The 140,320-nt window shown below is 30.0% G+C and overlaps 12 protein-coding genes across 16 annotated transcripts; 4 read left to right on the top strand and 8 right to left on the bottom strand.

Moving 5' to 3' along the window:
- Nucleotides 1-5,610: 5,610 nt before the first annotated feature.
- LOC137812772 (U-box domain-containing protein 35-like) lies at nt 5,611-9,890 on the bottom strand. The gene is made up of 10 exons (XM_068614966.1): nt 9,635-9,890; nt 9,342-9,460; nt 9,060-9,181; nt 8,422-8,624; nt 8,258-8,318; nt 7,594-7,888; nt 7,383-7,484; nt 6,855-7,259; nt 5,934-6,713; nt 5,611-5,851 (listed from the first exon to the last, which is right to left on the bottom strand). Exons 1-10 carry the CDS (start codon nt 9,810-9,812, stop codon nt 5,780-5,782), a joined length of 2,337 nt encoding a protein of 778 aa, XP_068471067.1. The 5' UTR covers nt 9,813-9,890; the 3' UTR covers nt 5,611-5,779.
- A 2,180-nt stretch (nt 9,891-12,070) lies between these two features.
- LOC137812773 (pollen receptor-like kinase 1) lies at nt 12,071-15,521 on the bottom strand. The gene is made up of 3 exons (XM_068614967.1): nt 14,373-15,521; nt 13,509-14,099; nt 12,071-12,810 (listed from the first exon to the last, which is right to left on the bottom strand). The coding sequence occupies exons 1-3, from the start codon at nt 15,028-15,030 to the stop codon at nt 12,200-12,202; spliced, it is 1,860 nt and encodes a 619-aa protein (XP_068471068.1). The 5' UTR covers nt 15,031-15,521; the 3' UTR covers nt 12,071-12,199.
- Nucleotides 15,522-16,051: 530 nt separating this feature from the next.
- LOC137812775 (uncharacterized) lies at nt 16,052-22,485 on the bottom strand. Of its 2 annotated transcripts, none has more exons than XM_068614971.1 (9): nt 22,153-22,485; nt 21,954-22,059; nt 21,609-21,790; nt 21,089-21,234; nt 19,729-19,820; nt 19,297-19,580; nt 18,700-18,763; nt 17,481-17,543; nt 16,052-16,445 (listed from the first exon to the last, which is right to left on the bottom strand). In XM_068614971.1, exons 1-9 carry the CDS (start codon nt 22,344-22,346, stop codon nt 16,254-16,256), a joined length of 1,323 nt encoding a protein of 440 aa, XP_068471072.1. In that variant the 5' UTR covers nt 22,347-22,485; the 3' UTR covers nt 16,052-16,253. The 2 variants fall into 2 exon arrangements, with proteins under 2 accessions (XP_068471072.1, XP_068471071.1); XM_068614970.1 differs by having other exon boundaries at nt 18,685-18,763; nt 22,153-22,480.
- Nucleotides 22,486-24,456: 1,971 nt separating this feature from the next.
- Nucleotides 24,457-30,940, top strand: LOC137812776 (26S proteasome regulatory subunit RPN13). Its single transcript, XM_068614972.1, has 14 exons — nt 24,457-24,658; nt 24,836-24,895; nt 25,301-25,393; nt 25,494-25,553; nt 26,020-26,058; nt 26,139-26,213; nt 26,310-26,376; nt 27,614-27,692; nt 29,112-29,227; nt 29,313-29,336; nt 29,818-29,912; nt 29,985-30,062; nt 30,149-30,203; nt 30,597-30,940. Exons 2-14 carry the CDS (start codon nt 24,857-24,859, stop codon nt 30,734-30,736), a joined length of 960 nt encoding a protein of 319 aa, XP_068471073.1. The 5' UTR covers nt 24,457-24,658; nt 24,836-24,856; the 3' UTR covers nt 30,737-30,940.
- Nucleotides 30,941-31,722: 782 nt separating this feature from the next.
- Nucleotides 31,723-37,036, bottom strand: LOC137812771 (probable serine/threonine-protein kinase PBL17). The gene is made up of 6 exons (XM_068614965.1): nt 36,603-37,036; nt 36,251-36,516; nt 35,022-35,157; nt 34,204-34,340; nt 33,580-33,703; nt 31,723-32,611 (listed from the first exon to the last, which is right to left on the bottom strand). The coding sequence occupies exons 1-6, from the start codon at nt 36,676-36,678 to the stop codon at nt 32,211-32,213; spliced, it is 1,140 nt and encodes a 379-aa protein (XP_068471066.1). The 5' UTR covers nt 36,679-37,036; the 3' UTR covers nt 31,723-32,210.
- Nucleotides 37,037-38,249: 1,213 nt separating this feature from the next.
- Nucleotides 38,250-46,679, bottom strand: LOC137812767 (lupeol synthase-like). The gene is made up of 18 exons (XM_068614962.1): nt 46,241-46,679; nt 45,882-46,067; nt 44,792-44,881; nt 44,431-44,628; nt 43,531-43,615; nt 43,245-43,411; nt 42,849-43,037; nt 42,342-42,455; nt 41,812-41,931; nt 41,599-41,721; nt 41,334-41,432; nt 41,194-41,250; nt 41,069-41,115; nt 40,845-40,988; nt 39,802-39,979; nt 39,613-39,693; nt 38,701-38,784; nt 38,250-38,611 (listed from the first exon to the last, which is right to left on the bottom strand). Exons 1-18 carry the CDS (start codon nt 46,433-46,435, stop codon nt 38,474-38,476), a joined length of 2,295 nt encoding a protein of 764 aa, XP_068471063.1. The 5' UTR covers nt 46,436-46,679; the 3' UTR covers nt 38,250-38,473.
- Nucleotides 46,680-62,050: 15,371 nt separating this feature from the next.
- Nucleotides 62,051-66,175, top strand: LOC137809820 (beta-amyrin 28-monooxygenase-like). The gene is made up of 4 exons (XM_068610890.1): nt 62,051-62,663; nt 62,745-63,163; nt 64,740-64,927; nt 65,704-66,175. Exons 1-4 carry the CDS (start codon nt 62,128-62,130, stop codon nt 66,001-66,003), a joined length of 1,443 nt encoding a protein of 480 aa, XP_068466991.1. The 5' UTR covers nt 62,051-62,127; the 3' UTR covers nt 66,004-66,175.
- A 7,085-nt stretch (nt 66,176-73,260) lies between these two features.
- On the bottom strand, nt 73,261-92,542 carry LOC137812766 (uncharacterized). Of its 3 annotated transcripts, XM_068614961.1 has the most exons (29): nt 92,379-92,542; nt 92,025-92,279; nt 91,717-91,776; nt 91,274-91,366; nt 90,644-90,872; nt 89,335-89,441; nt 89,064-89,126; nt 87,481-87,581; nt 87,246-87,340; nt 87,093-87,113; nt 86,675-86,770; nt 86,467-86,587; nt 86,219-86,359; nt 85,898-86,088; nt 84,804-85,075; nt 84,028-84,129; nt 83,612-83,788; nt 83,321-83,509; nt 82,842-83,083; nt 82,618-82,764; nt 79,546-79,762; nt 77,808-77,936; nt 77,578-77,715; nt 75,478-75,522; nt 74,978-75,157; nt 74,267-74,326; nt 74,056-74,135; nt 73,748-73,786; nt 73,261-73,670 (listed from the first exon to the last, which is right to left on the bottom strand). In XM_068614961.1, exons 1-27 carry the CDS (start codon nt 92,382-92,384, stop codon nt 74,061-74,063), a joined length of 3,552 nt encoding a protein of 1,183 aa, XP_068471062.1. In that variant the 5' UTR covers nt 92,385-92,542; the 3' UTR covers nt 73,261-73,670; nt 73,748-73,786; nt 74,056-74,060. The 3 variants fall into 3 exon arrangements, with proteins under 3 accessions (XP_068471062.1, XP_068471060.1, XP_068471059.1); XM_068614959.1 differs by having other exon boundaries at nt 73,261-73,786; XM_068614958.1 differs by lacking the exons at nt 73,261-73,670; nt 73,748-73,786 and having other exon boundaries at nt 73,842-74,135.
- Nucleotides 92,543-102,234: 9,692 nt separating this feature from the next.
- Nucleotides 102,235-108,513, top strand: LOC137812765 (serine/threonine-protein kinase STY13-like). 2 transcript variants are annotated; one of them, XM_068614956.1, is made up of 3 exons: nt 102,235-102,510; nt 103,275-104,269; nt 107,867-108,513. In XM_068614956.1, exons 2-3 carry the CDS (start codon nt 103,359-103,361, stop codon nt 108,204-108,206), a joined length of 1,251 nt encoding a protein of 416 aa, XP_068471057.1. In that variant the 5' UTR covers nt 102,235-102,510; nt 103,275-103,358; the 3' UTR covers nt 108,207-108,513. The 2 variants fall into 2 exon arrangements, with proteins under 2 accessions (XP_068471057.1, XP_068471058.1); XM_068614957.1 differs by having other exon boundaries at nt 102,321-102,510; nt 103,286-104,269.
- Nucleotides 108,514-109,910: 1,397 nt separating this feature from the next.
- Nucleotides 109,911-113,093, bottom strand: LOC137812764 (probable methyltransferase PMT18). The gene is made up of 5 exons (XM_068614954.1): nt 112,413-113,093; nt 111,863-112,073; nt 111,382-111,679; nt 110,397-110,861; nt 109,911-110,295 (listed from the first exon to the last, which is right to left on the bottom strand). Exons 1-5 carry the CDS (start codon nt 113,091-113,093, stop codon nt 110,067-110,069), a joined length of 1,884 nt encoding a protein of 627 aa, XP_068471055.1. The 3' UTR covers nt 109,911-110,066.
- A 10,822-nt stretch (nt 113,094-123,915) lies between these two features.
- LOC137812756 (uncharacterized) lies at nt 123,916-128,698 on the top strand. Its single transcript, XM_068614944.1, has 9 exons — nt 123,916-124,113; nt 124,208-124,361; nt 124,519-125,782; nt 125,913-126,003; nt 126,138-126,295; nt 126,385-126,436; nt 127,173-127,252; nt 127,368-127,461; nt 127,802-128,698. Exons 3-9 carry the CDS (start codon nt 124,631-124,633, stop codon nt 128,332-128,334), a joined length of 2,160 nt encoding a protein of 719 aa, XP_068471045.1. The 5' UTR covers nt 123,916-124,113; nt 124,208-124,361; nt 124,519-124,630; the 3' UTR covers nt 128,335-128,698.
- A 4,716-nt stretch (nt 128,699-133,414) lies between these two features.
- LOC137812755 (short-chain dehydrogenase TIC 32 A, chloroplastic) lies at nt 133,415-136,583 on the bottom strand. The gene is made up of 8 exons (XM_068614943.1): nt 135,826-136,583; nt 135,512-135,743; nt 135,306-135,385; nt 135,021-135,177; nt 134,752-134,833; nt 134,416-134,503; nt 134,219-134,265; nt 133,415-134,013 (listed from the first exon to the last, which is right to left on the bottom strand). The coding sequence occupies exons 1-8, from the start codon at nt 135,947-135,949 to the stop codon at nt 133,816-133,818; spliced, it is 1,008 nt and encodes a 335-aa protein (XP_068471044.1). The 5' UTR covers nt 135,950-136,583; the 3' UTR covers nt 133,415-133,815.
- Nucleotides 136,584-140,320: the final 3,737 nt, after the last annotated feature.

Raw genomic sequence — 140,320 nt, 5'->3', positions numbered from 1 at the left:
CGGTATAATATATGACCTTATTAAAAAAAAATTGATTTTTTTCATGAAAAGTGGGTGGCCATAAACGTCACATAAGTAACCACTTAAAGACACATGGGTAACCCGTTTTGCGTGTGTCAGTACATGTGGAGTAACTTGTTGCTAGGTAACAAGTTCTAGTAGGGTAGGTATCATGGGTGTAATATATAACCCATATTACATCGGTTAAACCATTCAACCGGTATAATATATGACCTATATTAAAAAACTTTTTGAATTTATTTTTCATATAAAGAGTGGGTGGTCATAAACATCACAAAAGTAATTACTTACAAGCACAAGGGTGACTAGTTTTGCGTGTACCAGTACATGTGGAGGAACCAGTGGTTGGGTAACCAGTTCTGGTAGGATGGATGTAATATATGACCCATATTACACTGGTTAAACCATCTAACCGGTGTAATATATGACCCATATTACACTGGTTAAACCGTCTAACCGGTGTAATATATGGCCCAACAAACACAGAAGCAACGATGACCACACAAGAAAAACATTTATGGTTTGTGCTTCGCTTGTTCTATTGCTTGGTCTGAGTTTCCCGCTACTTCTTTCCCCCTCCCTCCGATGAGGTCACAACTTCTTTCTCCCTTTCGTTTGACCTTCTCTTTCGATCGAAACTCTCCCGTTTTCGCTTCCGCACCCGCACTCTAAACTCTTACAAAACTGTTACCTCACTCCCATCAAAATTACAAAAAACTCTACTGTCACATCCTCACCTAGTGCCACGTCTGCAACGTCAAGTATGTGTTAGTTCACAGAGAGTTAACAAAATATTTTCGTATTTTATTACTTGTATTCAACGTGAAGGGATGCGATTTAATACTGTCCGTCTATTCGTGCCCTTTATGCATTAACCATGGAATGACCTATGATTTTAGAAAGTAGGGCCCAATTTAGGGAATAAAGTAAACACGACCTTAACCAAAAAAGCCAAACATGATGTGTTTATTCTGATTGAAACCCTAACAAAAAAGTTAATGATATATTGACAACCCAGAATTTTATACAATCATATTACAATTCGAAATACTATTATTTTAAAAAAATATTATTTAATTACAAATGTACTCTTTATTATATATATATTATATTATATTATATATATATATATATCTAAATCTATAATCAAGAGTATATAGAACTAGGTTGTCAAAACATGCTAACAAAATTCCCTTAGGGAACTGTAGTTTTTCATTGAGTTGAATCAAGTTGTAAGCTACATACAACAAGCAATGTATTTTATTTTATATATTGACAAAAATAGCTGTCATAGACATGGTGGATACACTTTTGAGTTTCTCGCACAAACTAAAGTAGACTTTGAAGTGCATATTGTGATTTTCTTAAACTTTTGTTTAAGAAAAAATATTAAAAATAAAAATATTAAGAGTTATAATAAGGAAGTATAAAAATATAATATATCATTACCATGCATATTCATGGAATGACTTACAAAAGTAGACAAAATAAAAAAAAAGAGTCAACATGTGTTTATTTTATTGTGATTGAACGCAGTTATAAGCTACATACAATCAGTCACATATTTTATTTTATATATCGACAAAAATCAGCCAGACATGGTGGATCCACTTTTGAGTTTCTCTAGCACAAACTAAAGTAGACTTTGTTGCCTGGGAAGAGCTCTTTTGTTGCCTCTCCGGAAGAGGCAATCATCTAAACTTCCATTAGCCATTGCCTTTTGTGCTTCCAAAACTGCAATTTTATGAGCTGTTTTTGCTGCTTCCAGTTTCCTTTGTTCTTCCACTTTCAAACCCTCTAATTCTAGTGCCTGTTGGAGAATAGTGCCAATAATTCAGCATATACTTTACAGATTATCCACTTCATGACATGGCAGTTGTATTCTTAGAATTTGCATGTTTGGACTAAATAAAAATATGTAAGGTGCCTTTTTCTTAGCCGTCACAGCTTCCTCGAATGCAGTACTGTACATTTCCATTGTCTGCTTCAGTTCTAGCATCAATCTACTCATTTCAGCTTCCACTTCATCCTGTGATTTCAAACAAAACATTTGTCAAATCTTGGTCTTGAAACGGTTAGAAAATCAATCATGGTTGTTTTGCCATATTGTGTTACGAAGTGGATTTAAGCCCACTTATTTACAATGAAAGGCTCTAATCTCTAATGAGATCTCCAACACACCTCCTCAAGTCCGATAGGAGCCCAATAGTGGGTGGTACGATAGGTCCAACACAAACACTCGATAGGATAGGCTCGAAATGACTCTAAAGTGGACTTTAAGCCTAACTCAACTCCATAAAACCGGTTCATGAGGTTGAGGTTTGCACCCACTTATATACAATGAAAGACTCTAATCTCTAGTCGGTCGAGGTGAGATTTCAACATATTGATTATAATATATATATATAGCTTACTGATTTGGCTCCGGAGCATGAAGAGCCATAGCTTCTGTTGTCAAAATCTGAGCCTGTTGAAAGCCGAGGATTCATGCCAGAGTCCATATCATCAATACTAGGCCTTCCACTGTTCATGAATTTATAAACCCATCACAAAGTTATATAGAACTTTAAGATTGTAAAAACATCGTTTTCCTTCCTTAGGAATGTTTCAAAGAGGCAATTTATTAAACGTTAATGTAGGAATAACTTTAACGGTGAGTATTCTCAGCGCTATTTTAAGCATGGTTTGAAACTCTATTGCACAGTCTCAACCATTAATTAGCTTGCGCTTTCTTATTACACTCCAAAATTAGAGAATGTTGACGCCAACAATATTTTCTAAACGTTCCATCACCAAGTCTTGCGATAATCAATACACGTGCTTTTTATAAAACAAAAAATAGTTAATACAAACACATTAAGGAACAGTTTTTTTACAACATAGATTAAGGTACAAATAAAACATATACTACATATAAAAATACAAGTTATTATTTATTTAGTTTTTATAATATTATGTTGTTTATTTATTACTCAAAAAATATATCTTCATTATTGGTGTAAACACATTAATTGTAAAGTTATTTTACATGATTATTCCATCAAGAACAGCTATATACAGTAAATAACAATTTTTAAAATGTATTGATTTTTTATTAGTTGACACTGTAAATTTGCATATACCCTTATATAGTTACCGATTATATATATATATATATATATATATATATATATATATATATATATATATAAATACCCACAGAAAAGCAAGTGGCTTAGTATATCTCATAATTTAAAAAACACTAGAATTAAGTCTTCCCACAAATAAAATAAGTCAATTCTTCTTGTCAAAGTTTTCATATGAATTTTTAAATAATTATTTTAATAACTATAGAATTGTGATAACTTTGAAAATAAATAACTCAGAACAATGTAATTAAGGTTTTAAAGAGAGGTAAAATGTGTTTTTTTGTTATGGTAAAATTTGGTATTTTAACTAGAGTTATTTTTTTTTTCCTGGTATGAGATCATATGTGTCTTTTACGGCTTTTTCTTTAGGCATCCCCACAACTTTTGACTGCACCCCGTAATTTTAAAATGACATTTTATTCTTTATAAAGATAACTTCAGGAACAAGTTTTTGGAATATCTGAAACATGATTTCTGGAATAAGGATTTCTGGAACATATGTGATGTTTTGCACAATGAATTATAAAATAAATTTCAAAACGTATGAAATATATTTTGGAATAGGATTTGCTAACTACACTTCCTACAACAAGTTTTCCAGAACATATATGATATCTTCTAGAATATTTTTTTTTAACAATTTTCTTATCAAACACAATATTTCTTTCTCTCTCTCCTTCTTCTTCTTTCTGTCAAAGAGTGCAACAGTAAATAAGAATGGAGGTGTAGTTTGAGGTGTAGCATGACGAAAACGGGGTGGCATGGTCGAACAAGAGAGGGTATTTGAATCTTTTGTTGTTAGTATAGGGATGCAGGTAGCCATCATGAGTGTGGATTAAGAAAACTCTGTTTTTTCCTCCACATCCATATGTTTTTTCTGGAACTCTATGAAAAAATATATTTTTTCTTTTTATGTGATCTTCATATTTCGATTATATAATTCAGGATGGTATTCCAAAATATATAATCTGAAAGTGTAGATTTGAGAGTAGCTTCCGGATTATGTAATCTGAACATGTATTTGAAAAATGGTTTCCGGAAGTTAATATCATATTAGAAAAGACTTTCTGATTATGGAATCTGAAAACTAATCATGCATTTAAAAAAAGACTTCCCGATTATATAATCTAAAAGTTAATTACAAATTTAGAAAATGACTTTTAGATTATGTAATCCAAAATATTAAATAGGAACATTTTTTAAAATACAAAAATTTATGAAGGTGCAGGTGTATGCAGGTGAAGAAACCGTCTTAAAAAAAAAATATTTTAACTATATATTTTTATTTTGAAAAATATTAATTATCATTTGTTTAAAAAAAAATTAACTTAACTTGTCAACTAAATTGACAACTTTAATTAAGATAAAATATATTGAAGTTGTGAATCCAATATCCAATTTTATTTAAACTGAATTGTCAATCCAGTTGACAACTTTAATTGAAATGACAATTGCAACCGTATTAATGAATTTAATTGATGTTGCCTACACCATTGTCAACTTTAACCAAAAAATGACTATTTTCCATAATTTTTTCAAAATTTGTCTAAATCTAAAAAAGGTGCACAATTTTGATAAAATTTTCCACAATTTAGAAAATAAAGTAGACATGACCCTAACGAAAAAAGACAAACAAGATGTATTTATTTTGATTTAAACCCTAACAAAAGGTAATATAAATCCAAAATTGTTATACAATCATATTACAACTCCCAATACTATTATTTTAATATTTTTTCATATTATTTAATTATAAATTTATCTTTTATTATATATACTTATATCTAAATTCATCACATCAACATCAAGAATTATATAAAACATCATTTCTCCTAACAAAATTGTTTTAGGGAACTGTAGTTTTTCTTTCATTTGAATCAAGTTGTAAGCTACATATAACCAACTACGTATTTTATTTTATATATTGACAAAAATCAGCTGTCACAGACATGGTGAATACACTTTTGAGTTTCTCTAGCACAAACTAAAGTAGACTTTGAAGTGCATATTACGATTTTCTTAAACTTTCTTTTACGAAAAAAATACTAAGAGTAAAAATATTGAGAGTTGTACTATGAATATATAAAAAATGAATTCATGCACTAGTTATGGATGGAATGACCTACGGATTTAGAAAGTAAGGTGTAATTTAGAGAATAAAGTTAATTTGGACGCAATTTAGAGAATAAAGTAGACACGAACTTAAAAAAAAAAAAAGTCAAAAATGATGTTTTTATTTAGAGTTAATGATATATAGACATCTCATATTTTTTATACAATCAGATTACAACTCTTAATATTATTATTTTAATATTTTTTTCATATCATTTAATTACAAATTTATCTTTTATTATATATATTTATATCTAAATTCATCTTATCAAAAGTTATATTCAACTCTTATAGTTATCAAAGTATCATTTCTCTTTATTTTATTCTAATTGAACCAAGTTGTAAGCTACGTAAAATCCGCCATATATTTTATTTTATATATTGACAAAAATCAGCTTTCACAGACATGTGGATACACTTTTGAGTTTCTCTAGCACAAACTAAAGAGTGGAGTTTGAAGTGCATATTGAGATTTTCTTAAGCTGGGGTTTATTTAGCTGCCTAATAATCCCTTGTAGTTATGCATACGATGAGCTCGAGCGGGATTCGTATCCAGACATTCCTGACGTTGACTCTTCACTCATGGAGTTCTACAAGATAAACATGTCATGTTAATTAATCACTATATATAGTATAACCTAAAGAAGGAACAAAAACTAACTAATGACTCACTTGAGGTGAGGAATTTGAGGAGTTTGAGGAACCGTAGTTGCTTCTGGTACCGAATCCTGAGGGAGCACCGAACATCATCATCATGGGCATGTTGTCGTCAGCAAAATCTCTGAGTTTATTGAGCTCGGGCAACACAACCTTTCCAAGATCAGGTCTATCTTTTCTTTTCATTTCTGCACATCCCAAGCAAAGTTTGGCAAAATGCATGGCATGTTCAACTGGCCAGTCCTCAACTGCTGGGTCAAGCATGTCTGCAAAAGTCCCCTTCTCAATAGCTCTTTCAACAAGGTGAGTCAAACCCATTGGTGGCTTTGCTGTTATTATCTGCAGAAGCATGATCCCCAGTGAGTAAATATCAGATTTTGTTCCCAGCATGCCCGTTTGCTGATACTCAGGGTCGATGTAACAGAAAGTTCCAGCAGTTGATGTCATGCGATACTGTGTGACGGTGTCTTCAACTGAAGGCGGAACAAGCCTGGCCAATCCCACATCACTGATCTTGCTCACGAAGTTACGGTCGAGCAAAATGTTCCCAGGTTTCAAGTCACGGTGCACTAGTGGTTCTGGCTTTGTCTGGTGTAGGAAAAGGAGCCCAGTTGCAATCTCTGCAGCAATTCGGAATCTCAGCTGCCAGGGAAGAGCTCTTTTGTTGCCTCTCCGGAAGAGGCAATCATCTAAACTTCCATTAGCCATATACTCATACACCAAGCACCCAAACTCTGGGCACGCTCCAAGGAGGAGAACCATGTTTGGATGCCTTATGCTGCTCAGCACTTCAACCTGTATGCACCAAATGCAAAGTTCATTCATTCAGCCATAGTCCATTGATTACCTCAAATCACAAGGGATACAAAAGAAACACGATGATGTAGGTTCTTTGAACATAAATCATGTACAAGTTTCTGGTCTCGTTTTCCATACCTCCTGCTGAAACTGTAACTGTCCCTGAGCTGCACCTGGTTTCAATACCTTCACTGCAACTGGCGTGTGATCTAGTTCACACCTGTAGACTGGCCCATAACCACCTTCACCGACCTTGAGAGAGTTGGAAAAGAAATTTGTTGCTTCTTCTATCTCCTCTATAGTGTATTTTCTGTACCTGGCAGGACTGTGTGAAAATATATCTGCAGTCTTATAACCAGATCCTACACTCATTCTCTTTCGTGCTTCCAACTCTGCAATTTTTCGAGATGTTTCTACTGCTTCCATGGCAACCATACATTTTGCTTTCTCATGCTCAACCCTTGCCAGTGCTGTTTCTTCAGCTAATCGTGTCTCTTCCATTTTCCTTTCTTCTTCCACTTTCCAACGCTGTAATTCTAGTGCCTGTTGGAGAATAGTGCCAATAAGTCAGCATATACTTTACAGATTACATTTATCCACTTCATGACATGGCAGTAGTATTCTTAGAATTTGCATGTTTGGACTAAATAAAAATCTGTAAGGTACCTTTTGCTTAGCCGTCATAGCTTCCTTGCATGCAGTACTGTACATTTCCATTGTCTGCTTCAGTTCTAGCTTCAATCTCCTCATTTCAGCTTCCACATCATCCTATGATTTCAAAGAAGACATTTGTCAAATCTTGGTCTTGAAACGGTTAGAAAATCAATCATGGTTGTTTTGGCATATTGATTATAATATATAAATATATATAGCTTACTTGAGCTGAAAACATCGACGATGACATTGACATCCCACTGTCTTGTGAACTGAATGAGAAGTCACCATGATCAATTGATTTGGCTCCTGAGAATGAAGAGCCATAGCTTCTGTTGTCAAAATCTGAGCCTGTTGAAAGCCGAGGATTCATGCTAGAGTCCATATCATCATACATTGAAGGGAACATCCTATCAACACTAGGCCTTCCACTGCTCACGAATGAAATATCAGAGTCAGCGACTGAGGACTCGTATGATCTGTAACTTCCTCCTCTACCAGGTCTTGTGAATGGTGATCTGTCAACAGAATATCAAGTTAGTCCTCTCAGCTCAGTAACCCTGAAATCTATCCGAAGCATAAATATTCATCAATCTCAAACTCTCATGTACATCTCCATTGTAGAACACATTGAAATTGGTAATTAGCATTCTTGTGCTCTTTCAATGGAAATGATGTCATTATAGCTTATTTGATTTTGAAATTTGAACATGCGAGGTTTCTACTCCAATCACATCACCAATGATTTCTGGTTTTCTTTTGTTCTGAGAAAGAAATTTCCTACTATGGATGGGATGGTGCTTGTGTATGTATATATTTGTTATGAAATTAAAATGTGCTATGTTATTGTTCACATTCACTCCAACTGTGGATTCACGTGGTCTTACATCATTTCCTCTTCATCTGCTGGTTGCTGGCGGACAAGGTATGCTGACTTCTCCATTGATGCTGTCATAGATATAAATGAATCTAGTGTTTAGCAATGTTACCAAAAATTAGAAATGTTAGAGAAAGAGATATAGGCCAAAGATTAAAGGAGAAATTGGCATACGTCGTGTGAGGGCAGGATTGCGTGTTAGTTGTGGATCCATTCTCCCATTAGACTGCTGCGGCTGCAGTGTATTATTACGAGCTGGAGGTTTAGCAGTAGCTGTTTTCACCAGTGAGATTTTTCCTTTGGAAATGATGTACACAGTACAGAATGGTGGTGCCCCTTTGGACACAAGACTTGGAACATCCGATGTCCTAAATCTTCTGTCATAAACAAAATTATAAAATATTAGGATTCTACACTCACTTGTAACGGCTAATCTAATCTATGTAACACAGATACTGACAGGGGATACTGATGATTCGTATATTCAAAAATTCAACAAATATTTTTTGAATTAGACACTTCATCGATAAGTGTCATAATGTTGTACGAATGTCGGTGTCTGATATGTCACACACCCTTTAAGAGGCGTGTCCGAGTTTCATAGTACCTGATCTTTGATTTTTTATGGCAAAGTCTCTCAATTTGATTTTAAAACAAAGTCAAATTCATACAATGTGTTCTTCCTCTTTAGCCAATTAACCATTGTTGTTATTGCAAGATTGTTTGTTCACTGTTTTTGATAATGTTTGTTATCTTGGTCGAGATCAAGCATGCTAGTTTGAATTAGAGTTTGGTGAGTAGGGAGTTCTTACCTAACAAGACCACTCCTTGAAGGTGCCCCGAGTACCAGAAGCTCGATGGAATACTTAGAAATACCTTCTATTAATCCCTTAGCTATATCCATGTCCTCCAGTATCACCTCTTTGCATTGTATCTGTTTTGAATTGAGAACAAAAACATTGAAAAGGAAACGAATTAAGACAAAAAACCAGATTCCTAACATCAACAAAACTGAATCTCATTTCATCGAAAGCAAACTCTCTCAATGGCATGAAGACAAGAAATGAAAGGAGCAATTATGTTTCCGAACTAACACTCTTTCTATTGCAGAAGACACGAAATGATGCGAAAAGTTCTTTAGATTCATTGTCCATTTGTTGCCTGTATGCCCTAGCCACATCATCGTTGCCATCAAGGGCTACAAGGTTTCCCGCTGTATTCACAATCATTAAAGTCACCAATGTGTCACAAAACATTGATTCCAAAAAGAGCAATTCATGGTGCACACAATGTTCTTCACATAATGTCACAAAATTGGCCTTCCATATTTCAAACAAATCATAGGCATAGAGAAATTAATTACATGAAATGGAGATTTAATGATTACCTGGTGTAGGAATGGAAGATGCTCTCTGTCTAACATGGATCAATAAGAGCACTTGTTCTTTGGGAAGAAGATTGTCCACTGCCCATTTTGCTGCATATTGGCTTGTTTTGTTGTTTTCAATTGCCACTGCCACCACACGTCCTGCACCTATTTTCTTCTCCTGAATCAACCTTGACATTTTCTTTGGCTTGTGAATAATACTTCAAATTATTCACTAGCTTAGAAAATAATCGATGTTTGAGATAAACAGAATCTTGTCTTCAACCCCAACTTTTCTGTTTATATAGTTTGTTTGAATTCTCAAGAGACAGGTCATTCACGAATCGTCTAAACTTATCTTTTATTATAAGTATTTATTTATAAATCTATCACATAAGATTTATATACAACTTCAAAATTGTCTAAAACATCATTTTCCTTCACAAAATGTTTCAAAACATCAAGTGTAGGAATGAATAACTTTAACTGTGACTATTCTCAGAGCTATTTTAAGCATTGTTTGAAACTCCATTGCACAGTATCAACCATTAATTAGCTTGCGCTTTGTTATTACACTCCAAAATTAGAGAATGTTGACGTCAACAATATTTTCAAAACGTTCCATCACAAGTCTTGCGATAATCTTAGGAAGGTTGACGTCAAAAAAACAGAATTAGTTTTAGGAAGATACACGTGCTTTTTATAAAACAAAAAATAGTTAATGCAAACACATTAAGGAACAGTTTTTTTACAACATAGATTAAGGTACAAATAAAACATATACTACATATAAAAATATAAGTTATTATTTATTTAGTTTTTATAATATTATGTTGCTTATTTATTACTCAAAAAATATATCTTCATTATTGGTGTTTACACATTAATTGTAAAGTTATTTTACATGATTATTCCATCAAGAACAACTATATGCAGTAAATAACAATTTTTAAAATGCATTGATTTTTTATTAGTTGACAGTGTAAATTTGCATATACCCTTATATATATATATATACCCACAGAAAAAGCAAGTGGCTTAGTATCTCATAATATTACGAAAGTCTTCCCACAAATAAAATAAGTGAATTCTTCTTGTCAAAGTTTTCATATCATTTTTTAAATAATTATTTTAATAACTATATAATTGTGATAAGTTTGAAAATAAATAACTTAGAACGATGTAATTAAGGTTTTAAAGAGAGGTCAAATGTGTTTTTTTGTTATGGTAAAATTTGGTATTTTAACTAGAGTTTTTTTTTTCCTGGTATGAGATCATATGTGTCTTTTATGGCTTTTTCTTTAGGCATCCCCACAACTTTTAACTGCACCCCGTAATTTTTAAAATGACATTTTATTCTTTATAAAGATAACTTCTGGAACAAGTTTTTGGAATATCTGAAAATAAATTGTCTATAAAGAGTTTATATTTTACTTATAGATTACATAATTTAGAATATATTTTTTTGGATTTCACAATTTCAAAATTAAAAATAACTTTTCGAATTGTAAAATTTGAAAGACGTGTGACCTTTTCTTAACATATATTTTTAAATTTTAATCTTATATATAAAAAAAAAAAAAAACACTAGTCGAATTTAAATATATATAATTCAAAATGTAATATTAAATAATTGAAAAGTAAAAGAGATAGAAAAGAAAGGAGAAACAAAGGAGAGAAGAGAGACACTAGAGGAGGGAAAGAGAAAATAGAGAAATGGAGGATAGATGAGACAGAAGAAAAAAAAGGGGAGATATATACAAAGAAGAAAAAAATATTTTTTAAAAAGTTAAAATCCTATAATTTTAATTAAGTAAACTTTTCATAAATTTATAAATTTTTTATTTCTTTCTAAATTTGCTTTCCGTATAGCATATTTCATGAAAAATGTTATAAATTCTCTAAAGCCAATTACTTATCCTCTTTAAATTTCCTTTTCAAACACAAAATAGAAGTTCAATTAAGTTTTAGTTTAATGCTAGATGTGAATTTGTATATACATAGTATTATTGAATAATTAAAGTTTAAATTAAACTTGAAAAAATGTTTAAATTTGACTAATTTATATAAAGGAGTCAATTTAAACATGAACAACTTGTAAGAAAAACATAAATATAATTTGGTTATTTCCATTATAATTTACTTTTTTCCTTATTAGTAATTTTTCAAAAGTCTTGTTTAAGTATATTTTACATAAAATTGCACTTGTTTAAGGTGAAGTCGATGTATTCCATTACTTTATGTTTTCTTCTTCCATTTTGTTTGAGCAAGCATGGTTATTACAGCATGAAAGAGAATATGAGAAAGAAGATGTCTCAGGTAAACTAATTCATATCTGATTCATGTCAGGAGAAGGACATAAAATCAATGAATGAATCAATAACTAAGGTAGTCTCCAACATTTTCAAGAAGTTGAAGACTCCATCCATGCCTGCTTCACTAGCATAAGAAGTAAAAAAAGGGTGGTGATGGTGATATGTAAACACCACAAGTAGAAAACATACACTTCACAAACCAATCAAATAATATTTTAATCGTATTTAATTTATTTTTTAATTTTAAATATTATAATATTATAATGTGGTGTCAAATGTATGTTTTGAAAAAATTGTCTTGATCATCATCCCTTTGCTTCACCTCAAGGATTTTAGCTACTGATTCCTTTATATCCCACCTCTTATCCACATCAGCCTCACAACAATTCAAGGCAATCTTCAAAAGCTTCCCCATCTCTCCTTCACTGTTCTTTGTTTCCCCCATATCTTGATCAAACACAGCATTGGTCCACTCTTCTGGCACAACTGAATCCACCCAACTGGCCAAACTCACCTCACTTCCTTTACCCTTTTGCAAAAAGTTTGCAGGGAACTTCCCTGTTAGGATCTCCAGAATCAGTATTCCAAGACACCACACATCACTCTTCTTTGTAATCCTTCCATGTTGCAAATACTCAGGACTCTTGTATATCACCATGATGTCCTGAGCCAATTCCTGGTTTATCACTGGGACTAGGCCATAGTCTGTGAGGAGAGGCTCAAAAGATTCAGTCAAGAGAACATTAGAGGACTTGAGATTTCCATGTGGGGCAATTAGGCTTGGCATGTCCCTGTATAGATATTCAAGACCTTTTGCTATGCCTTTCACAATCTCCAACCGGACTGGCCACTCAAGGCTTGGTTCTCCCAGGGATTGGTGCCCTGAAACAAATAACCATTTATGTATCATTGTCTCTACCACAACAACCAAAGCTATTTATCTCTTTAGTAACCCTATCTTGTCAATTATATATGAATAAACAATGTGTTAAAATTTTCAGCCAATTACAAACTACCAATTTAGCATGTACAGTGCCTTTTTGTGTGTATGAAATAGTCACCTTAAAAATTAAAAAAAAATATATATATTTATTAATTGTGTAAAAATATCTGTTCTATCAGTCAATTAAACTCTTTATATATATACATATATGGAATTGAGTCAGTGAACAAAATGTCTACTTCATGACAAACCAGTTCAGTTCTTTTGTATGAAGTAAATATGGGAATTAAATTTGTGATGGAAGATAGATTTACAGAACAAATCTTCTGTGGACAAACTTATAACAACAAAATTAATTCAGGTATTTTTAGGGAAATTATTGCATGATATAAAATTCTGATGTGTTTATGGCAGTATGTCGCATGAAAGTTTTCTGAAGCCATAGACATATAGAGATTCTACATCTTAAGTCAAACTTTTATCTTAGCTTTATTTTTATTTATTCAGAGTGAACATAACACATATACAGCTAGTTTTATGACTTCTTACTTGAATGAGGATCAATTTAGGAGTAGTGAAGAACTAAACAGCTTCAATTCATGAATTAAAAAGTCTCATAAAAGTTGATAATACATACCATGAAGGCGAACAGCGAGACTGCCATTGTGAACATAGTCTGTGACCACGAGCTTCTCTTCCTTTCTGTAATAGTAAGCCACTGGAGGAAGCAAGTTAGGATGATTCAAACTCCCTAGCTTTCTCATGTGCTCTTGGAACTCTTCCTTCCCCACATTGTTCATCTGCTTGAACCTCTTCACCACTATTGTTGGCCCATTTATCAAAGCAGCCTTGTATGAAGAGCTGAAGCAGCCACTTCCCAAAATCTCAGCAGAGGCTTTCAGCAACTCTTGAAGGTCAAACCTTTCTCTGTCATCTCTCAGAAAAGAGAGTCTCATGGTATCCCCTCTTCTGCTGTGTGAGGAGCTCATTGACCTTGAGGACAAGTGGTTCTCATCACCCCCACCCCTCATACGCCCTTTGCCAAGGCCACTGGATGGATTGCCCAAGCTCGCTGCAGACTCTCGTTGCTTTCTTCTGTGAATGATGAACCCTACTGCTCCAATCACAAGCACTGCCAGGCCAACAACCACCACTGCCACAATGATGCTCGCAGTGGAGGGCTTCGCGGTGCAGGACTCCAATGGGTCTCCACATAACCTTTCATTACCTTCTCATTTCATGCATATTTAGATTGATGTTGAGCATGTAAATTTCATGTATATATGCTAGTTTAGAATGAATAATGCTCTTATCACTTCAAACATTTTTTGACTTAGTTTTGTTTTATGTTCCCTCTATTTTATATCATACATATGTGCACTTCTATATCTGCTTTTGTTCTTCATCTCTTCAGGTATGTGTTTCTTTCTATGCATGTTATACGTATGTAATCTATGTTGTAAAAATCGAATAGGGGGATTTGGAATTTGTGGTGACTCACCAGAGAAGGAAGAAACCGGCATTCTACTAATGGTGTGAGGAATCTGACCCTGCAACTCATTATTAGCAACATTAAACGATCTCAATCTGTTCAGGTGATGAAAATGGGGAATGGGGCCAGTGAATTGATTCCCATCCAACCTCAGCTCTATGAGTCTCGGTAACTGTGTCACCGAAGTTGGAATAAAACCCGAGAATTGGTTGTTCGACAGATGAATTTTCTTCAACCACTTCAACCCCTCGAAGGCCCTATAAGGAATCTCCCCAGAAAACTTGTTATTCGAAAGGTAAATAGACTTGAGACCAACCAAGAGGTGAATTTCGGGCCATGAACCCTCCAAATTATTGTTCATGAAACTCAAGGTTCTTAGGTAAGGCAATTCTTTTAGAGATTCTATGTCAATGACCCCTTTGAGCCCCATGTTCTCAAGCTTCACGCCCCACACTTTTCCTTCGTAGCAAAGAATGCCATGCCAGTTGGCATGGCCAACGTTGCAAGGAGGAGTGGTAGAGTTCCATGAGTCCAAGGAGGAACCGTAGTTTTCCAAGTTATCTTTGAGTTTGAGGAGCAATTCAAAGTCCGAAGCGGCAGAATAGAGAAGAAGGGGTGCTTGAAAAAGGATGAAGATGATCCAGTAATGCCTGCCACTTAGTGCCATAGTGAATGGTAGGCACCAGGGGCGGCGTGCGCGCCCTGAGGAGGGCGGGGCTCAGAATGGTGGTGAGATTAGGAGGCAGTGACGAGGTTGCAGAAGAGGAAGAAGAAGAATGAAGAGTTGGAGGGTGGAAAAGTTTTGATGGGATTGGAAGAAGAGGGTGAAAGAGGAAAGAAAAGGAAGTGTCAAGAATAGGAGATGGTGATGATAGAGAAAGTTGTTTAGAGAGAGGTTGACGAAGTCTCTTGTTCTTTTTTCTAGGCCTCACCACAATGTGCATGCATTCAAAGTGAGAAGCACCCGGAGAGCCTTCAGATTTCCTCAACACAAACAAACAATCCCTTCTCCATCCCTATTTTTAGATCCTCTTTTCTCTTCCCAGTGACTCTTCCTTGACATAACAACACTCCCATGCATGCATCCAACCCTATCACACACCTTCACTGTAACTTATCACCTTCAATTCCAACTTCCAGAGCACTCCCTCCTACAAGCTGAAACAACTTCCACATTATGTGATTAATTTATATATAAATATATATAAAAAAAAAAATTATAATTAAATGATATGAAAAATATTAAAATAATAATATTGAGGATTGGAATGTGGTAGTATAAGTCCCTATATCATTATCCAACCACGAATACCATATCTACATTTTACTTACAAATATTTGCATGTACATAATAAAGACAGTGTATACGCAGTCAGATTTATTTTCTTTAAAAAAACTCGATAAAACTTTCAAAACTATATGCATTTCTCTAAAATTAACTTCAAGAAAGCTCTTTCATATTTCTATCTTTTATTTCTTTCCTTTTTCCTTATTGCATTCCTCCTTCTATAAAGCATTAAAACTAATATTCATACATTTTTCCCTCACGCAAGCAAGATATTCAATTTGGTTCCTCGATGTAGTTTCTTTTAATATTGATCCACGAGAGCTTTTAAAAAAATTGTTCTTTTACTTTGTCGCCGATAATTTGGTTATGTGTGCAAGTATATAAACAAACCAAATATATATACAAGAAAGTCTAAATGTTTAAAATAATAATAAAAAAAGTCTAAATGTACAAGAAAGTCGAGCCAAAATGTCAATTTCTAGAAGTAATCACAATGTGGAGCATCTAATTGCAAAATATATTAAAATGCAGCTTCAGGTATCTGCAAGTGTGACTGACTCTGTAAATGTGATTAGGAATGAGAACTAGTGGGCACAAGGGCTTTACTCTATCAGAATGAAACACTTTTGAGGGTCAAACTCAGTGTACCCAACATCAACTAGACATAAACCATCAGGGGGTGCTGGAGGAGCAGTAGCACGCCTACATGTGGCATCCATGAGCTTTATCAAGGCATCATCTTCAGCACCAGCAGCAGCTTCTCTAATTGAGGTTGCTACAAGCACCCGAACCATCTATAAAAATATGATTAGCTTCAACCAAGGCAATTCAAAATAAATAAATCTAGCACACCAATTGTTCTAACGGAGGAATTAAAACAACTTTTTTTACAGGAAAACACAAGATAATGGTATTTAGCAAGAATTATGGGGGCATAAAAGGACTATTGGAGACAAGCTATGCGCCAGAAACCCAGCCCCATGACATTTCCATTATCAGGGAATAAAAAACACTTTTATGAGTAGAAGAATTGATAAAGCTATAGTAGTGTCTAAGAGATATTTAGGCTAACTCAAGCCTACAAACTCTTATAAGATATGTTAGGTAGATTATCTCCCTTTATATACTGTATTCTAGCAGTATCTCTAGTTAATGCTTGATTTTTTCTCAATATACCCCTTTCAAACTGTTTAGGCTTAATTCAATCCTACAAAACCAACTTATAAAGCAAGAATTGTCTTCCCTTGTATACTGTATTTTCACAATATTTCTAGTCAAAGTCTAACTTGGATTTTTCCTAATATCTATGTGTTGATTCTGAAAAATACCTCACGAGACATCGAGGCTTTTTTGGGATATTAATATCCATAATTGAAATCTATAGACCTAATAATAGTGAAAATGATAAAGAATTTAATTTAGAAGATGATGATTGATAATTCCAATCTAAAATAATTGTATTCACTTGTGTAGGTGTTCACTTGTATTTTATTGTTAAATATAAATGTTATTAATTTCAAGTATTTTTTTTAATTTAGTGTATATATACCTGGGTAGAATAGAACAATAAAATTGTACTTTAAATTGATTCATTTGTGTTGAAAATCAACTCGTCAATATCTAGAACGATAAAGGTGTTACTCCAAGCCATGCTATCGTGTCAACTTCTATTCATATTAAGTTACATTAACCTTGCAATAAACTTGGGATGCTTTACTTTTCATATTTACATCAACAGATTTGATTATCTACATTTTAACAATACATAAGAGAAGCCAAAAACCTTCATATGTTTCCTAGAGCGAAAGCAAAAATTACACAGCAGTTACCTTTCGTAGGAAGCGATTAGCTACCAGCTCAACACACATCACCTTTGTTTCTTCACCACAGTCCTAAAAATGTCACGAGTGAAATCCAGCATAAATACAGCTCTTCTCTCAACCAAAGTACACAGTAAACTCATAGCTAGAAGTGATTGTTGAATTACATTTGCCACAAGGGGGGGCCAAATGATTTGAAAGACGTCTCAGAAGATGCAATATATACACATGTAAAAATCACAGGAACTCATTGATAGTTTTTGACATGCTAATTTATTTATGGGAAAACCACTGGAAATCCATATTTGCTAAAACCACATACATGCTTTGAGAAGAAAGTGAAGAGAAGAGAGAGTCAAGGGCGTACTAATCATGTAAGTAACTAAATATTTTCTGAACAAATGAAATCTGTTAATATTGAAAGTCATACACAAAATTGCATAACTTTCATGTTACAGCAAGTTTAACCAAACGGATATGTTTAAAGTCATCCTAGGAAATATCAGCACATTTGGTAGGAGGCCAACTGACCAAATTAAAAAAAAAATAGTTGAATTCACTTCAATGCAGAATGAGCTAAATGGCCAAGACTTCTAATGAAAGTAATATGATACAATCTTCAGCTAATTAACAATATTACACTATATATTTCATACTGTGTATTTGAAAGGAACATTATAAAACCATTGAGAACCTAGTGAATGAACAGAAGGTTCTCTAGCCCTTTTCTAACATTTCTAGAAGATATAAAACTGCTGAGAACAGATAACATCATATAGAAAATATATTATAAAAGGATTTAATGATGCTTGTGCCACATATTGCAAACACCCAGCTCAGCAATGGCCCTTATTTCCCATATTCATTATACACTTGAAAAAATTTGCCCTACCTATTCTGTGGAAAAATATAACGAATAATTGATTTTTCATCATATGGTTAATGAATATGATTTGAATTCAACTATTGGTTTCTCAGTCACGTTTCTGCCTAGATCACTTGAAAGAATAAATCCAAAGCTAAGCTAGAAACAAAATGGATTCACCCCTATTGGAGCAAGTTTTAAGCCAAGCAATATTGCAAATCAGGAGCAAGACACATCCACAAGCTTAACCACACATAGCAAGAGCCACATAAACTGAAATAATTTCAATTAAGTATAATAATTCTGGGCAACAAAAAAAGAGATAAAGGAAAGACAAAAAATGGTTACATGGCTGGCACTCACAGTTGTTGGCAGTTTGACTTCCATAGCTCGAGCATGGTAAACAAAACACTCAGTAGGTGGACCACTGAAACGGAATGACAGTCATAAGCCAATTCAATGCATCACAACTCCCCTCCTCTTATAAGTCATGGTAACACCAAGCAAATATGTAAGTCGTGTCATGAATCAATAATCACAAAAGCTTAAACTGTTAAGTGAAAACCCGTGAATGGTATTTATATTATATTTCTAACAGGCTCCCTCTTGCAAAAGCCCTTTCAACCTTGAAGCTTGGACAATTCATAGACCCATCAACTTTGTGCTGAAATGAGACTTATTTTACAAGAAGAATAAAGAAAGCAAGAATTGAATTCTAGAGCTCTTGGCCATGAAGGATTTGATGTTAGATTGAAAAGTGCTCACAACTAAAACTACCGATAAAATTTGATTCATCGGAAACAATTGAAATAATTTAAGATTTAATTCCAAATAATTATCACACAACCATTAATTTTGCTACCCTCCCCAAAATATTATTGGTAGTTTCTCTAATGTGCACTGCAGACGAATGAGATGATGAAGTGAGCATTGATAGAAATTCAAGAATTAAGTTCTTACTCATTTCTTGAAGCTTTTGTATCACGAGCAAACATCTTGTAGGATAGCAGTTTTCCTTCCAATTTTCTCAAAAGCACATTTACCTTGCTTACACTGAACAGATAGGATTTCTCTTGATTTTCTATCCCGTCCTTGCTGGAAGAATCATGCATTTCATTATATTTAGAAATGTCACAGGACTCCCCATTGCTGTTACTTTGGTCCCTGTACCCATTGGTAAGTGGAAATATATAAAGGTAATGCCTCCATTTGGCAGAGAAATTCGGATGAAATACGCGTGATACCTACAATGAGTCATATCTTATCAGAATAACTATTCCATGAAGTGTGAAGAACAAAGAACTCAATTCTACAAGCCATCTTCTTTGTTTGTCACAAGCAATTGATATCAAATATTAGCTCCCATTGCAGATTTCCTGAAAAGGATATTACCTCAGAAACTGATATGACTCTAAGTTTTCCTAGAGCTGCTTGATTGATAGCATCTTCAATATCTCTTGGTTTAACATCCTTCTTCCATGTATCTGTGTATATAATGAACCCTATATCAGGAGTGCAAAAAACCTTAACAAAAACCAAAGAGTGCTAAAAATGAACCTACTCACCCACTACCCTGTATGCCTCACTATCTGGGGAAAAATTCATGTAACTTCTGAAAGTTTTCTTTCCTTACATGGCATAACACTAATTTAATAAATTGAAAAATATAGCCCTGCATGATAAGCGTCATTTCCTCCAAGACTATAAATTGTGTCAATGCAAGAATGTTTTAGTGTTGTTGAATCCATACATAAGAACATGGGAACATATCACTGAAAAATTTAAGAAAGGGTTTCTTTGGTTCTTTCAAAATCTGATAACATGCATTAGTTGTATTTCATGTTATAAATGATTTCAATCATAGTTCTTATAGTCCCAGTCTACCTTATGACTTGATGCTGGTGATAACTTCTTTCTTTCTTCTTTTATGGTTTCAGTTAAGCTTCTGGTGTACTTAGACTTGCCTCCAAGTTTGGTATTCATTAAAAGAACCATATTAATAGATCTCACATAACCTATAAGGAACCATCCATTCCGTAGACAACAGACTTACCAGAATCACATCAAGCAGAAGAACTTTCTACAAAAATTTAAATATTCACCAGAGAAAAATAAAAAAGAGTATCTCTAGTTTCAATTATGATTTTTCTTGCCTCTAGAAAACAGAGTAACCTAACCATCCAAGTTCCCACAGCCTACAAAGAGTTCCCCATACCACAGGAACCCACTGTGAGGAAACAAGCAATCAAATAAAATTCTGCCAGAACGAGGCAGAAACTACCCAAGAAAGAGCAGAATCACGCTACGGAGGCCTTTTGGTGGTCCCAAAAATCAAAGATATTACTGTACGTGGATATGAGAAGGCATAGGCATTTCAGATGCCCTTTATTCAGGAAATATACGTTTTGAGTAAGGACATGTGAATGTTAAATTTAACCAACCAAAGACATCATACACATCTAGGCATCTAAGAGGCCATATCAAATGAAGTCAGGTATTAACACATTTGATGTAAGAAATTTCCAAATCAATCAAAGTGCCTACTGCTGATTATAGAACTATAAGTGCATAAACATGAGGTCAAATAGTACTAAACAATCTTAGTCCCAAATACTGCAATTATAAGAGATCCTTTGGGACTCCAGATTTATCTTCTTAGTTCTTACATGCTGAAATCAGAGTGTGTGACAGTTTATGTATACAAAGTCTTGGACATAGGAAAAGAATTACTGATAACAGGGAAATTACTTACAGAAAGAACAGACTTGTTGAAGGCCTGTCACACCTTTGTCTGTACGACCAGCAACAACAGCACAACCTTCAATAGGCAAACCTTTATCCTTTAGCAGTTGTGTTTTCTTTTCATCAACAAATTTGCCAAGTGACGCTTCTACAATGCTGCATGAACAAATGAGTACAAGAGCAAGAAGCAGAATTATCATCCAATAAAAAGGTAAACCAATGGTGAGCATGAAGCAGTAAAGGAGAAGACAAGGAAACACTTGTACCATGTTCAATTGTGTCACACACCTATATCAGTATGCATTCTAAAGATCAACTAATATTCATGAAAATTTATATACACAAGTAACATAATACAAATTGAGAAAGCTAGTTGGTAAAGGCATCTTATATGTGACAAAAACCGCAATACGCTAGCCTCATAACTCTGTAATAACACAAAAAGGTACTCCATCCAACTGATGGTAAGATATTCCATTTGCAATAGGCACAAAACTGCAGAAGCCGTAAATGTATGAAGTGCAACTTGCCCTTGGACAGTGTTCAAGCCTGGCTGCTTTTGCCACCCATCAAATGAACCCCCATGATACGAAAGAATAATTTTGAACGTCCTCCTCGCCCACCTCCCAGAGCGATCCTCAGATGCAACACTTTCCAACTCACTCTGATCAGAAAGTGCTGCAATTCCAGTATCATTGTGATCAAGAATTGTCTGATAGAAAGCCATGAATTAACATACAAATAGTCAAAGACAGTACTCACACATACACACCCCTAACCATTCATAAGATAGCAAACATTCCATTTACACTGAACATCAGAATCAGAAATTAGGGTTCAGATACTACAAGCAGAAAATTTACAAAATTGCCTACCTGGGGTCCGAAGAGAAGTGACAGAGACAAGTTGGCACGGACAACGTTGAAGTAAAAATCATTGACTCGTTGCCAAGGCCTTGCATACATAAATTGGAAACTCTCCCTGAAACCCAGATAACATCACAACACATCAATTGAAACTAAATGCAAGAAATGTAAAACAGAAAATGGAATTACAGAGAAGAAAGTTGCTTACCTCGCAGTCCATCTTGCGTATTCGGAGGGATCGGTGTGGTTGTAATGCACGTGACTTTCAGTTTCACTTTCAACTTCCCTTTGGTTATTCATGGAAACGGAACGAAAGAGTGAGTTCTGTAAGCAATGTTGATGGTTTCTGTGGAAACTGATGAATATATGTTTGGCAATGCCAACAGAGTATGCACTGAACATGGAAATAGGAATTTGCAGTGAAAAAGAAACGAGACACTTGGCTCCTCCTGCAAGAGCGGTTCAATTCTATGGTAATGTTCACCCGAAATACCCAAAATTGGTTTTCCACTAACAAAATGATAACATTGGACACTCATCTTATCGTAACGGGATATCGACATTTTATAGCAGAGGAAATATCCAATTCAAAAAGTATTTATTAGATTTTTGAGAATTTTAGTACGGTTTAAACACAATTTAAAAAAATATATATATTATTTTTCTAAAAAGTCAAACTTTATTGTATAAATTGTTATTATGATTATAAAAATAAGACACAAATATTTTTGTAAATTAGTCATAAAAAACATACTTCTGCTCAAAAAAATAATCTGAAATATACTTGTGCACATAATCTTTATTGTCAATTTATATAATTCATAATTATATAATATATAGATCTATGTCCTCATGTCCTACATTTTAGAGATTTTACGTATCTCCATATCCATGTTCGTGTCGTATATCATTGTTTTTTTTACATTATCAAAATATTTTCAATGTGGATTGAAATATTATTTCAATAATATCATTTATAATTAATGTAGAAAATTTAATCTCGTTTATAATAAATAAATAAAAAATATATTTAATCATTTGAAAACTATTCATTCATTTAATACGTTTGTTAAATTTTTATTAAAGATAAACTTTAAATAAATTTAAATTTAACTCAACTTATAAAACTAATTTATAAATATATATCATAAATATATAACTCAACCACTCTATTGTGAATTTTATTTCGTATTCCATCATATATGTTATTTTCTGGTTACCATAAAAGAAAATCTGTATTTTCTTATTGTGTAGTTAATTTTATATTAAAAGAATTTATTTCAACATGGTAGTCCATTAGAATTTTGATATAATAGAACACATTTTTTTTTCTTTAAACTATGTAATGAAACTATTTGAAGTGATATAATACGAGTATATCTTTTTACATAAGTTTTTTAAAAAATTGTGGGTATTTGAAAAAAACCTTCATAACATCAAGAAATTATTTTTCCTAAAAACATAATATAACATATTTCTTGTTTTTAAAATATGTTCTCACTTATTTCTTTCATTTATGGATTTTTTTTAACTAAATTCACAATCTCTCATATTTAAAAGATGGAATGATGATGATAAACCACTTTTAATTTTGCTTATATTTCTATTATCAGTTTACTTTAAAAACAACTACTACTCTCTTTTGTAACAATCATATTTATATGTTTAGATGTTAGTCAAAACTTCTATTATATTAAAAGAATAAGGTTTGTTTTACACTATAAAAAAATAATTATTCTACAATTAATTTTTAAAATAAAATAAAATAAAATAATAAAATATTAATTTATTTAAGTATCAAATAAATATAACTTCGTGTCAAAGATAACATATTTATATTAAAAATACAATTTGTTACTTTTATATCTTTTCTAACCATTCATTATTCAAGGAGTATAACCCAATAATAAATTAATTCAGATTAAAAAAATAAAAAAATTATTGAAACGTGAATTTATTTTTTAAAAATTATAAACTGATATATTTTGATTATGTAGTTGTTAAAATATATATTTTTATTTAAAACACCTAATTATTCTTTCTAAAGCCATAGACTATAAACACCGGTTCACATAAAATGCAAACTTTACGTTTTTTCTGTTGAATTTCTTAAAAAAAATAATTTAATATTTCGTAGGCTTATACGATTTTCGTTTTTATGTCATGTATAAAAAAATTTGACTTGCTTTATTTAGTATTTTCCTTTTAAAATTTGAAACCACTTTGATGAAATTAGAACTCAATCACATTATTTTGGTAAAAAAAATGGAAAATATTATTTTTGACGCTCAAAAAGTAGGTAATAATATAATATTGAAAATCTATTATAACAATATAATAATATTTTAAATTAAAAATAAAACAAATATAATTAAAATATTAATATTTTAAGTGGTAAGTGTATGTGTTACACCCAAAAAAATCTTAATTTTTTTAATTTTATTTCGTAATAAAGAAAAGGAAATAATTAGGAATTGATTAATTAAAAATAGGGGTGTCATTCTCGTAGTTTATTTTGAAGACGAAGGTTGAAAGGGAAAGAAAGTGTTACTGAAGAGAACAGTGTCACATAAATTAGAGGGAGGAACCCTCGATTTGTGCTTGCGCTCTATCTTTTTCAATTTTCTTCCCTTTTTCTTGCTTTGCGTTGAGTTCAGTAATTCCAACAACATTGCGCAATTTTCAAGCCGATTCCTACTATCAACTAAGCACTTGTAAGTTCGTATTTCTTCGTCTAGGGTTTTCGTTTTTTTTTTCCTCTTCAAATGATCACCTGAACTCATATTTGCTGCTGATAAGTAACGGATACTATTCGTCGCTCAGAATGCGTGTATGCATGCTATTTTAGTTTTGTTTTTGAAATTTGTTTGTAATTGATTCTTGTTTTGCAGTTCCGTTCGTAATCTGGAGTTATGAGTTTGTCTTCGGCAGATGCTTTTCCGGAAAATCAGGTAATGATGCCTCTGTGTTTTGTAATCTGGATTGAGTTTTTTTCTTCACTAGATGTTTCCTTTTTTTGGTCCGAAATCTTCTCTATGTTGAGCCAAACACAATCTGGATTGTTGTGAGAAAACTTAGGGTAATGTTGTGCTAGAATGTTTATTGCATTAAGGATTCAGAGTACTTTAAAGGTAGATGTTGGTGTGTGTGTGTTTGTTTGTTTGCCATTTGATATGAAATTAATGGTAAATTTGTTTCGAATTTGATGAATAGAGTAGGTCTGTGTGTGTGTTTGCCTTTTGATATGAAATTAATGGTAAATTTGTTTCGAATTTGATGAATAAAGTAGGTCTGGGATCATAGTCTCAAGTGTTTTTCCCTCTGTTTTTTTCATTGGATTAAATATGTATTTCCAGGAAGTTATGCTGGAGTTCCGTGCTGGTAAAATGTTTCTCGAGGGAAAAAAGGTTGTTCCTGATACACGGAAAGGGCTTGTTCGAATTGCTAGGGTATGGTATAGTTGAATATTGAATAATAATCAATATTATTCCTGGTATTTTAAACACTTGACTGCCACTACATTTCTTAAAGTGGTTACTTTTGTCTCAGGCTGAGGAGGGATTAGTCCATTTCCAGTGGCTTGATCGCACACAAAATGTTGTTGAAGACGTATCCTTTGTTTTCTGTTTTTGTTATTCACTTCAAGGGAAATATATATATATATATATATATATATATATATATATATATAGGAACCTAAGGCTAATTGGAATGATGACACATTTTTGAACCACGGGTTAACATTGTGAATATTTAAATAGTGGGATACTAACAGTCTGCTAGAAGCAAATCATGGATAACTGAATGCTAGAGATTGAGCTGTGAACTTATTAATATTTTACTTTGTTCTAGACATGAAATAAGTGAGTCATTTTTTTTAACATCTGTAATTTGAAGTTCGTTTTGATTGCTGTCCTCAAATTTGTTGTCTTCTGAGTTGTTTTTCCTGTTCCTTTCTGACCATTATTCTGTTGATTATTTATCATTATTTTTTTACGGCATCACTGTGAGTCTATAATATTATGTTCCTTTGTGCTGGATTTATCTTGATTTTTCTTGACCCAGGCTGAAACAGGATCAGATAATATTTCCGAATGAGGCTGTTTTTGAGAAGGTTCCATTGCTTTACCGTCAATCATTTTGGTTTTACTATTTTTTTTATGATTATAATGACTCTAATTATTGGTTGTGTAGGTTAATCAAACATCTGGAAGGGTTTATATATTGAAGTTTACTAGCGATGACAGGAAATTCTTCTTCTGGATGCAGGTTGTTCTTACTACTAAATATCCTTTTATCCAGTAAGGGTTTACTTGTATGACTAGCTAGTTCTTACATTTCTATATTATCCTTCATTTTGTCTAGGAATCAAATGCTGACGGTGACTTGCAACTGTGTAGCTCAGTGAATGATTACATTAATAGACCATTGGGTAAGTTGCCTTTTTTTTTACTTGAAAGTAGAAAATGCCAAACTTTCTTTTTGTTAGCTTAAGCCTTCTGTCATCAGGCTGCTTAAACGTCATTTACGAAATAAGATTTTGTTCTTAATATAAATGAAAGGAAAGTAGTCATGGCAAATATTTTCTAATTCAATCTTTAAATAGTTTTGGAAAATATTACAGTTTTCTTTCATTTTGAATTATTGATTTTTGGCTGAGAAATTTAATAAATTGGCAACCACTTCTTTCAAGAAGTATACATAGTCCATTGTAATCGAACTCTATTATTTTTGACAAAGCTTTTCAGAATACATGAAAACCATTGAACATGTTTCAAGTGGCTCTTAATTTTCATCTAAGTTGCATGATATGGGTAGGGATGCTTGTAAATGTACAGGTATGGGTATGAAATACTACAAACTAGCACATGTTGGGGTATCAGGTGCCACGGGATATTACATAAAAGATATAAAAACATAAAGTAAAGGGATTAAATCATTAATTAAATGCAATATTCTCAACATTACCCAACAACTCTAATATTATGTCAGCAAAAATATCTGAGAAAAACACATTTTGAAAAGTATTCATATGGTTCATTAACAGCAAATCGAACAACTTAACTTGGTGCTTTGTGTGGACCTTTCTATTCAAGTAATTAGTGAGTATTGGTTACATACTGATGTGTGATAAGTAGTGGTAACATATACATACCTGGTATGACTGGCTACAACTAATATTTAGAAGAAGTATCCATGTGTCACAGATTTTCATTAGTTGCCTGACCCTTCAAGCATAACTTCAAGTTGTCTGTTTTTCTTTAGTTTGGTCAATGTTTTATGGGAATGAATAAGTATATAACTAAAGCATTTTATAGTTGTTTGATCCTTTTGATTAAGGTGACTCATATTTTCTTGTAACTGGAGCTATATTATCACAAGAATAAGTAGTCTGAATTGGCTCCATATCATCTCAGATATGTAAATATTAAATTTCATCTCCACTAATAGGTTAGGTGATCCCAGGTACTATGATTATTAATTATATACGTAGAGGTGTCTCTAGCTGTGAACAACACTACTGAACAAATTTGTAGTTGGAAACCTTCTGTTTTGTTTTGGCTCTTGGATATTGTTTTGAATAAGGTCTATGGTTATTTCATAGTGACATAGGCAAATAGCTATATTTGTAACATGGAAATAATAGGGAATTATATACTGATTTACAGAGTTAGGTGAAGAGGAGCCTGAGGGATCCCTTCCACTTCAAGTGTCTGAAGATATGGCTGAGGATGACATCACATCTAGGTATTGATGTATTTTGGATATTTAAATGTTTGCAGATTCTATGACTCACAATTAATGATTTCTTTTTCTTGGTTTGTTTTTCTCTTTTAATTGATTAAAGTAATTTGCACGTCTTGGTACAAAATACTATCAGATGAAATTCTGATAAAGTTCTGATGAAAGTGGGAAATAATGATGCACTGGCCAAATCTAATGAGTGGTTCCTCTTTGACAGTAGAATTCAGTGCATATCCTGTACTTTTTAAATGTATTTATATCCTTTTTGTGCTAGACTGTTTGATTCAAAGCCGAACCACTGTGTCGTGGCTATGAAAACAAAATTAGCTTTTAACGTGGAGATTTCCCAATGAATTAGTTGGAAACAACCATTTTTAGAATTTGGGCTTATACTCAGGGTGACAAATTGACTTGTTGGGTGATAATTTTCCATGTTTTATAAGCACTACTTGGACCTTGTCTCTAGTCTATGCTGGCTCTCAACCCCTTAAGAGTTGACACTGTAGCAGCTCCACACTAAGATGCTTCACTAAGTCCTTTTGGCTAGCGCCTTCTATTTAGCCTATTTTAAAATACTGGCAACCCACTTTGACTAGGTGTCCTTAATGTGGCTTTCCAGCCATCGTTGTAAGTCTGGTGCTTAGAATCTACAAGTAGATTTAATTTTGATGCAATATATGCTGCTTTTATGACAAATAGTTCTTTAATGAAGAGTCTTAGATAGTGGAGTTAGATCTAGCTCAACGTTACAAAGTCAGCTTGCAAGGTGATATTTACACCAAATGACTTGCATGCTATAATCTAGTCATATAGCTTGTAGATGGGCGATCTCTAACACAACCGCTCATGTGGAGGACTCACGTTTTGAGCGTGAGATTAGATATTTGAATTGAAGGTATTCCGATTGCAACCTTGTTAGTTTTATGCCTAACTTACAAAATCGGCTTGTAATGTGAGGTTTGAATCCATTTATATATACTATAATTTGATCATATTTATAGTTGATATAGGATCTCTACTAAAATAAAATAAAAGGTAAAGGCCTGAAAATGTTGTCAAGCTTTTAAACTACAAAATTATTTTCATTAGCAAATTGTCTCATCTCGGCCAGCCAATGTTCTAAGTTCTTAATGACGCATGGCTTCCTTATTCATCTCACTGCTAAATATCTTCAAATTTTTTTCCAAGCATGAGATTATGTTATTTAAGGTCGTAGGAGTCATGACCATTCTTCTTTTGAGATTTGGTAGTCTAAATTGAGGTTACATTTTATAGGGTAAAATGTTTAGTTATGCCTTTGACTGAAAATCAATAGTTGGGTGGGATGGGATTATGATGAATCTCACTTTGTTTTATATTGCTTATTCTTATATATGGCCAACTAGACACTAAATTATGCGTTGGATTTTTTTTGTTTAAAAGAGCTGCAAACCTAGGTATCCCAAACTTGCGTGTGGAAGCAACTAGTGATGCACCGTCTTCTGGTCGGGTTAGATTGGAAGATCTCCAGAGAATATTGAGTGACATTGGGCCTGCAGGTATCAAGTTCGCTTGAAAGAAACAAATCTCCTTTTATATATTTTTAATTATTGAGGCCTAATCTATTTTTATTTTCTATTGCAGATAGTATTATTGATCCTGATGGAGGTAATCTTTCCGCGTACTATATTCCATTCCTTTTGAATACAAGGATAAAGGTGTCTTCAACACGTAGTATTGCATGCTATTTTTACATCCAAAGTTCAAACTAGAGACTGTATGGATCATACTGAAGTGCATTTTTCAGCATGATGATGAGATAGGAATAAATATGAACTAACCAGGATACAAGATTTTATCTGGCTCAGTTATGGGTAACAATGTTTGGTTCACCACTAGAGTGATATTAATTTTGGGGGGGGCTCCCGGATTCACTATTTAATATGCATGCGCAATGTTATAATGTCCAAAGTTTCATGTTTAATGCCAGTTATCATTGCTGCCATGCTTTTTGATTTTGAACTTCTGATTGCCAATGTAGGATGTGGTGGATTTGTAGGAATAAGTTAGACTGTGCATCTTATCTTTTTTGGGGGCAAAATGTTGGTAAAATAAATCTACTTTTAACAATTTTCCTGTATTTCATTAGGCCTGGGACTTGGCGATATACTGAAGCCTGATCTAATAATGCCATTGATGGAGACATTACCTTTGGAGCAGCGTTTAGCTCCCTACTTACCTGAGGTAGATGTCAATGTGGTAATTGAGTTTTAGTATTCCTTAAGTTACAGATTCATGCAATATTGTTTGATGCAGGGTAAGTCCTCTCCAGAAGAGATATTGGAGTTGTTGCAGAGCCCACCTTTCCGTCAGCAAGTAGATTCATTTACTTATGTGAGAATACAGTGCTTCACTTATCTTATTTTACATTTCTTTTCAAAATATACTTAACAAATGTGTTTATTTATTTATCGCTATAGGTACTTCGGACGGGGCAGATAGACTTGTCTCAGTTTGGAATTGATCCAAGTAAATGTGAGTAGTACTTTCTTCTTAGTCTTTAGTCCGGGCATTATTGAGTTCTATTCTAGAATGGCCACATTTGTATTTTCTTCTCAAATCTAGCTTCTTGTGAGGACGTGTTATAATGGCTGCTTTTTTTTTTTTATCGAGTTTGAAGTGAGTTGTGGGAAAAGGGACTTGTCATTGAACACCACTCAGATAATTTTGCAGCATTTTCTTCCTAACTTCTATGCCTTTTTAGGGCTTAAACGTGTGTTGCATGGTTGTCTTGTACGAAATTGGGAATTTCCTATTTCATGCGTTTTGTGAAAGGTCACAAAAATGAGAAAAAATAAGTTAGAAACTATTATCGAATTATTGGTTTGATAATTTAATATTGATGGAAATTTTTTTCTTTCATGGCAGACAAGTTCACGGTTTTGTCTTTTCTTGAGGCTCTTGAGGATTCCGTTTCCGAGTCGTTAGAGTCTGAAGATAGGCAAGATGATCAGGATTTAAGATCTCAATCTTGTAATCGTCATGACCCAATGGATGAATCTCAGTAGAGTGGCTTATTCAGCATCGTTTTTTTATTTATAGATTCAAGAATCATCTCATGTTTTTATTTTCTTTTCATGGACATTTTCTGCTTAAAAAGAAATTTAAAATGCAGTGGGAAAAAGTTGCAAATATAATTTGAGAATCTTTCAAGGTTATAGTGAGTTATTGATCAATAAAGTCTAAGCAATATGTTTCCCGTTTCTTCAAAAGTCATTTTCATAATTTATACTAGTATGTATAATAAATTAAAGTTTAAATATGTTGTCAGTCTTGAAAAATTTGAATATCTATTTTTGGGTTTTCGGTTCTCCAAATTTAGATGTTTTTACCCTAGATTTTCGAAAACTGTTTTTCAATCCCTCATAAATGCTAATAGCGTGAATTTGTAATTTATAGTAGTGAAAAGTCAGAATTTAAGCTTTAATATAAACTAATAGATTTGCAAATGGGCATTAGTCCCGTATCAACCTTGTGTAGCATCCCCAGTGCTTCTCCACATGTACCATGCCACCTTGCCCAGCGTCAGACCTTGTATTGCTCTTCTAAAAATGTTATAGTAAAGTTTAGGAAAGTTGAAAGATAAGTGTTGAAAAGTGGCTCTTGATAAGGAAAACGTCATTGTTCAAACTGTAATCAAACGACCCAACTTAGACAGACCCCTTGGATTTGGTTCTCCACATTTGAAAACTTCAGTGAAAAACTAAGGCCAATGCAAATTAGTTTTAGGCAATAAAATAAAAATATGCTTAAAAATGTTAACTCCATAAATTTAATTAGTTCCTACGTACAATGACTCTACAGGTTTACACTAAATATTCTCTTTTAGATCACTATTAGTTTTTTCACGTTTTAAATCCTGTTTTTACCTTAATAGAATCATAATAAGAAACGTCATTATTAGTAGTCTTGCTTCTGTACGTCTATTTTAGTTTTGTACAGACATCAATCATACTGCAAACTTGCAACTAATGCATGTAGCACAATTAACATATTTCAGAATAATTGAACCTTTAATAAATAAGTATAACCGAAGTCGAACTAAATGTGAGTTATGCTGATAGTCTGATCTATACATACATCCCCACCTATTGGATTGGACGCACAACATCACGCTTTTAACGGAATACATTCTGAGTGCACAGATGTTAAAAAATGTTTTACATCTACTCTGCTAAATATTCCAATAAACAGCGTCCTGATCACTCGAAATTGGAATAAAGACAACGGAGGATGCTTAAGCCACAATTTCATCTCATCTGAACATACCAGTCAGATCCACCTGCTCAAAATTTTGTGGAAATTTTAATTGCCATCCACGTCGGTGAAATTTCAACTTCTGGAAGAGAAGACGACTTTTTCGCGAGCACAAACTCTAGTGAAGAAACTACATGGATTAGAGTCATACAAGGCTGGCTTCAGCCTTTTCTTTTCGTCATGCTTCACACGTACAAACCTCATCACATTTAGTTTCGTTTTGTCTTAAGTTGGAGTGTCATTGCTGGCCTTGGGAACCTCATAAAGGGTTACACCACTGCTACCAGCAGTTTGAAGCATTTGATCTTCCTCATTTTCCCCACTTGACTGAAAGTTTTCGAGAATTTCAACAACTTGGCTCATTAGCGGTCTTCCTTTCGGGTTTTGGCTAAGACATTGGTATGCCAAATGGGCTACCTTCAATGCAGTTTTACTTGAATATTGTCCCTCTAATCTTGGGTCTAAAATTTTCAAAAGTTTCTTATTATGATTCAGAAGCGGACGGGCCCACTCGACCAAGTTGTGTTCTCGGCTCGGCCTGCTCTTGTCTAGTGCCCTTCTACCAATAAGCATTTCAAGTAGCACCACCCCAAAACCATAAACATCACTTCGAGCTGTCAAATGCCCTGTTCATGATGACAAACACGTTGGTTAACAGATGTAATCTCACACTGATCCACATGTTAAAATAGTGGCTTGACCATCAGTTTAAGATTTAAAGAACTGTTGTAAACAAGAAAAAAAACGTTGGCTTCTTTTTCTACAGCATAAATAGTTAAAAATAATGTATGTTTAAGTTTAGATGTACAAAAGGACAGTCCAGATCCGGTGCACAAGGTCTCACCAATTAGGGGCTGAGAAGGATAATTGTACCCACTCATAACCCCGCAAGAATAGAGCTGGCTTATAGGTTTTGAACCCGTGACCCATAGGTGATCACATGGCAGCAACCTTATTGGGCTAAGGCTCACCCTCGTATTCTAAATATTAGAAATAAAGCACTAAAATTTGATTCAAGTAATTGAAGTAAAATATGCTTCAAGTAATTACATGCGTCCATAAATGAGAGACCAAAAGAAAATGATTTTTTTTTTAATTTTTAGAGAATAAAACGAAGGTACTAAAACACATCTGAGCCATAAAATTTAATCACGTCCGAGTACTTGGTACAAAGTGACTGCCACCTTTTCATTTATCATTAAAAATATTTATCTAGAGAGAAAAAATAGATAAAAAAATATGATATGACATCATTCAAGAAAAAAGTTCAATCCAAAATTCTAATGCACAAAACTCCAACACGGAAAGAAATCTAGAATATTGTTTCTTTGTCTTAGTCTTATTCTTGAGATCGAACAAATTTAGAATCAAATTTAACACCTGTCGAATATGTTAATGCAATGCATGCAGGCTTTCATTTCCAACAATGAATTCAGACATCTCTAATAACAGTTGTTAATGACAACTCCCAATTGTTTAAATCACATAAAAGATAAGTAATTGCACTTCATCTTTATTGTTTTATGAATTCTCAAATTTTGGAGAAATCAGGAAAATGAAAAAAATTCACCATCAACAGCTTCGAGTAACTCACCAGTCATGACATACTCGGGAGCAGCATATCCATATGTGCCCATTACTCGTGTTGAAACATGGGTTTGGTCCCCCATCGGGCCATCCTTTGCAAGACCAAAGTCTGAAAGCTTCGCATTGAAATCCTGCAAATTTATATATACCCAATTTATTAGCAGAGACCTTAGATAAACTTCACTTGTTTCAGTGGCTCACAAATAAACATTTTAAAAAAGTTATAGCCTGTTTTTCTACATTACTCTTTCGAAATTGTATTTTAAGAAAGAAAATACAAACCACACATTAGAGCAGACATATCGATAAGCAACGCTCATCAATCGCTCTGCATTTTGGCCATTGAAAGCCCTGTAAAGAAACCATTATCCTAGCACCACAAAGATGCTAAAATAAAATTTTATCCCAGCTCCTTTTAAAATTTGAGTGTAGCAAGTCAGGTTGAATAGTTAGGGAAGATTTTATGGAAGACAAAAACAGTTTTTTGGCCCTTTCAAATTTTGCTGAAGCTAAAAATATCTATTGATGTTAAACAGAAGAAACTGATTTTGAGAAAACTACAAATCTCAGTTTCTAGTAAAGAGTTGGCAACAAAAACTTAATTTCCAGATCAAGACGGAAGACGACAAACCGCATCTAGCAAGATATTTGAAGTCTTGAAGTCACGATATATAATAGGTCTTTCTGCACCATGAAGAAAAGCCAGACCCCTCGCAGCATGTAAAGCAATCTTCATTCTTTTTGACCAAGTCAATGTTGAGCCCACTCCTAGCATCAATAAACAGTATGATGGTTAGGATGGTAAAGTAGAGGCAATTTCTTTACCAGTTTTTTCTTTTATAGTTACACTATAAGTAGAGGCAACACTTATGGAATAGAATGGTAAGAATTATAAGTTTATTCAAGACTTCGCATCAAAAATGGAGCTTTGACAAAAGATGGGAAACTCATTACTACATGAATTGATGACAAGCTGGAAGTCTTATTAGGTTATTAACAGGTTAAATTTCAAAGAGAACATTTATAAACGTATCAATTTTTCCAACATCTTGCTTGGTCATGTAACTAACTCATCATCCTACAAGCCATATAAAAGATATATGCAGAAGGCCAAGCACTCCAGAATCATGCAGAAGGTTAAAAGGGATAGATGGGCAGCAAGGGAGGATAAGGTGGTGTACATGTACACCAATTTGAAACCCAAGGAAGGCTTCGCACCTCAAATCCACAAAAGGTGGGTGTTAACATAATTGAGCTAGTCTTTTAGATAAAGAGATAAATATGTAGCCTTCGTCAACAACATGAAAAAGTAAAAGCACAACCTCCTCCAAGGTACAAACCCAATTACAGATAACATGTTAGTTAAGAAAATAATCTGATCCCAGTACATAGATAACCTTAGTCCAACTTAAAAATTAGATACATTAACAAATTTCATGCAAATCTTACTGCGAAAAAGATGTTTCTCCAAGCTCCCACTTGCCATGTATTCATAGACCAATAACCGGTGTTCGTCCTCACAGCAATATCCAATGAGCTTCACCAGATTAGGGTGACTGAATTGACCTAAATAGTTGACTTCGGTCTGCAAAGTAAAGAAAACCGTGAAGCTAAGTTCAGTCCTGTACACTCTTTACTTGCATAAACTCCTTTCCACTCTAACCATCAATTCTCATTATCCAAACACCAAATCAAAATGCAAGCAATAGAATGCTCAACTTTTAATAAATAGTCCGTTATTTCCTCTTCTCAACTTCCTCAATTCCTAACTCTATATACACCAGTAGTTTTAATACAACGGCAGAAAAACAATCAATTGCACAATACACCTTACATAACACGTTGGGATTACTTGGCTAGCACATGCTAACAGACACAATTAAAATAGAATAATGGTAAATCATAAATGTACTGCCTAGATTCTATACTCAGTGCTCACCCATCATAATTGGCTAACCACGTGTGTAGATATAGTTAGTACGAAGTTAATAGAAAATGGATGCAATTGTATACAATTATTAATGTCTAATAGTGGCACCAATGGTTAAATATATCTGACAAGTAGTTAATAATGTCACATCATAAGATTACTAAAATATCTAATATTGAACAACTTTGTCTTCCAGGTAGTTGAGTAAATGAATGTTTGTATTATATAATTATCAATATGTACTTGCTACACTAAATGTTAAATATGTCTCACAAGATCAACATGGTGCTGCATAATTAGAAGTTTTGTTGGTTAAACATGCAGTCAGGTAATATGAAAAAAAAAATTGTTTAGAGATGTTAACCCCTAACATGGATCTCAGTATTTCAAAAGAGTCCTTAGAGTGATTTCAATACCCAAAATTCACATAAAAAAAAAGTCTCACAACTGTTTTAATACTTTCATCAAATTATTGAAATATCCAATGGCTGTGGTTCATGATAAATGAGTATGTCTGTACAAATATGAATATGTACTCAAGAAGCTAGTAATAGTTTAATATGCCTCTCTCAAGTGGCTAATATATCACGACCTTAATGAAAAAGTGTGATGGTAGTTGACTTATCATTAAATTCAATTAACTTAGCGGGTGGACACTGAGTGCACGTTTTTCAGCGGGACCATTACAATATTTATTCAGATAAAACGTGTTCAATGTTAAATGGCAAGAGTAGGAAAAGTTACATACGAGCCATTCCCTGTCTCCTTGGAATCCTTCGCGATTAAGTTCCTTAATGGCGACCACAGTGGCCTTGTAACCCGACCTCACACTGTGGTCTATGACGCCTTTATATACAACTCCAAAGCCTCCTTCTCCCAAGATGAAATCGGGACGAAAATGCTTCGTTGCGAGCCTCAGTTCCTCGTACGTGAAAATATCGACATTGCTATATCCAGCACCTTCGCGGAGATCTTTGATGTTTATGGAAACAATCGAAGCGACAGATTCTTGACCTACAAATCATATTTCAGACGCTAATCAACGTGAATCCATGAATACGAAGAAAATTGGATCCGACGGAATCGTAAATCAGAGTTACCTGGAGGCTTAGGTTTGGCGTTGGAATCGGAAACGGAGAGGTGGCTCTTGTCTTCAATGCTGAAGCAAATCCCCATGAATCTGGATCTGGATCGAAATCGCAGAAAACCGCATTCAGTTTCCCCTTCGCTCTGGAGTACACTTACATTATTCGACGGATTTGAGATGGTTCGAGGGAAAACGGAACCAACTCACCAGAAATTGGAACTGCAAATTCAATTTGAAGAGACGGAGAGAGAGAGAGAGAGAGAAAGAGGTTTGACTGAAAGGAGTGAAGAATGATTGAAGGTTCAATGGCTTTGGGTTCACCAATAGGCGTAGAAAGCGCCAAAACTAAGGGCTCCTCATCTTCTTTCGTTTTGGTCCAGTTTCTGTAACGCAAAACACCCTCTAATCGTCTCTATTTTCACCCTTGCCATTTCCGTTACCAACAATTTTAACCTCATTTTCCATTTACTTTATATATTAACATAGATATCGATATAAGATAAGATAATATTTTAAAAAATATAAAAATAAAATATATTTTATAAAGTTTAATTATTAATGTCTATAATGTGAACTATACATTACTTAAATTTATTTCACTCTTACATCAGAAAAAAAAAAAACAGCGAATTTGGTTGATTTTGTGGTTAGATATTTATACGTGCTATTGGTTAACTATCTCTAATTTTGACAATTGTTACTAAAAGAAGATTGATCAGTCGCTTTTGAAAGAAGGATGAACCGACACGACTCTACCTCGTGGAAAACTAACACTATTATATTTTTATTTGACTAATAATTGTTTAATTCTGAGATCCCAAAGACCTTATCATATTTCATTGTTTGTTTATGGTGTGTGGAGGGAAGTTCAGACAGAGTAAACTTGAAAAACATTTTTTTTCTTTTACTATTTAAATTAATAAATAAAATAATTTATTTTGAAAATGAAAAATGAAAGTTAATAAAGCTGTATCCTTTTTGTCTTACGATGATAATTATATTTATAGTATAAATATAAAGAAATAAATAAATATATCACCACGAAAATCATCTATTCGAGTATTTCTAAACATTGATGTATTTTTTTCCTCAAAACATGAGTATTTTGAGGAATTTTAAATAAGAGATAATTTTTGCTCTTCATTTACTTAAATTTGATTGTTTTTGAAAAAATTATGGATATAAGAATGTGGAAGATCCTACATCGACTAAAGATGAGAATATTTTATTATATAAAAGTGAGTGCAAACCTCATCTTATAAGCTGGTTTTATGAGTTTGAGTTAAATTTAAATATACTTCTTAATATGGTATTAGAGTCATTTTCGAACCTATCTTAACAAGAATTTATAGGGCTTATCAAGTCACCCGGATTATTATCGGACCACCCATAATATGTTGTCACACGCATGAGTCCTCACTCTCAGCGTGAGGGGTGTTAGAGATCTCACATCGATAGGAGGTAAAAACATTTCATTGTATATAAGTGAGTGCAAATCTCACCGTATATCATAATTTACACAATTTCATCATAACATGTCAAAAACTATTTCACATTAGCACCAATTTCTTACCATACATATTAACACGCCTTCTTCGTATTCATAATTTTCTCAAAAGTGACTCCATATGAGTAGAAAAGAGTCTCTCCATATTTTTGTAAAAAGAAACTCGTATTTTGAATTCTTTTGCAGAGGCCTGTACTAGATTTACACCTTTCATATGGACACAATCTTAGGGTGTGTTTAGGAAAATCCGTATTAAGCCTATGCTAATGAAGATAAACCATGATAAGTGTTATTACTTATTATACTCACATATACATGACATAATAGTGTGTGTTATACACGGTGTGCATGGTTGCCATGGGTGCGTTGAGTTGGAGTTAGGTGGAGGAGCTAAGCATTTGATTTCTTTGAGTAAATACACGACGACGATACTTTCCCAAAACCCATATGGGAAAAATGTTTCTATACGAAGAGTAGTTTAAAGTACAATTCCTCATAAATACTCCAGTGATTTCCTGTTGATGGATAAGTGAAATGCATTGATGAGAAAAAAAACGTAAATCTTTCATTTGACTTCATATGAGATATGAGAGTAGATTTTTACCTGTTGGGGGAAGTCTCCATCTTCCATTTGTGAATTCATTAATAGCTTTATTCCACGTTCTACTGCTGTTGGATCTATCTCAACCTTTTTGCCAGCAAAAAAGAAAAACATTTTTAACACCATAGCCGCCGAAAAATTGATATAAGATTCAAATACGACACTAGTAGGACATGTATCCATGAAATATCCAATTCAAAAAATATTTGTTAGATTTCTGACAATTCTATCACGATTTTAATACAATTTTAAAAGGAAGAAATGTATTAATTTTCTTAAAAACTCAAATATAAAAAAAAAACTGAAATATGCGTATAAATTTGTATTGTCAATTTATATAATTTATAATTATATTATATGTAAATTTGTGTTTGCGTATCCTACATTTTAGACATTATACGTATTTCTGTGTCCGTATTCGTGTTGCATCAGTGTTCATGTCAGTGTTTATGTTAAATTTTGTTCTTTCATTCTAATTTTAACGGTTAAATACTGAAATTTAAGCTTAATCCAATGTTACAAAATGAACTAGTGAGATAAAAATATTTTTATTTCTAATGAATTTGAAACACCTTATTTTGTATTTTTGTTCATTAACGGAAACAAGAAACAGTTAGTCTAAACTTCTCACACTTTTAGTATTGGCAAGGATTTGAAATTGCCTTCAAGGACCTCATTGAATACAAGCTCTATCAACAAATCATATAGTCATGCAGGAGAATATGAAATCAGCTTCATTAAAATGCAAAGATAATGTAATGTATTTTTAGTGTCAACCAATTATAAATTGTTATATATTATAAGTTTATTGTTTTTTATGATAAATATTTTAATCTGCCTGATTACTTGTCTAAAAAGTGAATGACAATTGAACTAACAGACAGCACTAAAATACCTAGAGATTTGTTTACTAACCTGCCCTGCATCAATCAGGGACATCAAAGCCCATGATGTTTGAACTAGGTTTGCCCTGTTTCCTTCTAGATTTGTATATACCTGTTTGGAAAACAAAACATCTTAGTATATTTCTGTGCAAACATTGTTAATACTATCTTCTTTCTTCAGAGTTTATTGTGCTGTTCAGAGCAAATGAAATTTGTATACCTTGTTTTGGCTTGACAAATAACTCTCACCCCATCCTCCATTAGGAAGCTGCTTTGACAGCAAAAAGTCGCAAGCTTTACGTAAGGCATGACTGTTACGGTAGGTTTTTCCACAGTCTGTTAACCCCTTTACAGAAAACCAGGTGCCATAGGTGTAGCAAATCCCCCAACAACCAAACCTGAAAAGTGTAAGGGTTTGGCTTTGGTAAATGAACTGAAACTTGTCCCTTTTCAAAGAAATATAGCTCAAGAAAATCAAGAATCCGTGCAAAATGAAGTTAGTTTAGTATTAAGTTATCAGTGTCTTAAAACTTTAGGTTATTATATCAAGAGTTTAGTTTTCTGTTTCAAGTTTTTCTTTTTTTACTATAGTGTGCTCATATAAGAATGTGAATCACATCTGTGACTGAAAAACCACATTAAGAATGTGAATCTAACACACTATAGTATCAATAACTTCTCTGTGTGATTTTGACGCGAATTTTAGGTGAAACAAGAGTCATTAACGCGAATCCAAATGTATGCTATAAATAGTAAAAAGAATATGTATCAGATTGAATGTCCAAACTGCAAGCTCCGTAAGAGAAAATAATTAAACAAGTCCTAAATTTAATGCTAATTGCATGTTAGTATGTTGGAGGAGAAGTAATTACACACAAAAATTTATGGAGAGCAATCAGCTTTTATCAACCTCATTAAACTGACTTATAAGGTAAGGTTTACACCTTTCTTATGCTGAGACTGTCAACTCGTGTTTGAGACTACATATTATAAGTGATCTGATAATGGTTCGATAGCGAGTGACCTAATAAATCCAACAAACACTCACTAGAATAGGTTTGAAACGACTCTGATACCAGTATTAAAAAGTGGACTTTAAGTCTAACTCAACCTCATAAAACTGGTTTATAAGATGATGTTTGCACCCACATATATACTATGAAATTTGATATTCCAATCTCTAGTCGGATCTCCAACAGAAATAACAGAAATAACAGTTGAAACAAACATTTGCCAAATAAGTAAACATACGACTACTCATACCATGATCCATCAGGATTTTGTGTTTTTTCAATGTAATGAATTGCTTTAGAAATGCAAGAATTGATTTCCTTTCTTCTGTGTTTTGGGTATAACTTTCTAAACAGAGCCAGGCCCTGCAATGCCGATGATGTGCACTCAACATACCTATTCCACAACATTTCACACTGTAAGCATAGAGAATTGGAGAAAATACTGCATGAACAACAATGAGACTGTAATCTTACTCCATCTCAATCAGAGTGTCTTCAAAAATTTCCGTTGGATTGAATTTCTGCAGCAGTAGACACAAGTGTATCTCTGAGTTATAACTATGTGGTGAAATATATTACAAAAACTCACATTTTCTTACCTCTAACCAACGGTAGGCTCTTTGAGGCTCCCAAGCAGGGAATCCTCCATTGCTGCTCTGTGGTGTTAAATATAGTTAGTTACAAAATCAAAATTACAGTTAAAAATTGCATGGTGCTTTTTAATTAGAGAAAACCACACCTGAAGAGATAGGATCACATTCACAGCATCGTAGAATCTATCATCTTCCATTTTCTCGCCTATTAGGTCAACAGGCATTTGTGACAGTAGAAGTGCAGCCTGCAGAGAATGTGTTTGCACTATGTCAAATTCCACTCAAAGTTCATCAATGAAGTGCAAGTTAAGCATGGATTAATTCAAAGAACTTTTGAAAAATAAGCAGTTATATGTTTTTAATAAGTTGGACTAAACATGCATTAAATTAATTGATTGAATTTGTATGAACCTTTAATCCTTCTGCTGTGCAATCTGAGACTTGCCAACCCTGATCATGCATTGAGAATGTCCATGCTCCTTTGGATATGTGTCGATGCATTGCTTCAAAGTCACCTGATGGATTTTCACATACCTTCAGTGAAGAAAAAAAATGGCATCAAATTTCTCATTATGGTTTTGATTCTTAGGATTCTTCACTTTTATGTAATATGCATATTAAAACCTGGGAAGCCTTCACGAAATGATGTGCTTTCCGAAGTGTTGGTCCATACTCTTCACTCAAATCACATGAAAGGATTGCTTGTATAGCTAATGCTGCATCCCACAGTTGAGACCCAAAACTCTGCAATTTTTGTCAGTGTATTAGCATCTATGAAGCTCGGTGAGATACTCCTCTTAAATGGTGTATTCAACGACACACGTATCGGACACGAACACTTGTATGACGGTGAAGTGTCTAATTTAAAAAATATTTATTGGATTTCTGACAATTCTAATACGGATCTAACACAATTTTAAAAATGAGAAATTAATAAAAATGAGAAATACATTAATTTTTTAAAAATATCTCTCTGCTAAAATAAACTGATAACATATTCATATACAAATCCATAAAATCAGCTCATGAGATAAGGTTTACACTCACTTATATACAATGAAAGACTCTAATTTCTAGTCGATGTGGGATCTCTAACAGTTTATAAAAAAAAATGTCCAAACAAATCCACATAAGTTGTAGTTAGTGATACTAACCTGAATTTTCAAGCCATCTTCTGCAAGCCAAAAGTAATCGGGGATTCTGGCTAAATGAAGTTTGTATGCCTCTGAGTTGGGATCTTCGACCCAACGTGCAATCAAACATAGCACCTAGCATGTGGAAAATTCTATTCAGTAATCAACTTCGATGTTCTAATCTGCAATAATTTTAAGAAATTGATTTTTCCTAATTCCCTTATAAAACTGACTCATAATGTGAGGTATGCAACCATCTACTTATATACTTTGAAATGTACGATAATAGGTGATCTGATCAAGCCAACAAACTCTCGATAAGATAGATTCGAAATAACGAAATATCTACGATACCAAATTAAAAAGTAAACTTATAAAAGAGACTCATGAGGTGAAGTTTATACCGCTTATATACTATGAAATATCTTTATACCATTTATATACTATAAAATATCTTTATTTCTAATCGATGTAAAATCTTTAACATCATGTTATTCAATGGTTGAGCAAGCTTGTCATTAACTTTACCTTCTCTACACTACCTATACAAAGGTATCTACTATTTTCATCCTCATAACGTATGTGATCAATTGCAACTTCTAGAGCCTTCTCTCTCAGCATGGAAAAGGGCCAGCAGTTCAGAAGAGGCTCTGCCACGTGATGAAGAGATGCCCATAACATATCTTGAATCAGAGGATGTGGATAGTAGAGATCCTCCTGAAATTTCATATTGGTTATACTTTAATTCATACCAACATCAAACAGTTTCCTTCTCTTGTACCTTGATAATGCATGTAATAATGATACGCATTGAAGATTACCATAAATTATCAAAATAAAGACAGAGAACATCACCAAAAGTACCCAAAAAATTGAATCAAAATTTATCTTATCAAAGGAGATACTTTGGTATGGAAACAAAACCTTGGCAACCCTGCTTCGGCACTTATTCCAATCGATTTGATCGTAAGGGTGGTTGTACATTTCTTCTCTTAGTGATATGATTAACTTGGTAATAGGACCCACAAACTTCTTCCCATACAAATATGACATGGGCATGTAAACTAAGCGACAGTAGCATAACATTTTCCCTGCATAATATATGCAAAGAACTTCAATAAGCAAATAACTGTAGATTTTAAAAAAGCATCTTTTATAACCCTTTCTCTTCCTTTATTTAATTATATGATTAGGATGCAAGGTAGTAAACCTGGATGAATTGGGGTGTATTTGGGCAAAAGCCATAGTTCTGGTGGAAGAGGGTTGCACCCTGACCATTCATAAACTCCAAGGACCTGCATAATTCAACATGTTTATTTACTGAGAAATAAATAGATAGTGTATACTAATTCTAACTAATTATTCTAACTTTTTTAGTATCATATAATTCTATATTGAATAGAAATAAAAACATTTCATAGTATATAATTAATGTAAAATCTCACTTATAAACGATTTTATAACGTTGAGATAAATTTAAAATTCAATTCTTAACAAGTATAAAAAATAAAAATAAAAACACTTTATTATATCATGATTAGTATGAATATAGAGTCTAGTATCATCATCTAATAACTTCTAATACTGCTTAATGTGTTGTCTAATCATGTGATTGTGTTTATCATTACAAAACTATGTAGCACTGATACGAACACAAATATGAATACGAAGACACATATAATTTCTAAAATGTAGGACATGGATCTATATATTATATTATTATGAATTATATAAATTGACAATAAAGATTTATGTGCACTAAGTATGTTTTAGTTTTTTGTTGGAGCAGAAAGATGTTTTTCATGGTTGATTCAAAATGATTTATTTCTTATTTTTATAATCATAATAAAAATTTATACAATAAATTTAAGTTTTTAGAAAATTAATGTATTTCACTTTTTTAAAATTATGTTAAACCCATGTTAGAATTGTCAGAAATCCAACAAATATCTTTTAAATTGGACATTTCACTTATACGTGTCCTACAAGTGTAACGCAAGTTTTAGTATCTAATACATAATTTAAAAAGAGTATCTGAACTTCATATCTAAAAGATAATTATTAAACTGGCTTACAACTAAAGATTAATGTCAAGTGATATATTCGTTACCGTGACCCAGAACTTTCCCCATGATGGAATAGCTTCTAAACCACCATGGTCAAGGATCCATTTTCTGCATCTAGCCATGGCCTTATCTTCACCATCTTCACGTCCTTCTCCAAGAATTCTCAAGGCAATGTAGCTCAATGCTGATCCAAACATTGTGCTATGACCCTCTATGTGTAATCCCCAACCTCCATCTTTGTTCTGTCTCATTCACAAGAGTCATAGGTAATTCAGTTGGAACCAAATTGCATGCACAAATCTTACTTTTAATTGGTTTAGTTTCAATCTTGCTTATTGTTGGAGTCTGTGTTAGTGTTATTTTCATTCTTATATGAACAACTTAAGAAATGTGATAAATATATACCTGGTGATTATACAAATAACGAATAATTTCCTTCTGGTGTTCTGGTCCTAAAACAGCATTCAGAGAACCTGTAATATAGAGTGCCATAACCTGCAAATATATATAGTAATGAGTATATAGAGCACATATGACACAGCTTCAGAAAATTAAAAGCTACAAGAAAAAACGTTTTAATTTATAAATAGAATATGCACAAGTAATTCATAGACAAGTTTAAAACTATATATTAAAAAATATCGCAACAAAGGTATCCATGATATTACTTCTAATGAAACCCGTTTTATGATTTAAAAGTAAAAAATTTAAGAATAATAATATTTTTAAATACAAATGACATATTATTTTACTGATGCGTCTATCAAGTTTTTCTAATATGAGAGTTTTTATAAAAAAAATATATAAATATATCACGAAATTAATTAGTCTATTTTCTTTATCAATATAAATCATTAAAAGTAATTAAAAGATAAAATTATTTAAATTAAAATACAAAATCACATACTAGTTAAAGAGAATATAAAAAAAATCGAAATAAAAAAAACTTTTTAAAATTTCAAACATTAAAACCACCGGATATTAAGAAGGTGATATATCACTTTTGAAATTAAAGAATTTATTTTAGAGTTAACTAAATTTTAAATTCCTTATAAATTTGATTGTTTTTTAATTGAATTTTTATTAAAAAATTACTATTAAATATTCAAAATACTATTTATTTGTAAACAGTGGTCCTTTAATTAAGTAGTCATTATTTACGGTTTTTATCTTTAATCTCCTCCAACTTATACTTGGAGAATGAAAAGTAAATTGATTTAGGGTTAAAGGTTTAAATTAAAAAAGTTAAAAACAAATTGATCACTAACTTATAACAACAAATACTCAAACAGTAGTTATATCATTCCATTGAGAACAAAAATAGAAAATAGAAAATATTTAAATAATTAATAAAATAATTTTTTTTAATAAACCTTAATTCAGAATACTCAAATTACTTAAAAACTAGTTAAACTTTTATTTCATTGTAGTTTATACAAGTGAAATAGAAATATATGAGTAAATAAAAACGTTGTCAATATGGAGAAGTGCTTACCAGTGGTTGAATGAAAAACAAAGGACCAGCAGATTCTGCAGGCCAGTGGCCATCATGGGCCTGAATAGAGGAATAAAAACTGATACCCCTTCTCATTGTAGTAATCACTGCTTCTTCTGTAACATTCTCTCTGTCTCTCACCTTCACTCTTTCTGGAATGGCCCCACATGTGTGCTCCTTCCTCAGCTGACAAATTTCAAACTCAACATAATTCTTTCTCACAAATTACAATCACCACATGCATTCAAAGTTTAAGAATAATGGAAATCCCACATCACATAAAATTTAAGATATTTCATTCTTTATAAAGAGTGCAAACCTTGAACTGTTGAATTGGACAGGTTTTAAGATAACAATACCTGCATTCTGAGTAGAAGGTCACCACTTTGCTTACTGCAGAACCTGTTTCTTCTGTATTCCTCTCGCACCCTTTCAATTTCTGCACGTTCTTCTGGAGTTCCAGCATTTGGATCAAACTCCCAATGTTGTCGTCCAATGAAATTGTTCACTGAAATTAACCCTTCTCCTCCTTCTGCAATCTTCAACTTCCACATCCCTAAAACAAAATCAAGTTACTAAAGGAAAAGATAATGAACCTTGGTTTCAAACCCCTTCCAACACCACCAACGTTGTTTGATTCAAGTGTTTGATGTGCACTTTACATCACACACATAAGGCATTTTTTTTTCTTCAAACAACAACCCCCTGCATTTCATACCCACTCACGAAGTTTCTAAGTGCTTGTTTGATTCCGCATGAACAGTGTTCATGCGATGGAATAACAAAGAAAATGTGAGTTTATATCTCATGATGGGAGAAGAATAAAAAGAGAAAATTAACAAAGAAATAAAAAAAACTTTTTTTTGTGCCTTTACAGGGTGGAAGAAATCCACATGCACCAAAAGATGCTACGTTTTTCTTATTTTGGAAAGTTTAAATTTTCTTCCAGCCATATACACGGCATATTCTTTATTTATTTTATATTTTATTTAAATACTGATAATAAATAATTTAGATTTGTATTTATATTGGATTTTAAATATTTTATTTAAATACTGATATTAAATAATTTTAATTTGTATTTATTTAGAATTTTTAATAATTTAATAATTTTGTTGATTTATATTAAATAATTTAGGATTTATATTTGTTAATTCTTTTTAATAATTTTATGAGTCCTAAACCTCAACCCTATAAGCCGGTTTTATGAGGTTGAGTTAGGTTTAAAGTCCACTTCATAACATGGTATCAGAGCCAGGTTCGAGCCTATCCTAGTGAGTATTTGTTGGGTTTATCAGGCACGAGCTTCTATCTATCACTCTCGGCGTGAGGGGTGTGATGGAGATCCCACATCGACTAGAAATGAGAACAATTCATTGTATATAAGTGGGTGCAAACCTTAATCTCATGAACTGGTTTTATGGGGTTAACTTAGGCTTAAAGTTCATTTCATAACATCTTATATTTTTTTATTTAAAGATAATATTTTATCAATCATAGGTATCACATTATTCACTAAGTTTCGTAAATTTTTATTTCCTTTCTTATCATGTTTCCCTTAATTCAAACAATCTCACTTCCCACTCATTTTCATCCCAAATCCACTTTCTTTCTTCTTTTTTTCTCTCTCAGAGCAAACACTATTTCAATCTATATTCTAAATATAAACTCTTGAAAAATCTCGTTTGAATACATCTTCAACCACATGGTGGAAAAAGCTAAAGCACCAATCGAAAAGAAAAGCTATGCTTTATACTAACTCACAACACGTCTTTGAGAAACACTTTCCAAACTCCACTAAGAATTCTCGTAGTAGTATTCAGTTAAAAACGATTAAAACGTTTTGTAGCACGATCTCGACCAAAGATGCATTTCGTTGACCAGTTGAAACACCTACGTAAGCATTCTTAATTATTCATGCATCCTTACATAATGTTGGATTTTGAATGTTCTAAACCTTAGAACATCAAAAGTTCTTGCTCTATTATGTCACTAGTGTGAACAGGGAAAAAGGGAATGCACTAAAATAAGTCAACACTTAGATTAATTAAAAGCAAAAAACTTCAAAGGTTTATGAATAAAAAGTAGTAAAACATATAATATTTTATATATTATTTATAATAGAACACAATTAGCAACTTAATATGTTATTTAATATAAGACAGAGTAAGGATTAGAGATGAGTTAGGTCTAGTTGGTTTTATATATATTAAAATGTAAATGTTATTAAATGTTTAGGCTTAAAGTTATTACTATATATTTTCTTAAGACTATGAGTTCTTATAAATCAGAGTATATATATTATTAATCATAATTTATCTCATGCATTTACTTTATTTATTATTAATACAATTAAAAACAATTAGTTTTTTCTATTTAGATTTTTAGGATAGAAAAAAAAATCTATTTATAAATAAACTTAATTTATAAAAGAATTCCTATATAAATTTTTAAAACTTCGTTTAAAATTTTTATTTTATTTTTTTCTCCTAAAATCTTCATGGAGTAGTTTTTTTCAAAATAGCCTCTTGATTATTTTCATCTAATTTAATAATATCATATACAAAAATCTTTTAATAATATCATATACAAAATTCTATTCTTTTAATTAGAACATTATGTTAAAAATAATTAACATAATTAAGTAATGTTGTATAAGTGGACTTCTTAATCGACATGTAAATTAATTAATTCATTATATTTGAATCTACACAAAGTCTAAAGTAAATAAAACCATCACACTGTTAGCCTAACAAAATCTATAGTTGACTTTAGTTCTATTTTTTATGAGCAATATAATTGACTTTAGTGTCACCGACATCTACCATTTACAAACTTTTTTCCGTTTGCTGAACACATACACAGTCCTAGAAAACAGTGATATCTTCTTTTTGTCTGCAACTTTTTAAGCTTTATGATTTTTAATGTTTTGGAGAATGAATTAACGTCACTTTTCTTTTTTACTCGATCTACTAAGAACATTTTGCCTTTTGCATAAATTTTTGCTTCGAACTTTAGCATATTAAGATAATAAAATATTGGTGCATCACTATTTTACTTTACTGATTATACACTTTTAAGTTAAGTGTTCAGCACATCTTTTTTAAGTCTCCTTCATGCATTAATGCTTAGTCCAATCACTTTAGCAATAACATTTAAGTGATATCTACTTGTTGGAAAAAAATCAACAAGTTATAAAAGTTCTAAAGACTCTTCCACCATCACCATAAGACGCCATTCATCTATTACTTCACTGCTAATAACATGTGTTATGCATTGTTAAATGTAGTGATATGTATACAATGTTTCATCTTTCGCACAAATATTTAAAAAATCATATTTGAGTCATTAGTCGTATCACTTAAATATCTTATCCAACCTCAAATAATATGTTTTTAGATGAGAGAAAAAAAAATTCAAAATCTCTTGCTCGAACCCTTACTTCAACTACACAACATGTTGTTTAATCAAATTAAGGTGGCTAGTACAATTAATGCTACCTCTTAGACATCACCTAAGCGATCACACATTATAAATATATCACTAATTCATATTTCACAACATAAATGAAATTAATATTCATATTGACACAATAAATAATTCAATCATGTTATCTCAACATATGATTAAAATATCATCAAACTCATATAATTCACACAATCAAAAATAATTCAGAAATAATTATTTTTTTAAAAAAATACGTTATTAGCTCCCTTTACTTAAATCGAAGCTTGTCTTATTCAATAAATCCTTTAAAATTATTCGCAACAACATAAATAAACTTTCAAAACTTAACCATATAACAACAACATTTTCTCTTAACTAACTCGTTTAAAAAAAACAAAATAACCAAAAACTCAAATAAAATTGATGTTATTTATCAAATTCGACTGATTCAAAACGTTCAACACTCAAAGAACTTAATTTAACAAAAATCTAACTATCTAAAACTCGTTTAAAGTTAGAAAGATTAATGAATAATAAAATTTTCTATAACTAAAAAATTTAGAATAAATTACAAAATAAATGTTGAACTTCTATTTATAAATATAATATCTAAATATTGTAAAAATTATTATTAAAAAAATTATAAATAAAATATTACTTTTTCTTACAATGTTATTTTGGATAAACATAATTAATTGTTATTTCTATGCTGATAATTTTTTTTTGTTCTTTCTATAATGAATATGGTCTCAATATCATAATTAAAAAAACAGATTACATATATTTTGAATTTATATTTTTAAAATGATTTAAATTTTATGCAACATTTGCAAACACTTAAATTAATATATTTGATTAAATGATTGAATTAACAGTAAAAAGCATTTTAGAATAATTCGTTTTTTATCAACTACTGCTTTTAATGTACCGCCGTGAAAAAAAAACTGGTGGGAGTAATATATTATTATTATTATTATTATTATTATTTGTATCAACGTTGAACTAATATTTTATTAAAGTTAGTGTACCTGATACAACCTTTCTCAAAGCATTTAAATAAGAGAAATAAAAAAAACTAAATGATAGTTATATAAAAGATACTTTCTTATTTATAGTTAAAAAATATTTTTTTAAAGTACTTATCAAGTGAAGTTATCTAAATGTTATACCAAAGATACTCACAAGAGTTCTAAAATTTAGGATATAGAAGTACGTATATATTATATAATTATGTATTTATATAATAAAAATTTATATTTATAAGTATATTTTAATTTTTTTTAATAAAAAGATCTTTCTTATCATTGATTAAAAAAGATTTATTTTTTATTTTAATAATTATAATAAAAAATTGTAAAATAAGTTTAAATTTTTAAAAAATTAATGTATTTTTTCTGTTTAAAATTATATTAAAATTATTGTAAAATTATAAAAATCTAATAAATAATTTTTAAATTTAACATTTATCGATATATGCCTTACACGGATACATAATTTAAATGTGAGTTAGAGTCTAAATGTCAACTAAATTAATTGCTTATTTAGTTTAATTTAATTTAATAGTTATTATAGTTTGTCACATGCAATAAAAAGTAAAGAAAGAATATAATGTACTTTTTAGAATGAAACGTGAATCACACGGTGTTCAGCCAAATCGACAAATTATATAGAGTGAGGATTTCTAGATTTTTTGCTTTTGTTTCTTATTTTTCCTTTTTATTGTAGTCAGAAAACTTTCGATGTACTTTTTTTGCTCAAACTACGGAAGAATTCAATATTAGGGTTTATGATTTTGGTTAAAAATATAACGTGTTGATAAAGAAATTGTTGCAATTAGTTGATGTAAAATTATTAAATTTTTATTTTATTTTCGTAACTTTTGTTTTACTTTTACTTTTTCTAAAATTAAAACTTATCACTTTTAATTATATTCTTATATGATATTAATTATATATATGTTGGACTTTTAAAGAAATTAAAACCAAAATTCATACATTTTCAAGAAAAAGTAAAAAAAAAAATTCAAATTCTACAGATTAAGAAAAACTATAAGAATCAAAATTAAAATTAGTTAATTTTACATAATCTAAAATATACTAAAACCTAAAATGATATTTCTTTTACAAACACGGTTCATTACGTAAAACATTTATGTACTTATAAATATGATTTTCTCACACAGAAATAAAAAAAAATTATATATGATGTATCAATTTTAACAATTGATTGAATTGTTTTCTAGAATTTTTAAAATTAGACTATAATACTTACAATATTTAAATAAATAACATATTTAAATCATTATATGTTCTTTCACGCTGATTAAAAATTCAAAGTGATTTTTTATTATAAGTTATTAATAATGCATTTTTTATTTCTAAAATATTATATATGTGTGTTTCAATAAATAAAAAATTTATATTTTAAGTTGTTGCCAGAAGAGTTGTTGCCATGACAACACCTATATACTTACAGCAGAACCAAAAACTGCACCTACATACCTAAAAAAAACAGTACCCAAAAAAAGCATTTTACACTAGAAAAGATTTTACCAGCACCACAAATATTTTTATCTTTTCTAAATTCATTTGTATGAGTAGTTTTTTTTCTTTTTTTTCTTCATTAATTTTTCTATCAACAAGAAAAGTATATTTAAGAATATTATTTTATTTATAATTATATATCACTAAATGTTATTAGACAAAGTGTATTTTTGTTATAAAAGTTTTCATGATAGGCATTACTATGCAACTTGACATCTCAGTTAGGCTGAAACATCAAGTAACAACAATCATTTTTTATCACATGAAAAAAATATTATTATTAAAAAAATATACAAAAATATGGGGACTAGACCATTAACAAAAACGATACAGATGTAGATTATACATATTCATAAAGAATTCTAAGAACATATTATATGAAAGTCTATTATACTAATGAAATGATTCTCTATTAATAAATTATAAATTTGTCAACTTATCAGCACACGTAATCCCTTCACTTTACAAAAAATATGAGTAACCCTAATTTGATTTTCCCCTAGTAATTAAGACAAGTATTTTATCGATTACGAAACATTCACGGAACATTAGTCTTAACACTAAACATAACACAAATCAAACATCCACATAACATTAGTAAGTCTCATCTTTTAACAAAAAAATATAATTAAATACACAATTTCAATGTAAAATTAAGAGAAAAAATAGAAATCGTATTTTAGATCACGACTTCAGTCAAAAAAATATTAAAACTGAATGTTTCTTTGAAGGAAAAAAAATGGTGTAAACATACTTCGAAGCATGATTTTTGTAGAAAATAAATTGAAAGTTATATTTCATATATGACTTCTGATTTTCAAAATAAAAAATCCACCAAAACCAACGTTTCTTTGAAAGAAAAAAACGGTGAAAACATGTTTCAAAGCATGATTTTTGTAGAAAATAAATTGAATGTTATCTCTTCACACGACTTCTGATTTTAAAAATAAAAAATTTACCAAAAATGGAAGTCGTGCATTTCTTCAAATTAAAATTCTCTCTTGACCGACTTACTCACTTAGGTTATAAAACGAATAAAAAATGCATCAAATTCATAGAATTCCTTGTACCAAATATAATATATTAATTGTATATATCAATTTGTTAGTATTATGTATTTTATTGGTAATTATTGGTAATGAGAGTATTTATATTAACGACTTAACTTTTGTTTGATGAAACTAAAAGGTTGTTGTATACCAGCACATGAATACAAGCAAATGAAGACGTGAAAGTAAGAGTAATTTAATTTTATAATGCATCTAACTTTCCAAATTGTTTATGTCTTTATTCTAACAAGCTAGTAACTATCAATTTTATAGACATACTTTCTATAACGTGAGTCATTGACATAAACAGCAAGTCCCCAAGTATGAAGTAGTTTGTTTCTTGTATATATGGTTAAATGTATTCATATTTATCGTCTTCAAATAATAAAAACCTCGAAAGTCGTTCATAAAAAAAATCTAACATGAAATGAGGGGCTTTGTTCCTCACTAACTCTACACATACATTTTAAATGGGATTTTTTACCTCACTACTCAATGTATTTTGGATAGTTTATTACGATGGACAATATTTTGCTTACAATGATCTAGTAAAAAAATTATTAAATAAAAATTAATTTTAGAGATAAATAAATAATTAGTTACTATATTAATTAGATTAGTTGTTATATTATTGATAAATAATTTTTAATTTGATATCCGATTAATAATCAATATTTAAACTAATAATTTTGAAATATAAATAATTAGTATTTAAAACCCTGATAATTAATTAAATACTAATTTAGAAACTATTTATCCATAATAAAAACCAATTTAGGTACTAATATTTTGTTAGTCTTTAAAATTGTATCTAATTTAATGTAACTAATTACTTTTGTCTATAAAATTAGTTTTTATTTAATAATTTTTTAGTAGTATATGAGATAAAAGATTAATCTATTTAGAATTATAAGTTTAAGTAGTTTTTTATAAATTAAATGTTGAAAATCCCATATACCTATATGTTTAGAATTAACCGTTTTCGGATGTCGATTTTATAATTAGGCTTGTAAAATGAAAGGTTAATTTTCACCAAATTGGAGTTGGACGGGTAAATTCGGCTAAAATATACTATACTACTGAGTATTGTATATTTGTGTATTATATAATTTTTTTTCTAATAGAAAAAAATACCACCTTCTATAGATAAATGGTTTTAATTATATAAAAGGAAAACATATTTTTCAAGACAATAAAAGCAAATATTTTGAAAATATAGCATGGTTAGATTGGCAAAGATTGCAAGTTGACCGAGGAAGTGTTATTGTTTTCCAACGAGATGAAACTGGAAGAACTACTACCTTCTTCTTGATTGATGGATCTTCTACTACCTTATTTCACTACACTTCTTCCTTCCTTTCGTTGTCATCTTCTCCCTCATAAGCTTGAGATGGTATCTACAAAGACATTATGACTTTTAAGTAAAATATCGATATTCAGTACTTCATGCAATTAAAACATGATAATGACATATTTTTTTTCAAAATCCGTAATTATTTATATAATTTTCATGAATCAGATCTCGATTATAATTAATAATGTTATTACATAATATTTAATAATTATTTGATTTTGTTAATTTTGTGCTGAAGTCGGATGCCGAAAACTCCAGTAGGATCCCACCGGTAATTATCTTTACATCAAAATTTTAGTAAGATTGAGAAAAGTCAATTACTAAAATGGTTATTCTTTAGAATTGACCACGATTTATTACTGCTTTAGTAATGAACAAAAGAACTTACAAGTTTTTTGTTCTCTACAAAAATAGGTTTTTCTTAAGACATAAGTTCCTTAAAGTTAACGTACACGATGAATTAAAAATAAAATAAAAAGTAATTGCCTTTCTGCATTGAAAATTCGTTGTTATTTTATTTTGTCACGTTTTCTTCTTTTGTACCCTCCAGAAAAAAAATAAAATAAAATATGGCATACACGGTTCATTTTTTTATTAGTTTATTAATAATAATAATGTTATTTTATTGATTTAGTTTGTCGTAGAGTAAGTTGTGCTACGCGAGTGCTTAACAAAGAAAATAAAATTTAATAATAGAGACAGTGGGTGGTTGCTTTGAAAGAAAATTCTTGATATTAATATTGAATTTAATCTACAATTATACTTTATATTTTTCCAAAGACCAGAAGTTTTATACAAAAGTATATTTGTAAGTGTGTGTTTTTATTTTTTTATTTAATTTATCTTTTTACATAAAAATACATGTTTTATAATACTGTTTGTTTATATTATCATTCATGCAACCACGCGTTAGTTTCGAAACCATCCATGACACTACTAATATTAAAAGAAAAAGTTAACAAAGTATTATTATTTTTAATAAAGGCAAAAGAAAATTTTCCATTTATTAATGAAATGTGTTGGTGCCAATGAATAATGTATCCGCGTGGGATGATAAGAGAAAAAGAAATATAAATTGGACAATATACAATTTTTTTAAAAGTATTTACTAATATGAGCAATGAGCCAACAAAAAATTGTAGACTGACAGAAAATATATTAGAGAAGATAAGATTACTTTGATATCATGTTAAAATTAGACAAACCAACAAAAATATAATAAATTTAATGTGTTAAGTACATACATGAATTTTCTTATTTATAATGAAAATAAATGTAATGCAAAAGAAAAAAATAATATTAATTAATAAAAAATATTTGATAAAATAATTTTCTATCAAATCATATCATATTGAGTGTTATCAAATAGTATATCTATCTTAATTATATCATATTTTCAGTACAAACATATGTAAATATCTAATCTAGTAATATAAATTATTTATATTTTGAATTCAATTATGTTTTAATAAAGTGGTTTGATAAAGTATTACTATTTATCTATTTTTTAAGAATTTTTAACATAATAGGATGCAAAAACAAAATAGTTGGATTGATAATGTTTAGTGGCTACGATATTGACAAAAAAAAATGATTTCGTAAAATAAATATTTAAAATGTAAATCCGCTGATTGTGTACTTCATTAAACTTGTATCAACATCTAATATTAATAAAAAAAAATAAAGATAAAATTGGTTCATATAAAAATGATTTTATATTTTTTTTTACAAATACTTGCAAGAAGCTTATTAAAACAGTGATTTTATATTGAGTTGGATTTTGCCAAACGCGGTGGTAGCTTCGTATTTCTTGCGGCTAATAAATACTTACAAACAATAATTGCGTATATGATGATTTGACGAAACACACTTAGCACGAGCTTCCATTAGTTGACTTCATCAAGAACAGTAATTTGAATTATGGCCTCTTTCATTTTCCTGTACTTTATTTTCTTTTTTCAATTGTTAAGGATTTGGTTCATATTACATTGTCAAAGTGCCTACCAGGATCATTACTTTACTAAAGAAAAATGATACTTTAAGGAAAATGTACTTTGAGAATTCCTAGAGGTATATACCATTTTTTATGTGATGGGTATAAAAGTAAATATATATAATAAAAAATAGTCACAATCCAATGCATTTGATTCACACAATTTTATTATGTGGTAAGATTCCACTATGGTATTATTGTTTCAAACTTAATTATACAATTTCACTCACATTTTTTTCTTTTTACCCCATTAATAATACTTAATTATCCCCCATAGACATAGACCTTAGTGTCAACATAATCATTTTTTTTAATAAATTCTTATTGTATGGAGTTAATGAGTTAATAAATTTCTATATTTGTCTAAACTAAAAGAACTTAGATACTACTTGGTGGATGTAATAATTGTTTTTATCTTTCGATCGTTTCTCTTTTGTTCTTTTTGTACTCGTTTTTTTGTGTTTAATCGAAAGTTAACCTGTAAAAGATTTTTCAACAATCAAGTAAGTACTATGTATAAAAGTATATGATGCATTTGATAAAAACATATTTTACTCCTTTGTAAATGGTTCATTTATAATATTTGGTTATAGATCATTGATCGAATCTATCAAATACTAGTGTTAATTTATTTCTATACGAGGTTTTCGATCTAAAATTATTCTATAAAATGTACACTATTGATAAGATGAATTTGAAAAAAAAACATGGTATTAACATCTAATATTTATTAAAAAAACATTTTATATAAATTATTTTATAAAAGTAAACTAATTATATAGTTTATAAAAAAAATGACAAGTACTTACAAGGAGCTTGATAAAACAGGGATTTTATATTGAGTTGGATTTTGCCAAACGCGGATTATATAGCTTCCTCATTCTTGCAGCTAATAAATACAGATAGAAACAATAATTAAGTATATAATTATAGACAAAACAACTTGCATGAGCTTTTAATTTTTCACTGTGGAAAAGTTTTGTTTGTCACTATCTTTTTTTATCCACATGCACTTGATAATTACTTTTATAATAAAATATTCTATTATAATAATAAAAAATAAATATAAATAGAATATTATAATAAAATAATAATTTAAAGTTTGTAAGTTGTATGTTATTGAAAAAAGAGTTTCAAGCTATTAAATTCATTTTTGACGACTTCATGCACAGTAGTTTTGATTGTGAGGATTAGGTGCAAAACGGACTTTTTATAATAAAATATTTTATTATAATAATAAATATAAATATAAATAGAATATTATAATAAAATAATAATTTAAAAGTTTGTAAGTTGTATGTTATTGAAAAAAGAGTTTCAAATTGTTAAGTTCTTTTTTGACTTCTTCATACACAGTAGTTTCAAGCTGACCGTCGGTCACCATTTTAATGAAATAGGATTACATTTTTAAATCGTTTAAAATAAAAATTAATATAATTTAATGTCTAAAAATAGTAACTTTTTAAATTATCTAATTACAAAATTTAATTAACTAGTGAAAATTTTATAATATATATATATACTAAGTTCTTAATTGATGTCTAATTGAATATATAAATTGAAAATGTTACTATTTGAGTATTCATGATTTCAAATTAAAATATCATTACATACATATTTGTCTCTTTAAAAAAAATTATATTTCTACTGGAAATTTCTCTAATTTTAGAAAACTTGTCTAGAAAAACATGTACTAAAAAAAGTTATGAAAAAGTAAATTTAACTACACACTTAAAATATGTGATTTAATCCAAATTATAATAAACTTATTGAAATCTATTAAAACTACGGAAATATATTATAAGAAAATTATTAAATAAAAAATAATTTTAAAGATTAACAATTGTGTTGCATTTGCTGTTATAGGACTAATGTTCCATGAATGTTTCGCAATCAATGAAATATTTGTCTTAATTACTATGGGAAAAATCAGGTTTAGGGTTACTCATATTTTTCGTGAAGAAAATGCTCATAAGTTAGTTAATTTATGATTTATTCATAGAAAATCATTTCATTGGTATAATAGGTTTTCATCTAGTATGTTTTTATAATTTTTTATGAATAGGTATTGTCTACATATGTATCGATTTTTTTAACATATGAGTTTTGGTCTAGTCTTCCATATTTTTGTATTTTTTTTTAATAATATTTTTTTCATCTGATGACAGATGATTATTGTCGTTTGAGGTTTCAACATAGCAGAGATGTCAAGTTACATAGTGATGTCTAACATGAAAACTTTTATAAAAAAAAAACTAAATTTAATATTTATAGTAATTTTTTTATTAATAATATTTATAAACTAATTTCAAATAGATATATAATTAGTTACCAATTACTTTATATATTTTTAACAAAATAATTAGATTATAATTACTTTATTTTCTAAATATAAGAAAAGAATATTGATTTTTGTATAATAATAAATCTAAAAGGTCTTACATAATATATTTGTTATTAATAGGCAAATAAATTTACATTATAAGATGATATATTCATGTTATAATACAAGCTCTGAAAATTTTGAATGAAAACTGGCTCACTAGTTAAAGCCTCTTTTGAGGACATGCATGATCTTCATTCAACTTTGATACTGCAGATTCATGAATCAGTACTTAGAAATGACTGATAGTAATTTCATATTTTTTTGTGAAGAGTCTGTTTTATGAATCATTCTGTCTGGAATTGTTTTTCCTGGTCGAGAATCTCAGTCCCTGTTTGAAAGGTACATAAATAATTAGTAACTGTCAAAACTTACAGTAATAATCTACTTTATTAGATTTTACTTTAAAAAAAAAGAGAAGTTGCGATTGTAATTAACAGTTAAGATACATAATTAATCTGAAAAAGGTTTGTGCATCTAAACCACTACCATTTCCATCGGGATTTACTTACAAAAGTGACTTACTAATAAAATTAGTATTTTAGAATCGATCTTATAAATATGAAATAATTAAAAATTAATTGATATCGATTTTAAACAATATGGTCATATTGAAGTAATAGTTTTTTAATCTTTTTATAAACAAGTTTATTTGAAGATATCCTAACATGAATCCGAACACAAGTTTATCTTAATTAAATTAAATTACATATTTTCTTAAATAAAAAACCGCAAGGGATGAATCATGTAAACGGGACTCAGGAATAGTATGTGTTGAAACCTAAATATAAGAAATACCTAATTCATGGGAGATTTTATGCACGTGGTGTGTATAGCACATTCGGGTTCAACACAAGTAAGTATTCCTTGAAGGTGCCTAAGCCCACGAGCACTAGGGTTTTAAGGGAAAGTTGCATGCATGACACATGAAGAATTAGGACACCTACAAAACGGATGGACCCCATAGAGCTGGTACATGAGTTGGTATCCTAGCGGCCATACCGTTAAACTTTGCACTCCAGAAGATGAAGGTTTTGCGTAGCTGTTGTGTTAAGATTGCATAACAACGTGACATGATGTCTTCCTAGTAACCCTAGTTTCACTAGAAGAGAGTTTCTAGTGGGACAAAGAAGTTAACCTAAAAACAACCTATAAAAGGGAGATGAGATCCCTGGTAAAGATACGTCGTTTCTAAGACTGAAACTACTTGCTTATTTACTCATTGTTTATAGCTTAGTATTGACTTGACTGTCAGAGTGCAATCAACAGGTAGGATCTCTCTGTTTCAACGGAGTCACTCTCCACCACCGGAGAGCACATGCAACCTTGGGTCAACAACAGCTAAGTCAACCGGCAAAAACATATATATATCCATTAGAATAATTATATTTTTTTTCTTGCTAATATTTAAAAAGTCACCTAAGATAAAATACTCACATAAATATATAATTATTTAATGAAAAATTATATCTCACAAGAAGCTTGTTTAAACAGGGATTTTGTATTGAGTTGAATTTTGCCAAACGTGGATTATTTAGCTTCCTATTTCTTGCAGCTAATACAGATAGAAACAATAATTGAGTATATAATGATAGACAAAACAACTTGCACGAGCTTTAATTTTTTCACCCTGAAAATTTTTTGTTTGACACTATCTTTTTTATCCGCGTACACTTGATAATTACTTTTTATAATAAAATATTCTATTAAAATAATAAAAATAAATATAAATAGAATATTGTAATAAAATAGTAATTTAAAAATTTGTAAGTTGTATGATACGTTAAGCTATTAAATTCCTTTTTTACTCCTTCATGAGTTTTGATTGTAAGGATAAGGTCGCAAAACGAACTTCATCGGTGATCATTTTAACAGGATCACATTTTTAATTGTTTAAAATAAAAATTAATATAATTTAGATGATTATGTTATATTATTTAAACTAGATAAATATATAAGATTATTATAGTTTAAATCTTGAATACTTATTGATTATAATTTAATATCTAGTTTTTTCGAGTGCAGAATAGCTTGATTTATATGAAGTTAGTGTTACTTTTGGTTAGATTTAACGTTCGTGGATCATTATGATGTTTTCTTTCACTTTAGGATGTGTAATGAATCTGAATCTCTTAATGTAATTTGGGAAACTATATGGATTGCGCAATTTGGAAAACTATATGGATTGATGTAGTAAATGGGATTTAGAGCCTTAGGAATAAGGTAATATTTAAAGGAGAAGTGGTGGATGTTTCGAAAGTGTTTACGCTTATTTAACTAAAGACTTTGTCTTAAATTTCCTATAAGGTACCTTCATCTGGTTTCTTTTATTCCGAATGGTGTCTTGATCCTTTGACTTACATATACATCAGATTTAGAGGTGTTCTTGAGTTTTGTTTTCCTTAGTTGAGTGTTGATGGATGTGTTCTCCGCAAAATAGTTTAATGTCTAAAAATAGTAACTCTTAAAATTATCTAATTAAAAAATTTAATTAAGTAGTGAAAATTTTAGTATATATATATACTAATACTATGTTGTTGAAAAATATAAATAGAGAATGTTACTATTTGAGTATTCACTATTCAAATTAAAATATATTACATACATATTTGTCTCTTTAAAAAACTTTATATTACTACTGGAAATTTCTCTAATTTCAGAAAATTTGTCTAGAAAAACATGCTACTAAAGAAAGTTAGTGAAAAAGTATATTTAACTACACACTTAAAATATGTGAGCTAATCCAAGTTATAATAAACTCATTGAAATTTACTAAAAGTACGAAAATATTATATACACTATAAATAATTATTAAATAAAAATTACTTTTAAAAATCAACAATAATGAATTACTATATTAATTAAATTAGATAATACTTAAAAAATTTAGTATTTATAATAATTTTTAAATTAATATATAATTATTTACCAAATATTAACTACTAATTACTTTAAATTTTAAAATTAGTAATTAAAATTTTGATTTTTAATTAAATATTAATTTAAAAATTATTTATTAATAAAAAAATATTTTAAATATCAATAATTTTATTAATCTTTAAAATAATATTTAATATGTAAAAAGTTATTGAACTCTTTTGTTGATGCTTGAAATGGAGAGCAATGTGTGATGATTTAATCATTTTTTTCTTACAAAATTCATGTTAGTTGCTGTGAACTTTGTGATCTCCATTGAGTTATTATTATTATTTTAAAATTTATCACTAATAGTATGCCCTTGCATGAAAGATTTGTGTGGGTCTTTTATGAACACTTTTTCAAGTCTACTACTAAAAGAAAGATTGATATTTAAAATATAAGTTTGAATTAAACACTTTTTTTTTTTTCTCATTTGATTGACACGCCCTCCTAACATTGTGGCTATAAGTAGGCACCAAGAGAGCAGACATAGTAAGGAGTGTGACTCAATTCAACAAACACATTAGGAGAAAAAACCACACAACACACGTCAAAAGCATGGACCATTTCTACCTTTCTCTCCTTCTCCTCTTCGTTACACTTGTCACCCTCTTCTTCTTCATCCTTTTCCACAAGCACCGTTCTCCCTTCTCCGCCCCCAACCTCCCACCGGGAGCCACCGGTTTGCCCGTCATCGGAGAGAGCCTCCAGTTTCTCTCCACCGGATGGAAAGGTCATCCGGAGAAGTTCATCTTCGACCGCATGATCAAGTACTCCTCCGACCTCTTCAAAACCTCCATCCTCGGAGAACCCGCCGTCGTGTTCTGCGGCGCCGCCTCCAACAAGTTCCTCTTCTCCAACGAGAACAAGCTGGTGACGGCGTGGTGGCCGGACAGCGTGAACAAGGTGTTCCCCTCCACCCTGCAGAGCAACTCCAAGGAAGAGTCGAAGAAGATGAGAAAGTTGCTCCCACAGTTCCTGAAACCCCAGGCCCTCCAAGGCTACGTTCCCATCATGGACGCCATAGCACAGACCCACTTCGCTTCCCATTGGGACAACCACACCCATCTCACCGTCTTTCCCTTAGCCAAGAGGTTCTATCACCATTCTTCATTCACTCAATAACGTAAATATATCATTATTTAAAAAAAATAATGGTAGTTTTGTTGTAACAGGTACACTTTCTTGTTGGCGTGTCGTTTGTTCATGAGCGTGGAGGATGAGAATCACGTAGCGAAATTTGAGAAGCCTTTCCAGCTTTTGGCGGCTGGGATCATATCAGTGCCCATTGATGTTCCCGGAACGCCATTCAACAAAGCTATAAAAGCTGCAAAAGACATCAGAAAGGAACTGTTGAAGATCATCAGAGAGAGGAAAGTTGATCTGGGAGAAGGAAAAGCAACTGCAAGACAAGACATATTGTCTCACATGCTGCTAACATGCGATGAGAATGGAGAGTTCATGAATGAATTGGACATTGCAGACAAGATTCTTGGACTTTTGATTGGAGGTCACGACACTGCCAGTGCTGCATGCACTTTCCTTGTCAAATACCTTGCTGAACTCCCTCACATTTATGATGCAGTCTATCAAGGTTCACTTTTTATTCTTACATTTATTTTAGTTTACCTACAAAATTTTATTTCTCTTTCATTTTTAATATATTTTTATCATTATATTTTCATGAAAAATATTTATTTCTCCTTCATCTAACTTTTTTTTAATCTACGGGTTAAATATATTTTTATCATTATATTTTCATCATTTCATGTTAAATTGATTTTTTATCTATACGTTATTTTGTTATTATGTTTTCATGCTTTCATTCAAATTGATTTTATTTTTGTCCAAAAATTTAATCTCCTAAATATTATAGAAAAAAACCTAATAAAATATTTTTTTTAAATATTTTTTGTCAATTAAATTTTGAGTGTCAACTAAATGTTAAAATATTTAATATTAACTGATAACTCACATTAATATTATTTTACATATAAAATTTATGTAGTATTTAAAAAATCTAAAATTTAAATTAAAAATAAAAAATAATTTTTGAATTATAATATAAAAAACATATTTAATCTTTATTTATTTTTTTATAAATACTTGTTCAGAAATTTATAACAACAAACATCTCTTATGTGTTTAAAGTCAACATTTAAGTGTACAAATCAAAAGCTTCATGTTTCAATATAATCTTAACTTGTGTCAAACTTCAGACTTTATTTACATGAGTCAAAAAATTTATCAACATGACCTCATCATTTATGCGGTTGTTCTTGTTCTAATTTCGTGCAAAATATATCAAAAATTTGGAACAATTCCACTTCATTCAACTAGTCAAGCATATTATTATATATTATTATTGTACTGATATAATTTTTATATTAAAAAAACATAAAAACTAAGTTTTTCATGTACAATTCCACCAAGACCTTTATTGCAAGATACTTTACCCTGAAATAAACATTTTTGCAACTAAGTCAAGCCCAAAACTAAAACAAAAGTTAATTAAGAATTGTCTATTAATTAAAAAAAAGACATCATATAGTGTTAAAAGAGATAGTATTTGTATATAAAATAAAAATTTATTAATATCTTTAATATTTTTTTTCTCAACAATAAATAAATAAAATAAATTTAAAATAATTCAAAAGTATTCAAACTCTTATACAATATATTTATTACCGTCAATGAAGATGAATATTTTGTGTCTGATGTAGTGCTTTAATGTGACAATAGAGTAAAAGAGGTTATGATGAACCTTAATTACAAATGAAAAAGAGACAATAACTCGAGCGTAAAATAAAGAGAAGCTGAGAAAAGAAAATACAAAGAAAATTTTTATTCACTTGTGTATTAGAGAGTAAAATACATGGTGTATATATAAGAAAAAGAATAAGACTTAGTTGAAACAAAAAATGAAAATTGGACCAAACAAACAAAACCCAATAACTTAAAACAAAAAAACTAAATATGTTAACAATGTTCCAGACCCATATCTTCCATTATCTCTCATGAAGTAGACCATGAACAATGAACATATTTTGCAGCAACACAACAACTTTTTAACTCCAAACCTAAATATGAATACATTTTAATAGTTGACATGATACTCTAACAGTTGTATATATACTTATTTTTGTGTTTTTTTTGTGTAATTTGTTTAGAGCAAATGGAAATTGCAAAGTCGAAATCTGCAGGAGAGTTATTGAATTGGGATGATATCAATAAGATGAAATATTCTTGGAACGTAGCTTGTGAAGTGATGAGAATTGCTCCTCCACTTCAAGGAGGTTTTAGGGAAGCTATCAATGACTTTGTTTTCAATGGCTTCTCAATTCCAAAGGGATGGAAGGTAAGAAAATTCTACACAACTTTTTTTAATTTCTACAAACTACAAAGGCATGTATATGTCATTGTTTTCTATAACAAAAAACTTTTGTTTCTTTTTTTCCAATAACGAGTCATCGCAAAAAGGAAAACCACTTATCAATAAAAAAAACTTAAAAGTATTACACACGATATAGGAAAAATTTGTATAACATGTGATACTTATATTGATAGTTTACTTTTCATCTAGACTCTAAATATGAAAACTAAATATTAACTAATATATATGATGATGTTTTCTGACGATATTGTTAAAATAAGTGATAAATGACTATAATATTATAATAAGAAGTAGATTTTAATTTAATTTTATAAAATTCCAATTTTTTTATCATTAAGAAAGAATAAATAAATGTGAAGCACTTTAGAGATGATTTAACCCTTATACAGATCGAAAGAGATCTCCAAAGTCTCCTCTTACATAAGTGATAACTTTAACTTCCTACCAACAACAACTAACAATGCACCAGCAAACACCAAACCTATAACAGAGAATCTAACCAACAACCCTAAAACATCACGTAATCAAATTCATACAAACCAGAGGATCAAGACACCAAGGATAAAACCAACCTATAAAATAAGATTTGTATTTATTTATATATTATGAAATGTTTTCATCTCTAGTTGACCTGAGATTTTCAATCGTTGTACATACATGGAATTGATCATTTGTTATACAATTATGGTATAAGTTTTTTTTGAGGTGATAACTTAATTTAAGGGTTTTGATATGTGTAGTTGTATTGGAGTGCAAATGCAACACACAAAAATCCAGAATACTTTGGAGAGCCAGAGAAATTTGATCCAAGTAGATTCGAAGGGCAAGGGCCAGTTCCTTACAGTTTTGTGCCATTTGGTGGAGGACCAAGAATGTGCCCTGGGAAAGAGTATGCTAGATTGGAAATATTGGTTTTCATGCACAACCTTGTGAAGAGGTTTAAGTGGGAAAAAATGATTCCAGATGAAAAGATCATCGTTAATCCCTTGCCCATTCCTGCACACAACCTCCCAATTCGTCTTTATCCTCACAAACCCTAAAACACATCATACCTTCGTTTAAATCAACACAAAACTCGTGTGTGCTTTCTACAAATCAATCTACTATATATATATATACATATATATATACATACATATATATATATATATTATATGTCAAATGTTTTCTCTCCTTTGTATTTATTCTTTTACAGTTTATCCTTTAATTTTCTTGTAATCAAGCCACTTTCTTTAATTTCCGAATGATTATTGTTTTGTATTCAAATATCAGTTGGCTTTGCATTTTACCTATCAGTTATATGAACTATACGAATTTACTATACTTGGGGTTTCCATTTTCACCATGTAATGTTTTTCCTCTCAGTTTGTTTTCTTGTTTCATCAAAAAAATACAATACAATACCTAGAAAATATTTGGTTTTTTGGGTTAAACATATTTTTCGTGTATGTACTATCACATGAAATTGATTTCGTCTTTATTCCAAATCTTAGACTATGTTTTTGTAATATAAAAATTATTGGAATGTGTATTTCTCTATACGAAATTGATTTAATTTGAGATTTCACTTCATCAACTTATTGAAAGGAAAATGATTCAGAGCAATAACAAATTTTGAAAAAAACTAATAATTTTTAAAAATTAATAATTATTTTACTTACTATGTGTAAAACTTTTTATACTTTAAGCAAAGTTTTATTGATAAATAAAAAAGATAAGGGAGAACTAACATTTTTTTAGATTAAAGCTTTGTAAAATTAATAGCAAATAAATAAACAATTTCTAACTTCAAAAATTACCAATGAGTTGCGGCTTTAATGTTTATTTCTCCATTATCCCTTATTAAATAATTAATATTGTTAACTCCTTATTTAATTCTTACATATTACATATTTAATTAATATCACGGGCTTATGAAAATTTAGAAAAAAAAAGGAAAATTAATAGAATTATACACATAAAATAAGCCACGAATCTCTATCAGTTTTTTAGGTCGACATTTTCAGTTTTGGACGATGTGTTCAATTAATTAAGGGTATCAAATCAGAATAAAGTAAAAAAAAAGTACATAAAATATTATAAATTATCTTAAATATAATTAAATACTTAACCGTCTTAATTTACTAAAACTTTAAGATATCCTTACTTGTGTAATCTATTATTATAAAGGTTCATTTTATAAAATAAAATAAAATTCCTTGCAAAAGCCATGAAAGAGAAAAGACACATTCATTGTACAACTATGATCTTTCAATCAAACAACAGTTAAGTCGTTAGAAATATAAATACTTTCATCACCAATAATATATATAATACACTATTCATAGACAATATTTTTATTAATATAATAGGTTTCTATTTAACTTTTTTAGAATTTTTTATTAATATATAGATTATTGTTTTTTTAATATATGAGTTTTAGTTTTATTTTTTTTCTTTATTTTTTTAATAATATATATTTTTATATAATAACAGATGATTTTTTTAAATATATATATATATATATATAATACCAACAAACAGTTTCATTGATATAGAAAATTAATATATTATATTTGGTACATCATAGCATCACATCCTACAAAGTTACAATATTTCCATTAGTAGCTTACTTTTTACAAACAATTATTCAAGTATTAAATACAATGTATCTAATAACACTTATTTTAGTAATATATAACTATTTTTAAATATATTTTTCTTGCTGACAAAAAAAACTATAATTAAGAAAAAAAATAAAAACTACTCTTCAAACAAATGAATTTCAAATAGATAAAAATATTGTCATTACACTGTTAGTATTTAAAATCTGTAAGTATTATAGTGTAATTTTAAGAATTCTAGACAACAATTCAATCAATTGTTAAAATTGATAAACAAATAATTTATTTTATTTTTGTGTGAAAAAATTATATGTATAAGTACACAAATGTTTTATATAATCAACAGTGTTTCCAAAAGAAATGTCCTATTTTAGGTTTTGGTATATTTTTAGTTTATGTAAAATTAACTAATTTTAATTTTGATTCTTATAGTTTTTCTTAATCTGTAAACTTTGAAATGACTTTTTACTTTTTCTTAAAAATGTATGAATTTTGGTTTTAATTTATTTAAATGATTTTTTTAATATATTTTTATCTCACTAAGTTTTTTAATCACTATATTTAGTTTCTTATATTCATTTTAAAATAGATAAATAACATTTACAATTTTATTTTTTTAAATAAAACGTACGATGTTATATAATAATAGTGTTTGTTACTTAAAAATAATCATGTAACCTTTTGTTCAACATATATAAATAATTAATATCAAATAATTTTGTTTATCATAAAAAATAATAATAAAAATATGAACCACTAAAGTGATTTAACCCAAAACAAAGAAACCAACAACTCTTCTCCTTTTCTCTTAGAGTTTGTCAACAAGTCAATATGACTAACAAAAATAGAAGAGAAACTAACACCACAAATCCAACCTATTTAATAAAAAAAAACCTGAAAACTCCTAATTACTTAATAAAAAAACATACATGCATTAATATCAAATAATACTGTTGGAAATCCCACATCGACTAGAGATTAGAGCCTTTCATTGTATATAAGTGTGTGCAAACCTCAATCTCATGAGCCGGTTTTATGGGGTTGAGTTAAGCTTAAAGTTCACTTTCTAATATGGTATCAGAGCCATTTTCGAGCTTATCCTAACGAATGTTTGTGTTGAACCTATTGTGTCATCCGCTATCGGGCTACTATCGGACCACCCATAATATATTGGTAGTCTCGGCGTGGGGAGGGTGTACTTCACTCGATAAGTACTTTTAAAAAGAAAAAGAAAATATCTTTTATGACTTTAAATAAGAAAGTATCTTTTATAGCAATAATATAAAAAAGGTTATAACCTAAATTATACCAAAATCATTTAGTTTTTCTATGTTATTCTATTTAAATGCTTTGAGAAATGTTATATCAAGTACGCTAACTTTAATAAAATATTAATCCGACGTTGATACGCACAACATTAACAAATAATAGTAATATATTACTCCCACCAGTCTTTTTTTCATGACGGAACATTAAAAGCAGTACTTTATCTAAAAAAAGAACTACCTAAAATGCTTTTTACAGTTAATTCGATAAAAATTTGATAAAATATATTAACTTTAAGTGTTTGCAAATATTTCATAAAAATTAAGATTATTTTAAAAATATAAAGTCAAAATATATTTAATCTATTTTTTAATTATAATATTGATGTAATATTCATTATAAAAAAGCACGCGGAAGTAACACATAATTACAAATCAATTGTAAAAAATAAATAATAAGTTTACTCACTAAACATAGTATCTAGTCAGCATAAGTTGATTCTGACTTCAAGCCAAAAACATATTTAACATTTTAATTTTATATTAAAATTTAAAAATAAGCAATAAATTAAAATTTTAAAAATTAAAAGTTGTTTCTTTTTAATTATGGGACAGTACAATGCGTGGTGGTTAGACATTAAAAAGGTGTCTGGAGTTGGAGATAATTATGATTGATCTGATAAAAATATTAGTTTGGAGTTGGAGATAATTATGATTGATTTGATACATGGTTTTGATTTTAGAATGAGAAATGGAATGGAGAAAAGTCTTCACTTATAAGTATCGAAAAGGATTTTTAATAATAGTGAGATAGTTTACAATAATTAGATATGATATTTGTAGATGGAAGTTAAATGTTAATTTTGTAATTTATTTAATTTATTTTAGTTTTAGAAATTATTTTCTTAAATATTATTTAAAACTTTAAACGAGTTTTACTTTGTGTTATCTTATTTATTTAAATTAAGTCCCTTTAGAGATAGCGATAACCAGGTGTTGATATTTTGGATGAACTTAGGATTTAAAGTTTAGAATTTTATTTATAATATTAATATTTTCAATTTTTTGTTATTTCTTTCTTCTCTTTTTAAATGAGTTTGTTATTTTTAATGTTATTTTTGCAAAAATGAGTTTGTTTCATGAGATTTGCAAAGATTTGATGGCGAGTATTCGTAGGTGACCCAACTCATGTGTCAATAACTATAAAGAGAAAGTCATCTTAATAATAAATAGATTATGACTTTGCTCTGTTTTTTTTTTGTAAGCTTTTTTTTCTATTCTGCATAACCTAGGATGTAACCAATTATTTCGAAGGATAATCAATTATCACCTACCATGAAATTATGCTCATAATAATAATAAAATTATAAACTAATAAGAATAAATATAATGTTCATAATAATAAAATAAATAAATTTATATAATATTAGTAATAAATAATAGTATTAATTATAATAAGAAAATTAAATTTAAAAATAATAAAAATAATAAGTAATATTTAATTATTTATATAATTATAGATAATTGAATTATTTATAAATATACTATTTTAAAATAATAGTAAAATCTCAAATAATTTTTTTATATTTTTAGATATACTATAGTGTTAGATAATTCAATTTTTTCTGTCAAGTTCACGAATCGTAGTACATTTTTTTTTTACTTTTCTTACATATTTTTTGTTTTAAGAAACAAAATAGATACAAGTTTGTCAATTTGAAATTTAATTAATTTTATAAAGCATGTATAATATTGCCAATTAAATCATAGATGTTGAATAGTATATCAGTTTTATGTAATAAACTTTGCAATATAAAAAAGGTTATTGAATATTATACCAATTAGAAAACGTTTAATTTGGTATATTTTGTTTTCATCAATTTTATATATTTTCCCTTTTGCATTTAATTTTGAAATTTCCCAAAAAGAGAAAAAAAAATCCATTCTAAATTATCTTCATGTAAAACTTATTTTTATAAATAAATTAATAAATATTTATTTGTGGTTAAATATTCTAAACTTAAATTCTTATATCCACCCACTCTTATTTATAATATAGTAACAAAAATAAAATCTTCACTCATAAAAAGTAGTTCACTTTCTATCGAGCTTTTATTGTTTTCAAGGTACACAAGAATCTATATCATTAAAAAAATCTCTACATTTCTTAAGAAATCTAAAAAAAATTAAAACCGTTTTAATATCCTAAATATTAACAAGTTTTCACTTGTCATTAACAAGGGTTGGTTTGTTGTAATGTCAAATAGACACATGTACTATTCTTCTACATGGACATAACCATTTATCCCATAATAATAGAGAGTGGCTTAATTTTTTTAGTAAAGAAGAAATGGACAATTATTTCCTAAATCTCATATTTTCTTCTCGCACCTCTCATAATACAACGATAAATATAACATTTTAAAAATTTTATATTTTGTTTGAAAATGTAATCTAGAGTACAATAAAAAAATTCCAGGTTACGTAAAAACATTTGAAAATATATAATTTGAAAGAATTTTTTTGAATAACATTTAAAATTTTACAATTGTTTTTTAACTATTTTGAATTCATCATTTCAAAATATCTATAATAAAATTTTTCATTATAAACTATTTTTTCAAAAATAATTAAGTAAGTTTTGGAATATTTGTTCTAAAAACACACACAAGCTTTTGATCTATGATTTTCTTTATCATTGAATAAAGCGATGTGTGGGGAAATGGGGCTATATTGCGGAAGCTTAACTTACATTACTCCCTTTCTCTTTCTCTGTGCATATTTACTCTGATGTCTACGTAGATATTTTTAATTTTCATGCTTCTTTGGCAGTGAAATATTCTTAGTTCTGCAAATGTGTAGTTTAAAGTTTTAAATTTGTGACTAAATTGTTAGATTCTAAGCTTTCTGTGTCAGAAATTGTCCTGATGTTCAGCCACGACATCCCCAACTTGTTGCACGTTTCATTTTTATTTGAGAAGGAAGTATGTAGGAAAAGGCAAAGATACAAAATAAAAAAGTTAAAACGGTTTCTTTTTATGGGCCGTTGTAGAATTTCTCACCTGCTCCTCATTTTCTCTATGGCTTCTTCTTCATGCATCCCTACGTTTTTCTTCCTGCACCCCCACAATTTTGTAAATCTCAAAATTTACCTTCACCTTGTTTCGAAAGCAACTTGTTGATTTCCGGATTGCTGAATCCAGAAGTCTAATTTTTGTTACGGATTGATGGATCCAGAAGATTACCGGATTCATCAATCTGGAATATTTATGGATTTTCCAATCCGGAATGCAAAAAAATAAATACGAATTTCCCATTTCATAAAATTACCAAATTGCATTATCCGGAAGAAGAAAGAGTAATGTGAATTTTATGTGTATTTTGGGGTTTTTAAAAAATAGTAGGGATATTATTATCTTTGCATTACATTGTGGGGTGCAGGAAGAAAAATGTAGCGGTGCAGAAAGAAACTACCTTTCTCTATTCGTATACATACGTATATATATATGAAAAACACATGGAGTGCGGGATGTTTCTTCCTGCACCCCATCAAATGGGTAAAAATATCCCTAATCCAGTCTCATCCTGGAAAGTTCTTTCCAGAATATATTCCAGAAAATTTATTCAAAAAAACACATTTTAAAATGTATTATATACATTCTGGAAATTTTATTCCAAAAATTGATTCCTATTTTTTTAAAACGTTTTCCAAAATAAGGGGTGTCTGGAAAGATTCCAAAAAAGTTGATCCGGAAGTCATTTAAAAAATAGGAGTAAAATTGTATTTTGGGATACTGATAGGGTGCAGGAAGAAATACCGAATCACGTTATAGAGTTTATGGGACATTTTTCCTCGATGTTTAAGGGGTCGGCACGGTCATTTTCAATGAATAAAAGAAGAATGAGAAATGTGGAGGGAGGGAAGCTCTTCAAGCAATGGCATCATGTTGTGTAGCTCTGCCATATTTCATGTCCATGGTACAATCCAAATAGTACAATATCTAAATTTGTGCTCTAAGGTGTTTTGAATTATCTAATTCAAATAAAATAAAATTTCGGATCAACTTTTTCAAAATTTATTGCAATGGTATACCTTTTCAGATAATTAAATTAGAGACCGTCCATCTTCAAATTATACAATTCAGAAAGTTCATTCAATACTTTGAAAAATCTTATTCAAAAAATAACAAGAAAAAAAAATCAGAGACTGTAATCCTTTTCTAAATTACGTGTCCATGAGTATAGAGCAAGCTATAGAAAGAAATAACCTAATAAATGTTTTTTGTGAAAACTATTTAGTCAACTTTGTCCACAATCGATTCTTACAGTGTTTCAATTTAATTGTGAAATCTCCACTATTGCATTTACGTGGCTTGAGAGAAAAATACTGACAACGTTAAAACACCAACTCCATTGTTCACGTGTTAAATTGTATGTGTTAAATAAGTGATTTTTATTGGGCAAGCTCTTAGACTTACTAAAACTTCAGCTGTTTAGGACATTATGTACACTATATTGGCTCATTGTATATTGATAATTATGTCTAATTCTCAAGAAGCATCTAAATTGAATACTCTGCTATTTTATCAGAAATTACATACGTTCACATATCTGTCACTTCTTTGATGTGCTCGTCTTGTTCCATATTTTTTTGCCCCATGATCTCTTACTTTTGTCATAGTTTTCATGTACTTCTTGTCTTATTCCATATTGTATGCCCCCATGATCCCATATTTCTCTAAAGTTAAGAAGTTTGTAATTTAACCAAACCAAGGACCAATAAAAATTAGCATTCCGGGGAAAAAGTGTGATTGAAACTCGAAAGGATGTTAGGAAGACCTATACGTGAAAATATTATCAGGAAGATGTGATTATACAAGTATTGAATAGATCTAAAGACAAGATATAAGTCTGACCTCAAAATCATGAGACTTTCGCTTGGTATATTGAATTCCCTGTATAAGAATAAACACTCATTCAAGTAATTCGAAACTCCTATACTATGATAAATGACTAAAAATCGCAAGCAAATATCATAGAAAATGATACATCGATATAGCACACAACTGAACAAATTGGGGACCAGGATACAAGATATCGAGGGAGAAAAGCCAGAATGGCATAGGACAAGGAGCACTAGGAAACTTTGAAAGAAAGCAATACTGGAAAAATAAACCAAAAAAAAGCCATGTGCATGACTCGGATGTTACAACAGCTTACGTACATTATTCAAGATTGACTAACATATAAAACAGGGACCAATCCAGCCATCTTGCCATCCCTACCAGGGCGTTTCTTCTTAACCTGCACCACAAAGTAGGCCATCAACAACTGATTCTCCTATGCATAATTGAAAACATGAGGAATCCATGTAAATTCTACTTATCTAGGTATCTACTTGAGATGAAATACAAATACAAATATTGAAGACATACATAAAACCAGCCATCTACTTCGTACTCAATCTCAACATCTTCTCCTGCGGTTAAACTCAACTGCCAGAAAAAACAATGAAAGTAATTATATCATTATATCCATACCTGCCTCTAGATGATACATCAATTCACGAACACAAGAAGCCGAAAGAAATAGTCCAAAGAAATATCGAACATGCATCAAACTAGTCACTGAATATGTAAAGGTCTATGATTCATTTGTGACTGGTTGAATCAGTGTTAATTATATATATTTTAATATTATATAATACAAAATTTAAATTCGAATAAAATGAGCATACTATATAGGCTTGAAATGTAAAAAAAATCAATAACGAAAACGCTAAATAATAGTCATCGACATGTGAACCTAATTTCTAATATTACTGACCCTTTTTTAAGTTTTGTATACTTTTGCATTTCAGGTTCAGATTTGTTAACACATTTACGAGCATTGCATTGTACAGCTGCATGTTTCTTGCCGCCATAGATCTTTCGTCTCAATGACCCCTACTAAAAGTTGATTTCTAATTTCTAACATTACTAAACCATTTTCTTTAAGTTTTGTGTCGTTTTTGCTTTTAGGTCAAGGTTCAAAATTGTGTTTAGTGGCACTAGTTCAACTATTTTGCATCGATTCTTTATTCAACTTTTGTGGATTGTTTAGACATCTGACCTAACCCATTCACAAATTTTCCAGTTAAAACTTACTTCATCGTCTCCTCCTGCTGTAAAGTCATAAAGTGCACTTCCAAATTGAGGATTTCCGGATGAAACTCGTTCGTCATCTTGAGACTCAAAACTGTGCGACCCATTTCCTGCTAGGGGGTTCTCAAATGACTCGTATCTTTGCACGACAGATGATGAATATGAAGGAGGCTCTTCTCTTATCTGAAAAGATTGAGATTTAATATTAAAACTAGATCAGAAGGATAAAATGAAACGAAGTGTTTATTTGGATAAATCTTCTGTATAGGCTTTTCTAGGAAAATAAATAAATAAATTTCTCCATAAACTACAATTAGTTTAATTTATACATAAACTCTTCGCAAAAATTCTCTCATTAATTTCTCTAAAATACTACTTGTAACTTTTATACAGGTTAATTTTAAATTATGGAGAAATTTATTTCCTGCTTTCTTTCTCCCCCCTAATTGTACTTTTATAGAAATCCATCCAAATATACTCTAAAACAAGAAAAGGGATGTTACCGGAGAACCAAGACCCTCACTACCTCGGTTAGCTGGTGCCTTATCCTGCCATGGATAATGTAAATTTCCATAAGTAATTTTCAAATACAAAAGTTGACAACGGCAGAGCTATGATTCAATAAAAAGTGAATAAATGTGTGATAATATGACAACATTCAAGGTAAGGTAATTAGATTAAGAACTCATTGATGCAAAAAATTTGTTAGAGTATTTACAAAATATTTCAGTGGGGGAGAATGATGCACAACTCCCATAATTTCTTCCATTCATGTCACTTTATTATATATTCTGTTTATTCCTTTCACTCCCATAATTCAACACCATATCAGTTTATCATCATACTTTGAGTTTCTATTATTTCTATTTTTCCTTCCCTGCCTAAACCCCACAACCTTTCCAACAATTATATTACAGACTATGGGGTAAAAGGCACTTATCATCCTAAAATATCACTTTGGTGGCACTTTCCACCCTTGTATGACAATTTAAGCATAATACAGCCAAATTTAATACAATTTATAGCAAATTTTCCTTTTCAATATTTAATAGTTAATTTGAACAGTTACATAGTGCACATGTTTTTTGACTAAATATATATTTAAAAGACGATAAAACCCTATATTAAATTTTGCCTCCTAACCGGGTATATTGCTCACAAAAACGTAAACCTGAGAGAATACGATTGAATTGTTTGTTACTCTAGTTGGTTTGTTGTATTAGTAACGCAAAAAGGTATCAATACAACATGGAAATCTGGAATCTCATTTAAAATTACAAAGCAATTATAAATGCCAGTGAAATCTGTTAATCCAAAATTCTTGAAGTGGCTGAAATTACAAGACAAGTATACGTGCCTATTCCATATTTTCACTGTAGAAGCTGATATGGAAACTTTTTAGTGCTTTAAAAGCTTCTCATATTGTATTCAAATAGTTGAAAAAGAAAATCACATGAAATCAACAAGCCGTTTTTTATGCAAAATTATGTGATGCACTGTTCAAGGGTTTATCTAAAAAAGGAACAGTGTGTACTAGAGAAGTTCACCGGAAGAATATGGGACCAACTTATGTGATGCACTGTTCAAGGGTTTATCCAAAAAAGGAACAATGTATACTAGAGAAGTTCACATGAAGAATATACAATCAAATTATAAGAGCCACATGCAACCTCACCATTTCTGATGAGAGGTAATGAATAAAAGTGCGGTTAAAATGATGCAGTTAGTGACAAACATGTACAGGGTAACAAGGTAGCCAAACTCCCTGGTTAAACTTTTCTTTGATAAAGAACTTTTTTATCTTTCAACATATTTTTCTATTAAAAAAACCAATGTGTGCAACTGGGAATCTACACTTGACTCCATCAAAACTCTCTATTAAATTGAATAGAAAGGGAAAATTACAATAAATTGAGTTAAATTGGGGGGCGCATAAAGCTTAAGTTGATATATGGGGTGGAAAGTGAAACTAAAGTAATATTTTACAGGGTTAAGTGCTGTTAACCCAAATAAAATTATATTTGACCCTCCAAAAATGGAAGGCAAGCGCTGACACAGTGGTAAAGTTTCGCCTTGTAGACCAGTTAGTCATGGGTTCAAATCCAGAGACTCAAGCTCTTCGAGCCTTCTAAAACCAGGACATATTAGTTTTTTACCCTCTCATCATCCCATGTTTCTTCACCCACCACCAACAACTTGAAGAGAGAATACTATACAGAAAGCTGACAATTATACTAGTGGTCCCTAAAGACAGATAAATGAGGTCTAAAGGCTAATTGCCTACATACAAACATTGATTCCATGATCTTAATGTCGGAATCCATTTTCAAATGGTTTTCACAGATCAAAAAATATATATAATTCTCTTTGTACCTGTAACCTGATTTCAGAATGTTTATGAAGTTTGTAATCTCAAGTTCAGGGGCAATGTAAAAAGTTATGTTTCTAACTAACACTAATACTAAGAGTTGAACCATTCATTATTCTCATTGCTTCAAAAAATATGCATAAAATATTCAATATAGAGGATTCAGGATAGCATCAAATTAGAAGCACGATGCATTTGGCAAAACAAATTGAATTTTAATCTTAATATTTGGTACCGTAGTTTGTGAATGTCCGGATGGACGCGAACTAAACAGTGAAGGATAGCTCATTCCACCAAAGTGGGATGATATTGAAGTCTCAACTGATCCTGTTGAATCCGGAGATGATGATCCCAATGACTTTGCGTCATCTTCCTGTTTTCACAAGTAATGGATGCAAGTGATACAAACCGCAAAGTTCAAGACCCAATGCATCAGGGTTAAAAAGGATCTGGCTTAATCCTTACCTCTAGCTCCGAAGATTCTAGAAGTGTTTTTGCCCACATATCATCATAGCTAACCGAAGGCCTAGAGATCATATTCTCTTCATCAACTTCCGGGGCATCTGTTCCAGCACCTGCCAGAAATTCATTTACCTAAATCCAAAGAAAAAAAGTATTTTCAACTTAGTTACAAATGACAAGGAATGTTTAGCTTTAAATTTTGCTCACAAATACACACATTCAATGGGATGTTAGCATAGTCCACGTTTTGATTTGGACTATAAAGTTGTTATTCTTTATTAAATAAATTGAACAAAATATGAATTCTGCTGCTAATTTTTTCAACCGCCACTTGCATCTCATTCACCAAATGCAAAAGTTAATGGTCGACTACTGGATTCTAACAAAAAATTTAGAGGCTGGTTGGTAGTCACCACTCAACAATTTGCAGTTTTCTGGCCTGGCATGCCTTTTTACAAATAAGAACATTGAAGAGTCAAGTAAAGAAAACGTTTCTAATTTTCAAAATTCAATTACCTGAAAAGTAATTTTCTTAACATGGGAATGTGAAAATGTAAAAAAACCAGGGCAAGGGGAGTGTGGTTGAAATAACTGAAAATATTAAAAACGATATTTAAATTTTTAAAAAGTAAAATGGCTATATTATCCATTATTTAAATTTATTTTAACAAAAAGTTATGTAAGTTTTTAGTCCAAAACAAAATGTAAAGGTGTTAATGTCCAAAGCAAGCTGAGAAGGTTAGCAATGTGTGTTAAAACTTAAAAGACCAGATCAATTGACATCAGGTGCCAAACTTGACAAGATGACACCTTTAATAACATTTTAAAAGGATAATTTTATTAATCCAACTATGGTATTATAATATTTCATGAAGTAGATAGACTTTACAAAATGTCATATAATTTAAAAACATATTGATACTTCATGACACTTTATTTTAATGTATAACATGTTATGTAAAAAATAAATAAATTTCTGCTATTACATTACATATCTACAAATGTTTAAATTATTAAAAATTAGGTACACATAATCATCAAAATAATATCACATGATTCAGTGGTTTAAGTTAGACACTTGTCTCAATTATCCTATCTTTTCCTATAACTGTGATTAAAAGTGTCTGTTTGTAGAATGTTATCAGAATCTTATGATTCACAACTCAAATTGTACAATTTGACTACCTCACAATTTATATCATAAGATAAATTTTAAATTATCTGTGTCTTACTGTACGAATAAATATGAGCAATCTCATGTCATCATTACGAGTCACACAATTTAGGAACTGAGGGGGCACTTTTGTACTTATCCCAATTGACTATTTCACTATTTTATTTTCCACCCTCTCGTCCAATGAATGCAATCTATTTTTCATTGCTTTCTTTCAATTCTTCTAAAAAAGCACAGGCTTCAGAAACTCATATATAGCTGATAATTTTTTTTTCATAAGATATGGTTAGGTTGTTTTGTCTACTCACATAAGTATTACATTATTCACTATATATCCTCATCTATATGACATAATTGAAGCAGTTTGTCATTGTGTTTGAATCTTATGATTCAATACAATATTCACGGTTGAAAAATTATCTTGGAGATTCACAATTTGAGAACCTATTATGTGTGTGTGCATAGAGAGAGAGGGAGAAGGGAATATAATTTGCAACCACTTAAGCATTAGTAAATATCATTTTATCAAATTAAAGAGAAGCAAGACAAAATAGATAAAAAGCACACCCTATTCATTGCCGGAGCATTGTTTCCCCATAAGCCATCATCACCAAGGTTTGCTGCCCAGGCGTTTACTAGGTCATCATCAAGTGTATCAGGCTCAGCGGGTGGTGGTTGGGATTCATAAATAAGGTCAGATATACCAGTGGCAACAGCTGGATCACTCAAACCAGTGGATGCACTAATGTTGTGGCGTGTTCGATAGATGTCAATGAGTTTGGCACTATAAAAAAATTTACAGTAAAATCACATTTAGAGAATAACACTAATAACATAGCCACAACAAATAAATGTTTCATTGTTTCACCAAAACATTATGACTAAATTATGGAAGAAGTGTCTATGTTTGTTAAACTCTGGAGTTAACTCTAACAATTTTATGATTCTAAGTAGACAAAATTGTTACAAAAACAAGTTAACTCTATCAAATCCTTTTTTGGATAGAATCTGGTAAACTCAGTAAGTTCATATCAACTCACATAAACTCTCGAATTAGAAGCAAGTCCACAAATATGAAATTAACTGTAGATTTTGCTCAAAATGGACCCTACAGCTACAATGACAGCATTTTACCATTACTTACTGATATTGGAAGACATTAACTCCTTTTTAAAATGTTTTCACTTTAATTACTTACGTTTTTTATGAACTTATATCTAATGTAGTCACTTGTACAGTTTGATCTTGTTTAATTATAATGACATATTACACTTTATTATTGAGATTTATTATGGAATCGAAATTGAGAAATATTGTGTTAATAGTATTTTGTAAAGGCTTTATGTCATTAATAGGTTTTTAATATTATTTTTTTATTATGTAAACTCGTAGTTTACAAGTCAACTTTACTGAAGCTTCACAATTTTACATAAACTTTTGAGTTTGACGACCTTAAAAGTGTCATCTATTATGGTACCACTGCTACAGAAACGGGGGATTTCTTGTTTGATGTCCACTCCTAGAAACCAAAAAAGGCTTCTGCTTCACTTTTGCATCTCCCTTTAAAATATATTTTCTGCTTAAGATATAACATTGACAAGTATTAAAATAAATATTTTATAGAGTAACATATTTTATATCCAGACTAAAACTAATGGGATCCAAAAAAAAACGATTCAAATAGGATGGTAACTTTTCAGGTTTGAAAATTACTAAATAAATACGGGGAAAATAATTTCCAAAAAAGTATAGGGACTTTCTGTCTGTATAAAAGCATATATACTTTTAATTTTAACTGAGATTGGTTGCTTTTTCTAGTTCTGTAAACCAAGTGTCACCACCAAATCACAGATTTGTCAATGTCAATTAGGAAACCAAACAGTAAATCATGTCAAGAATTGAATCAAGAGGTGAATCATAAGATTTACAACTCAAATAAAAATATTTGAATATTTTTTCAATAATTAATGGTAACCTAATCAATTGTTAAATGTAAGAAATACAATATAAGACAAAGAATGTTTTATAAATATAATATTTAATATACATAAAAAGGAACTAAATAAATATTGAAAATTTTAATTTAATTATATAAAAGGCAATTTAGGACTAGTTTGTAACCACCAAAAATCCTTTTGAAGTACTGATGATAAAGACTTGGGAGTTTGTCAACTCCTAGTTTAGAACTAGTTTGATAGAATTGCCATTGTAGTTCAACAGCTTGGTAGGACTTGAAGAATTGAAGTGAATCTAGCCCTTCAGTTTGTTATTGCTATTTAGCCACAAAATATATTTACTTGATTGTGTATGTTGATGAAATTATATTACAAGTAGTCATCAACATGGTTACATGGCATTACACATGTGAATATATTTGTCACCATTTTCAAACAAAAAGATCTTGACAAACTTTAGTACTTCCAAAGAATAGAGGAGGTACAATCCAAGAATGGTACTGTGATTTCTCATAGTAAGTGTGAAATGGATATCTCAGACAATTGGGGCCAAATATGAGGACACTCCTATGAATCCTTGTGCCAAACTTCTGCCAAGGCAAGGAAAGTCACTTTCAATCTCAAAGGGTACAGAAAACTGAACGATTGTTATTTGTCCAGATCTCCTTTGTTGTCTGTCCTCAGTCATTTACTTGACTCACCCTTTGAAGGATATTGGAATGTGGTTTTTAGCATCCTAAAATATATTACAGGAGTTTCAGGAGAAGGTCTCTTGTAAGAAGACAAAGGTCATACTTGATTGTGGGATACTCAAATGCAGGTTGGGCAATCCGACTTACAAGATCCACTTCTGACATTAGCGACAATTTGATTTCTTGGAAAATAAAAAATTGAAGTGATGTTGCAAAATCAAGCACAAAACTGGTTATCAAGTCATGGCTTCAGCAGTTGTGAACTTATTTGTCTCAAACAGCTACTCAAAGAATTGAGATTTGGGGAGGCTACACAAATGATAATCATATGTGACAAACAGACAACCTTTTAAATTGCCTCAAACTGTAAGAACAGGTAATCTTAAATAGACTTTATTGAAAAGTTGCTATGTGCTTTGTGTTCTACCTAGCTTCTAGATATGACCTTTCTTATTTTTTTCTCTTTCCTCTCATCCATTGTATCTGAACTTCCAATGTCATTATAAATATGAGAACTTGACAGAGGGGAATCAAGCTCTGTAATTTACTCTCTATTCTTTTGTATTCATTTCAATTGAGATAGACTGTCACTTCATTAGGAGAACATCTTATATAGCAACATTACTACTAATTTCATCAATTCAAATTATTATTGGAAGATGTTCTCACCAAGACTGAGAAATTAGAAACCAATACAGATTAGATTTACTTTTGAAACATGCCAAAGGTAATAACTAAGCTACAAATACACTAAGGTTTTAATTTTTGCAAATGCCTAATGAACTTAAGGACAAAGTTCAAATAATGACAAAAAAAACAGAACCACAAAAAATGTCAACACTGAAAGCCAAAAAAAGGTTCCTTGGCCCATGTTAAAAAGTTATCCTTCTGATGCACTACCCTGTAAGCAGAAGAGCCTTCAAGTCTCTTTAGATACATAAGAAATATGCAAAATTAGCTCATATACGGAATGCACTTCAATAAATTGGTACCTTATCGGGCCCTGAGGGAGATACTTTGCTCTTGGAACATAACAAAACAATGAAACAAGGTCTAGCAGCCTTTCATGGGTTTCATATAGTTTCTTCAGTTCATCATCAGTCCATTCTTTCTTAGCATTGTCATGATTGCGTACTTCCCTGTTTATAAGCAGTACATGAACATTAGTAATCAGGATCATCCATTTTGAAACAAGTATGTAAGATCTGGCTCTCACTTGATCAAATCATCTTGTGCTCTATACATCTCATCCAAAACCTTTATCATAGGACTTAATAAAACTCCAAGGCCTGTACCACTTGCTCCTTGATCTTCTCCATTACTAAGATGCATATCAGAGAACTGCGACTGAAGACCACCTTGTGACAAAGTGTGCAGAAACTCATAAATCTGTAACCTGAAAGGTTCACCAGACCTTATTGCCATCGTTGTGAGAGCCTGAGCAGCAATAATTCTAATCTGCTTGTTCATTTAACAGAGAATACTTAAGTTAAACAGCAAGAGAAAATAACAATGAGGTAAAAATATGCAATGATACATATGACAAGTGGCTGAATCAGACCAAAATTTTGGGGAGGCCAACCAACACTACTGTTAACTAATGAAGTATATCATTGTTCTCATAGTGTAGTGTGATACCATTTAAACAACCAAACAAGTAAAGAAAGGAAAAAACACTCAAATGGTAATATATACCTCCCAGCTGCCATTGAGTGCACACCTCTGGAGCCTCGTCAAGGCACCAGCTAGAGTAGGATTACGAGAACTAGCAGCAGCTACCATTTTATCAGCATCTAACATCATCAAAGCAGTACCAGGCGGGGTAGCAGATTCCCAAGCATATTCAGATGCAGCATAATTTGCGTTTTCCCCAAGAAACCATACCTAACAGTACCAAGTGTCAAAAAAAGACTTGATTCAACTTTTTTTTTTGGTTGTAGAAGCCAAAGAGTGAGTAAGGTCTTCTGAATAAATAACAATGCTTACTGCAGCTTGGACTAGTCTTTGTAATGCAAGAGCAGACTTTGGGTCAGATGCAGACACCCTATCCACTGAAGTAAAACCAAGCATAGAACCTGGCTGCGGAGGTGGTAGATCAAGTACAATTGTCACTGCTTCTAAAGCTTTATGTTTCCCATCAGGACCGGCTCCAACAAGACAAGTCTGGAAATAGATATTCATTTAGTCAATCATTATTACAAGTAAAAACCATCAAGGAAACTCAAATTTGATCAAATGAACCGGGTATGTCTGTGCATGCATCTACTATGTAATGTCATGTGGATGTGTTGCTTCAGAAGTTTTGCAGTTTGCATTTGTCTCTACTTAACATTATTTGACCACTCCATTATAAACAGAGTACCAAGCACATCAATTAAAAAAAACTGTCAAGGCAAACTGACCTTCCAAAGCAGTTGTAACACATCAGCATCAACCTTTCCTGGAACTTTCGTAGCAAATATCCTTGCAATTTCAAGAAGAGTAACAGCCATATCTGGGGAAGCCTTCAAAGCAAAAATGAAAAAACTAGTGAGCAAACTTACAAAGTTTATGAGGAAGACTACTAATAAGATGTTGTTGTCACTTCAGAAAAGCACAATTATAAAAATCTCACTGACATTCAAGTTCATATACCCCCTCCTTTATACCACCCATGGCTTTTATACCTGCAGTGCATGGGGTGGGGTGGGGTGGGGAGAATGCACACAGACTGAATATATGAACATAATTCACCATTTACTAACAAGGTGTTAAAAGAAAAGGAATGTTAGATATAAAATCATTAATGATCCTTTCACTTAACAACTTAATAGGAGAGTTGGTCTTTGACATGATATCAAACCCTACATGACCAAATGATCAAGAGTTTGACCCTATTTTTTTCAAATAGGGTTGAATTAGTGCAAAAGTGATGCACATTCTATGCTTCAAGCTCAAAAGGATCACGTGTGAAAGGGGTCATGCAAGGTATAAATCATCTATAAGCCTTCACTTGACAGATTAAAATTAATAGAGTTGGCCTTTTACAGCCAGCGGATCAATCTATATTATTGACAAAAAGATTGCTAAAATTCAACCATATTGCCAATTGCCTCATCATTTTTCAGGTAATGCTTTGTTGAATATATTCAAGTATGCTTAACAATGACATATCATTCACAAGAGAAAGTCCACATACCTTAAAACGAGCATGCAAGGTGAGTAGTACGTCATTCAAAAGTGATGCTGACCAAGATGGATCGGAAAGTTCTGATGCAATTATAGACTCTAGTTCATCGAATGAGTCAAACGGACCTTGCATCCAGATTAATGCCTTGAGCACCATGGCTCGGACATAAACACATTCGCAGGCAACAGTCGTCCGTACCACTTCCATTAATGAAGCCAACAAACCTGCGACGGTATCTCTGCCAGCAGTTCCATTAGATACTGAAGAAGTTCTTCGGATGCCTACATCAAGGTATCAATTAAGTACATAAATAATATTTCAACATACCAAGATATCACTAAGACTGTATCTAAACTTGTGTATTAGATTTGTTTTAGGATAACTAATCCCGTGCAACTATTGAGAGGCAATCAAACTGCACTTCTATTGTGTCTGACCTTACTTTACATGAAACTCAAAGACACATTGAATTGGAATTTTCTTTGTGCAAAAAACTCAGCAAGGATTCATTTTGACTACAAGTGGATGGAGAACTACCAGACTTCTTTACAAAAGTCTTTTAAGATTAACCTATATTATCCAGCATGAAAAGGAGTGTTACAGAAGAATCCTGTGTATGTTAACAGTATTAAACACAGATAGTAACCATGCGTGTACTAAACCAAGTTTACAAGTACAAACACAGACACAAGCAGCCTAATTAATTGAATTCATTATACAAGCATATACATTTATTTCTAAAAAAGTAATCAGAAGCAATACCTACCATCAATACAAATCTCAAAATACAATCTGAAAAGCATGGCTAAACAAAAGGAACAACCGAAAAAAAAAAAAAAACTAGAGGGCGAAGAACATGAAGACATTACCATATAAAACTGAGCATAAATATTATGATTGTCAAGGATCAACTGTCCAAAAAGCTTAAGTCATTTCATGAGGCCAAATATTGGTTTTATATCTCTTGACAATTCTATTTAATATCCAAGAACCTTTGTAACTATCTGTGCTATATCTAATTATCTATAATAATCAAGACATACTAAAAGGCTTGTTTACAATGATATGCAAGCATGCACCACTAAACACACAATAAAAATTACTTTCAGGATGTGTGCTTTCATCTGAATCATTATAATCTGTAGAATCAGCAAATGTGTTGACATTTGCTCCTTCTTCAATATCCTGTATGCCCATAGCAAAGGCAGCAGCCCGACTTTTCCCCATCTCCTGTACAACTCTAGCTGCTGCATGAAGCACGGGTCTAGAAAAGCTACGGAAAGAACTCTCTAACCTGAAAAGCATTAAATAATAGACAAGGTGCATAAAAATTAGACAGTTTCAACATCACCCAAGTCAATGACTTCATAATTCAACAAGAAAAATCAACATGCATGCAGAAATACACAAATGAGTTTTTGAACCTTCTCATTACAAGTTTTATAAGAGGCTGAGGACGTTTCATCTTCTGAGATTTATCTTTAGAACTTTCTTTTGATGATGCATCTGGTAACTTGAGAATTTCCCTGGTCAGTCGATACCACCCAGTTGCACGCTCCTCAGTCCTAGAATGTGTAAACATAATAAGATTGCAACTCCCAGTCACAATACAGAAGGTTAACAGTAAAATCAAAACTAAAAATATGATTAGGAAGGTAGAGATAAATTCCACCTCTCAGTATTATCATATTTTCCTAGTACACATAAAATTGCCTCAAAACAGACTCGTTCACTGGGATCCAACAGAAGCTGGTAGAGCACTGAATTGAACTGAGATCTAATATCTGGTCTCTCTGTATATGCATGCAAAACAGAAATTTAATCATAGCATATTTACCAAGGATCAATTTTAATTAAACACAATTTTTTAATACACCAACCATCTAAAGCTCTAGCCCTTGATATTGTACAGCACAACCTCGCCAGAGAAACTCTAGCAAGAACATCGTGCAAATGGAGAATATCTTGTAACGCCCCTGTACATAGACCAAAATAGTCATCACAAACCTATTTAATTGTGGTGGAACAGCATAAAGATAGTAAGTTATAAATATTCACAAAGCCTTATTATTTGCAGAAATACTCATTAATTAAGTATGCAGAAATTTTCCTCTCCAATTACAAACAAATCATGAGATGGAAGTAATATAAGTGTTTTGACATACTTTACTGACCAAAAACTGGTTCATAATCATTATCTACTGTTTTTTACCGAAAAAAGAAGATTCCCCATCAATGTAAAATTCAAACAAAATAGAAGGAAAGATGGAAGAAACAATGAAGATCCAATTAGCATACCTCCAGGCTGCACATGCTTTCCTGCATAAGAATATCCAGGAAGCATTAGATTTAAGGGAATTTTAAGAAAATTGTTTCTAACATTATATTACAAAAGAATGTGCAATTAAAAACAATTTAATGGAAAAATATTATGAAGATTTAAACTCTTACCTAAGGCCATTGCAACAGCATAAGGATCCCTGGTAGCTATCTCAGAAACAATTTCAAGAGCATGCCTCACAGCAACTGGATCAGCAAATGAAATCCTGCATTCAACTTTGTTTAGTTTTGAAAACTACAGACAAGAAACAAGGGAAGAATGCAAAAGTGAATAATTAATAAAGTTGCTCAAAGAGAGGTCACGAACTATTTGTTCCTCAAAGTTTTGGTTGTAGGGGTAACTTACCCTTGTACAGCATAATGCAAAAATGCAGGATTTCCAGGATCCAGAGGGAGCCTTCTCAGAGCACTTAAGGCAGCATATTGTAGATTGCTTCGGATGATAGACTATATGATCAAGCACATAACACGTTAGAAACATAATATGATACCATTCAAGTGTCTTCATCTAATAACTTAGTTTTTGGGACTATTGGTTTGTGAAATGGTATCAAAGCCTCTATGACCAAGAGGAGGTCTAGAGTTTGATCTTAGTCACACACATCAATCTAATAAATAGCTGAATATCAGCACTAGGGATGTGGTCTTAATAGTGTAATAGAGAGTTCTTCTCGTTTCTCTGTTAGCTGATTGGCTATCTGCCACATCAACATAGTTAGTTCACTGTAAGCTAATTAGCTATTTGCCACATCAGCATAGTTAGTTATTTTCTTTGCAAGCTGATTGACTAGTTAGAGCCACATCAACAGCTTCTCTTATACTCCCTCTCTATAACTATATAAACTGATCTCTTCTCTTAAGAAATCAGAATATCAATAACAATTACAAAGTTTCCCTAAATTCTCTTTTCTCTTAGAACCCTAGATCTATGTTTTCTAATTATCCATGGCTCTTGAATGAGCGGGTGTGTTAGAGATGTAACATAAAATCATTCAAGTGTTTTCACCTAAAAACAGAAGTGGTTAAGTCATATCTATGCCAAAGCAAGCTGTGTCATGTAACTTTCAAAATCTGACATATCCCCTTTTTCTTTTTCAGCAGAGCTGACATATCCCCATTACTATGTCATATCATATCAGTAAAAGTCGGTGTTTCATATGCAGTATACTCAGTACCAGCAATCATGAATTCTGGGGCAACTGTATTTCCATCTTTTAGCAAGGTTCTTTTCAGTTATAGATGTACGACTCAAGGAACCCCATCTGAATATTTGACAAAGAAAATCCCCAATAAAATAAATTAGCAAGAAACCACAAGGAAGCTAAACACCTATTCGGTAAAATATTTAACTATAACAATATTTGGTCAAAAGCTCTAGCATTATGGTCTGATTAAAATAGAAGGTATTCAAAGACAGGTTTATGCTACAAAAGTTATCCCCTAGAGATATTCATCCTGGTGTTAAACCCCTATTTTATCTTTTTCTCATACTGCAGGACATTGTCAGCTCTCAAGTTTAATCTTGTCAGGAGTTGCCATTCAATTTTGAAAAGTCTCTTTCTGTAGATCTTTTTCCACCTTGATTGGCTGTCTACTTTACGTCGTGTCCTACTTTTTGAGGATCTACATATATTTCGGAATATATTTTTGAGCATCAAAATATTTATTACAAAATGCAATATAAAGACTCAGTGTCAAAATCTGTTGTTTTCTCTCAGTGAAAGAATACTATACTATCAGGAACAAAGATAGGCATCACAGTTGCTCTAATTGCTTGCTCTGACTACATTTTTATGACCTTGAATTCTACATTCCTTTGAATGAAAAGAGGACACAGTTCCATTAGCTATAAAAAAATTCTTTAAATTTTAAAAAGAAAAAGACAAATATCAGGATAGAAGAAAAAATAGTACAAATCAGTGATCTTACATCTTTATCTCCACCTTTAGCCCCAAGTATGCCTCTCTTTCGCTTTTGCTGAGCATCACCAACCTAAAAATCATTAAAGGCAGAAAAAGTGAAGAAAGTTCAAGTACCATAATTTCAAAAAACCTTTTTAATAAAGAAAGAATACTTATGGAGAAAGCGAGGAATAATTAAAACAACTTATATTCTGGATAGAGGTGCCTACAAGAATAACTAAAAATAAATGGGAAAAAAAACAACATCGTACACAATAAAGATAATAGGAAGCACAAACCTTCTCTAGTATGCCAAAAACAATTTCATACAATCTGGACAAAACATCAGAGTTGGTCTCAGGAGCATATGTAAGTGCCTTCAACGATTGCAATCTTCGAGCATGAACTTCAAAACATAAGTTGAATACAAGTCATTAATTGACTCATAATCTCAAATGAAAATTGAAGACCTACTTCAAAAACTAAAATGTGTGCATCTTTTAACAAGATGACCAAGTTAATTATCAACAGGACAAAATTATGTTTACCAAAAAGAAAATCATTCCATGAGCATAATTCCAATAATTTAATCAAGAAATTTAGATAATTATATTAACTCTAGATGCCAAGTATCATTGTACTGTATTACTGCATTTTTAAAGACAACATTGCCACAATGACATACATACTGAGATGCAAAATCCAAAATACTGATTGCAGTTTGCACCAATTACAATACAACTACGGAAGCTTCAATAAAAGTTCTTCTAGTCAAATGGTATGAATACAACAAATATGCCCCTCAAGATAAACCATAATTTCAAATAATTCTCATGCAGGGAGAGTTAATCATCAATACATCCAAATAGATAATAGAATTGTTGAATCCAATCCAAATAATATATCACCATCATAGCAGAAAAGTTTGATTCAGACTCTATTTTCCTCCTTTCTCTTGTGAAATAGATATTTTTTTTTACCAAATAAGAGGTCCCAATTCAAAGGCAATATTAAGAATGGCTATGCTGCACAATTAAAATATAAAAGAGTGCATCAATCATGCCATTTTAGTGCAATTGTCCAATTTTATTAGTCAGAGCAAAATCCCATCCAATTTATTTATTTAGTCTATTGGTTTTGTCCAAACTTTCCCACCTGACTGGAATAATTCATTTCTCTGAATTTTCCTTCCTCTAATGTACCAATTTCACTTTATGCTTTAAATTTCAGACAAAAATTTATCCAAAACTCTTTTCATGAATGCATTTTTTGTAAAGGACAGTAGACAAGACAGAAGAAATGCCTTTTGCCTTGTCAACAAACAACATAATATATGTGAGTGTATGCCATAGTTCTTAAAATCTTCAGGTAAAACCATTTACAAAATTGCTGCAGTGAACAAGGAGTAAAGAGTACTAATTCACCCCACATGAGTTCTAAGGATATTTGTACTTAAGATTCAAATTAACCTCCCAAAAGAAACTATAACTCCTTCTCACCTCAAGCTAAAACATATAACCCCATTCACAAATACATATACATGTATGCGACCTTACGCTTAAAATTAATAAAATAAAACCATTAAACTAAACATGAGTAACCACTCACATTCAGTTTCAGAGTTATTGGATGCTGCAGTAAGCTGCTCTACTATTCTAGGCACAACATCAGCTCGAGTAACACCTCCAACTGCATCAATATCAGCCAGAGCATCCCAGTTAGGAGTGGGTATCCCACCACCGGTGCTCAAACCTTGGGCACCAGTGTCAGACAAAATTCTGGCCAGGTAGTAATAGACATATCGAAGAACACTTCTATCTTCACACTGCTGATTAAGCTGCAAAACAGAGACAAAGATACAAGACTTCATCAACACATTAAGCAGGGGTAAACAAATTCCAAAAGGAACAATCATTAAGACATAATGATAATAATAGAAATAGTGATGATGATGTAAGCTACATGGTACATTATTATTCAAAAATAATAATAATAATAAATTCAGCAGCAGGACTGTCCATTAAAAAAATTACCACAAGTATGCCATAGGCCTACAAAGACAAACCTAGGGAGTAAGAAGTTTCAATCTTATAAATAAAAAGAACAACACAGGCTACATTGAAGACAAAAATACTAATATGAAAGCAGCTTTAGGAAATCAGGACATACCACATGCATAAGAGAAGACCAGAAACAAATTATAAGCAAATATTCGAGTTCAAAGGAGTTGGAGCATACCATGAGAAGAGAGGGAGCCAATGAAGGGTCCACAGAATTATACACTGCAAGTTTTGGGAACACATGATGCACTAATTGCCGTTGAGAACTTTTCTGAAGCCAAATTACCATAATAAACAAAACATGAGATAATATACCAACCACGAAAGCACGTTAGTGCACCTATTTCAACAAACATTTTTGTGAGCACTAATAGGAGAAATAAACAAAAAGATAAAATGACATAGGTTAGTCAAATCAACTTATGCACTTAACTTTTATAGAATTGTGAACTTAACTTTTATAGAAGTTTTTTTTCTAAGCTTCACCGAAAGTTTAAGTGCCGAAGTTAATTTTGCTTATTGGAGAAGCTCAATTCCTTTAATTTACTTCTTCTCTAAGTGCTGATAGAGAAGCCAAGTTTATCCAAACAGGAATCTCACAGAGAAAGTGACAACACTCACCTGATCAGAAGCGGCAGCTAGTTCGTGAATACTTCTAGCGAGTTGTGAATACGAAACTGGCTGCAAAAGCAAGCGAGAACGAAGATCAAACGCACAGAATCATGCACCACCAATACTATCTTCCGCATAAGACCAGACTTCAATGTGCAATATCATATCAACTAAACTCTACTTGATAATAACACCGAATTTCCAAGTACATATGCAAAATCGATGTAGCTGCACTCAAAACTAACTGATCCACGACCAAAAACAAATTCAATTACGAAGCAACGCAAATTCTTGCAGAAGAGGCGACATCGCTGTACCTTTTTCTTTTGTCTTTGCGGCATGATATTGGTCCTAACTGGATGCAAAGCAGCTTTAGCAGCAGAAATGGTATCGTTCTGGATCTGCATCAACGCCGCTCTCTTCGATCTCTTTTCCGCCGTAGGCCTACCTAACGCCGAGGGCAGAGATGCCGGTGGCGTCGGCGCCGTAGATGCGGCCGAAGACGACGATGACGCTGTCTTCGGCGCAGGGTCCGCCGTTATCAGATCCATGAGTGTTGTTCCCGACGAGTCCTAACCAAAATCAAAGTTAAGAAAGTGAAGGTTAGAGTTGGAATTGCTAAGGAAATGTAATGAGTGCGTATAAGAACTAAGCACAGAGTGAGGATTTACGGCCATTTTGCTTGAGGTGTGATGGAAGGAACCCTTTCGCTATCTTCTCTATTGTACGAGCTACGCTAATTCGTCACCGCGGGGTGGCCAACCGTGAGAATGGACTATTTCCGCCATCGTTTTTATTCGTCTTTTTTTAAAAAACTCTAGTTGCCCTTTGACACTTTTTTTTAGGATTTTTAATATTAATTAATATGTTTTAATAATTAAAAAAAAAAGGTAAGATTAACCTTTTTATATAAACAAATAAGTGCGCGACTTCTTATTATAATAAAAAATATGTATTTCAAAATTTAATTATTATAGGAATATTAAAATAAAATAGTTATCTTTTACTATTTATTATAATTTTAATTATAATAACTAATCAAAATTAATTGTGTTTATAAGAATAAAATGGTGAGAGAGTATAAAAGAGTAGTTATAAAATACAATTTTCATTAAATATATAAAATTAATTACCTGCTTTGGATTTAAATTATTAATTTTTTATTTATGTCGATTTATTAAAGTATAACACTTACTCATAGGACTACCAAAAAAAATATTCACAAGTATTTAAAATAACATAGCCTAGTGCAATCTTGATATTGGGTGGTTGCGAGTTAAAATATAGTTTTCAAACAAAAAAACAATAACTATAACATGTTATAAAGTTGTCTATGATTTTTTCCTTGAGAAAATTAAAATTAGAGTTATTTTTTTAAAGAAAACTTAGCATAATTTCCAAATTAAAAAAAAATGAAAACAACCTTCATGACTCAAATGGTAAAAAAATATGAATTTATGTGACTAAAATTTGTAATGAATATTTAATAGATATCTTGAGCAGTGAATATATGTATTTTAGTTATTTCTTAATAGAATCAGTATAAGTATCATGTTAGTAAATATTTATTATTTATTATTAAAAAAATTATTTAAATATTTTTAAAAAGTTAAATAATTAAAATAAAATTATTGATGAAAGAAATATTAATGACTAAAAAACTATTTTAAAATTGATTTTATATATTTATATTTTTTATTTACATTTGTGAAATTAAAGTTTTTAAGAGAAGTAATATTTTTAAACTTATATTTTGTAGGAGAACTTATTTAAATTTGATTTTAGAGAGACTCAATTTATTAGGATTAATATTTTATTATGTAGAGTGTTCCATCCCTCTTGATTGCAATTAGTAAACCCTTAAACTCATAAGAATTCCATTAAGTTAGGTATAATTTATGAGGTTCGGACACTATACTTCTAAGTGACTCGTATGACATGTATCTATGAAGTGTCAAATTTGAAAAATATTTGTATTTCTACCATTCTAGCACGGTTTTAACACAATTTTAAAAATATTAATACATTCATTTTCTAAAAACTCAAACTTATTGTATAAATTTTTATTATGATTATAAAAATAAATAACAAATTTTTTTGAACCCATCATGAAAAACAATTTTCTACTTAAAAAAAACTGAAACATATTTGTTCACATAAATTTTTATTATTAATTTATATAATTCATAATTATTAATATATAGATTTGTGTTATCATGTCCTATATTTTAAAAATTATACATATCTATACATGTCTTTATCGTACCAGTGTCTAGGTAATTATTAATAAGTCAATAAAAAAAATATAGAATAAAAGTAATAAGACATGCAACTTGTAATCAACATATGGGAACAAGTTAACGCTGTGAAATCATGGTTTGAATTCAAAATCCTATATAAAGGCTACTTCAACTATTTCATGGAAGATATGGAAATAGCTTTGACATCAAAATTGAAAAAAAAAATCTCTTTGTATGAATGAAATCACTCTACTTATGTTAATTTTAATGTCTCAAAAATATTATAGGTTTAGGAGTGATTAACTAATATATATATATATATATATATATATATATAAAATAAAAAATAAAAATAAGAGTATGTCAACTTTTGTGTTTTTTCAAAACTCTTCTTTCTCTCTAGTCTAACTAGTTTTTCTTCCTTTATTTTCTTTTAGTTTTCTAAGATATTATATTGTCATATTTTTAATACGGGTGAAATAGTGGTTATTAAGATTATTTTTAACTAGTTAGAATTTGTTTTAAAGCAAAATATTTTTTGTTTAAAGTCTTTTTTTACCTTTTTTTAAAATATTTCAAGGTTTTATATTATAAAAGTTATTATCTCAATTTATTCAACTTACTTTTGAATTTAATTTAGTAGGTGGTGCGTGGGTCGTTTCTCACATTAAAACATGCGGAAGGTAAGTTTAGTATGTGATATCATTTTCAAGTAACTCACATTTAATTTTTTTTTTTCATAACAAATTTTTTTAGGAATCTTAAATAATTCCTTGTTTTTTATTTAAATTTGATTATGATGTATAATATATTAATTGATGACGATGTACCATATGATACAAATGATAGCAGATACATAAATAATTAGATCGTCGAGAGTGATTATCGAGAAGAAGATTCAAAATTAATATCTCAAACATTCATCGTATTTGAGATTCATGAAAAACAACATATACATTTAACTTTAGAAATACAAGCAGATTTATAAGAAGAAAAGAGTAGGAAGCAAGAAATGTAGAATATTTTTCATAATGAATACCCTTTATAATATTTGAATATGTCCTTAACCAAAACATTTGTTCGTAGTGATCAAAATTTTATTCACATAATCACATTTGCAACCTTATTATTGAAGTCCAATATTTTATTTTAATCTATTCTTTCCTTATTTTTTAATCCAACCTTTCATTTCAATATATTTATATGTTGTTAATTTCTTCTCCTCTTTCATGGTTCTAATCTTTATTTCGTGGGAAGTATAAATTGTTGAAATTTATTTTTAACCAATGAAATTGAATTATGTTTTGGAAATGAGTTAAAGTGCCCTGAGTTTATTGTATATATATTAAATCATGTGGCGTGTGATATATATTAACGATGTAGTATGTCTCATTTTCTACATAAATTCATAATCGAGTAAAAAGTTTTTCACTTTCTATATTAGTTGCATTCACATGAGTTTATAATTGACATAAAATATAAAAAAATAACTAATATTAAAAGTCTTTATTTAATAATGTAAATTAATGAAATAAGAAAATGAGACGGGAAAATCTAACCCAACAATATTCATATGCAGGTTTCTTATTTCAAAATTATAAAAACATTTAGTTAATTTTAGTTATTCTTTTAAATCCTTGTAATATAGCTCATCATTTGAATTAAGTATAGTAATATAAAGGTAGTATGCATCTTAATATTGTCCTAAATTCCTATAGATTAAATAATATTTTTTTTTTATAAAATCAGTGGCAAAAATGGTGTCCTAGACAGAAAGTCGTACCTTATAATAGATAGATGTGTGTCTTTTTTTTTATCTGAGATGTAATTAAATAATATATTATAATATGTAAGAAAATATTTTATATACTTCTTTGAAAATTATTACAATTATGTTATTCCGTTAATGTGATAAAAAAACTATTTTTAAAATTTGGGCAATTATTTATTTATATAAGATATTTTTATTTTAAAATGTATATATAAGGAGTCTCGTTTATTATTTGATGGTGGGTGCATGAAATTTTAGGACTGACTATAATGTGAGTAATTCATTTATTGGTAAACAATATAATGTAGATAAGGGTAGGAAAAAAAATTAAAATTGCGAAATTTAATTTATTATTATTTATATCCATATTACTTTTAATTTATTTAAATAGACTTATTTTAAAATCAAATTTAGATTTTTAGATTTTAAGTTAATCAATTTAATTCAATATGCAATACATATAGATTGGATATATTTTTTTATTATCCAAAATGGTTTTTGGGTTGGATTTTGATTTCGTCCGAGCTCAAGTTAAGTCGAGTCAATTTGGACCCATGTCGAGCTAAGTCGGTCTGGGCTCATATAAAGTCAAGTCCATCTGAGTCCAAGTCGAGCTTAGTCAGTCCGACCCAAAGTCGAACCGAGTCCGTTTGAACCCAAGTTGAGCCGAGTCGGTCTAGACCCAAGTCGAGCCGAGTCGGCTCAGGCAAAAGTCGAGTCGAGTCAACCCAAGTCAAGCTGAGTGAGCTAGAGCCCAAGTTGAGTCGGCACCCAGACATGGTCAAGCAAAATCGGGCCCATGTTGAGCCAAGTCGGTCCATGTCGATGTTGAGTCAAGTTGGTCTGACTCGTGTCGAGACGAGTCGGCCCAGACCTATGTCGATCTGAGTCGACCCGTGTTCATGTCGAGCTGAATCGACCCGGGTCCATGTCGATCTTTTACCCGGGATGATGTTGAGTCGAGTCTAACCGGATCCATGTTAAGTTGAGTCGGCCAGGGTCTAGATCGAGATGGATTTAATCTAATTAACTAAGTAGATTTAATCTATTTTAAATGAATTTGAAAAAATTCAAATAAATTTTAACTAGTTAAAATGGATATGGATTTTAAATCCAATCCATTTTATTGGATCTAGCTTGGATCTTGAAAAATTCAATCCATGACCACCCAATGCAAAGTGAATGGTTAAAAAAAAATCAAAAAGTTGCTTGAGTGAGTTTATGAAAAATTTGAGAGTAAAGCTTTTAAGATAGAAAACTCAAAAAATTAAAAAATTAAGCACCAAATATTATGTATTTTAAAGTCCCGAATATATGAGAATATATTTGCATAAGTAAATAATTTCAACCAAATACATGCAAATTGTCTCATATAGTTAATTCAAAACTATGTATATAAATCTTTATAACGTTACATAGTGAATGTTAACGATCCCACATTAAAGATAAAAACATTTCATAGTATATAAATGAATGCAAATCTCATCTTATGAACCAATTTTGTAAGATTGAGGTTTAAAGTCCACTTTCTGAGATGATATAAGGATCATTTAAAACTTATCACGATGAAGGGTGTGTGTAAGATCCTACATAGACTAAAGACAAAGACATTTTATAGAATACGAGTGAGTACAAACCCCGCCTTATGAGGGAGAGATAAATGAAACTAGATATATCTTTTATAGCACCTTAAATACCACGACCATGAATATGACTTTGTCAATATATTGAGCTTCGTGTATGAATTATGTTTTATTTAAAAATATTTAGAGTGTTGATATAGTATATTTGGTGATGAATTTTGAAATATTTTTTATAATACTTCTATGTTTGGAGTATAGTTAATATTTCACCATAGACAATACTCATTAGTAATCTATTGTATGAATGAGATGTTGAATAGTTCAAAATGATGGATACAATAAATGAAATAATATATACGAGTGAATTGTAAGTAAGATATATTGTATATATAATAGTTAAAAATGTAGAATGTTGCAAGTAGATTAAATTTATTTAACTTATTCTTATTTAAAATGAATTGCTCAAATTAATGTATAAGAAAAGAAGTAGACAAAATTTTGGAACAACTTGATACCAGTGAAATTTGCAAAAAAAAATGATTTATGGAGTTGTTCGACAACACAATTTATCGTTGGACAAAACTCATTTAGTTAAAATTTCAAGAGATTTAGCCATTGGGTGAGCAATTTATCATGAGTGAAATTCATTTTAGTTGATAATCTGTGATGTTTAGTTGTTAGGTGATTAGAGTAAACAAAAATGTGGTCTAACGAATTCAAACATGTGTTTAATTTGCTAAGAGAATAAATTGGTGGTTGTCCAAAAAATATTTTATAAACTCCAAAATAATACATTTTTTTTAAATGCTAAAGTTATTTATCTTTTATAAAATTGGTATATTTTCCCAGCATAATATAATTAAATATTATTATAATGCGATGTTTTTGAGATTTGTTATTATTTATATTGGGTCGAAATGCATATGAATATGAATATGAATATATTAATAGGTTGTAGACATAATTATTTTTAGGAAAAAATACTTCATTGACCTGTTTAAGATACGTATTCAAATAATGATTACAAAAGATATATACTAACTTTAGTGATATTAGACTCACATTAAAATATTAGGTGATGAAAGTTGAAGAAGATTTTTAAAACCTATTTATAGTGTGAAAAAGAAAACTTTGTTTGATAGGTAATGAGGATTTACAATGCATTCTTATTATATTTCCTTGTAATTTAGTGAATATGTGAAAATTTAATAATCTATCGAAGTGTTTGTGATGTATGTGTTATATTAGTGAGTAATGATAGTAAAGTGAGAATTAGTTGAAACAGTTAAATGTGTATCCATGAAAACATATAGATGAGATACAAATTAATTATAAAAATATGTGTTATGGTATAGTTTTAATATATTCATCTATATGCATTTTAAAACACTAATTTACTTTATTTATGTGTTTGTTGTTAAATCGTCGTAATTATATGTTGCAGGAAAGGCATGATATTTTTGGAGAAAAAGATTGAGAAAAGAAAAAAAAAAATTATTTCATGCTTTATTCTTTTAAGACATATATATATATATATATATATATATATATATTATAATCATCAATCGGGTGAAAATTTATTTCAAAGTATAATACAGATATTAAATATATAATTAATAGTAATATAATTATTAGTGGATATTAAAATTATAATATTTAAAATAATTTGTTTTTATAATAAATTATTAAATAAAAAATAAATTTAGAGAAAAAATAATTAGTTATTATATTAACTAAATATATATTATTTTAGAAAAATAAATTATTAGTATCTAAATTAATTTATATTATTAATAAATATTTTTAAATTTATCTTATAATGTTTTTTTTTATGTTGCATGTATAATATAACATAGCTATAAGAATACAAATAAACAATAAAAAATTATGAATATTATTATTTAGACTAGCCGAAACACAGACGTAATAGTACCTGTGTATCAACATTTTTCTCTTTTACTCAACTTTCACCATCATAGAAATTTAACATATATACAAAAATAATTTTGGATGAGTCGAAAATGAAAAACAGAAATATAACATGTAAAAGAAAAATAATGAATTTATTAAACAACATATTTTTTCTTCAAGTTTTTTCTCTTATTTCATTGGTAGTTTTGGGATCAGAGAGTGTGATAATGTTCAAATTAAAGTTAAAGTTTACTTGATGGTAGATACAAAAAAATAATAATTTTACTAAATAATATAATTGTTTGAAATTGAGTGAAGAGAGTGATTGAAAATGAATGTTATTTTATTTGATATGTGAGATTTAATGTAGAAACGTGTGAGAATCTCTCTTTCTTCGTGTTGATGCCTTAAAATAAAGAATTAAAAAAAAATAGCGAGTTAGTTTGCCTATAAAAATTGTACATTAATATTAAATTAAAATATATTTTTTAAATAATTCATATGAAATGAAATGAGAAAATATATCATTGTAATATATATATAAATAATAGAAAGGAAAGTAGAATAGAAGTTTGTGTATATAAAAAGTGAAAGTTTGTCTATATAAAACAACGGTAATAGAGAATCACTTTATTTATTTATTTATATATATATATTTATTTTGAATAATCATACTTATCTTGTCATAATAAAAGTCATCACAATTTTGAGAGATGCTGATGAGAAAATATCATAATTTTGAAAAATATTTACAAAATTAGAAGAAACATGCAATAAAGACAAAAGCTTCAACAACCATGAATCTGTTGGGAAATACCTCTTTTTAAAAAAAAAAAAAAAAACATGCCTTATTAAAATTGATTTTGGCTATTTTTAAAATATTATTTTTCACATATTTTTTTTTCAATTTATTATCAACCAATAAATAATACGATGTATTTATTTTATTTTTAATTTATTAAATATTAAAGTCTCAAATTATTTTTAATTTAAAAACGTATAAATTTAAAATAATAAATAAGTAGAATAACACGAAAGACTCAATTCAAATTCTTAAAAGATTTAATAATATAAATAAAAGTTAATATACTTTTTAAAAGTTATCTCAGCGAGAATGCACATGTTAACAACTAAGAAACTCAAACTAAATTCTTAAAATAAAAACTTTATGCAAAATACACATGTTATACATTCAAATGAGAGATAAACTAAGCCAAATATATTAATAACTGTTTGAATTAATTATATATATAATCATTATTAAAGTTACATTTACGTTTCTCAACTGTAGACTTATATTTATTATACTTTTACATAAAAATTTATTACATATTGATTAGTGGGAATAGATATAAAAATAACCGTAAAATAAAACTTAAATAACTAGCAGTTTCATAAGTTTCTTGTTTAAACATTTAAATTATATATTAACTGATAATAAATGCACATTTATTTATTTTATGTATTTAATAGTTATAATTGATATGTGCATTTATTCCGTTGTTGACGGTGGAAGAAGAAGACAAAGGGTGGGGTTAGGAATGACATAACGGACGTAGGTTTCTGTTCAAAAAGTCAAGAAACGTAACAAGGCACAGCGTATTGAGCGGGGACGCACAAAAAATGTGAGTGTCCCTTGGGAACTCAATTCTACCCCACAACACTGTAGAAAATGTAAATTTTAATTATATATAGAAATTATTAATTTGGGGTAATTATATATAGAAAAGTCTAGTAACTTTTAATTTTTAGTATTTTAATATTAATATTTTATAAATATATTAATTTTACTCATGATAATAATTTATTCCTTTTAAATCAACATATAATTATTTTGATGAAATACTGACAAATGGTATTAACAAAATTAATATAATTTAAAAAGTAAGATATTACAAAAGAAGTATGAAAGTAGGAATTTCAATCAGAACTCATTTTCAATGTACAGGAACTCAACAATTTATTAAATACTTTTTAAAGATAGTGGTTAAAAATAAAATTATAATTTTGATGCAATTTTCACTTGCTTAAAATTAAAGAAATACTTATGATACATTGCACATAAGTTATTTATAATCAAATATTTTCTTTATAATTTTAAATACTTATATATACTAGCAATTTTCTTTAATATGTAACCAGTTTTCTTTAATTTTAGTAATTCATCATACTAGTTTTAAAATAATATTTATATTTGTAAGTGAATTTGTTTAAAATTTAAATAATTTATGGACAAGATTCATATTTAAATAATATTTTTGTTCATAAAATTATTTTTGAGTTATTATATAAAATTTTAATTATTTTTTTGGGTTTTAATTTGTTAATTTTTTTTGCAACTTTTACTCTAGCTAGAAAGTTGTACAAGACTCACATTTTAATTAATATTTTTTTTTATATTTTAAAATAGCTTTTTTTATAATTTAGAATTTTTTAATACAAGTAATCTTAAATTTGTGTCATATTATTTTATACAAATTTTTAAAAAATAATGTAGTACAGTAAAATCCTAAAAAATTAAATTAAATTTTAATTTGATAACTATACTGAGATGAAGAAGTGTGTTTTGGTGAGGTAAATATAAGAGAGTATATTTAATAATGTTAAAAGTAAATCTATAGTAAGAGATTTTCGATTATAAATGTACACAATATTTTTTCTGATTATACATTTATTTAATATATATCTCGTTTTATCAATATAATAGTAAATTATTTAAAAAATAAAATTATTTTTTAATTTTCTAAATTAATATTAATTTACAGTTTTTATATAATTTCTCACTCTTTTCTTATTATTTATTTTAACACAACAAATAAAACATATTCTTACACATTTTTACACCAAATTTTATATATAAAATAAAATAATCTTCACTTTTAATTACTTTTTATACTTTATTTTTTCTTTTTAATTTTAATTCATTCAAAATTATTTAAATATATATATTAATTATTGTAAAAATTGAGTAAGTAAAAAAAGGAAAATGTGCATCCAATATTAATAAATAAAAAGAATAAAGGGGTGAAGAAAAAGAAGCAGTGAAGACTTGGAATGTTAGAAGGGAAGGGGAAAAAGACTAGACATATAAAAACCTGATAAATAAATAGAAAAATCAAAAGAAAGTCATCCATTTCATTTCCTTCTGCGCTCCTTCTCTGGTCTCTGGCTTCCTTTGTACGGGAAGAACTCAGTCTTGTCCATTTCGTTTGGTTTTTCTCTCTTCGATCTCTTCATCTCCTGTTCAAATACTCTCTTACCACAGCTCTGGTAGTTAACTTGAGCCCTCTCCCTTGAGGTACGCGTTTCCGCGTCTTTTTAACCTTTTGCTGCTAAGCCCTTTTCAGATTTTAGGGTTTGTTCATGTTTTCACTGTTTCTGCTATTTTTTCTGTAAGATCAGTGATGGCTTCGTCAATATTTGTCTGAGATTTGACTACAAAGCTGGTTTAAGAGGCTTCAGAGTTTTCTATATATAGTTTTTGTAATTTTTCTTAATTATTGACTTGTTTGTGTCTTCTCTGTGTTTTGGTCTCTCTGTGTGTTGTTTTGAGAAATTCTATTTGAATTTTGCTTGCTCTGTGTTTGATGTGCTAGGCATGTGTAGCTACTGGAGTTTTGTGGCCTTTAATCGGTGGATTTCATTTAATTGTTGTTAATTTTTTAATTGTTATCTTAGAAAGTGATTGTGTTCTGTGGAAGACTGGATATGCCTTGATTTGCACAAGGATGGACTTGTAAATCTAACCTTGATGGTTTGCTTCTGGGAACTGTTTTGAAAGAGCGCTATTTATTGTTTTTCTTATTTTAAACAACTATGCAAAATGTATTTTCTGATGGTATTGGATACTGGAGGTGTTTTTTATTTGGTGATGTTATCTACACCAGCTTTTACCAATTTCATAAATCTTGTTTGCAATTGGAATAGCACTAGTTTTTTCCCCCTACTGACATGTGTAAATGATAATGAGACAAATGCTTTCATGGATGTTGTCATTGTTGCTGTTATTAAGATTTTTATGTTGAAATGCTAAATTTCGATTTGATTTTGTTTTGGTTTTAGGGTTTCTCCAGGTGTGGTTTGATTTACAATCTCTGATGCTGAAGAAATAATAACGTGTGAAGGCTTTGCTCTTCTGTGTGAAAAATGTTGGAAGGCGGTGCGAAATTCCCGGGAATAATAGATCTCAACAAAAATAATAACAACTACTATGATTTCTCTCAAGGCTTCTACCATAAGCTTGGGGAGGGTACCAATATGTCAATTGACAGTGTTGGGAGCCTACAGACAAGTAACGGCGGAGGATCTGTTGCGATGTCTATTGATAATAGCAGTGTTGGGTCCAATGATTCCCATACTCGCATGTTGGACCACCAAGGGTTGCGGAGGCGTGCCAATGACAACTACTCTGTTGCACATAGTGCCAATCGTCGAGGAAGAGTTACCCATGCTTTGAGTGATGATGCTTTAGCTCAAGCTCTAATGGACAACAGTTCTCCTACTGAAGGGCTTGACAATTTTGATGAGTGGACAATTGATTTGAGGAAACTCAATATGGGTGAGCCTTTTGCGCAGGGAGCTTTTGGGAAACTCTACAGAGGTACTTACAATGGTGAAGATGTTGCTATCAAAATATTGGAGAGGCCCGAAAATGATCCAGCAAAGGCTCAATTGATGGAACAACAATTCCAGCAGGAGGTCATGATGTTGGCTACACTAAAGCATCCTAACATAGTTCGTTTCATTGGCGCATGCCGCAAGCCAATGGTGTGGTGCATTGTAACCGAGTATGCCAAAGGTGGTTCAGTTCGACAATTTTTAATGAAGCGTCAAAAGCGATCAGTCCCTCTCAAATTGGCTGTCAAGCAAGCTTTGGATGTTGCAAGGGGGATGGCTTATGTTCATGGCCTCGGATTGATCCACAGGGACTTGAAATCTGATAATCTTTTGATTTTTGGTGACAAGTCAATTAAAATTGCTGACTTTGGAGTTGCTCGAATTGAGGTGCAAACTGAAGGAATGACACCTGAGACTGGAACATACCGTTGGATGGCTCCGTAAGATCATTTACTGCTCTTTTAATATTAATATACTTTTTGCTTCTGTGTTTCTCGAATTATTTTGGACAGCTTCTCTATTATAAACTTTTTATAGATATTGAAGGGAATATTGCTTATATTTTAAATGCTGCTAACAAACTATTGCTCATTTTTTATATCCTGTTTTCTTTGTTCCTAATCAGTTGTTTGTGAATTGTGATCCTGAACAGAAATGGCATATACAGCTGAAATAGTAATTATGCAACTTCCTTATGAGATATATGCTTTTACTGTGCAACTTTTTTTGTTTGCTTCTGGCTTTAATATTGCATGGCTCTGGTAAACCATGTTGTACTATTTTATAATTTTTAGTTTTAGCTATAATATTTTTCAATATAATTTACTTATGATATACATTTTGTTTAATCACGTTTTCACTCAGTCTTCTTATTATACTCTTTCATACATCAAGAAATGGAAGGAAATCTCCTTCTGTCTCTTTTGTTTTGACCGAAATGGTAAGGGCATGTCTACAATATATTAGACTATAACCCTACAGAAAGATAATTGCAGTCAGGTTATCAAAGTGAAGCTTGAGTGTTGTCGGCATTTATATTAGAAGCAAGATTTAATGATAATGCTATATTTTGAAAGTTGCCATGATTGGAAGTTTTAAAAATTAGCTCTTGTTTTTGGATCCTACTTGTTTATATTCTTTTTAAACTTTTTCCTTTTTTTCTTATGACTTGTACACACTCATGGCCTTAGAAGTTCTTTTTAACAATAGTGCTATCAATTTTTTCTATCATCTGTTGTCTGTTTTATTTGTGTACACCAGCCTGCCCAAATCCTTACTTGGGAGACGATAGATGTGTTTTGCATCTGTACTGAATTAATGGTCAATCTTTTAGTCTGACATCAGAAAATTTTGGCTGGATGAATTTGTGAATCACAGGATATTTTTTTCTTTTATTAAGTTTTCAAATCCCTGTGGCTTGATTTATTTGTGTTGATGCATACACTCTGTTGGCTAGCAGCTACTAACCATGGTGTAAATATTTTGGTGGCAGAGTCGGCAATCCTGCACAGGGGTTCATTGACCTAGTTTTCGATACCCTAGAACAATGCTTAAAACCCATTGGTAATCCATTAGACAAATCCAATATTCATGTGTTTGTCTTAATAGAAAAGTCTTTCTAGTTACTACCCCTTGCCAGCCAGAAGTTAAATGAATCAAATTTGCCGCTGCTTGCTTTTCATTTAGTGATCTTGTTGTGGTTTAGGGTAAGGTGCTACGCCAGGGTGATGAGGCCAAGTTGTTTTTTGTCACTTTTAGTATTCTGTAGGGCATTTTGGGCAGAGTGAATTTTGTTTCTTGTATTTGGCTTGGGGAAGTGAGAGTAGTTGTATGTTCTGGTCTTTTATGTGTGTATTATTTTAATAATGGTGTGATTTGGTGACTATGTGGATAATGACATCAAAAAAAAAAAAAAAAAAACTAAAATGTTCATTAGTTCTTACTCAAAGTGGGCAGAAGTATTTAGAGAAAGGGAAAGTTGGGAAGAAGTGAAGTTGCAGTATGCATTTCATTTTGCATCAAACCTATATACTTAGTCCATAGGTGAATATTGGGTATACATATATATACCCTATAAATACTGATACGTATACTTAACTGATAGGGGGTTGACAGCTGTTTATGATTACTCTTGCATCTAGTTGCCTGGCTTGTATGCAATGAGGTAGACAGGATGGTGTAATCTTTAGATAACTTTCATATTCTTTATGTTTAGTTCGAGTGAAGAAGAGATTTTGGTTCAAGAAATAAGCCATAGGCCTCTCCTTTTACTAGCCCATCTCTGGGTGATCCAGCTGGGCTGACCTATATTTGCCCATATACCTTGTATACATTTGACCTTCCCTAGACCGCACTATAAGCTTTATGTGTTGGTTTCTTGTCTTAGTATATTAGGTTGAAGCTTAACAGTTTAGCAATATTTTAGTAGTGTTATGAAGTTTGAAACTGTTTGATTATGGGCATATCGTATTACGTTCCTGCATTATCTCATGCATATCATGACGCAGGTGGTCATGTATTGCTGGGTCACAGTGATTGCATGATGAGTGAGTTATGTTTCTATTGGACATTTAATTTGTTGAGTTCTTTTAACCACTTTCCATGCTCTTTGCCTTGAAATAGATCCCATTAATTACTTTTTTGGTAATATTTATTGACATGTCTCCAATGTCTTTATTTGAACTGCTACACTGTTTGATTAGTTAATTTAACTGTATTGGGCAGTATGATTTAGTCTTCTTACAGAAATGGTAACATGGAATGTATATGGAGGAATATAAATGGTTAAGATGATTGTTTCTTGTGGCTGACTCAACACAGGATAAAAAAGCTTGTGTTTATTGCTGTAATTCTCTAGGTGTCTTGACGAGCATCTCGTCTATGCAAATAAGGAGTCATGCTGACCCTTGTAAATGTTTGGGTTTTTCTTTTCAAATACTTTTCAAATATTTTTTTATGCATTTCTAACATTATTTTGGTGCATAAAAGATATCATTGAAACTGTTAAATGGCTTGAAGAAGCTCACGTCATTACTTGTGAAACAGTGCATGTATCTATTATGATGATGTTCAGTTTTATTCGTCTAAACATAGAAATATTTTGTTAACTTGTTTGAAATACATTGGTAGTGTAATAATATTTACATTTTCAACTAATCATGACTTAAAATATATGGTTGATTTTTGTACTAGCCACTTTAAAAGTCACATGTGGGGTTTAATTTGTTGACAGATTTACAAATGCTTCAAAATTAAACTCATTTTATTAACAGTGTAGGCTTTCAATTTGATCCTTCAAAATTTCTTATCATCATTTTAGCCCTCCAAAAAGATTTTGTCAGCAAATTAGTCTATGAAAGATTTAATTTGTTACCATATTAGTTTCCCAGATATTCTTTTAGTTATTTCTTCACTCCATTTTAGATCACCGAGGTATTAATTTGGTGATATACTAAGTCTTTGAGGGACTAATTTGGTACTCGGAAGGATAGTACTATGGGTAAAGGAGAGTGTTTAAGGCAGGACATTGATTTGTTTGCTTGGGGTGCATGTAAGGGTAAAGGAGGGATTCAGATGTGTATCATTTGTAATTGAGCATTAGCTGTTAGATATTCAGATGATTTGGATTGCCATTTAGTTGTTTTTTTAAATTACTTTCTCATAATGATTAATGATATTTACCGTTTTCTTTCTTTGTGTTTCTCATTTCTTTCTAAGACTATTCTTTCTCCTGAATGAGGTATGTTGTTAGCTTTCTAGAACTAGCTGGTAATCATAATAGTATGTGGAAAATTTATGCAATTTTGTACCGCTAATTATAGTGTGTATGGACAGCTCCATTCATCACACATAATATTACTTAATCAAGTCGGATTCAGAGTCTGCATGTTTTCATGTTTCTGCTATTACCAAAATCCAGTTATCTTAACATGTTTGAAGTGTAGAAATTCATAATTAGTTTTAAATGTTTTATTTGCTTGTTTAAAACTTAATTTGGTGTATTATTTAGAGATGTATTGTTCGCTGATGAACTGCAGGGAGATGATCCAGCACAGGCCTTACACACAAAAGGTGGATGTATATAGCTTCGGAATTGTTCTATGGGAACTTATCACCGGTATGCTTCCATTTCAGAACATGACAGCAGTGCAGGCAGCATTTGCAGTTGTCAACAAAAATGTTCGCCCCATCATACCCAATGATTGCCTACCTGTTCTCCGTGACATCATGACAAGATGCTGGGATCCCAACCCTGATGTGAGGCCACCATTTGCTGAAGTTGTTGGAATGCTCGAGAATGCGGAGACTGAGATCTTGACAACAGTTCGGAAGGCCCGGTTCAGGTGTTGCATGACTCAACCAATGACTGCTGACTGATCCTGCGAATGCAAATGCAAAAGTCACATAAACATAGACTGGAAAATTTGGGGGCAAGATGAAACTCTGGTAGTGAAGGGTGACTATATAATAGCTTTGTGTATTTGTGTGTTTTATTTATTTCTTCTGAAGAAAAAAAATGAAAATGTTATCTGGAGACCTTTTGCTTATTCGGTTTCTTATTACTGAATATCTGTTCTGAATTAGTAAAGAGGAGACGGTGTATGTAATACATGCATGTTTTACAGTTATGTATAGCTTGAGTTCAGAAGGCAATGAGATCATGGGCGAAAACTTTTTCTGTGTATGTCGCTTTCACCATACCCTGGCTACTGACATACTTGCCGCTTTTCGTTGGAAGCAGGGCTCAAATTCAACCAGTAAAACAAATCTGAGTTATCTTTTTCTTCCTATCGACAAATTTTTTCTATGCTCGATTTTGTTAGGTTCAAAGGTGGCAATTGAATCATTATGAGATTTGGTTAAAATGTTAACTGTGTTGAAAGCTAACTAACGTGTAACGTTTTATATTTTCTGTGCAGGTGGATCTCATTGCCATTGGCAAATGTTATTTTTTTAGATGTTTCCCTGTTATCAGTCTATGCTCGTCCTTAAATTGAACTTTAGTTTACTTTTAATAATGGAGTGATATTTCGCATGTTCACATTTTATGTGACTGACAAGTAATAACTTCTAAACTCTATAACATCGTCTGTTGCAGTAGGTCCTTGAACATCCAATGTTGCTGCTTATTCCTTTCACGAGCATCCTTCAATAATAATACCTCTACCTTTTTGTATCCCTACTCTTCATTCTCACATTCATCATCCAATAATATCTACTTTTCATTCTATCATGTTCTCACACTCTTCATTCAATGATATTACTCTTTCTTTGTATATCTAAATATATTTTTGCATCACCCTCCTCTTTCCGTCCAAACAGAGTATTTCCTGAAGTTTCTTTTTCTGATGCAGAATATTAATGTGTAGTCCAATTAGAAACTTCAACTTTGCATGGAAATTGCATATATTCTAAACTATCAACGTTATTATTTGCTAAGAAAGATTTTCTCTTGCGTTAATAAATTAACTAATGCCACACCAATCTTGTGAGAATTTTTTTTAGTTAAAGGTTAAAAGGTAGAAAAGAGGTAGGGGAAGGAAAATACTTCTTCTCACAAGGTTTTTTATGTGGCGTTGCATTCTATCACCATCCACTAGAATTTGTCCCTTTTTTATGCATTTACCTTGGTGAACCTCAGCTTTCTTATGCGTGTAATTTTTTTGTAACCTTGATATATCGGTAATGGAATACTTAAGTATATGATAAAACCCCAAATCTAAAGCTACTTGATATAAATACTCTATTTTTTATTAAACACTCGCCAAACACCATTGGCATGACACGTGTTATTTTATGGTATTTTTTTATTTTAAAATATAAAAATAGTTTGAAATAAAATAAAAGTATTATTATTTTAGTAAATGTTTCAAGGGTATAGAAAGATTAAAGGATGTACAAATAACAATTTTCCATTCTAATTTAATTTCAACAATGCATTTTTATATTTGACTTTTATCGTTCACAAAAGTGAAATAAGCCTAATTTATTGTATATTCTTATGTGAGTGATAAAACTAACATTGGGCTTTTGGCAATGATCAATGAAAAGTGTAAACCTTATCTTTAAAAAAGATAAATCGACAATAAAATAAGATAATGATTTTGGGATGTTCTAATAAAGAAATTTAAACCAGGGAATAAGACAAAAATGCAAGCATCTAATTACAATTAAATTTCTAAGAAGTGAAACAAAAAGGTACAAGAACACAGAATTTTTTAAAAATAACCCTATCTGTTAGATTGTTTTCTCTTTAACTTCGGCAGTCCAGTAAGTTTTTTCAGCAACAAGAATCTTTTCAGGGTTGAAGGGTCCACTTTCATGATCCATGATACTGCTTTTCCATCTCATTGCATCAGTAATGCTTTTAATCTTCACCAGAAGCTCCACTGTATCTCTGAATATAGCAGTACCTTCTGGCCTCAAAATTCTATCCATCTCCAGTAGTATAAGAGTAATGTTGCACCTTCACACACAATAATTAATCCAATCAAAACCACATCATAACATGGAGAGAAATAACATAAGCCAGAGAGTTCATTAGATAATGTGGAAATCTTTACCCACCTGTCCTGATATATGCTAAATACATTAGCAGCATGGATGAGATCATATGTTCTTGGATAAGTTGAGAAAGCTTCACACCAATCTTGGTAAGTTCCAATAAAACCTCGTTCAAAAATTGCTCCCAGTGTGTCATGGTTTGAATTTGAGGGAACAACATTCATAACCCACACTGGATATTTCGTTAAGGCTGCTGCAAACCCACCAAGATAAGCATTCATGTCCATCACGTTTCTATATTTCCCTTGGGTAAGAGGAACCAGGTGCTTGTAATGAACAATTCTTTCCTTCCATATTTCGTTGTCCTTTTGAAATTTCTCCTCATTGACGTTTGGTATTGAACCACTACTAATTCTAGGAGGGACGGCAAATGCACGCTGAGGCCATTTTTCTACTGCCCCCCCAGCTACTTGCTCTGGGCTTCTAACTTCTGGCAAAGGAGTTATGCACTTTTCCAATTCTTGATACCTTTTCAATGCAATTAAACAAACATAATAGCATGAACAACCCAGATTTTAATCATATAATAAAGCGATCCTACCAATCTCAGATGCAGTAATCATAACACCATTTACCAAAATCAACATTTTTGGTCTTGATAATAGTTATTTGGTTATCAACACGAAAACAATGTACTTAGATATCTCAAAGAACACAAATCTATTTAAGTGATGAGTGCTGATATGTGAAGAACCTGCACCAGATTACAACTGGGAAAAAAAATATTTTGCTGAAATGAAACAATTTTGAAATTACATTAACCAAATCATAGTTATAAATTGTTGTCTATTCCAATTGTTAAAGTAACATTTTTAAGATCAACTTATCATAAATGTGTTTTTCCATGTACACAAACTAGAGCATTAAACTACTCCTTAGCATATTTAACATGTTAGTAAAAGAATGTACCAAGATGAGATGTTGATTTTAACACACCACCAAAAGTAGTTGTGGAACTGTATTATAGTTGTAATAGATAAAGAATTACCAAGCCCTGTCAGCATTGTCGGATTGGCATATGTGTGGTGTTTTATAAATCTGTTTAGTTTGTGCACATCCAACGTGGTTTCTTGGCTTTTGCCAAATGGATAAGTCACCCTTCTCAATCACTTTGGTCCAACATACGCGTTTGGCCATATCCTCAATATTGTCTTGTTCTTGCTTCAAATCCTCTTGGGTCCTCTCCCATCCCCTCCAGTAGGTCTTCCATCTAATAGGTGGACCAGAGAGAATCCAATACCCACCAGGCCTCAGAATTCTATCCACTTCGATCAAGTACAAACCATCTGTCAATGGAAATTACACACTTTATGACCACTAAAGTTCCAATTTTTCTTTTTTTACTTCAAATTAAACACAACCCCTTTTTTAGGAACAAAACCAAAGAGTTACAATCTATGGATTCAAGCAAAAAAATGGTCCCATTCTATTGAAACGGCCATCATAATATGAGAAGTGTTTGTGAATACCATTTTTCTCCCAAGGGATCAAGCAGCGAGAACAATGAGCCATATCAAACGCCCTTGCTGGGTAAGGAGTTCTCTGTGAAGCCATGACACCTATCATTGCTGGAACTCCTCTTTCCAATGCAAACTGGACCTGAGCTTCATGTGTATCTCTTGGTGCAAAGGACATAGCTATGATGTCCCTTTTCAAAAGGTAAGCACCCCAACTTGCAACCTTTACAATTACATGTGAAAGAATGAATTAAGTACAAGCAACACATCCTAAGGTTTAAGTTGAATTTGGTAAACATCTATTAAAATCAACTACCCAAAGATGCAAACACTAGGTTACAACAAATACACTTCAATAAACAAAAGTAAATAGCATACAGAGAGTACAGATTTTTACAGTATAATCGAATCAGATATTGATATGATGATAATAAATTTGTGAACTTTATCTATTAGTCACCTTAAATAGAAATTGGACTAAAGAAATAAATAGAGCCATAAACATAAGTGAAGATAGATTTGTTTTAGTGGTGAGGTTTGGGATTAAGATAGAGCAACTTACACCACACCCAGTATCAATTGCAGTTCTGATAGTACCAGTAGTGAGGGGAATGAGCTCATTGATGTCATCAATGTATGCATCAGCTCCACGTGGAAACATGGTACCTCCTCCAGGGAATCTGAATCTGTCACCTTCAACTTGAATCCAGTTTTGAATGGCTTTCTCAATGCTAAGCTCTTTGTGTGGAATATTGTTATACCAAGCATAGTCTCTGCTTTGAGGCCATTTGAAAGGTGGCTTATATTTTGGTGGAGCAGGTATAAGGCAATATAGTTGTTCCTCCTTGCTGGGGCAATGCCTCTCCCTATACTTCAACATGTTACGGTCATATCTGCGACCCCTATCTCGATCTTGGCATGGAGTGTATTCACTGAGGGATATGTTACATGGTGGAAACTCTTGTGTCCCTCCAGAATTATTGATATCAATTTGATGGTGACTTGCAAAGTCTAAGTTTGTTGATGATTGAACTGCTGAAGATGCCATGCCTGGTGAATTTGACGCAACATTACAGTCTACTTTGGAGTAGATCTCAGATTGGCTATTGGGTGATGGAGTGTTCCTCCATGCACCCATTATGTATGATAAAATGCATAGCCCACTAACCCCTAAAATCCATGTCAGACGGTTTCTCTTTGAATCAAACGGACTATGATGTTTTGGTGATCCATCCTTCCCCATTTTCCCTTCTACCTTTTCACCACCCAGAAAATTTTAAACAAGTAATATGAGTTATGTTGATCACAATTGTTTGTGATACATGAAGCTGCAACAACAACAACAATTGAACAATTGAATGTGTTAGGCACTATCCATTATCATGTTAACAGGGGGAATATGAATTGTGAAATTTAGTAGCAGCATTCTTCTACCAAACTACCTTCACTATTGTATATTAGAATCTAGTTTTGATATACAAGTCATAGCTGTAAAAGCTCATTTGATAATTCTAGTGTATAAGGATCAAGAATAGATATAGTTTAATATATTAAAATTCATTTAAGAAGTTAACTTATTGAATGAACTATGTTGCATCATCTACTTAGAAATTATTAAAAGTTTAAAGGAAGTGAAAAGCTCTATTTAATACATTGATCTGACCATACTGGCAGCAAATCAAATTTTAAAACTGCTATTTATTGCAACTGTAGTAATCAAGGTTTAAGAGGAATGTAACTAATGAGTGAAAGCTAAACTGAATAAGATGATTTTAAACCAAGAAAACAACTAGACACTAAGCCAACAGCCAAAAGGTGGAAGATGAACAGTGATTCTGCCCTACTTGAAAAGATGAAGATGCATTTATGATATTTAGTTAATTAAAGAAGGATGAATATGTATGTGTGCGTATTAGAAATTAATTTTGATATTACTGCTAACTAATGAATCTTTACACTAAGATATGCTGCTTATATAAGAAACTACAAAGAGTTTAATGCAAGTGAAACACCTAGCATAGTGATGCTATGCTTTCTTATTTGTTAATTGATGATGTAAAATGTTTTCACTAATAGTAAACCAAATCTTAAAAAAAAACCTACTGCAATATTAGTAATCAAGGTTGAAGATGAATGCTCTTGTTTAGTAACAGAAACAAAATCAAATATATTTTTAAAAAACTGGAAAAAACAGTGTTAAAATGAATATAATGATCAAACAAGGAATATTGGCAACCACTGTTTATTTACTATTAACCCAAAAGAATACATGGAAAAATCTGAAAGCTAGAGAAGAAAAAAACTGGAAAGAACATATGAGATTAAAACAGAATAGAGGAGTGTTAGATTAAAGATATTTAAGTGGTTCTTCTTTTAGTTATTTCTTTGAACAGCTTTAATTTATATATGTTTCTTTGTTAAAAAAAATCTGGGAAGGGTGAAGGTTAAGTGTTCTATATTACACACAAACTACTGTGATATGCTGATTTAATATAGTAATTACATTAACAAGGAAAGTGCAGAAGCAATTTGTATGAAAAATTGAAAAAGGGAACAAAAGAACACACCTCAAAGTTTTAAGTGAAATATGCTGTTGATGTTCTACTCTTGGAATGCAAACTTGCTCATATATAAATAACTGGGGAACTATTATTGTACCCTATTTAAATAATCCATAGATGACAAGGTTTAGAAGTGAAGACTAAAGCAACAAATGAAAAGAAAAGAAAAGAAAAGGAGGGTGAATCTCTTGTTGAGAAGACTGGAAGAATGTGTAAATTTATTATATAAGAAGATGTTAAGAAAACAAAAGGAAAAAAAAAATAGTAGAAAAAAAATGAATGTGGGGTTTGTTTGTAGCTTAATTTTGCATCTTCCATCGTCCCTAACTTGTAGTTCATCCAGAGAAATTAGTGAAGAACATAAACCAAGTTGGATTTAGTCAACAAACCTATTTGTTGAGATGGCAAATGATGAGACATGGTAGCCTCTATTTACTCTTCTGTCACTCATTCTATAAAGATTGCTAATTGTTTGTTCCTTAAAAACTAGATAACAAACACAAATACATTTGCATATGCAATATATAATAATTATGTTTAATTTTTATTTTTTATCAACTATTTTATATTTAATTTGGATCTTCGAATAATACTTGCATGATAGCCATGTTATGAAAAAAAAGTACTAAAAATATGTATCTAACTCTGAAATTTTTTATAAAAATTGAAGTTAATAAACTGATGATAATTAGGGAAAAAATTAATTCATTTTATGTCTAAGTTTTAACAAAATTATGAAGAAGTATTCTAAATAGGATATGGATTTTACAATTTCTTAACATTAAATGAAGGTTAGGCATGTGCAGAAAAGTTGTGAAAACTTGAATTCAGAAAAGCTTAGCTAACAAATATTAGGAAAGAATACAACTAATAAAAACTAATTTTAAAGAAAAAAAACTATTAATTTTTTTAATAATTAAATTAGATACTATATTAGATACTAAAAAAATTATTGGTATTTTCTATTATTGATAAATAGTTTTAAATTAATATTTAATTAGTTACCTAAGTTTTATATACCAATTAGATTTTAAAGTTGGTATCTAAAAACTTGGTATCATACCAGTTTAGAAATTATTTACTAATAATAAAAATTAATTTAGATACTACTAATTTTTTTAATATTTAAAATAATATTTAATTTTATTAATATAATAATTAATTATTTTTTAATTTTAAAATTAATTTTTATTTAATGATTTTTTTTAGTATGATTTTTTTTTTATCTAGGTAACAGTAAGAAATATACTTCTCATTCATGATTTGGTTTCTTTCCAACGAAAATTTAGTCATTAAAATCGGGTTTCATGCTGTCTTTACGAATTACATGCTTCAAATTTCAAGAACAAGCAAATTAGTTATACATTTTAGTTCATAATTCAAAATATCGTGTCATTTAAGTGATAATATTAATGTTTTTACATAAAAGAGTGTAAAAAGTAGTTAAATTTTGACTATGAATATGTTTGGTAAAACAATTAGTTGGTAGCTCTAGATAAGCTATTATCTTACAATTTATAACTTCTAACTTTATGAACTAGTTCATTAGATTAAAAGTATTTGATAAAATTAACTAATAAAGTAATTAATAAATATAATAATATAAAATATTTACATACAGTCTATTATATAAATAAAATATATTTTTTGACTTTTTTTATCATTAAAAAATTAAATAAATTAAAAATGTCACACTTCAATAATTTTTCAACCCGTATATACCAAAAAAACTTTATCATTTATGGACTTAAGCTTCTTAGCTATGCATTTTATTCTTAAAAAAAATAGATCACAAACTCATTATAATAGTCCAACTAGTTACCAACTCACATAAACACTCGAGAATGACCTAAACTCATATTTTTTTTAATTAAAATATAGACTTAATTACTCTTTTAATTCTATAATAAAGGTAAAAAATAATTTATGATATTTAAAAAAAGTTAAATATACTTTTATGAACAGTATGAAAGTGATCAGATTTCATATTTCACAAATAAGAAATGTTTTATTAAAATTGATTGAAATTAGTGATAATCCTAAATAAGAAATAAAGTTGGATGTTTAACAACTTTTCAAGTTTGAAATTTTGAATTTTAGTTAGAAATAGTTATTTGTCATGATATATTACCTGTGGATAACATAGGGTGTATTTAGATTGGGGAGAGGATTTGAAAAAGTGTATTTGGAGTGATTTGAGAGGAAAGTGTAAAGAAAGTGAGGTTGTTTGGATTAGGATATAATAAAGTGGATTTGTGAAGAAAGTTTATTGAAGTTTGTGAGTGATATAATGGTTGTAAAGAAATTTTTAATTTTTTTTAAATGTGTAAAATGTAAGTTTACAAATTTACCATTTTTAAAAAAAATATTTAAATAGTAAAATATGAGATATTTTTGTATAAATTTTAGTTAATTAAAATTTTATAAATATATATAAAAAATATTTTCATAAAATCAAATCAAATAAAAATAAAAATTAAATTTTATTACTGTTAATATTATTATTTAATAAATTTATTTTAATTATTGTTAAATATGTAATTTATTTTTATTATTATTGTTTATAATTTATTATTATTATTATTTTAAAAAATTATTTTAGTTACTAGTATTATTTATAATTTTATTACTTTTTTATATATTATTCCTATTTTAAATTTTAAATATATTACTATTATTTTATAGTATTTACATTTATATTATTAATAATTTATTTTCTATTACTATATAAATATATTTATATTATTATTATATAAATTTATTTATCTTTAAAAAAATTGTTATATTTTAAAAGTTAAAAAATAAATTCACTGATAAACCATGAAAATACAACTACTTTTGTTAAGGATAAAAAGGAAAATTCGCTATGTTTACGTGTCTTTCTTTGATTTTCTTTATATATGAGTAGAAACTATTTTGCAGATTTCGTATCTTTCCACACCCTTAAATCAGTGTAAATTGATAAATACAAACATGATTCCTCTCGTATTTCTATCTTCGGTAAAAACAAAACTTTAGTAAAAGTTTGCAATGAAAAAAATAAGTGGATTGGATATGCCATTTAATTATTTACAAGATCTTCTTTCATTTTTAAAAAGGTATATAAAAATTGGATTTGAAAATACATTCACTTTTGTAAAAAAAAAAACTTTTGAAATTAATATACAACTTAAGTTTTGTAAAAAAAAACATATAAGTTGTATAAAAAAACAATAAAAACGTTGAAAGCAATCTTCTCAATAATCTATTACTTTTTATACACAGTAGATAAATCAATTATCCCGATTTGATCCATTTAAAATATATGAAAATAGTTTTTTAGTATTAAAAAATTAAAGTCACTAAGTAACATAGTTTTTAAAGAAAAATACCTAAACCTTTAATTTTTTTTTGAAACATCATAATTTTTGGGATGATGATGGATTAGATTTATGTTCAGAATTACACATCTTTAAAAATCTTAGGATTAAAAATAATAAATCAATTGACATTCTTAGTTATATAAAATAAATTATTTTCCAAATGCATATATAGTTCATATAATTCTTTTAACGATTGTAGTATCAATTGTTTTGGTGGAAATGAAATTTTCAAAACAAAAATTGATAAAAACTTGAAATTTAAACAAAATTATAATAAATTCTGATTAGTAAAAAAACCTCATTCTTAAGTATATTTTAGATTCTTATAAAATCCTTAAGGCGTGGTGTCCACCATCACAAACATTAATAGAAAATCTTAAGCTATTTTTGGTGAATCAATAATAAGTTTGGATGAATTAGTCTATTTTAACATTCTAATTCTGGATTATTTTTGTCTTTATTATTTCCATCACATACACCTCGAACATTGAAAATGAAAGTGACACCTTACCAACCTAGATGATTTTGAAATTATTCAAATTGTTGAATTATTTGTTTTTATCTTAATTTTATTTTATATTATTTTAAATGGTTAAATATGTTTTTATTTTTCGTTTCAGTAGGCTTATAAGGTGAAATTAATTTTTATTATTAATTCAAATTTTAGATTTTTTAATATTTGTAAAAAAAAAACTATTAAAATAAGTTTTTATTAATTTTTTTATATAACAAATAAATTTTGAATGAACATCAAATATTTTAATATCATAATTTGCATTGAAAATTTATTACATAAAAAAAACAATATTATATTTCAATAATCTCAATATTACAAATAATTAGAAAGTTTAAAGTTTAAATTAAGAAAAAAACCGATTTAATGTGATGTGTGAAATTACATGAAAAAAAAACATATTTAATTCTATTTCAAAATACAATAAAAAATCATGTTAGTGCATGCTTTTACAAAATTAAAAATAAATAAAATAAAACTATTACCTGTAAATGTATTAATTTCATCGTTTATTTGTTGCTAAAATGTTTTCTTTAAAATTGTAATTTTTATAAACTGTTATAAATATTTTTGTTGAAACTAAGTATAGATGAGTTTATTTGACTTAAGTGAAAAGTGGTTTTGACCATTCAGAAACTAAGAAAAATATTTATAAATGTAATGGTTGAATGTGTAACGAAGTTTTTTTTTTTATCTTATCAAACTTTTAAGCTACTTCAGATACATTTAAGATTCTATATAACTTTTTTAAATAACAAAGAAATTGGTATAATAAAAATCATATACGACGGCCATAGAAACATGGTCAAAACTTTGACCAATTACTTATGTTGATGTTGGAGTTTCAATGGCTTGAGATGTAGAGAACTAGAATGTTAACTTGTTATAATTTTATGACTCAGATTTTACATAGAAAAAATCTTTTTATAAATTAATATTTATAACATAACCAATTTCAACAATATTTTATATAAGAGATATCCTTTCATTCTCATTCATCAAAAGAAAAAAATTGTTATTTATTAAAATAGAAAATCATGAAAGATTAATATTATGTCTAATTTAATTTTTCTTAAGAAATTGGGTTTGTCGTTCCCTGATTTTTACATTTAAATTATTTTTAAAAACTATACATGTGTGTATTATTCTTATTTTCCTCATCAATGTATATTTTCATTTTTATATAAATTGATATTTTTGTGTTTCATCTGAGTCTTAAATCTTCTATTATTCTAATAACAAATTGAATAATCTCTTTGGATTAAAAAAGTTCAACACGAAGCCAAAATTTGACCAAGTGAATTTTTTCAATTTAGTCAAAGATATTCTTTGTTGGTAAAATAATAGGAAGATGTTGTTGAGTAGTCTAATATCTCTTGGCTTGGAATAAAAGGGTAAACAGAAGAAAAGTGTTGGCATTGTTATCTCTTAAAAGCTTGATTTTGACCATTTGGTGGCTTACTATTTGCAATTCATGTTTTACTTTATACTAACCAACAAAATGAGGAATTGAGATATTTGTGCATATTAACACCCCTATTTTTTTTTTCTTTAGAGTAATTTAAAAAAAAAAATACAAGTAAATTATAAATATTCATTTATTTTATTAAAAATTTATCTTTTTAAAAATTTATTTTTTTAAAATTCTAAATTTTGAAATTATTTGTCTTACAAATAAATTATATTACCAAAAAAGTAATAATTAGTAAATTAAGGTATTCAATTAAATTTTTGATGATTTTATAATAAACTAGACGATAATATGTTTGTAATATATGAACGAGATTTTGTATAATACGCTTTGTAATAATATAATCATATTAAACTAGACATTAATTGATAAATACTAAAACATCAATTCAATTGTAATACTTCCCAAGGGTACATGTTTTAATTCAAGTAATTAAAAAAATTATTTATCAATTTTAGATTGATTTTTATAAAATCAATAAATTTATTATGCATAATTATATAGGAATTTAATTTTGTATACTATCTTGTAGTGGAATTAAATTTAAAAATATTATAATATCAAAGAATTGCAATTCAGAATGACATACTTTTGGTTTGTGAAAAATAAGATACTTTCAAAGCTAAAATTATTATAGTAGTTTTTAAGTTGTGATGTTTAATTTTTCTCAGTAAACCTTTTTCACGTGCACAATTAAAAAATAGTGTTTCTTATGTTTTGTTAGGATAATACTATGGAAAATGAGAAATGAAAAAAATGTAAAAATGAGTGAAAAATAAATTAAAATACTTTTTTTAAATATTATTTTGTAAATTTTTTTACATTATAATAAATTTAAAAATTACAATATAACAAATTTATTCAAATCATAATCCCTAATTATAATTTTAAAATCAATATAAATATTAATAAAATACTTAAAATTAATTATAATAAATGACTTTAAAAATAATATGAATATTAATAAAATATTTATAATATAATTCATTATAATAAAAGTTAATTATAAGAAAATAATTAAATAAAGACTAATTTTAAAAAAATAGTTACATTAATTAATATATTATTTTATTGATATCTAAAATAATTTATATTATTAATAAAAAATTATATAATAGTTTGTAATTTTTTTTAACTAATCAAATTTTAGTATACTAACTAATCTAAAATTTAAAATACTTATAGTTAAAAGCTTGTAAACTAATATTAAATATTAAATTTTAAAATTATTTTATAAGTTTATATTAATAATAAAAAATATTTTAAAAAATTAAAAAATTAATTTATAAAATTAAATTAATTTTATTGAATGTAATAACTATTTTTTTAAAATTAGTTATTATTTAATAGTTTTTTTTCTAGTTTTTCTTATTATTGTTTCATTTTTTAAAAGTCCTCCTTATCTTCTCACAATTCATTTTGTTTTTGTACTTTTAACAAAAATTAAAAGAAATTGTACAAGTCTTTTTCACCTTTTCACAAAACATGTCTTTCGTGGAAACAAACAAAACTTTAACAAAGGTTTTTTTTATATATATAAAATAAGAAAATCAAATTTTATATCAATCCTGAGCTAGCTTTCATATCTAGAAGAGATCAATAAAAAAAATATTGTTTATTTAATAAATATACAAATACAAATATTTTGTCTAAAACTAACTCTACAAATAGCCGCTATGAAAATAGAACATTTATCTAACAATAACAAACACCATTAATTGTCTTAAATTAAATTCATAAAAAATAACATGAAAATAAATAATACTTAAATGTTATTGTTTTACTATAAGAGCAATAAAAAAAGCTCTGATATATATATATATATATATATATATATAATTTAGAGAGTAAAGTTGAAAATTTGAAGAAGCCTACTAATATGATGCTATCAGAGTTTAGCTTCTACACGTGCTTTCACCATATTCACTAAAAAAAAGACGCGTATACCAAATAATGGGTTGTCTTTTTTTGGAAAAATATTTTTACACGAGAGTGTTAAGAATAAAATTATATTGTGAGAAAATATATAAACAATTAAAACTAAAAAGTCTAAAAATTGAATAATTTATTGAGAGTATGTCTAGTTTTTTAATATTAATATGAGTTATGTAATAAAATTAATCATTAATAGTTATTTTCCTAACCTTCGTATTAAAAAAATATATTTAGTAAAATGTTTCCATCAAACCTAAGTTAAAAATATAATCTTTAAAGTGTGAACTATAATTCATTTTACTGCATATATCATAAGATAAAACATAACTATTTTGACAATAAACTCATTGTATGAATATTTAAAACAGTTCTACTTGCAAAACTTCAATTTGAAAAAACTAATTAAATTATAGGAACATCCTTATATTAATCCATCCACGTAGGAAGTACATATTGAAGTTCATTAGATTATTTATCCTTTTTTTTTTCTCTTTGTTTCTTCTTTATTATTTTCTTTTCAAGTTGTTGCTTTTTTCATTTTTATTATTTTTCTTTTATTTTTTTACTTCAATTTTATTTTCTTTCAAATTCGGATTCTATTATGCTCTATCAACTAATCAAGGATATTTTTACCTAAGTAAAATTCAATTTAGAATAAATGTTTTTTTTTAGAAAATGTCCGAAATTTATTTTTTGTTACCAGTGTTTAAGTTTAATATTAGATGATTTAGTTGATAAAAATTATATTTTAAATTAGTTTGATTTCTTATAATTTTTAGTGTTTTGGTTGTGTTTTTTTTTATGTTATTGTAAGTCTCTTGTATTTTTGACAAAGTTTAACTTATTTGTAGTTATTGTTGAAATTCAAGCAACTTTAAAGGTAGAAAAATTATTTCAATCAACAAATTGTTCGTTGAATGATTGAATAATGTGAGTTTGTTTTTGGTTTTGATTTGACAGTTGATGTGCTAAAATAAAAATTACTGAATGTTGATGCATGAATTTAGAAAGATTAAAATGAGTATGATTAGTTATTTCGAGTAAATGTGCATTTTATTAAGCTTAAAACTATATTTGAACTTGATTGGTTGGTTAGATGGTTAGGTTTTGATTTTGGATGAATTATCAATTTTTTTTGCATAATTTTGTTTTATCTCTATTGAATACTGAGTGGTCGCTTGAGTGTCACTAAAATGAGGACTTCAACCTTTAAGTAATTAAACGCTCAAGTGATAGTTTTCTCCCTCAATTAGGAGAAAGTTGAGTGAGAGAAAGTTGGTGGCGATTTCCTCATCTCCGAAAGTTCATTACTCAAACAATGTAAGTCTTTAGAGATTTACATGTGTTTATGTTCTTTATTTTTTAAGATTTTACAACTATATATCGTTAAAATATAATATTGTAGCTTGAACAATAAAAAATGTAAGAACTAGTGATGTTTTATTTGAGTTTATCACTTGACAAAATATCAAGTCACATGAATTCATACTTAAAGACATCACCTAGTTTAAACAAAGAGAATTTAGTAAAATATTTGTATTATAATTTGTAATTCACTCGAGTAAAATAGTATTGATCAAATGATGTTATTGGTTTAGGTCATTACTAATTCAAAAATTTGACGTAATACTTATTATTTAAATAAATACAAATATAATATTATTTAAAACATGGTTACATACTTAAGATGATATAAACTGTAATATATTGAATTAATTAACGTAGATTGAAATATTTTGAGTTAAAAAAAATGTTACACATTGTGTTTTGATGTTTGAATACCAGTGAAAATAAATAAAATGTTACGGTTAAGAATTGCAATTAAAACAGTTGACTTTTTGAAAATAAATAAATATATAAAGTAAAAAAAGAAATTATGTATTTATGATTTATTCAGGGTCAAATAGATAAGAAGTTAGTATTAAATATATTTTTATTTTCCACTTCAAAAGAACTGATCTGATTTTTATATAAAAGTAGGAACATATAATACAGTAATAAACTGAAATTAATCTCAACAGTTGACTTTTAGTTAATAACTATATCATTGTTATAACAAATTCTGAATTCTCTGGATTTTTGTATGGTTAATTGGAATTGGAGAATTGCTATTTTAAATATTGTTAAAGCAAGTAATTAAATAGTAGAAAGAGAGGGAAATAACTGTGATTGAGAGAAGAAGGGGAATATTAGAATAATAAAATGAGATGGTGAAAAAAAGTGGAAGAAATGAAGGTGGAAAAGAAAGGTATCTGATCCAATTAGAGAGAAATTGTTCATTAACACGGAATTGGAATCAAACAAACAGAGAAACATAACAGAGTGGAAGTAAGAGTAGACTGAGTCAATTGTAAATTTCTTAAAAACTCCAAACTCATCATTCATTCATTCATTCTACTCTTGGACACGCACACAACGAGGCAATCTTTTTCTTTCTCTTCTCCAATAATAATATTTTTTATAGTTTAACTAAATAATATAATAATAATGCATTTTTTTTTTCATTTTTTTCAGTTTGTTTAACCTTCTTTGCCGTACCAGAAAGTGGTGGGTGTGGGTAGGTATTCCTGTGGATGCACAGTGCAGACTGAACAAACAAACACAGCGAAGATCCCTATGAAAATTGTTTCGATTTCTGGATCAAGCTCCAATTTTGAAGATAACCAAGGTCAGCAAACATCCCATGTTTTCTTTCCCCTCTATGCCTCTTATCGTTTTTCTACGTTTCATTCTCCAAATTCATGTTTTGTTTTGTCTCTTTCTTAGTTCCTCTTTTGTTTCTCTTTTGGATTCGCCATAACTGTTGATGATTTGTGTGCTTTCAGATACCCTTTCCCCCCAATTGAAGTAAAAATCATCCGTTCAACTCAGAGTTGTTTGTTCATTAAGAAAGGAATCTGCTTGAGATTATAAGTGGGAATAGGGGAAAAGTGGGATATGGAAGGGGGAGAGGATCAATTTTATGATACTCGTGAGGAATTGTGTTCTTCCTCTGATGGGGGTTCGGATTGTTCAGAATCGGATGAATCTAGTTCTGGTATTAATAGACATGTTACCAGGCACAAGGTTTGGGTAAAAGACCTTGAAAGTGTTAACCAGAGACGCCTCAATTTCTTGAGATGGATGGATTTGGAGTCTGATTTAAATTACTCACCTAAGGAAGAGGAGTTTGAAGATCAACCTTGTGGGATTGACCGAATCACTGCAACAAGTGGGGCGGTGTTGAGGACTTCTCTTGCTGTTGAGGAGGGTCTTCCCTCAACCTCAAACCAGATTGTGTTGGATTCCTTGTCAGGCGAGGCTCCCGGTTCCCGAGAAAATCGCGAGAATTTGGCGTGTATGATAAGGAATTTGGATGATGGAACACAGTATATTGTGGATAAGCTGGGTCAGGATGGAACTCTTAGTACCCTGCGTGTTTTGGGTTCAAACAAATTGACTAGCTTGGAGGAGTTTCAGAGAAATACTTTGCCTTCATCGATGGTTCGCAGACATTTGCAGAGAGATGCTGAAAACACTAGTTTGTTAGGAGTTGCAAAAAGAAAAATGAAAAGGGGTTGGCTAAGGAAACTGGATTCTATTGCTTGTTTTGTTCATAATCATGGGCTTCATGAAACTAAATGCAAAGACTGTGATTCAGTGGATAGAAGTGGGATACAAAGAGTTCGAGTTCATTCGTATAGGAAGCGGTTTAAGGAGCTTTCATCCCTTTACACTGAGCAGGAGTTCAAAGCACATAAGGGTGTTATTTTGACAATGAAATTCAGTCTTGATGGAAAATATCTGGCTAGTGGTGGTGATGATGGCATGGTACGTGTGTGGAAGGTGGTTGAGGATGAGAGATCAAGTGAACTGGACATTCTGGACAATGATCCGTCAAATATATATTTCAAAATAAATAATTTTTCATGTGTTGCTCCCCTTGGTGTAGATAAAGAGAAATTAGTCAAAACGGAGAAGTTGAAAAGATCCCCCGAAGCAACCTGTGTGATTGTCCCACCAAGGACCTTCCGTATATCGGCAAAACCTTTGCACGAGTTCCAAGGTCACAGTGGTGACATTTTGGACCTTGCTTGGTCCAAAAGAGGGGTTAGTTTCACATAGAAAGCATGATCTTATTTGTCCTCTTATATTTTGTGCAATCTTTAAACTTGCTTATCATTTAGTTTTCTATAAAATTGAACTTGCTGTTTTATACATTCTTCTTTATATGTTGTAGTTTCTACTGTCATCCTCTGTTGATAAGACAGTGCGCCTATGGCATGTGGGAATTGACAGATGTCTTAGAGTTTTCTCCCACAATAATTATGGTGAGCTTCTATTGTCTTGGTGTAGTTATGTATGTTGATACATGATTTGCATAATATTGGTTGTTCTGTAACGTGTTCCTCTATATTTTCATTTTTTTGCTGATAATAGTTTCTTATTTTTGCCTTTGATGCAGTGACATGCGTGAATTTCAATCCCATCAATGATAATTTTTTCATCAGTGGCTCAATAGATGGAAAAGTGCGCATCTGGGAAGTTGTTCACTGTAAGGTCAGCGATTACATTGATATCAGAGAGATAGTCACAGCTGTGTGCTTCCGTCCAGATGGAAAGGTCTGTTTCACTATACATTTACTCTGAAAAATTGTGGCAGGAATATATCTTCTGTTTTGTTCCTCAAATTTGTTTTCTCATTCTTTCAGGGCACAATTGTGGGCACCATGGCAGGCAATTGCCGTTTCTACAATATCCAAGGTATGCACATATTTGGCTCGATAACTGTTTGGATCTGTGTTGTATTTTAAATTGAAGTCTTTTAGAACCATAACAAAAATTGCAATTTAACTTGGGCATATACTAGGTTGTTTCCCCTTTATTTGAGAGCATTTTTTAGTTGTTGATCTTCAAATAAACTGAATGTCTTTTGTGGACATAGAGGGACATCGTAAATTATCAAATGCTCTCCACGTTTGTGATCATTAGCTACTTAAACAGAGAAACATAAATGGCTTCATGAAAGTATATTTTGGTTATGGGTTTGTTGGTTCAGGTCTACATTTAGTGTGAGTGATTATTAGTTGTATATTGCTCTTTGTTCTGTATATATTCTTAGGCCTGCAGGTCAATATTACTTTGAGTAGCTCCATTATATTGAGGACTGGATAAACTTATTTTGTTGATATCCCTTGTTCCTTGATGTGCACTTATTTTTTTATCCTTTTTAAGGATTACTTATCCTCCTTCCCCTTTGTTATGTTTTTCTCCCAGCCTTAAAACATCTCCTCTCACAAAAAAATAAAATAATTATGGACTTACACTGGTTGGACAACTATGAGGTCGATGTTCATATGGTCAAACTATGAATTGCTGTTTGATGTTATATTCTGCCTGTAGTATATAGAACAGAGTCCACACTTAAACCATTTATCTCAAAAAGGATTATGAGTAGCAGCTTCTAACAATCTTTATATTTTTCCATTCTCTTGTCTAGATAATCATCTGCAATTGGATGCTCAGTTGTGTTTACGAGGAAAAAAGAAGACATCAGGGAAAAGGATCACTGGCGTTCAGGTTGGTTACTTCTCTCACTCTTTTTCTGGTTTGGAATCTGCTTTTCTATGCCGCCCTATACAAAATTATTGAATACTGATCATTTAATCATATAATATGTGATTATTTTTTGCAGTTTTCACCAACTGACCCAAGCAAATTATTGGTTGCTTCTGCTGATTCACATGTCTGTATACTTTCTGGAGTTGACATAATCTACAAATTCAAGGGTAGGTTTATACATGTTTTCCGTATCTGAAAAATCTTTCTGAAGTGCATCCCATCTTTATGCCTGATTCTTATCTTGCTGCATCTTTATTGCTGTTCTGTAATCCAAATTAGAGTTTTATATTACCAATCTGCACATTAAGATTTGCATTAAATATCAACTTGGGTTACCGAGGTAGAGCTCCTATTCAGATTGGAGAACAGCACCAAAAACACTCAAGGAGCTACAACCCATCTATGTTTCTTCCTTTTTAAGTATTAGAAACAAGCATTACTATATAGTTGCATTTGGGAAATATAGTACACAAATTGTTACTTATTATTCCTCTTCTTTGCCTGCAGGCCTAAGAAGTGCAGGTCAGATGCATGCTTCCTTCACCACTGACGGGAAACATATCATCTCCGTTAGCGAGGATTCAAATGTATGTATCTGGAATTACACTGGCCATGATAGGAGTACTTCCAAAGCAAAGAAAATTTGGTCTTCAGAGAGTTTTCTCTCCCACAACTCGGTAATCGCTGTACCTTGGTGTGGCATTGAGTCAATTCCAGGAACACTCTTATCCCCTTCGCTAGGAGAGGATGCAAATCAGAGGTGTTCGCTGCCTTCACCGGATTGTTTCTTCTTGAGTCGGGGATTTTTGTCAGAGTTGATCCCAAAGGTTTCTGCAACGTGGCCCGAGGAGACACTTGTGGACTCAAATCAAACACAAACTGTTGTTTCTCCTACAATGTGTAAATCAGAGTACAAGTTCTTGAAAAGTGCTTGCAAGGGAATGTCTAATTCCCACTTGTGGGGCCAAGTAATTGTGACAGCAGGATGGGATGGATACATAAGAGTGTATCAGAATTATGGATTACCTGTTCGTGGCTGAATCCAAGGTTTAGGCTCATTTGTTGGTGCACTCTAAGGTTAGTTTCTATGGTCACATAGCAATAGAGGGTTCTTGCATACAGTGGAGTTTGCTACAATGCAAAACTTCATTGTTTTCAAGTGTAATAGTATAGCAGCCAGGGCAATACTTCAGTACCTGATTGGAGATTGCCTTCACATGATAGTATTCTTTATACCAAGTCAATATCATTATATGATTCTTTAATTTTTAAGGACTGTTAGTTGAGAGAATTGTAAGTTTCATTTTTGCTGATGGTCCTGGTCGAAATGTAATTCATGACCATGTGTATATACAGAGGATTGTATTCTATTTTAAGTTATACAAGATTTTTTGGTTTACAAAACCTGGATTCAGGAAATGCTAATGACATTGTGCATGTTTAAATAGCCAAAATGAAAAACTACACAAGACTATCTTTCTAAAATTACTTTCAATGCTAAAGTGAATTTTGAACTGCTATCCAAACATGTGTTTTACTGCCTGAAAGGTAGCAAATTGTAGTAATTGATCTCATATTTAATGTTTTATACTTGATCATTTATCTTATTTTTATCTGAAAGTCGTCATATAAAACAAAAATGTCATCATTATATCTAGATGAGTATTGGAAGACAAGAAATTGTTGAAAGAAGATTCTGAGGGGAGAATGGTTTAAAAGTTATAATATGGATAATATTTTGTCTCTAATACTAATTTCCTTCAGAATAAAATAAATATTTTCTGTGCAGTGTTGGGTGTGGTCACAATTGATCTGGTGCAGCCTCCTTTGATCTGCATAAAATTCTTGTGATAGTTGTTTTCCACTACAAACTTATAATCAGGAGGCACGTGTCAGTTGCATAAAAAAAGTAGATAAATGCCAACTGCATGTAAAGTAATGGATGACACTGTTTGAAGCAACTAGTATTACTTTCTATAAGCTATAAGTATAAAAGATGCTTGTGAATTCAACATTACCCTAATATAAAAAGTTGCTGGTTTATCCTATTTTTAATGCTCACATGGAAACTATAGTGGCAGTCTTTGTTATTATGACTCTCTATACTAATTTTTTTTAGAAGGAACACAAAAAATGGGAAGTAGATTTGATCTTGAGAAGACCTAGGAAGCATTTGTTTCATGAGTCAATGTTTGCTTGCAGCTGTAATAGTGGTGAATAAACAAGTATTTATGGTACTTCACAATTCAGATATTTAAATTTAGTTTCATTTGATAAACTTTATTCTTGAAATAAATGAGTTCAACTATGTTGGACTCAGAGTGAGACATAGTTTTCTATTTTAATAATTTTTAATAACAAAAAAACATTAAAAATTATATATTTGTATTATGTCAGAATATTCTCACTGCTGTCAAAAAAAGTATATTTTATGATCAACTTTATTTTTCATGTCATTAAAATACTTTAAATGTTCATCTGAATACTCATCTCAATGAAATCAATAGCATGAATTAGCAAAGAAGGTCCATAATGAAGTGGATGAAACTGTATACATAGCCTTCATGAACAGTCATTAATTTAGGTCCTTTCATCATTACATTCATCTTAATGGAATATAAAAGGAATAAAGTGAAAGTGTTATGTCTACTAATAAGATTGGAGTCTACCATAAAAGTCTTAAATTTTATTAATTTCTTAATATTATTTTGAAATGTTTTTTTCTTAAAATAAAAAATATATTATAATGATGTAACCAAAAATGAAATATTAATTTAAGTTCAATGCTTTCTTAAAAAATATTACTAAATACAATGAAAATAGTTAAGGAAATTATATTTCAAAACAAGTTAAAATTTGTTCATATTTGAAAAGAAAAAAAAAGTGTGATTGATTGAAAAATGTTCTCAGATTTTTAAAGATAAAATTATTTTTAAGATAACATTAAATAGTGTTGAGATTATTGAAATTTATTTTTATCTAAATACACTTTTTTTATGTTTATATATTTGAATGCAAAGGGAATACTAGTTAGTAACAAGTTACAAATATTAAACATTATTTTTAATTAAAATAAAAAGTTATTTTGATTGTATGCACTAACTTTTAACACCCATATTTACTATCATATATGTTATAAAAGTAAATTTATCATTTTAATTAAAAAAAAACACATAAACATTTACAATATTACACCTAAATACGAATTAATGGACCCGTTCTTGACGAGAGAAGTAAAAATAAAATTATTACCAATAATTATAGATAAATATAGGTGTTTCATATTTTTGAATTTATTAAAATCTCCAATAAAATTATTTAATATTTCTTAATTAACAACTTCAAACTCGTTGTGGCTAATAAAAATATGAATAAATTAAAGAAAAAAATTAAAAAGAAAGTTTAAAACAACGAGTCAAGTATTAAACAAAATTCGTTTTGTGTTTAGCCATAAATGCCATGAAAGTAGGTCTAGTTGGTCAAACCAGGCCTCTCTCTATCTTACAAATATTTTATTTGAAATAAAAACTTTATTCAATAACAGCTCATAAACTTTCGAGACATAACCTAGTTTTAATAAAAAAATTAAATATAATTTACTTAAATTAGACTTCCTATATGCACAAAAAACAATAAGCATATTTTTAAATAATCAATGTTCATAAACTATTCATTCGTAAAATTTATATTAAAATAGGACAATTTTTTTCTTCTATTTTTGTTATGTGAAATTGAAAGAAATTATAAAGAAACAAGGAGTGGGACAACTCAACTTGGGAGGAACAAACCTACACCAAAGCAACAAATGCAAATGAGTTTCTTCATGATATTTGCTAACATTTAGAATTAATAAATACTAAATAAAATCAAAGCAAGGCTTTTGAAGTTTTAATGCTTTTTAAAAAAAATAATAATATTAGGGTTCATTTTCAACAGAGTCTTCTTTCCCAACCAGATTTTAGTTAATAATCAATTGCCCAAATTAATGATTTTTAGGCAAAACATGGATGCCAAATAAATATCTAATTTTGGGCCATGTTTGGACCATAAAAAAAATGGGCCAGAAGAGGTTGATGGAAGGTATTGGTGCTATCATGTGGATAACGCAATCTGAATTGGTGAAGTCATTGGATAAAAGTGCCAAATCCATCATAACATTACCATCCAAGTGGATACTTTAACTTCCACAACTTTTCAAAAATATTTAAATTGATTCTTTTTAATATTATTCATTTTATTTCTACTTTATTCCAATTTGCATCGATCTTTATATTTATCGTAGATAAAAAAAATACGTCTATTAAAAAAATTGACGTTATTTTAGTAAATTCATTTCATATTTATTATTATTCGGAGTTCTATTTACATAATTATCTTACTAATACTGAAAAGTAATTAATTCACATTTCTATGAAAGTTGGCTTAATATTTGATAATAGAGATATTTTATAGGTTCAAAGTTCTGGAAATTTCATCTCAAGAAGTATTTTTAACTCTCAATATTTTTGTATTCACATGTTCTTAAACTCTTAACGACTTTATTTTATAATAGGAATATTAAATGAAACAAATATATAAACCTTATATACTCTTTATATATAAGATACCCACACATGCTTCTCTATTATAATGCACACATAAAAAAGTCATTATTGTCAACAATAATATTTATATATATGAGGTTTATGTTTTAAAAATTAATTACTTTTGAAATAAATAGGTAAAATTCAAATATAACGTGATAATTTTATTAAAATAAGCAGTGCAATGTTAAATGAAACATGAATAAGAAATTTCATTTAAAGAACTATTGGTAAAATGCCATAAAAAAAAGTGCGATGGATAAAAAGAAAAAAAAATTAGTTATAAAGTGACGCGAGAACTACTAATAAACTGAAAAGTTATAAAGTAATAAGGAGTTGATAAAGTGACAAAGATCACTCACCCACAAAAAATCTTTCCCATGCCAATTTTGTTTAGAATTCCCAAAAACCAACCACTACAACTTTTTCTTTACACTATTTTTTGATTTGTTTCCTTACAAGATTTTCGCCTCCTAACTTAACCAAAATATGAATTACAAAACCCACATTATGACTTAGCACTTTCAAGGATTCTTATTTCTAGTACACCAAAATAAGTCTGATTCTATCTTCTTATCATAATGTTTTATTGCATTATTTAACAATGAGCTTTAATCTACTATGATTGTCAAACCTCTCTATAATATCACCAAATTATTTATTGAAACCTACATTATTACATGATAATACAAATCAAACGATTTCAGCAATTAAGACGTAAATGCTTTAAAAGGCGCGTAAGATATAATAAGGAGAAACGGTAAACAAATCGTTTAAATCAACATTATAAATTTATACTTAGAGATTTTATTTTATTTTTTAAATAAGACAAATTGTACTTGCACAATTTTAATATACAAAAGTTTGTACAACAAAGAGAGAAATTAAAAAGAAAAGGCAAAAGGGTAGGATGGGATGACATGATAAAAGGAGAAGGAAAAAAGCAGTATTACAAAAATCACTTTATTTTTCATATATCATTAATATAAAGTCAACTGATTTAAAGTAACTTCAAATATAACTTTTAATTGTTATTATAATCAAGAAATATATCATGTATGAAAGAACTAATTATGTAATAACAATAATATAACTAATTATAGTGACTACGTTGTTACTAATTTTTATACTAATTAGTACAGACCTTTTATTAAATGAATAAGATATCTCTTTTAAATAAGAGATTTTAAACAATATGATATTATTTGTGAAATGGTCCTAAATTGATTTGTTGAATGGCACGAGTGAGCAATCACTGGTCCATGGATTGCTATGATTAGTTTAACCAAAAATGTAGTTGCAAAATTATTTTTCTTCAGAAGCACGCTCTCTCTTCCAGTGGGAGCATGTTAGTAGGTCCCACGCAAAAACCATGAGAGAAAGATACTCTTCGAAGAACAACCACCACATGGGCAACCAGACCCATGTTCTTGTTCTCTTATTTACCTGTTTTCTTCTATTTACAAGCTCTGTTCTCCACTTATAATAAGTCCAACAGAACTTTCTCGAATAATTTTGTATTATCCCCAGATACACATCCCAGAAACAGAACAATAAATAAACAATATGTACAATTAGAGTTTTCCTGGCACTTTCATTTCTAATCTAGCTAAGATCCAAGTTTAATCCATAATCATTGTATCATCATGGCAACCCAATCTAACTAGCATCTAAAGCAATCATATTTAGACTTTTGCTTGCAGCAATAAAATAAAACCAGCAAGTTTCCTTTTGTTTAGCCTAAGTGATGATCAAAGTAATTATACATGACATAGTTAAGTATATTATACCCTAGATATATATAAAGATCATATGTGCAATATTAACCCTTCCTATCATTATCTTAGAGTGTCAAGAGAGAGTAGAACAGTATTAGGGTTGCTCTCTCCAGACTTACTTTGTGTGTGTGTGTTGCAGTGTCCCAAGAAACTTCAAAATTCAAGGTGCTTTGAGTAGGTCAAAGGCAGCTTTTGGACCCCTAGAAATCATGAATTCAGAAGTGGCCCATAACCTTGAGGCTTCAGTTGAGTTGGATCCCAATTTTGAGGTTGAGGTTTCGTTGCAGTCAGCAAAGTATTTGCCGGAGACATCGAACAGCCTCGGATGAGTTGCCACATAACATGTTGTAGCAGCTGCCTACATTTTTATTTGCGTTGCAGCAAATCAGCACAATGAAAAAATAAATAAAAACTTGTATTAAAGAATTAAACTACTTATTTATAACATTACATTTTCAGTTGTCATTATCAAAATATTTCATTAGGAAGGACAGACACAATAGGCAATAATGAGCCATGATGCATGCATACACTATTTTGAAATTACATTGAATATAATTTACCTGAGGAATGGTCTTTAAGAGCTTGGAAGCCAAAAAGAACACTAAATCTGCAAAATTATTTTAGAACATGAAAGGGAAATTGCCAAAATCAATGACCATCATCATACAAAAAATAGAAGCTAAATCTATCACCCGAAAAGAGAAAAAGGGAAAAAAAAAACAACAAAGCAAGATTGGCTTGTTTGTTTGATTCCAACCTGTGAGTAAACCCTCACGCTCCCTGGTGAGTCTGGTTCTCACAATCCCAGGATGAACACAGTTTACAGTCACGTTTGCTCCCATTTGCTGCAGAAATCACTTAATTTATTAATATTATATTGTGTCAAACAAATAAAATATGATATAAACCAATCACGTAGCAAGAACGGGTTAAACGAATCCAAATCCTGGGAAAAAACATGATTACTGAGTAGGGAAACAAACAAATGTGACTTTTTGAGATGGATAGGATCATAGAGAGATATTGCATTGCATGTAAATTAATTAAATAATAAAAGAGGAATGATTATGAACATAGCAAGTGTCTGTTCTACCTGGAGTCTACGTGCAAGCTCCTTAGTGTGGAAAACGTTGGCGAGCTTGGAAAGAGCATAAGCACGTGTGGCGTCGTAATGGCTGGGGAACACGAGACAAATTTCAGTCCAAAGATGCGTGCAGTGTTCACAAACACGTATACATCACGTTCACATCATTTCAACTTAAATTGACTATTTTTTTTTTAATTTAAAAAAAACACAGTATTGTTAGCAAGAAACTAAAAATGACTGTCACAACACACTCGTGCTGTTGTTGTTATTGCCACCTTTTGTTACGGCTTATAAGAGCCAGATATGAAATGGCATCGCCGGAAAACCACCCGTGGATGCTGGACGACACGTTCACTATCCGACCCTGCACTCCGGTCTCCTTCGCCGTTTCCGCCATCGTCTTCACCAACAACTTTGTCAACAGAAAATGACCTAACAAAAGCATTTCCTTCACTAATTAATTAATTAATTATCTTACATTATTGCAATTAATCATTTCTTAATAATCACATTAAGTACTTCTTTAATTTAACTAATAGTTAATTTAGTTAATTTCTCACCAAGGTAATTAGTGGCGAAGGTCATTTCAACTCCGTCTTCAGATAGAGCGTGTTCATGCGCAAACTTTCCGGCGTTGTTTCTGATATTCATTCAAATTCACGGATGAGAATCCCGAGACTGATTTCAATATTTTTTTTCTTTTTTTTTTGTAGATAAAAATGGAAATAAAATAATTGAAGCATGAGACGATTATTGTTTCATATACATGAGAAGATGGAGAGGCAAACCGAGAGAGTTGAACTGATTTACGAAGCTTCTAACCGAATTGAGAGAACTGAGATCAAGAGCCATAACAATGATCTCCGAATCAGGACACTCTGATACTATACGAGCTTTCGCGTCTTCCGCAGCTTTCACACTACGCGCCGGCAGAATCAGCCTGACTCCACGTTTCGCCAACACACGCGCCGTTTCAGCTCCGATTCCAGACGTGGCACCTGATAACAACATCGTATATAATTTTCATAATTACTTACGAGAATATGTTGAATATTAAAAGTAGTTACGGAAATAATTTACCGGTGATGATGGCGGTGAAGGAGCGGAGATCGGCGCGGTTTTCGGTGACTTGCTCGGCGGTGGATTTGGAGCCGAAGCCGCTTGGACCGGCTGAGCCGAGGAGGTATTTAAGAGTGTCGATCATGTTAGTAGTTGGAAATGAGATATATGAAGGATATGGTTTTGGATTTGGAGTGGACGTTACTCTTGTCTTGAGTGAGCGAGGGAAGAGTTTTGAGAGTGGTGTGGGAGTATAATATTGGGGAAATTAAATAAAATTGTTGTTGCGATTCTTCTTATTCTGGTTCTGGTTGTTTTTCTGATGACAGAGAAAAAGGAGTTTTAGGACTTGACTTTGGGTTGTACTGTAAAAAAGGTGATACTCTTTTTCACTGTCAGGTTTTGCAGATGCTGCTACTGCAATATACAGCTCTGCATTAATGTCAATGAAAGGGTGTGAGAGAGAGAGAGAGAAGAGTGATGAGGAAAATAAAAAGAAAGAAAAGTGAGTGGGGAATGATAAAGAGGAAGGGGAAAAGAGGCGTGAGCGTGAGCGTGATACTGATACTGCCACAAACAGATTGGTTAAAGGGTACACAGCACAATGAAAAAGAAGATGCACACATATACATTATATATATATATATAAGATTTTTTAGACATTATATAAATTTCTGACACTTGCTGAGGAAGGTAGACTACAGAAAGAAGGAATCGAAGAGAGGGAAAAAATGGGAAGAAAAAAGGAAAAACAAACACACATTTCTCACGCATGTATTACCTAAAATAAAAAATAATATACTTTAGTTATCTGCATATATTAAAAAATTATTTAAATTTAATTCAACTTCATCAAATCAGTTTATAAGATAAAATTTGCATTTATATATTATGAATTTTTAACACATTTTTTCATGAAGCTGTCAACTCGTATGTGAATCTATATATTATAGGTGATTAAATAATGGTTCACAGATAGCTTAATAAGTCCAACAAACACATATCTTCGTTGGAATATGTTCGAAATGACTCTAATACCATGTTAAATATTGAACTTTAAACTTAACTGATAAAAATTAACTTATAAAATAAAATTACAAATTTATATATTATGAAATGTTAATTATGTGTATCTATATTTTAATTTAAATATTATATATAATAATAACGTGACTTGATAATAGTAATATATGTTCGGAGTAAAAAATAAGGATAAATAATATCTTCGTATATATAATTAGAATGAAAATAATCAAAATTTTGATTATTTAATCTTGAAAACTGAGTGTGTTTATTAATTGTTTGATAAGGTAGGGTTTGGGATGAGCTTTTGCTTTTGTGTGAATGTATGTGCCAGGGAAAGACACTGATGAGATATAGTGCTTTTTATTTCTTGGCACCACTCTAACCTTTAGTCATATCCGAACATTATTTATACAATAAATTATATATTTTAAGAGAGAGAAAAAAAAACTTATAAAAAAAAATGTATGCAAAGATAAAGCGAAAAATAAGTTAGAAAATATAACAAAAACTATAGTTAGAATTTAATTATGCCAAATCTTAACTGGTGTCTTTAATTATGAAACTAAAAGAACTTTTTCTTATTAAGATAGCAGAAATGCCCTGTTTTATGAAGTTTTAATGTGTTTTCATATAGATTTTAATACTTTTCACAATTTTTTTTATTAATGTTTGCATATTTTTATTTACTTTTCTATTTTCATTATTTAAAAAAAAAAAAACTGTGTTTTTAAACCTCACCCTTCTCTAGGATTCCATTGACTTTTTCATAATAAACGTCCACACTGCATGTTAAATCAATGCATACACTCACCTTTTTACACCATCATTTATTGCTTCTCTTTCATAGAGGAATCCAATTTTTCCTCAATCAATGCAATTTTTCTCATCATTCAAAAACTAATATGATCTTAGTAAAAGTTTACAATTATGTTAAAGATTTTTTTGGTTTAGAAAAATAGTTAAAAATTAAATCATTTTAAATTTATTTAATGACAAAAATACAAAACTAAATTTTGTACAGAAAATGACAGAATAATCATAATAAAGAACAAAAAATAGAGTATGAAATCATAACACTGATTTAGTACTTTTTGTTTACCAGAGAAATCATTTTCCATTTTTTCTTCTACTTCAGAAAATTCAATTGTATTTGTGTATGTTCTACTATTTTTCTTGCATCTTCCACTTTATTATAAATAATAAAGAGAAAATGTTTAACAACGGCATTTGAGTGACATGATTTTATGTAGGGACAATTATAATAAAACGAGAGAGTAAAATAATTTTAATTAGGAAATAATTAATGTTATTACCTAACATAAATATTTTCTTCATTTTATTCAATTAGAATACTAGGTATATAAAGTATAAAAAAAATCTACCCTATTCATCACAATAGTCTTTTTTTTTTAAAAAAAAAAATCTTTTCCTAATTTCAGTTATTGATAAACTAAAAATCATATTAAAAGACACACCCATCATAAAAATAAGATACTTGATGATAACACATTTTGAGTTATTTTCATATTATATTTGAAAACATTTTTTATTCTTATTTATAATATACACATGTAATAAAAATATTTAAAATAAAAAAAATATATATTTATGCATGTTATTTAAGTGGCTAAAAAGTTATCGACACACATTGCTTGAAGATTGAATACATTGGTCACCAAATAATAAATCTCGTCTTAAGGCAATTAATAAAGAAAAACACATATCTAGGGATGACAATGTGTAACGAGTTATATAGGTTGGTATGCAGCCTGCTACCAAAAAGTGCAGGACAAACTTAGTAATTTAGTTCATCTTATGCCCGTCCGCATAACTCGCAGTCCATGCGGACCAACAACAAGACGGGCGCAGGTTGGTCCGCTAGCCCGTATAAATAAATAAAAATAATTATTTTATTTTTTTGTAAAAGAAAAAAGAAATATCATATTACATTCATCCATTATTATAGTGTGACATTTATTTTATTTTATTTTAAAATAATTGAATTTAATGTACTAAAAAAAGAAATGTTTTATTTTAATCATTTAAAGGGTTATGATTAAGAGTGATAATGAATTTAGTTTTAAGTTAAGTCTTATATTTAAAATTTATTAATAAAAAATATTATATAAAAAAATCAATAGAATAGATAAAAAATTAGTCATCTTTATTAAAATATTTTGTACCAAACTTTGATAAAATACTTTTATTCATTTATATATATAGGAAAAATAGATGCAAAACAAAACTTTCATTATTTTTAATCAAGCCTTCTAACAACCCTTATACTTGAATTTATATTTTTATATTAATTGAATGAATTGAAACAAAAATAAAATTTTAATTTTTTAATAGTAGGAATAACAACTTTTATGGAGACCAACAAAATGAGCCCGTAGTTCTTGTATTGCATTGTCATTCTTACATGAACATAATTTCTCCCAATCACAATATTAACTTGATAAATCATTTCAAACAATGACTCATTATCTTATATCTCTAAAAATACACATTCACTGGTAAAATAAATGTATGCTTTACAATAACAATAAATACTCTAACCATAATCAAATGTCTTTTGAAAGTATAGAGATGTATAAAAAAAAAAATCATCACAATTCTAGTAATTATTTGAGAAGAGGATTTCTTCTTTAGTGTAAAAATAATATATATTGAATATTTTAATTTAAATGATATAATCTAAAGAATACAATATTTATTTAGGAATGAAGGTTATTAACATATAGATTTGTGATTGGATGGTATGATAATTTAACATTATGTTGCGGATAGAGAAAGGAAGATGAAAAGGGCAGAAGAAATGAAGTGAGTAATGGGCGTTATGTTCATTAATGAAATCCAATAAATGCAAGGAATTGGGAAGAGAGATCAACGCTGCACAATATCTATGTATGTACGCCAAATAATTGATATTACGCCCTTTTTTTCTTAACATTATTTTATTGAAACTAAAAGTATAATATTTTTCTTATCTATAATAAAATAATTACACAACTTTTTATTCTATTCATTTTTGTTATTTTCGTCTAATACATAAATACATGCGAAAATTATTGAATGTAATTAAAAATTTAAGAGATTATAAATCTCAGTAATATTGTTTTATTGTTAGTAGAAATATATTTAAAATAATAATAATAATCTTTTATATAATTTAAGATTTTTTTATGTCATCTCAATGTACTCCAATTAAATGGTTTTATCAAATTCAAATCTTAATTTTATTATTCAACATAGAGATATCCAAAGTGATCAGAAACTAAATAAAACTTTGTAAAATTTATAGTTGTAGTGTACAATATAGTATAAGAGAGTTGAGAGTGTATTTCGAAATAAAAAATAAAATAAATATATATGAAGTTGTTTTTTTAATACAAATATTTTGAAAATGTTGATTGTGGAAAAATCGATGATTTTTTTTTACATATTATTAATTTATAAAATTAATCTTCCTTATGTTAATTTACTTAAT

This window comes from Phaseolus vulgaris, chromosome 2, assembly GCF_000499845.2.
Source record: "Phaseolus vulgaris cultivar G19833 chromosome 2, P. vulgaris v2.0, whole genome shotgun sequence".
Classification (NCBI taxonomy): Eukaryota; Viridiplantae; Streptophyta; class Magnoliopsida; order Fabales; family Fabaceae; genus Phaseolus; species Phaseolus vulgaris.
This window is presented reverse-complemented; position numbering and strand designations above follow the sequence as displayed.

What these genes read in the sequence shown, in the direction of transcription:
- LOC137812766 (XM_068614959.1), bottom strand. An exon ending in TTTTTGGCATACTAGAGAAG is followed by an intron (nt 89,127 to 89,334) that starts GTTTGTGCTTCC and finishes AATGATTTTTAG; the next exon opens with GTTGGTGATGCTCAGCAAAA. An exon ending in TGCTGTTGCAATGGCCTTAG is followed by an intron (nt 87,114 to 87,245) that starts GTAAGAGTTTAA and finishes ATTCTTATGCAG; the next exon opens with GAAAGCATGTGCAGCCTGGA.
- LOC137812765 (XM_068614956.1), top strand. Translation starts at nt 103,359, where the DNA reads ATGTTGGAAGGCGGTGCGAAATTCCCGGGAATAATAGATCTCAACAAA. An exon ending in ACATACCGTTGGATGGCTCC is followed by an intron (nt 104,270 to 107,866) that starts GTAAGATCATTT and finishes GATGAACTGCAG; the next exon opens with GGAGATGATCCAGCACAGGC.
- LOC137812775 (XM_068614970.1), bottom strand. Translation starts at nt 22,346, where the DNA reads ATGTTCAGTGCATACTCTGTTGGCATTGCCAAACATATATTCATCAGT. An exon ending in GGCTTGAACACTGTCCAAGG is followed by an intron (nt 21,235 to 21,608) that starts GCAAGTTGCACT and finishes TTGTTCATGCAG; the next exon opens with CATTGTAGAAGCGTCACTTG. An exon ending in CAACTGTGAGTGCCAGCCAT is followed by an intron (nt 17,544 to 18,684) that starts GTAACCATTTTT and finishes TGACATTTTTAG; the next exon opens with GACTGTGGTGAAGAAACAAA.
- LOC137812773 (XM_068614967.1), bottom strand. Translation starts at nt 15,030, where the DNA reads ATGGCACTAAGTGGCAGGCATTACTGGATCATCTTCATCCTTTTTCAA. An exon ending in GCCGGTTTCTTCCTTCTCTG is followed by an intron (nt 14,100 to 14,372) that starts GTGAGTCACCAC and finishes TGAAATGAGAAG; the next exon opens with GTAATGAAAGGTTATGTGGA. An exon ending in TCTCGCTGTTCGCCTTCATG is followed by an intron (nt 12,811 to 13,508) that starts GTATGTATTATC and finishes TATTTGTTTCAG; the next exon opens with GGCACCAATCCCTGGGAGAA.
- LOC137812756 (XM_068614944.1), top strand. Translation starts at nt 124,631, where the DNA reads ATGGAAGGGGGAGAGGATCAATTTTATGATACTCGTGAGGAATTGTGT. An exon ending in TTGCTTGGTCCAAAAGAGGG is followed by an intron (nt 125,783 to 125,912) that starts GTTAGTTTCACA and finishes TATATGTTGTAG; the next exon opens with TTTCTACTGTCATCCTCTGT. An exon ending in AAAGGATCACTGGCGTTCAG is followed by an intron (nt 127,253 to 127,367) that starts GTTGGTTACTTC and finishes TATTTTTTGCAG; the next exon opens with TTTTCACCAACTGACCCAAG.
- LOC137812764 (XM_068614954.1), bottom strand. Translation starts at nt 113,093, where the DNA reads ATGGGGAAGGATGGATCACCAAAACATCATAGTCCGTTTGATTCAAAG. An exon ending in GACAATGCTGACAGGGCTTG is followed by an intron (nt 110,862 to 111,381) that starts GTAATTCTTTAT and finishes TGCATTGAAAAG; the next exon opens with GTATCAAGAATTGGAAAAGT. An exon ending in TTTAGCATATATCAGGACAG is followed by an intron (nt 110,296 to 110,396) that starts GTGGGTAAAGAT and finishes TTGTGTGTGAAG; the next exon opens with GTGCAACATTACTCTTATAC.
- LOC137809820 (XM_068610890.1), top strand. Translation starts at nt 62,128, where the DNA reads ATGGACCATTTCTACCTTTCTCTCCTTCTCCTCTTCGTTACACTTGTC. An exon ending in GTCTTTCCCTTAGCCAAGAG is followed by an intron (nt 62,664 to 62,744) that starts GTTCTATCACCA and finishes TTGTTGTAACAG; the next exon opens with GTACACTTTCTTGTTGGCGT. An exon ending in CAATTCCAAAGGGATGGAAG is followed by an intron (nt 64,928 to 65,703) that starts GTAAGAAAATTC and finishes TGATATGTGTAG; the next exon opens with TTGTATTGGAGTGCAAATGC.
- LOC137812772 (XM_068614966.1), bottom strand. Translation starts at nt 9,812, where the DNA reads ATGTCAAGGTTGATTCAGGAGAAGAAAATAGGTGCAGGACGTGTGGTG. An exon ending in ATCTTCCATTCCTACACCAG is followed by an intron (nt 9,461 to 9,634) that starts GTAATCATTAAA and finishes TTGTGAATACAG; the next exon opens with CGGGAAACCTTGTAGCCCTT. An exon ending in CGTCGATGTTTTCAGCTCAA is followed by an intron (nt 7,485 to 7,593) that starts GTAAGCTATATA and finishes TTGAAATCATAG; the next exon opens with GATGATGTGGAAGCTGAAAT.
- LOC137812776 (XM_068614972.1), top strand. Translation starts at nt 24,857, where the DNA reads ATGAGTTTGTCTTCGGCAGATGCTTTTCCGGAAAATCAG. An exon ending in GAGTGACATTGGGCCTGCAG is followed by an intron (nt 29,228 to 29,312) that starts GTATCAAGTTCG and finishes TTTCTATTGCAG; the next exon opens with ATAGTATTATTGATCCTGAT. An exon ending in TATTATTGATCCTGATGGAG is followed by an intron (nt 29,337 to 29,817) that starts GTAATCTTTCCG and finishes GTATTTCATTAG; the next exon opens with GCCTGGGACTTGGCGATATA.
- LOC137812755 (XM_068614943.1), bottom strand. Translation starts at nt 135,949, where the DNA reads ATGATCGACACTCTTAAATACCTCCTCGGCTCAGCCGGTCCAAGCGGC. An exon ending in AGCTTGCACGTAGACTCCAG is followed by an intron (nt 134,504 to 134,751) that starts GTAGAACAGACA and finishes TGATTTCTGCAG; the next exon opens with CAAATGGGAGCAAACGTGAC. An exon ending in GCGTGAGGGTTTACTCACAG is followed by an intron (nt 134,266 to 134,415) that starts GTTGGAATCAAA and finishes ATAATTTTGCAG; the next exon opens with ATTTAGTGTTCTTTTTGGCT.
- LOC137812771 (XM_068614965.1), bottom strand. Translation starts at nt 36,678, where the DNA reads ATGGGGATTTGCTTCAGCATTGAAGACAAGAGCCACCTCTCCGTTTCC. An exon ending in AAGGAGACAGGGAATGGCTC is followed by an intron (nt 35,158 to 36,250) that starts GTATGTAACTTT and finishes TTTACTTTGCAG; the next exon opens with ACCGAAGTCAACTATTTAGG. An exon ending in GGAGAAACATCTTTTTCGCA is followed by an intron (nt 34,341 to 35,021) that starts GTAAGATTTGCA and finishes TATTGATGCTAG; the next exon opens with GAGTGGGCTCAACATTGACT.
- LOC137812767 (XM_068614962.1), bottom strand. Translation starts at nt 46,435, where the DNA reads ATGTGGAAGTTGAAGATTGCAGAAGGAGGAGAAGGGTTAATTTCAGTG. An exon ending in AAGATGGCTTGAAAATTCAG is followed by an intron (nt 41,932 to 42,341) that starts GTTAGTATCACT and finishes CAAAAATTGCAG; the next exon opens with AGTTTTGGGTCTCAACTGTG. An exon ending in CCCTGATTGATGCAGGGCAG is followed by an intron (nt 38,785 to 39,612) that starts GTTAGTAAACAA and finishes GCTGGCAAAAAG; the next exon opens with GTTGAGATAGATCCAACAGC.